This window comes from Equus przewalskii, chromosome 7, assembly GCF_037783145.1.
Source record: "Equus przewalskii isolate Varuska chromosome 7, EquPr2, whole genome shotgun sequence".
NCBI classification, from domain to species: domain Eukaryota; kingdom Metazoa; phylum Chordata; class Mammalia; order Perissodactyla; family Equidae; genus Equus; species Equus przewalskii.
Genome location: NC_091837.1, coordinates 84,119,934 through 84,264,112, shown reverse-complemented (window position 1 = coordinate 84,264,112; position 144,179 = coordinate 84,119,934). Strand labels below are relative to the sequence as shown.

General features: G+C 34.4%; 1 protein-coding gene across 2 annotated transcripts; it reads left to right on the top strand.

Annotated features, from left to right (window-relative positions):
- The first annotated feature begins 39,612 nt into the window (after positions 1-39,612).
- CDH19 (cadherin 19) lies at positions 39,613-142,683 on the top strand. Of its 2 annotated transcripts, none has more exons than XR_011542090.1 (13): positions 39,613-39,881; positions 40,180-40,259; positions 68,082-68,381; positions 71,918-72,212; positions 85,921-86,040; positions 88,786-88,950; positions 94,121-94,305; positions 94,862-95,115; positions 105,816-105,937; positions 113,024-113,145; positions 134,857-134,974; positions 136,974-137,197; positions 139,967-142,683. XR_011542090.1 is itself a non-coding variant. In XM_008527418.2 (13 exons), exons 3-13 carry the CDS (start codon positions 68,163-68,165, stop codon positions 140,455-140,457), a joined length of 2,343 nt encoding a protein of 780 aa, XP_008525640.2. In that variant the 5' UTR covers positions 39,613-39,881; positions 40,180-40,259; positions 68,082-68,162; the 3' UTR covers positions 140,458-142,683. The 2 variants fall into 2 exon arrangements, 1 of the variants encoding a protein (XP_008525640.2); XM_008527418.2 differs by having other exon boundaries at positions 136,946-137,197.
- Positions 142,684-144,179: the final 1,496 nt, after the last annotated feature.

Here is a 144,179-nt window from a genome sequence, read left to right as displayed (position 1 = left end):
CTTAGTATGCCTGTGTCCTGGCACATATGTATAAGAGTTTTCTGTATTGTATACATTGGCTAATAGCATAAATCAAAATAGTCAGGTTTTAGATATATACTGGAAGTTATGGAAACTGTTTCACTGACATAATGAGTTAACTATTTAAAAAACTGAGAGGAAACATGAATGACTTGACCTTTTGGCCTAACCAACTGAAATAAAGGAGTTGTCATTAATCAAGATGGGGAAGACAATGGGAAGAATGGTTTGGGTGGTGTGATCAAGGGCTCAGGTATACAAGTGCTGTATTTGAGATGTCTTTTGGACATCCACTTAGAAAGGTCAACTAGTGGATTGGATATACTGTTTGGATATCAAGGAAAAAGTTCAGTGTAGAGTTATAAATGCTAGAGTCATCAGCATATATGGTACCAAGAGCAGTGAAACTAATGAGATCACAAGCAAGTATATAGAAGAAGTGGTAATATATTAATGATTGATACCTGAGGCTCCTTAGGATGATAATAATAACTTATAAATTAGAGTGAACAGGAGAAAATTAGAGTGTCCAGAGAGGTCAGAGGAAAGCAGGAAAGGGTGATATCCTGGATACTCAATAAATAGGAATAGAAAACAATGTCCTCAGCTATAAGTGCAGATGGGAAAAGAGATGTTTGAATATTTGAGGATAAAGGAAAGTGAAGGAGTGGATACACCTGGAAATAAGGTATGTTTAGTGGATATCAAGAATGGTCTCCATGGGATTACAATTGTGAGTTTAATATAAGATCAGTCAGTGTGGTTGAAGATGTTGCCACCAAATTTATGTGGACATTTATCAAGACTTGGCATAGAGCTGGAACTTAAACCAATTGGAAATTTGGCAGATGAAGATGAATAGAAGACACTTCGCTGATGCTGAACAGCTTGATTCATAGTTGGTAGAAGGGATGGACGAAATAGGGATTGACAAGCACAGGGGTAAAGAGAGGGATGTACAGAGACATAGTGGGAGTGAGAATACAGGAGAAGAAATATAAAATCCAAGTATTCTTATGTTTACACAGGTGGGGATTAAAGAGCAAGGTACAGTAATTGTCTCAAAGCGAAAAGTGGTGTCCAAGGCTCTGAGTAAAGAATCAGGGAGTGGAGACAAGGTTCTTATGGTCTGTCTCTGGTTCTAATGTTAAATTTGGTCATTGCCATTGCAAACTCTTCTGTATGATCAGACTTAACTTCTCTTACACAGAAGACAATTCTCCTTTAAGGAGGAAATACAAGAATTCTAGAGTGTGCTGGGCAGAAGGCCAACCAGAAATAGGGTTTGTAAAAACTAATTTTCTTGTAAGCTATTCACCAATGGTTTCTTTATAATGTGAATTTGATTGTGGATAGTATATCTTTAGGTTTGGAAAATTGTAATTAAAAGAAACAACAATAATTCACAGACATACTCAATATTGAGAGATGGAAACCTCAGGAATAAGTAGAAAGATTGGGCATTTCAAATCCTTTCTGTTAAAGCATTTAGTATTTATTAATTTTTGCCTTTGAAATACATTTTAAAGATCTGATGTAGTCTGCATTTAAACGATTCCTTGACAAATTGAGTGTTTGGTCCATTGAAGACCCAGGTGTAATGATGGCTTCTGAATTTCAATATGCTTGTTGACCTATGGGTAACCTGACCTTTTCTAAATCTTAGTTTATGAATTTCTCTTTATGAACAAGTAAATTTACTTTAGCACTCTGTGGAGTGCTAAATAACAACCAAATAGAGTTCAGTATTTCATAATATGTAAAAACGTTATCACTGCCAAAAAACGGAGAAATAAAAATTATAGATGTTTCACAGAGGATGTCTCCCTTTAATGCTTTTAGGTCTTTTGCAAAGTGAAACCAATTTCTTTTGTTAGTGAAAAGAATGACAATACCAGAAAGAGAAAAATCCCACATTTTTCTGATTTTTTAAAGATTTAGTTCAAATCTCGACCCGATGTATAATTTTATGTTGTACGCACTGGTGATTCTGAATAGTTTTGTAGAAAACCAACCAAAAGATACAATTTTACTTGATGGTCTCCTTTTGTTTGATCATCATTTTATAAAAGTAGTTTTCTCCCTTTAATGTTGAACATTAGAAATATCAATTAAATTAAAAGATGAATATTTTCTCTTCAGTGTGAGAAAATGTTCACATGATTTTGCCTTGGATAGAGTAATAAAATTATTTTCTTAAAATCAGAAATTTTAAGTTAGTCATTATGCTCTTTGGGGACTGGATTCATGGCTTTTTCATCTTTATCCTACTTCCGTCACATCATAAAACAGAATATTTACTTATAGTTGTTGTACAATACATGTTGATGTAAGAGATCAATGAGCAAATTAATGGTTACTAAAAAGAGTTTATTTAGGGGCTGGCCCCGTGGCTGAGTGGTTAAGTTTGCAAGCTCCACTGCAGGCGGCCCAGTGTTTCAACGGTTCGAATCCTGGGTGTGGACATGGCACTACTCATCAAGCCACACTGAGGCAGCGTCCCAGGTGCCATAACTAGAAGGACCCACAATGAAGAGTATACAACTATGTACCTGGGGGCTTTGGGGAGAAAAAGGAAAAAAAATAGTAAAATCTTTAAAAAAAAAAGGCATTATATTAAAAAAAAGAGTTTATTTAGAAGAAATATAAATAGTTATAAAGAATCAACTTTTAATGATTCACAAAGGGTGTTCTAGAAACTCATGTTCTACCCTCAAACAAAATATAAATACATCCACCTAGAAACATAGACATGACTTTTATAGTTCACGTGCATGATTTTAAAGGAAAAATAAGACTTTGCAACTTCATAGGAATTTAGATTTTAGCTGGTTTACTAGATTTATTTTTCAAAAGATAAAGTTGAGGCTTATGGAAAGAAGCTTTAATTCTTAGTCTTGGTGTTTGCCAGAACTCAGTATTATTCAGTATCATCTCGTGTTCCCCATGCTCTCCTTCTTCCTCATGCATGATAAACAAGGAGCAGTTGCCATAAAAGAAATTGGGGCAATAAAGTAGAAAGAAGAAAGGCAAAATTTGTGAAAAAGTTATTTCAATTTGAAGTTATAACACTTACCTCTCTGTCCTAATCAGTAACAGATCAAAGCTACCGCCTACTAAAATTTTTACATTGTCAGAATCAAAATGCAACTTTCATAGAAAACGGTTTACTTAAAGTGACTTTCAAGTACTCTACATGTTTTCGGGGTCCCAAACTCTATGGTAGGCACTTTAATTTATAGTGGTGAAAATAAGGGACATTATTTCTAACGCTAAGTCCATTCACAGTCCAATGGGAAAAAGAAAAATTTTCACAAACATATGTCTATTTAACATTATCTCAAGAGCAATTAAGGAATTGAAAATGGCTCTGTAAATCAGAGCAAGAGAAAAGTATCTATCTTTATATGGAGAGGTCAACAGAGGCTTCTATATGACAGTAACATTTTAGCTGAATCTCAGGGCTTATAAGAATTAGCCTTAAGAATGTGTGTGTTTGAAGGCTGGTAAAAGGTAAGAAAGGTGCAGGTCTGAGAAACAAAGATTCTAGGTTAATGTAATTGAACATAGAATGACTCTGAAGTGGAAAGGATCAATTTATTAGAGAAATTCATGAAGGGCAGGATGAGAACATGACGGATACCCTGGAGAGTGGCCTCCCACGAAATGGATGTGGTCAGAAAAGGTAGGACTGTGGAGGGGATGCTAGTTTTGCTACTGGTCCTTCGTAAAATAGGATGATGTTAAATCTTGTAAGGCAGATCATGGCCTTTTGGGAAAGAAACAAAGGAGGAATCAGGGTGTTAAGTTTGGAGGCTATTAATAGTTCACATATGAAGTGAGAGTGGATCGGATAAGACTAGCAGCAGAGTTATGGAGGTATGGTGGACAAACTAATAAATCCATGCCTTTCAAAAATGATACCATGAAATGTTCGTTCAACATTAATTATTGTGAATTAAAAAGAAACAACAGGGGCTGGCCAGGTGGTGTGGTGGTTAAGTTTGCGTACTCTGCTTTGGTGCCCTGGGGTTCACTGGTTCAGATCCTGGGTGCAGACCTATGTGTCGCTTGTCAAACCATGCTGTGGCAGGCATCCCACATATAAAGTAGAGGAAGTTGGGCACAGATGTTAGGTAGAGCCAATCTTCTTCAGCAAAAAGAGGAGGATTAGCAGCAGATGTTAGCTCAGGGCTAATCTTCCTTAAAAAAAAAAAAAGAAACAATTTCTGTTAATCAAATTATGTTATTCTTTACATTCAAAAGAAGATACTCTTTCCATGTACTGATTCTTACAATATATTTTCACATACTTGGAACTGGTCTTTTATTTTACAGTTTCCTGTCACTCATAAATAATGTCATGCTACCCACCAAAACCACACTGACTTAGATGAATATGAATATAAACCTTGCTTAAATATATTTAAAATTCTTCTATCTTGCCATCAGGTCCACAAAATTGGTCCTGCAATTTGTATGCTCTTTTCACTTCAGTTTTATTTGGAATGTTCTAAACCAGACAAACTCTTGAGAAACTTAAAGTATTTAAAATTTAGATAATAAAATAAATTACCACTGAATTGTTATATGTCACTTCACACAGCATTATTCTATTTTGGAATTGCAAATAATTTTACTTACATGAGCGTAAGTAATCCTTCTATAGGGCATATTAAAAACAAAAGTAAAACACTACAACAAACAGCGATGAGCGTCAGTCACTGTTACGTAACTGGTGTCAGAGTTTGCGTCATATTATGTGGTTGTACTTTAAGCTAGAACTTCAAAAAAATACTATGGAGAACTAGGTGCATTTTGATGATAAATCTGTCTTTAGTTTTCCTTGATATTGCTGTTAACTTTTCAGAATTGAAATCAATTACTCTTTTGTCAGTTAAGAACTATTTGTCCATAGAAATCTGAGGGGACTGCAATACTACATTTTTATCTGTTATGGCTAAGTTTTAACAGGCCTTGAAGAATGAATCTTCATGTTTTTCCATGTCTCCTTCTCATATTAATTTGTCTCTGAGTAGAGATGCTAGTGCTGGAGAGAAGTTGAAGGATACGAGCTATGTCTTGAAGAAAATGTTACCTGGAGTTTTCAAATTTATCTCTGTGAGTGTGGATAAACTCCCCAGAGAGCATATTTTTAATTTAGCTATGAGCCTGATGATTTGGATAAAAAGAATAAAGTTTTGGAAAACTACATGCAAATTTCAATTTCCATATATTTACCATTTCTTATGCAGTTGCTTAAGTTTGACCAGTTAACATTTTCAAGCAGGCAACAGCAATAATTTTACTGAAATTGCAGTAAGAAACAATCCATTGGACATATTAAAAACGAAAACAGAGCAATTAAAAATTGCAAACTTATGAAAACATTTTGAAAATCATACAGTCATGTCAAAATTATTAATATACCACAGTAACTTGCTTAGTCTTAAAGTGTTATTTTTCTAAAATTTTTGTCATAAAAATTTTTAAAATAAATTAGTAAGAATATAAATCTCATGTAGGATATTTAATATTTAATTAATTTATTTAAATAAACAGGCTTATGTGTTGGGAAACTTTTATTATTTTTAATTTATGAGAATTGGAAATATAATTTCCTTAAGGTAAATGTTTCTTGCTAAATTTAGATATAGGAAAGTGTTACTGAAAAAAAGAAGAGATCAGATACAGAGAACATCTTTCTCCCTCCTTTGAGAAAATGTACACCATGTTGTCATAGTTACTGAAGCCTAACAATTGTTTTCTTTAGATATATGCAATTAGTGTTTGCTACACATTCTCCCGTAATGAATTTCTGGTACAAACGGAATTTAAATGCATCTCACACCAAACATGTAAATTTATGATTTAATACCACACAAAGATTTGTTTTTCTTTTCTTAAGTCATAGAATAATTGAATATCCTACTTAAAAAAAATCAATAATATTAAAAAGTTTGGGTTGAAACGAGGAAGTTAAGTGAGCCCGCAATTAAGAAATCAAGAGATTGTCTTTAAATTCAAACAAAAGAGCAAAAGCTTGTGATGGTTAACTTTGTGTCAATTTGACTGTGCCATGGGGTGCCCAGATTAAATGTTATTTCTAAGTGTGTCTATGGTGTATTTGTGTTGTGATTAGCATTTGAATCTGTGGACTCAGTAGACTGCCCTTCCCAATGTGGGTGCGCATCATTCAATTCACCAAAGGCCTGAATAGAACAAAAGGCAGAGGAAGGAGGAGTTCACCCCTTTTTCTTTCTACCTGCCTGTTGAGCTGGGACATTGGTTTTCTCCTCCTCTTGGATTGGGATTTATACCATTGGCTCCCCTGGTTCCCAGGCCTTTGGACCCAGACTGGAATTATACCACTCACTTTAGACTTAAAGACTGGGTCTTTAGCTTGCAGATGGCAGACTGTGGAACTTTTCAGGTCCCATAATCATGACAGCCAGTTTCTTACAATACAGTCATGCATTATTTAATCATGGGGATACATTCTGAGAAATGCGTTGTTAAGCAATTTCATCATTGTGTGAATATCATAGAGTGTACTTATGCAAACCTAGAGAGTGTAGCCTACTGCACACCTAAACTATATAGTATTAATCTTATGGGACCACCGTTATATATGTGATCCATCATTGACCAAAACATCATTATGTGGCACAACTATAAATCATTATGTAGATAGATAGATAGATAGATGGTAAATAGATGGGTATCAATACAGATATAGATATATAGATTCTATTTCTTTGGAGAATGCTGACTACTGCAGCTTGTTTTTTTAAAAAACAAAAACGTGGGAGGAAGACACTTACTTAATGAAAAGAACACTCAGAAAAAAGGGACTTCACAGAATTGAGGAGGTGTAAACCAAAATGCAAAGGCACAGCAAGAAGAGTACTTGAAGCCAATGAAGGAGACAAGAAAAAAACATATCAGTGTGAGCAAGACAGCTAGAGGAGCAATGAGCCTCCTTATGACACACAGGCATCCTTGCCAAAGGATGATGATAGGATGCCAAAGGATGATGATAGATTACCTATTCTTCTCTCCTCCCTTGCTAGGAATCCATTTAAATTCCTATCAAACTTTTTCATCCTTACCTACATATTCCACACTTGCTTTTCTGTGTTTCCAATCTTGTTTGCTGTCTGTGCTTAAAATTCTGTATTTTCTTCTGGCTTATTTTCTCACTCATTGATCATTTTCTTCATCTGTGACCAATCCGTTATTGTCCATTCTTAATTTCAATTATTATATTTTTCATTATATAGTTTCTAACTGATTCTTTTTTATATATGTATTCCACTTGTTTGGTGACATTCTCCGTCTTGTCATATATTTTATTCAATTTATTAATACAAATTTTTAAAGTGTTATTTCTGACAAATGCAGAAGATAGTTCAGGGTTTGTTTCTATTGTCTTTTTTAAAAAATCTTGATTATGTTTTTCTTGCATATTCTATTAAATCCTAGATTTCTTACATGAAAAATTTGTAAAGACTCTGGATGTAGTTGTGATGGCACAAAATTGGGGTTCTTTTGCCCCAGGTGCATAAAAAAATACCAATTATTATGGCATTAGCTTTTGGGAAAAGAAATCAGCTTTACTGCTAGATTGATCTGCGAGGAGACCAGGGATTACACTCTCAGCTCTGTCTCCCTGATCCAGGGCTTGGAGCACAATTCATGGGATGAAGGGCGGGATGGTCTGAAGTGTGGAGATGGATGATGGGTGGTAAGGAGAAGTGAGGTAATTGATGATCTGTGCAAGCGTAGTCAAACTTTATGCCTCTCCATAGGATGCATGTTCACAAAATGGTGGCATTACCATAATCTGAGGGTGGAGGTTTTAGCTCCCTGACCCCAAACACATCACTTATCAAGCATTCACATAGGCCCAGTTGATGGGTCGGTGGTCTCAAGGGGCCTGAACTGCACAAGGCTTCTCAGTTCCTGAAAAAACATTCTTAATTACTCTGTTGATAAGATGGGGTCAGTTGACCTGGTCCTGGAGGGCCCATGGTTACATAGTTACCTTCCTTCAGGATAGATTTGACTAACAGGGAGCTAGAGTGGGGGTATGATATCATGATTTATAATAAAAAACATATTTGGTCTTCATCCAGTTTCTGGCACAGAGCTCCTAAATCCCTTGGAATTTCCTAAATGAAGAGAGCTATCAAACTCTCCTTTGTTATGTTAATGAAGTAATTTCCTAGCCACACCCAAGGATGGGGCTTGGTTGCCAGTGAAGCCAACTATGTGATTAGAGGGTTGGAGCATTCAGTCCTCCCCTTGCCCCAACCTTGAGGGAGGGAGAGGACCTTGAGATTGAGTTCAATCACCAGTGCCCAATGAGGTAATCCATCATGCCTATGTGATGAAGCGTCCACAAAGCCCCAGAATGACTGGATTAGAGAGCTCTGGGTTGGTGAATATATGGAGACCTGGGAGAGTAGTGCTGTCAGAGAGGGTGTGGAAGCTCCACCTCTTTTCCCCATACCTTGTCCAATGCATCTTCTCCATCTGGCTGTTCCTGAATTATATCCTCTTATAATAAACTAGTAAATGTAAGTAAACTGTTTTTCTGCGTTCTGTGAGCTGCTCTAGCAAATTAATTGAACCCGAGGAGGAGATCTTGGGAACCTCTCATTTATGGCTAGTAGGCTAGAAGTACTTGTAATAACCTGGACTTGTGATTGCTTTCTTGAGTTGGAGGGGTCATTGGAACCTCCAATCTGTAGCCAGCGGGTCAGAACCTGGGCTTGCAACTGGTGTCTGAAGTGGAGGGCAGTCTTGTGTGACTGAGCCCTTAAATAGTGGAATCTGATGCCATCTCTGAGTGAATAGTGTTAGAATTGAGTTGAATTGTAAATGCCCAGCTGGTGTCTGGAAAATTGCTTGGGTGGTGTGGGGATCCCCCCCTCCCCCCACACACACATACACATGTTAGAATTGGGTCCAGAACCCAAATAGAGGACTAACCTTCTCAATTTACTTGGGGATTGAATTGTTACCAGGCTAATATGCAGTCTTTGTATATTTAAATATCCCTCTGATTCACATTCACACCAAAGAGCCCTTTCAGAATATCAACTGAGAATCTGGCACAATTATCAGTGTCCATCTTTCCTAGAAGGTTCTGGATTCATACTTTGCTTTTTAGCACTATGAAATAATACCAATTCTCTGTTAATTCTCAGTTCCTTTTCTGCTTGGCTTCTTAGCCCCTCTCCCCACACAACTTAGGAATCCCAAATGCCTCCAGGATGTCAAAGGTCAAGATCAATTTTCTGAACCTCTCTCCCCTCTACATTCTTGTCCTTTCAAGCCCTGCCTGTCTTGCAATCTGTGAACTCCAGCATTGCTCACTACAGTTTAAGAGATTGCTGAGAGCTCTGCTACTTTCTCTGTCCCTTGGAAATCACCATCTGACTGACTTTTCAGACTCTATCCCTTTACACCAAGTATGAGAAAATACTTTTAGGCGAAAGAGATGTACAGAGTGCTGGGCTCGCCTCAGTGAGCTTACCTTCTCCCCAGAATCCTGATTCAAGCCCTAGATGCCTTCCATCATGTTTATTTTTATTTAATGTGATTATCTAGTTTCCGGAGTGGCTATCAGAGGAGCGTGAGTGTGCTACAGGCTACTCTGTCATAGCCAGTGTTACATTAGACTAAAGAAATTTTGCCACTGTTTTTACTAAGGAAGGTATTAGCAAAATTCCTATCCTTCACTTGCATTTTGAAGCAAATTTAAGGAGAAATACATAATCAAATAATAATAGCTGAATATAATCTTTCAACATAACTAACATCTATGTGTGAATAGACCATCAATATCCGATGTCACCAAACTTCTAGGGTTAATGCAATTAAAGAACAAACATGCAGCCTGTTTATGTCATTCCCAGCAAAGTTGACAAACAACTGATGTGCAGTAAATTGACATGCTGTCAGTTTAGTTTCCACCAACATGAAGAGTTCTACATGTGCATCAGCGAATATACGTTATAAAAAGTTAGCAAGACCATTTTCAGTAAGTGTTCTGCAACTTTTGTCAATTTGAGATAGTCCATAAATACCAAACAACTATCAATCAGAAAGCTCCTTTGTGATGCCTTGTTAAAATGAAGAAGCCACATCTGCACATGTGCAGGGGGCTGCAATTTTAACTTTCCTTCAATGTCAATTCAATTTCAGTATCCTTCCCACACCCAGTTTATGGTTTGTACAAATTACCGCATTGATGTGTTTGCTAGGGTAATGGTGATGATATGTCATTAATTCCCCAGAGCGTATCATATTTTCTGAACACATGGTGTAGGGAAGGTCACATTGAATTCATCCATTTTACACTACTTAAAATAAGCCATCACCACTAAGCTGCTATAATAGAGGAAGGGTACAGAGCAAAACTGTGAGCGTGCTGTCATAATGAATATATTTATGTCTTCTATAACTTATCACAATTAGTTTGCACTTAGATGATAACTTCATAAAATGTGGTTCTATTAAATTCTGATAATTAAAAAAAGTAGGAGAAAGAGCAAAGAACTTTGGCTAATAAAATTTTCTTGGTGTATTAGGATATCTCTATACTTTGGTAAGAAAAAGACAAAGTGACCACTTGTGACGGGCTTTAAATCTCAACAATAACAGGTTTCTTGCTATTTCCATAGGACTGCTAAGATTCTCTCTTGGTCGGAGTCTAAATAGCTTATGCACCAGAAATCTCTAACATATTGTAACTCAGGCATTTAGGAGTTCTTCATTAGCTCAAACATAGGTCCAGTGTAAGCTCAATAAAGGGAGGCTGTAATGGAGTACTCACATTAAGATGTCCTAAGGACGTAAGTCAATGTAGTTCTTGCTAGGGGTCCTAAATGTGCCCCTGCTTCCTCTGGTGATTAAGTAGTAAACTTCTTGCTCAGATTTCCTGCTCAGAATTCAAGTGTGCAAACATGGGATTACACTGTTTCTCACATCAGAAATTTCAGTCTCGGCCTCCAAGTTACTCCTTCCTCACTCAACTTCAGACTTCAAGGGATTTCCAAAAGTGGCAATGAATTCCAACCCAACTTCTGTGAAATTGGAGTTTATTAGATGCACATGAGCGAAGATACAACAGGAGGCCTATTTTAGGTGTGTGTGATGTTGGTTAAAGCTGTCCTCTGTGACTCTGCTGCGATGAAGTTGATGTCAGCATGGTGATAGTGGCCACTAATATTACTTTTGCTCTTGTAGGTTTTCACTTGGTATTGTTTTTCCTGAGTCTTCCTTAATAAGAGAAAGCAGATGGCTAAATCAATTCAGCATTATTCTGCTGTTAGCCGTGCAGTGTCACCATGCATAACTGTTTTCGAGCATGTTAAGGCTTTTGCTGGGTCATTGGTGCTGTGGACATGAACACTCCTTGGGCTCCTGTTCTGTGATGGGCAAGTTTTAGTTCTGTACTCCGAGTTGCCCTGTCTCAGCTTCAGCATTTCTTCTGATGTTCAACCAAGGAAAGCCTGCCGCTTACAGATACAGACACTTGTGCTGATGTCTCTGAGCACCAAGGAGAGCTCAAAGATGATGCAGAGGCAAAAGAAAGTGTTAGTCGAAGCACTTATGCCAACAAGAGCCAGGCGGAGAAAAAGAAATGATTGAAATGATGCCTGATGTTTGGGAGAAAATAGAGTGACATGGGTGGGAAGACGGTTCATCTCAGAAGACCCCAGGTGGTAAGGTTATTTATCCCCTAGGTCCAAGTTTTGAGGCTGTGGCCAGGTATGGAGGACCAGGCTCTGGAGGGCTTGGTTAGAGCAAATCAGTGCTGGCTTTTAGGTTTTTTAGATGAGCCCAAAACAGTTTTTAGTAAAGGGCTAAATGCAACCAATGAGGCAATGCCCTTCTGAGTGCTCTACCCATGTCCCATACATTACAAGTTTCCCACTCTGACTCCTGGGGACACAAGATGTTCCTGGCCCTGTATGGGCCTGTGCTCCTTGTGGGTGACTGTTTCTCTGGCATTAGAAAGTTTCCACTCACATACACACTTATCAGTCCTCAGCTAAAGATGTATGAAACCCTCCAGGTGTAAAATTGGGCCAATCATAGAGCTCACCTCAGGTTTTCCTCTCTCAGGAATCAGTGTCTTGTATTGCCTGATGTTTGATATCTGAAAACTTCTGTTTCACAGTTTTACAGTTGTTCCAGATGTTACAATAAACCCAGCAGCTGTTACTTTATCTTGGAAATTGACCCACAACACAGTTTAACATATTACTATTTTTGCTCTAAAGCATTCAAACTTTGCATTTTTTCAGATTTTAATAATCTGAATTATAAATATATCCAAGAACAAGACATCTAAGAATAAGAAAGATGTTATCCAAAAAATGATTTATCTCTAAAAGCTACTTTTAAACATTTATTTATTTCCAATTCCTTCATGTTCATTTTCGGTTAATTCATTCTCATTTGCTTTCTGAAATATATGAATACATACATTTAATTTTTGACTAATGTTATTTCCTTCTTTGTATTGCATACAACATATACATTTACATTTCAATAAACATAATTCATGCATCTTAATTAAATTGGTACATAAAGTAATGAGTCCAGAACTATACATTTCTAAATCTCTCAGGTGTATATAACATGGAATATCAGTAAATGGTGTCTAATATTTTATATTGTGTGTTGTTTATATGAGTCTGAATTCCAGATTCATCACTCTAATACCTCTGTATCAGATTGTATATGAATAAAACACACATGAGAAAACTAGGTCTTCATTTTAGTTGCATAAATTTGAAGGTTATTTTTCTGTATTATTTTTATTATCCTGTGTTTTCTTTCTTGATTATACTCCTCAATAATATTATGTCTTCCATTAACCATTTTGTCTTATTCTTGAAAGCAGTCTAGTAAAATATTATACATGTGTGTACTTTCAAAGTTCAACCTCAGGGCAAAGAGAATAATGCTAATTGTTCAAATATTTAACTCCTAGTCTTTCTAAAAAAAAAAATTATAGGGCCTGCCTGCTGGCACAGAGGTTAAGTTCTCATATTCTGCTTCGGCGGTCCAGGGTTCGCCAGTTCGGATCCTTGGTGTGGACATGGCACCACTCAACAAGCCATGCTGTGGCAGGCTTCCCACATATAAAATAGAGGAAGATGGGCATGGATGTTGGCTCAGGGCCAGTCTTCCTCAAAAAAAAAAATTCTAACCGTCTTATCCTTAGCATGATATATAAATGTAACTCCTGTTATAAAGTCTTCATGTTCAAAGCCTCTTACATTTAGAATTTAAATCTCTTTGTAAACAAGGTATTTGAATGATCAATTTGCCTTTATGTTGAACTTTTTTCTTTATTTAAGAAGTTGGATTAAATGAATAGCATATTGCTTATCTAGTTAAGAAGAACTGGATACACTACATCATGAGGGAGATGTTACATCTCATCCTTCAGCCTGGAGCAGTGGCTCTTAACCAGGAGTGATTTTGCCCCGCAGAGGACATTTGCAATGTTTGGAGGCAGAGTTGGGTTTTCAAAACCAGAGAAGAGAGGATGCTACTGGCATCTGAATTAGTGACTAGAGGTGCTGTTCAGCATTTGACAACATCCAGGACAACCCCACAATAGAGAATTATTCAACCCAAATGTCAGTAGTGCAGTGGCTGAGAACCCTGGCTTAGAATAATTTTTAGTTTCCAATCAGTTAGATATATGATACCAAGTGACTAAGACCAAGTAACTACTGTTGGCATGAAATTTACAGTTAAATAAGTGCATGTAATATCCATTAATTTATGAATTTATCTTAGCCTTCTGAGGTAAATATTATCTTGGTCTTTTTACACTGAAGAAATATTACAGGAGACTGTCTGCCAGTAAATTAAGCACTTGGTTGAAAAGGAAAAAATCCTCGAAGAACACAAACTACAATGATCAATTGAAGAAAAAGATAAATAACTGGAATAGTCCTATATCTATAAGAGAAATTTAATTCTTAGTCTAACTACTTCCAAGAATGAAAATTCTAGTACCATATAATTTCACAGGCAAATTCTGATAATCAATTAATACAGAAAAAAACTAATTCTACACAATCTTTTGCTGAATTTTGAAGAGGAAAGAACACTTCTCTACTTCTCTACTCATTTTATCTGATCATTATACTATTACCATAATTCAGTGTAGTTTTTGGATTTTTTCAGTGTTTTAAAAAATTTCTCTTTGAATCCTTTTTTAAATAGAGGGCAGCATTTTTTTTTTCTTTTTTTTTTGGTGAGGAATATTTGCCCTGAGCTCACATCCATTTCCAATCTTCCTCTTTTTTCACTTGAGGAAGACTAGCCCTGAGCTAACATCTGTGCCAATCTTCCTTTACTTTGTATGTGGGATGCTCCACAGGGTGGCTGACGAGTGCGGTAGGTCCACGTCCAGGATCCAGGTCTGTGAACCCGGGCCACCAAAGTGGAGCGTGCGGAACTTTAACCACTCAGCCACGGGGCTGGGCCCTATAGAGAGCAGTCTTAAGCTTTTTAATACATTTGTGGTCCCTATTTAATCTTTGGAAAGCATCTAGATACAAGGTTTTGGTGAATCAAATATTAACTGCCAACCTTAAACTCACAACTTGATCAAACCTCCAACAACATAATGAAAGTAAACAAGTGATGAAAACATATTTGAATAAAAATGTTTTGTATGATCAATGTTCTCACTAAGTTTATTTTCATGCGTTTACGTATTTAATATTATAGCTCTTCAGCATCTCAGTTAATTTACAATTATACTAGGGTTCTTGTGTGAAAAACATAGTTCTCTACATTTCCAATTTTTATTATAATTGGCACCAACGATGTTAAAAATTAAATACTGAAATCCAAAACTGTAAATCTCTGGTTTATGATGAAATAGCTAACTGAAGAAAATCCTGTGCTAGAAATTTATTTCCTTAGATTACCTGAAACAAGAGTGATGAAACAAGAATGATAACAATATTAATACAAACACAAACAGGATCAGAAGTCAGCATTTTGGGTTTGTGAAAATTTACATCTTCTCAGCTACATTTGGAAAAATCTAAGTAATCTTCAGACTGTTGTATTGGTTTCTGGTAATAGGCAAAGATGACTATGTTCCTACTTATAGAAAGTGATTTGATGTCACCCAATGCTACTATTTTAATATGCATTCAATTTTAATAATTGTCTGAAAAAAAATCTTTTTAGAATTCCGCCTACTGTATGCATCCACCATGGTTGGGGTGGAAATGAGAAAATACAGTTGCACAGCAAATTCAGGAAGTAGATTTAAGAAAGAACTGTGAATATTGGCACATGGATCTGACTAGAATCAAAGAGAACAGAGGCCAATTGGTTTTTGAAAGAGTTGAAATGCCACAATATCCATCACCGCCACTCCCAAACCAACATAAACTGTGCCTATTTAAGACTTAATGTGTTCCTTTGCTCTTCAGGTGACTCAAGGCAGGAAATGGCCTGAGAAAGCTGCTTAGTCCCCATGAGAGCTATTCTCCAATCCAATTTAGACACAGTCAGGGAGAATAATGGAGAAAAAGAAACTGCTAGAATGTGATGCTAACATGACACGGGGAAAAATTAATTGGTGTTCACCTCCTAGGGAGAAGAATTAAGACCTAACCTTGGGGCATTTGCCACCTCCAGGGTAAGGACCCTTGCCATGGGTGCATGGGAGAGTACAGAATTGCTACATATCAGTGACATCTGTGTACCTGGTATTCTTTCCAAATTCAAGAGTCTATTGTGGGCTCTATACCTATTCTTCCATTGCATATTGTTTACTTGAGTTCTGAGAAAATTTGTCTTTCTAATATGTAGGTCTCTAGACCAAAGGAGCCACATCTGGGCATGATTAAAAAAAAAAAAAAAAATTGGATATCACTCAAAGTTCCTGGAATTTGGTCTGGAACATAGTAACTAGATAGGAATTTTCCATTGTTCCCTAGAGGAATGAGTGAGTGTGTCTGCATATAGTAAGGAGGCGAGCCCAGTATTTGGTGTACGAGTAGACAGCCTGTGGTAGTCATTAGGGCTGCGACTCTAATATTACAGATCCCCTTCTAGGAATCAGATATGATTTCACTGCCCTGCTCCATTGAAGGCCCATAAAAGGTGAGCAGAAGTGACATTTGTCCGGTCCGGGTGGAAATGTAAAGAACCAGTGGACAATGCATCAGTCTTCCTTTACCTGGTCCCGACCACAGGCATCAATTCAGAGTAGAATCTGCCCTGATAACTTGAGTTCTGGAGCGAATACGCACAAAGAAGAATCCCAGCTAGAAAGAAACAATCATTTATTTTAAGGCACGAAGCTTGTACAGTTTTTTAAACCCCAGCCTGATTTAGTCTATCCCGACAGATGCAACCATTTACTGAAAATTACTCACTTAACGCAGGAAAACAAAGTGCATATTTTTATCCAACACTATTTTCCATGTTAATTAATTTAGGCATTAGTCATAGCCTATCCATAGCTCTTTAATTATCATTACATATAGAAGAAATTGCTAATGTAGGACCCCGTTTTTTGTTTTTCGTGGGGTTTTTTTGTAGTCTACATTAGGGAAAATATAGTCATAGTGAAGAAATTTTGTTAAAAAAAAGAGGCATAGCGCTGTGCACTCGGGCACAAAGAAGCCTGCCTGGTCGTATGTATGTCGGTAGAACTTTGCAAAAATGTTGAAACGATACATTTTGCATACTTTTTCCCCCCAGTGACAATCTTGTTTTTAGACACAGAAACTACCCAAATGGTACATTTCCCATTTAAAGCGTCTATCCCAGTGAGAAGCAATCAGTGAAGCAATTGTTATCTTGTTGCAAAATACCTACCACCAGAGTACAGAACAAAAAATATAGCTTGCATCGTTGCTATCAATTTTATTGGTGAAGAAAGCAACTGCTATTCATCAGTTTAGCTTAGAAATACTTTTGCTACAGAATTTCTTAACGTGAAAATGTTCTTCTGGGGATTTTCTAGAGGATGTGTTGAAATGGAAAAAAGTCAGTGCTCAGACATAAATCAGTCTCTACAAGGAAGTTGCTTCCTAGGAACTGAATTTATTATTTATAATCTATAGTGAAAGTAAAAATTTAGTAAGATAGATGAAAAGAGTTTTGATGAGAGAGGTTAAATTTAGTTTATCAAAAGACTATCAGCTTTTTCATTAAAATGATTTTATATGTTTCTCCAATAAAATCACATGCCAAATAATATTTGAATTGACCAAATATTTAATATGAAAAGCTCTTCAGGGGCTGGCCCCGTGGCCGAGTGGTTAAGTTCGCGCGCTCCGCTGCAGGCGGCCCAGTGTTTCGTCGGTTCGAATCCTGGGCGCGGACATGGCACTGCTCGTCAGACCATGCTGAGGCAGCGTCCCACATGCCACAACTAGAGGAACCCACAACGAAGAATACACAACTATGTACCGGGGGGCTTTGGGGAGAAAAAGGAAAAAATAAAAAAAAAAATCTTTAAAAAAAAAAAAAAAAGCTCTTCAAATGCCCTTTGACTTAGTATGTATTTATAGCGGTTACATGTGCATGAGGTTGAGGTTTGGTAACATTACATAAATTCATTCACGTGAATGTAATTATGTCTCAAATTTTAGTGTTTGCATAAACTGAACATCAGTTTTACTTGAACATGAGTGAAAAATGTGCGTCAGTATTCTTTTCTCTAGACCTTTGAAACAACTTTCTGGAGAATTATTTTATTTTTGATCTTGAATATTCACATTAGACGTAATGTTAATTTTGAAATATTTCATAGGTCTAGAATGTTAGAAAGCTCAGAGCACATTCTGCTGTGTTGTCCTGTGCTGTTTCCTGGTGGGAATGCTCCCAGGGTCCACAGCCAACCTTAGAAAGAGTAGGCTCACAGCTTGTTTTGCAGAACTGCCTTCATCATCTCTTATAAGCTTTATATTTTGATAGTTTATTGAATATGCTGGATGCCATGAGAGCAATTTAATTTTTTATGCCATCCAGCAAAATCAAGTGCCTCTTATTTAGTTGTAGAGTTCAAGCACAAATATTCAAACTAATGAATTAAGACATTCATTCTCTTATGCAGAAACTTTGGTTTGCAACCTTCGTGAAGTGCACTCTAATTACTTTAATGCGGAGTGCAAGCTAAGTTGATAAAAGTACCATTGACTGGAGAAAGAGTGCTTTTGACAATACTTGCTATCAAACAAAATTACAGTAAATATACTTTTGTAGCATAGACAAAAACTTGAAAATTATCAGCTGGATCAGAAGTAGAAGAGGCATAGGGTGGCCTACTGAGGAAACCCTGAGTGCTCGTCTTCTTAAGATTCAAGGAAAATTCCAAGTTTCTCAGATTCTTTATCATTTCTAAATTTTAGTTCCATGATAAAATATTCCTTTAAGTAAAGACATATTTATAGCTTATGCATCTTTTATTTTAGTCTTAAAGCAGGCTTAAGGGGAAAGAGACTTTACTGCCCATTCCACTTACGCTTCAGCAGAAAAAGAATGTCAACCCCATTTATACATGAGAGTTGCGGATGGAAAGTGATGCTTAGCAGGAGCAGAGAGCAAAGATAATAATGGTGGGAGTTCCACTCTTTTGGAGGAGCTTTCTGGTGAAGATATATGTAAGATAGAAAACGAAGAGAATACATTCTGATTACCCTTTTTTATTCCATGCTGCTTTTATAATAAGTCAAATGACAATCAGGTAAATTAATGATATTACAGATATCTACCGAAAGCAGTACTTGATATTTGATATTTATGAATCTCTATACATTTTGATAAGGCAAAAAAAAGAAGCGGAAAACAAAGGTCTTCCTGCAAACTGTTTCAGCCTGATTGTGATGGCCATGAGAATACTCCATATAATCTCCTCGTATGGTGAATACAGGTGACTGACAGCTCCCCCTAATACCCTCTGCAGTCTGGACCCACCACCATATTGGTGCCAAGCTCATGATGCCCTGAGGCTGCTCCCAGCCAGTGATTGATCATGACAGAGCCACTTGTGCAGGCTTATTTTATGAGACTCCCTTTACAGGCTGTCTTGAATCAAAGAACCACCATGAGATCAACCAAAACTTTACCAGAATGGCGCTGCAGTCTTGAACTTTTCTTATCCAGTCCTCCTTCCTCTCCTCTTTCCTTTGCAGGCGTCGGGCTGGCGTTGTGGCCTGACAGTTCTCCGTGGCTACTTCTCGTTCCTCGCGTTCATCATTCCTAGGCACTTCCCCCAATGAACTATTGCGCATCTAGTCCCATCTTGTCATCTGCCTCTTGGAAGATGCAAACCAACACAGTTATATGCGTATATCCTCAGCAAACATCTGAAAGCTAACACTTTTCTTGACGTTTTGTTGGCGGTTATTGATTCCAAATAATGCTAGCATAGTCCAAAGCAAACAGTCTGGTAGATGATTGGTTTATTCACCATAAAATACTTCAGGATGCACGGTGTGATCTATGTATGTTAGTTTTTTTAATCAATACTTCAGTGATGTTTAGTTAAATTTTGAAATACCTCTTTAGAAATCTATGCTTCAGACACACTTAGTATCTAAAACATCCTAAAAAGCAGCCCACACTCCAGAGATGACCACAAACTGTGCTTTAAATATTACTGTCAAAACCCACATGGGAAGATTCCTTCATTAACATGGCAAAATTAAAGTACTATTTCAATGGTTAAATAAATTGGAAATGAACATCATTCAAGACATGTGGTTTGCTGGGAATATAGAGGTACATTGACCCTTGCATGGGCCAGATGTAATATTGTTGTTAGCCCAGAAACACAATGCCTTCTGAGAACTCCTCCATGTTTATAAGACTGTTCAGTCTCGTGTACCACAACCCGAACAATGTAATGGAGGGATCTCTTCTTATTCTGCTAGAGTATTTCCTGGTTTTGCTTTACAACATAATTCAGCTTTGCTTGAGTGTGAACATTTTTTTCAGGTTGCTATGTGGCTTTTAAAGGGGAAAAGCACTCTATGCAGATGGAACAGCAAATTCAAATGCTCTAAGGCAGCAAAATGTCTGCAGTTGGTATGAACAGCAAGAGGGCAGTGGGATTGGAGTGGAGGGAACAAACAGGAGTATAGTAGATGAGGAGAAATTCTGTGTTTAAATGAGTCATAAGTCCTTGTTTGGTCAAAGATTGTTGGAATTAGGTAATGGAGCTTTGTGAGATGGAAAGATAAAATGTGAGGTTTGGATAATGTAGTGTTTGAAGATGAGATCCTAAATAGATAACAGTTATTGGTAATGGCAAATGCTAAGGTATGGTAAAATGACATACAGCGGAGAAAACTATTGGAGGAGAGAATTTCAAAGTACTAAGATATCTATGTAGAAACTCTTAAGAATTATGGCAAGAGTGTTCTCGAAGAGACCTGGGAAGTGTTGGAGAGAGTAAGAATATAAGAAGTTAAAACCTTCGAAATATGAGAAAAAGTGGCCCAGTTTCTGTAGATGTATTAAGAAGGGCTTGTGCACAGTAGAGCTGAGGTGATAGGGTTAGAGGAGCAAGGAAGTGCCCTTCCCTACTTGAGTTTCTCATTTCTAGATGGGTGAGAAGCAAAAAGACATGTCAAAGGCTGCTTTGAAAGCAGTACATTCACGGAGTGCTAAATTTGAGTAGAGCAGGAAATTGAATAAAGTGCTTATCAAGTTTGGGGGAATTTTGCTGAGGATTGACTATTCCAGGAAGGACAACAGGAGGCTAGAGCTCTGCAGCGATGACAGTCAGGGAATAGGATCATCTGGGAGTCTTATGGTTCTTATACTGTAAACAGAGTTAAATAGCATTTGGGATTAAACCTGATGATCCCAGGCAGAGAGGGTGCTGAGGCTGTCAGCGTGGAGGCAAAAGAAGGGGGTGAGGTCTTTCCAAGCCATAGAGACATCTGGGATACCCTCTTCTCTGCCATCAGTGGTCTTGCGGAGGCTGAAGGGAGGAGTCTTCATGCAGAACACGAGGCATTCCAGGCTGTCTCTTCAGTCCTGTTACTGGAGGCAGAGAGTCTAGGGTAGCCGTGGTATTATCCATGTGTCCCAACCCTCCTCCTCTCCCTGAAGGACATTTATAAAGTATAACCCCACAAAGTTTTAAAGCTAATTGATTTAAATCAATTTGTAGCACTATTTAATCTGTCACAGCGTTGGAAAGCAAAATATGTGCTTTTAGCAGAGAAAAAAGAGACAATTCATAAGAATGAGCAAGGTGCCTATAACAGTGTTATTTGTTTTATATATTACAAATATATAATTCATATTTATATTATATATTTGAATATTTGTGACAATTCTATTCATTTTACAGATGACAAAAACAATGAGTTGCCCTCAAATACATATTTTAGATGTGGGAAACCACAATTGAAATCTAATCATAACTTTATATCCCAATGCTTTTCCACTCCTACGTTTCAGAGATTGGTTAACCTACCTTCAGTCAATTCTTCAACTGTAGCTCTACATACTGACTTAGTCTATAAGTAGATAAAAAGGTGATTTCAAGATCTCAGTCATCACAAAGGGCTGAAAACATTCTGGAGGTTCTTTAGCGTCTTGATGGACAGTGGGCTATATGTGAAACCTGTTACTGACCCTCTTCCGTCACAAACACGGCAACTATAAAATGGCTTGCTTTTTCTCTTTGTGTGTTTTGGCAGGGAAGATTGTCCATGAGCTAACATCTGTTGCCAATCTTCCTCTTTTTGTTTAAGGAAGAGTGTTGCTGAGCTAACATCTGTGCCAATCTCCCTCTATTTTGTATGTGGGATGCCTCCACAGCATGGCTTGATGAGCAGCATGTAGGCCAAGCCCAGGATCTGAACCCACCAACTCTGGGCCTCCAAAGCAGAGCTCTTGAACTTAACCACTACACCGCCGAGCCACCCCCAGGCTTGCTTTGTTTTTAAAGAAGAAAATATCCTAAAAAGAACTATTAAAAGGGGAAAATGAAAGGAGGTCTTAATGAGGTTCCTTGAAACTCTTTAATATGTTACAAACTCTCGCAGAATTACCAAAATGATTTCCGTGAAATACTTGTTGCAGGAGGCACTGATTTGTCAACTATTAACCAGTGTCCTTACGACAGAAAGTTCCTTTGGTAAGTTATCTTGGCTAGTCACCTTTGAAAGTTTACGCTACACATTATCATGTGAAAGTTCTGAATTTTAACTTTTAGAACTAAATTTAAATATTTAAACTAAAATAGCCTTTTTTGCACTTAGCAGCATTTTCCTCTAGATCCTAAACCCCAATCCACACTGTATATTTTATTTTCTTAATATTAATTTGAGAAGCACTAGGAAAATCTCAAGTTAAGAACTACTTTGAAAGCACATCTTGCTTCAAAAACACCCTCAGCTGCTTTTCATGGCTGGCCTTTCACATTGACTCCTTCAAGTCTGACTGCTGACTTTGACTACCGTGCTACTATAGCTTGGTCATATGATAAGAACCCAAGACAAAGTACCTTCTAGAAGAGAAATAATTTACATTAAAAATATAGTCAATAAATATTTAAAACAGAAATAATATATAGACTCACTGACATTTATAAGGTTAACTAAAGGTCTGAATAAGCAATAGCATAGGGATTCATTTGAAATGAATTAGAAATGCATTTTTTCACAGGTTTATCTTATATACTTTAGTGGCAGTGTGACCATAATACATCTGTAAGTGGCATAAGTGCAGCTGACTCCCTGCACTAAACTTAATGTTTCATGTCATCAGTTAGTAAAGCAGGAGACAGAGGGTTCCTAGGTTATTTTCTTAGTTATCTTTACTGCACAATGCATTACCCTCAAAATTTGTGGCTTAAAACAACCCACATCTACTATCTTACATTTCTGTGGGTCAGGAATCCAGACATGCTTTAGCTGGATGCTCTGCTTTATGATCTCTTGCGAGGCTGCCTTTGAGGTGTTAACTGGAGCTGTGGCCTCATCTGAAGGCTTGATTAGGGAAGAGGCCCTTTTCAAGATGACCCATATGGTTTTGGGGAGGATTCAAGTCCTTAAGGACTATTGGACTGAGACCTTCAGTTTTTCATTGGCAGTTGGCCAGACGTTTCTCTCAAATCTGGCCGCATGAACCCCTCCAGTGTGTTTCATCAGAGCATGCATGCAAGGAGAGCCAGACAGCGAGTGCAGGCAAAAGAATGAGTGCTAGCAAGAAGGAAATCGCAGTCTTTTGAAACCTAATAATGAAAGTAATGTTCCATTGCTTTTATCCTATTTTATTTATTAGCACTAGGTCACTGGGTCCAGTCCATGCTCAACAGGAAGAGATTACATAAAAGTGTGAATATCAAAATATGCGGCTTATTTGAAACCTGCTTACTCCTGTTCTCATGAAGGCACAAATATTTACTGAGCATTTCCTATACATACTTCACTGTGTTAGCTAATATATTGGTTTCCTGACCCTTCAAAATGTAAGATCTAGCGAGATACGTATTAAAAGATATATTACAATAAAATGTAGCAAGTGATAATGCTATAGGAGTGATACAAATAATTCCCTCACTTCTAAAACCCCTCTTCTCTTGGAAAGCTACTAAGGAGAACTAATTGCAACAATTGTGATGAAAATATCATAATGTTTCTTCTCAGCTGCAGAGTAGAAGAATAATTTGCCAAGTAAGGTACGATCACACAAGAGGCCAACGTTCTAAATTTTATACCATATTTGATGGCAGTACCAAGGAACTGAGAATGGAGGATCTCCAATGTTACTCCAAGCTATCCCAAATGTACATATCTATCTAAGTAAAAGAGAATGCTTGCTAGTCCAATGTCGTTTTATGACACGTTCTCCAACACCACCCTGTGCTACTCCAAAACAGACTGCCATATCTAAACCCTTTTATATAAGAGTTCTAGAGTCTCCAAAAACTCTGCAACTGAAACCAATGTGCAGTTTGGTTTGATAGAATTCTAGAATATTCCAGTTAATGAAGGAAATATTAGTAGGCTCCAATTTTCTTACCTACATGCATTCTCAATTTAGAAGTGTGCATGTATGTATGTGCAATTTTTGCTTCTATATTGCTTCTATATTAAAATATATTCAATAGCTAAACTCTCATACATAAAAATGGATTTATTAAGAAAGTAAATGATCACCTTTAATACAATCAGAAAAAACAAAAATATTACTTTAACCAACTCATGTAACAATATAGAATGAATAGATTCTTGCAAAGTGTATAAGCTGTAGGTTATGTTTATTGGTTGTATCCAATAGTTCTTTTGAGATCTGAAGTCAATTTTCAGTTGAAGCTGTCACAATACTGAAATTAGAGGATTTGGCAAGGTCAAATCTTTCACAGTAGAGGATATCATAGAAGCATGATTTATTATAAAAATTCTCCAGGTTTCATTAGGAGCATTTTTTGGCTGTATGTTCTAAGTAGATCCCATTGCCGTCTCCTACAGCGTGGCTTATTCTAGCGCTTGGTGCAGCTGTACATGGAACCCGTGTAGAATTTTGTGATTAAAGGCAAATTAATTACCATGGGCAGTTGTATCTCCTGGTCCAGGGTTTATTCATTACAGCTTTCCACTTTTCTTAAAATTTTTGTGACTGACTTTAAGTTTCTTGGGCCTTCAAAACACCCCCCAAATGATCTTACTCTTGGCCTCAGTGGTTGAGGCTGTGTTCAGTAGTTACAGAGCCAGAAATAGTCTCTCACGATAGGCAGGCCAGTGAGGATTTTAGAAGAGAATATGAGTCCTAGCAACCATAGGACAATTATAAATCTTTAGAGTCAGGTGAGGTTCGAAATCTGTTGATGCAATATACCAATTGTGCTATCTTGGTCCATTTATTAACCTTTCAGTTTCTAAGTTCACATATGAAAAATAGGGGAAAACATCTGTGACACAAGAGGGTGTGAATATGTAATGAAACAATTTGTTGATTGTAAAGACCTTAGTGTGGAACCAGGCACATAGTACATATTCGATAGAAAGATGATTTAAATTAGCATTGTTTTTGTCATTTCGTTGTTGTTAAATCCTCCAAATATACACATGGCAGCAATAATTTCTCCCATTTTACATGCTTTTCTTACATTGTGATGTTGTGTGACTTTGCCTCTTCTCCCATCAAGATTTGAGGGCCTAAAATATTCAACGTCTTTGAAACTGAGCAAGTGTTTGACTTGGCAGAAAGGGTACTGTGTGACCACTGACACTAGTTTGTAAAAAGTGGTAGGCTTCTGCCTTGGTCGTTGTGGATGTTTGTTCTTGGATCCCACTTGTCACGCTGTGAGTGAGCCTAATCTAGAGCATGCAGAGAAACCACATGGAGCGGCCATGTGTAAATGTTACAGCAGACAGTCCAGATGTGTTTTGAGCTGAGAGCCAGCATCAGCCATCAGATATGTAAGTCAATGAGGACTGGAATAATTCCAACCCCCAGCCACCCAGTCACCCTCTGCCTTTCTCACTGTGACCAGTCTGAATTCCTGACCCACATTATCCACATTATTATTGGCCCCCTGGCCAAGTGGTTAAGTTCACACACTCTGCTTTTACTACCCAGGGTTTTGCTGGTTCAGATCCTGGGAGCGGACCTGGCACTGCTCATCAGGCCATGCCACATAGCACAACTAGAAGGACCTACAACTAGAATATACAACTATGTACTGGGGGGCTTTGGGGAGAAGAAAAAAAGAAGAAAAAAAGACAAGAGATAGTAACTATTGGCAAAGATGTAGAGGAAAAGGAACCCTTGTGCACAGTTGATGGGAATATAAATTAGAGCATCAACTATGGAAAAACAGTATGGAGGTTCCTCAAAAATTAAAAATAGGGGGCCAACCCAGTGGCGCAGTGGTTACGTTCACACGTTCGCTGGTTCAGATCCCAGGTGCGGACCTACGCACTGCTTGTCAAGCCATGCTGTGGCAGGCATCCCACATATAAAGTAGAGGAAGATGGGCACAGATGTTAGCTCAGGGCCAGTCTTCCTTAGCAACAAGAGGAGGATTGGTGGCAGATGTTAGCTCAGGGCTAATCTTCCTCAAAAAAAAGAGAAAATTGAAAATAGAACTACTATATGATCCAGCAATCCTACTTCTGGGTATTTTTCCAAAGGATATCAAAAAGATATTTGGACCCCCATGTCCACTGCATCATTATTTACAATAGGCAAGACATGGAAACAACCTAAATGTCCATTGACGGATGAATGGATTAAAAAAAAATGTGGCATAAATGTATATACAATGGAATATTATTCAGCCATAAAAAGAAAGAAGTCCTGCAATTTGTGACATTAGGATGGACCTTGAGGGCATTATGCTAAGTGAAATAAGTCAGACAGAGAAAGAAAATACTATAGGATCTCACTTATATGAAGAATCTAAAAAACACCAAACTCATAAAAATTAAGAATAGATTGGTGGTTGTTTAGAAGCAAGGGTTGAAGGGTGGAGGAAATGGGTGAAAATATTCAAAAGATACAAACTTATTTACAAGCTAAATCAGTACTGGGGCTGTAAAGTACAGCTTGGTGACTATCATAAACAACACTGGATTGTGTACTTGAAAGGCGCTAAATGAGTAGATCTTAAAAGTCCTCATCACAAGAAAAATGTCCTTGAATAAAAACTGCTCTTCCTTATGGTTGCCTCTGAGTTATGACCGCCTTCTCTAGGTCAGTTTGTGTGCCATGCTTCAAATTTCCAACTTCATATGAGATCCTTCAGGATATGTGGCCTGATATTAACACCAATATATCTTGTGCCTTGTCATTTCCTGCCTGATATAGTGTCCAAATTAATTCAATAATGAGAATAACATGCCTTGGCCAGACTGAGGCCTTCCTCTTTTCAAATTGTGTCTTACAGCCTTTTGTGAATTCCTCAAAGTACAAAAATGTCTTTGTTTCTCCATTTCTATTTACCACTGCAACCAACACCCACAGGGATAGTAGGAGGAAACAGTTCTTTTAACTACTGGCCTCTATTCGTTCTCTCCTGGTATACTCAACACAAGCAGGGAGATAAATGAAATATTACCCTAGTGTTCCAGTTACTTTTGCTGCATTAAAAAAGCCACTCCAAAAATGAATGGCAGAAAACCATTTTTTTCTTTTCTTTAAGAGAAAAAAAAAAAAAAAAGACCCACAGTCCCCACCACCCTAGCAAGTTTGCAAATTTCTTTGTTTACTTTTAGTTTCTGATCATATGGGATTGTATTTTTACATAGTTTCAATCCAAGTGTAAAAAGCATTTTCTCACCTAATAATATATCCTAAACATTTCCATATGCTACTACACAGGCTTCTCAGTGACAATTGTGAATGGCTTTAGAGTACTTTATTAAAAAATTCTCACATAGTACAGTAATCATATATTAAATCCAGATTACATAATTTCTCAGATATAATTCTAATATGCCGTTTTCTCTTTCTTTCAACCCATTTTCTGTTTCTTTTATGAAACTTTCTAAGTTAGGAGCCACACAAATGATTGTTTGGAAGTCCCGTTGCTATATTTCAGGCTATGAGTTTGGCTGAGTAAACAGAAATGCTAAAATTTTCAGGACCCTTCAGGGAAATTAGCCCTCTAGATACATTGAATCATCCACTCAACAAATAGTGGTGTAAATCCTATAATCCAAAGATTTGGCTGACATGTTATCGAAGAATAGAAATTAGACATAGTCTCTCTCTTCAGGTTTGGCAGAGGTTAGTGTGGATGCGTTAACCACGTCATTTCCTCTTCCCAGGAAGAAAGAGAAGGTACATATCCCAGCCTCTCCTGCAACTTTGTTGGCGCCGAGTAACCGACTACTGACCAATGAATTGTGAGGGAAAGCGCTATGAGCCACTTCCAGGCCTTGACCTTAAAAAAACATTCAGCAAAACCATCCATTTTCTCTTTATCTTCTGCTACAAACTTAAGTCATTGAAATTTTCCAAAAAGCAGAGATGCAAGATGGAATCAGCCTGGATTCTTGACTCAATGCTTGGAGGAGAGCTGCTTAAGAGAGCTGTGTGAGATCAAAAATTAAAACCTCCTATATTTAACAGAGTCTAATGTTAAATACAGTTACTAATAGATATTTTAATGCAATGCAGAGCTCGACATGCAACAGTTCCTGTGCAGAAACAGTGTTGGAGAATTAGGAACAGGGAGATTGCCCTTCAGCGTGGGGATAAGGTGAGGGTACCACAAGGAGGTGTCATTTAGGAGTGTATTTGGCAGATTTGGACGCATAGAAATGGGATAAAAAGCATTGCAGACAGGTAACAGTATGAATAAAAACAGAATGTTGGAAAATGCGAGGCTTTTATTGCCACTTCCAGGAGCCCATTGGGCAATTGCAATGTGGTATGTATAGAAGTTGCAAAGGTAGCATTGAATTTCAGAGTATATTTTTGTTTAGGATTTTCTAAACATGAATGGAATGCAATGAAAATTTTTGAGCAAGAGAGTGAATATATCAGAATTATCATTAGTAAAAATAATCTAATACCTTCAGGAGGAGTTACATAATTTGTGGGACCCAGTGAAAAATGAAAATATTGGACCTTTTGTTCAAAGATTATTAAGAATTTAAAGATGGCTACAGCAGAGCGTCACACCAAATGTGGCGTCCTTCTGTTACTGAACCAAAGTGGATTTGCCGCCGGGAGAGTTAAATCAGACTCTCCATCAGAAGTAGTTGTCTTGCAAAGTAAAGTATATTTGTGGCAAATAGGAGACCATGCGGAATCATTTCTAAAGTCATGGTGTCCCTGAACAAAGGGAAACAAGGACATTTTATTTCAGAAGGGGAGTGAATATTCCAAAAGGAGAGGTGGGTATTTGCTTGTGCAGGCCCAGTTTGAAAACATGCTTCCACGTATACTGCAGCTTATGGTGATAAGGCCTGAGCTCCTCCTGGAAAGATCTTAGTGTTAAAAATAAGACAAAGGTCATAGGCTTAGCTCTTGTGATGAGGCTTGGTCTGGTTCAAGGTGGTTGATTGCGTCTCCTTAACATAACGAAAGGAAAAAAAAACTATTAAATGCTACCATACCCACCCTTGAGTTCCTCAGGGCAACTGGTTGGTGAGCCTTCTAAGAAAAGGCCCCATATGGGACTGCACAGGTCACATGCTCATGAAACTATGTCTGTACACCTTAGTTCCTAGCTTTGGTGGGAAGGAGACCATGATGGTTTAGGTGGAGGTGCAACTGGATAGAAGCTGCTCACAATTCTCAGAGAAAGAACAGTATTTGTTAGTACGAAATTCTTTAGTCTGACACTAGGCGTGGGAGATGTGGCCATCAACATGAAAGCCAATGTCCAAACATGAATGTTTACTACTGGCGCAAAAAAATATTTCTGATCCATACATGTATGTTCTCCCTGTAGTTAGTTATAGACTAAAATCCACAGCTTTAATATAAGGAAAAAAAGAAGAACCATATGCTTCAGGTATAAAATAGAACCTATAATTTCAATATATTTGGATTTTACATTGAATTACTTAGTTGATTGACAACTGAAATCCATTTCATTACTGTTTCCCGTGAGTTTCTCAGCCGTGTCCTAGTAAATTGGAAATGCTGTAACGTTTATAAGTAGGACAGAATTTGTGTGAGTTAGCATATTCTATGGGATGTCCTAAAGATAACCCTCTGGTGCCTTGGTTAAAAGCTTCCATTATTTTCCCAACGGAGCTGAATCTGTGAGGCCAGTCATCACAACATCAAAACTTACCTCCACTAAGAAAACAAAGTATTGAGAGGTTAACATACCTATCTATAAGAGTGTCTTTTGTGCTTTATAAGAGAATATTTCATTCATTTTTATGTTTCTTTCTATATTTGCCTCGCCAAATTGTATTGTGTGAATAATGCAAGAACTTAAAAAATAACTTGAGGTATAAGTTCGCCCATTCCGCTCCAGCAGCCCAGGGTTCGGATCCTGGGCACGGACATGGCACTGCTCGTCAGGCCATGTTGAGGTGGCGTCCCACATCCCACAACTAGAAGGACCTGCAACTAAGATATACAACTATGTATGGGGGGGAGGGGGGTTGGGGAGATAAAGCAGAATAAAAGAAAAGAAGATTGGCAACAGTTGTTAGCTCAGGTGCCAATCTTTAAAAAAAAGAAGAAAAATAACTTGAGGTAAAATAACCATAGAGTTCCTCCATATGTCCTCAATCAACCCAAAAATCAAATATGAAGTTGAGTATATAAATTGTTAAACGAACAGATCAGTTCAGAGGAAGCAAGCTTTGTGCAGAGAAAAACATTATAAATAGTAATATTTAGTATCACCATATTGAAAAGTCTTTTGTTAGCATATGGTCCTTCTTTTAACGTTTTTTTTTTTTCTAAAGATTGGCACCTGAGCTAACAACTGTTGCCAATCTTCTTTTGTTTTTTTCTACTTTTTCTCCCCAAATACCCCCAGTACATAGTTGTATATTTTAGTTGTGGGTTCTTCTAGTTGTGGCATGTGGGATGCCACCTCAGTGTGGCCTGACGAGCAGTGCTGTGTCCACGCCCAGGATCTGAACCAGCGAAACCCTGGGCTGCCGAAGCGGAGCATGGGAACTCAACCACTCAGCCACAGATGGGGCTGGCCTCCCTTCTTTTAACTTTTTAATTCAAAATAGAATAGTTGTTTTTGGTTGTCATAATAAGCAAATTGGTGGCCTTCTTGTCTTTTTATTCTCAGGTGTGACAGTTCGACTTACACATAAAAGCACTTCTAACGATCCAGGTATGTGTACTCTCCATCAGTCAGTGACACTGAATGCTTATCTCATCAAGATTAGTGACATAGTGCTATGTTTTGATCAGTGACATTGAGACTTTTTGTTTGCTTTCTTTTTTTTCAAGACTATTTTATTATAGCAGTTTTAGGTTCACAGCAAAATTGAGAGGAAGGTAGACGTATATACCTCTTGCCCCCACACATACACAGCCTCTCCTGTTAGCAACATCCCCCAGCAGAGTGGTGCATTTGTTAAAATCGATAAACCTACATGGACACATCATAATTGCCCAAAGCCATCGTTCACCTTAGGGTTCACTCTTGGTGATGTGCATTCGATGGGTGTGGACAAAGGTATAACGACATATATCTATCATCATAGCATCATAGAGTATTTTCATGTCTTAAAATTTTGTTTGCTTTCTTAATGTGAATTAGAAGAAATTCTGAAACTAAGGGCTATTGCTGCCATATTTAGGGTTCTCACTCCTTTTGTATTTACAAGAATATTGAGAATTTTCCTTTCAGAATTAATTAGGAAAAATATTGCTTTCTGTTCCTCCTCCACTCAATTTTTTTTTTTTTTACTTTTAGGACATTATTTTTTCACTGTTTTTACCAATATTTGCAATTAATTACAGCAGTTTGTTATCCTTTGCTATATTTGGAAGAGCTGAGGATGCTTTCCTATCTCAGCGTATCCTCTCCACTTCTAGCGTTCTGTTTTTGTAGTCCACTGTAAAAATACAAATGCTCCGGGGAGGAGTAATGCAAAAGTGAATGAGTTTATTTATCTTTAGGAAAAGAAGTTTTTGTTCTGTTTGAAAGCTGAGAATATACAACGCAGTGATGAGCTTGATGAGATTATTTTAAAATCTAGGGAAATGCTCAAAAAAGAGAAAGAAAACCAATGGCATCTGCTAATGGACGAGACTTGGGCCAGATGGTATGCTCATATTCTTATGCCAGAAAGGCTAGAACTAGGATTTATATTGTCAAGTTAAAAACAATCCCACACTTACGTTAGAAGAGACATTATTCAGAAGTAAGACTATTGTAGTAGGAAGCGTGCTCTAATTTCAGAATATGCCACTGTCTCAAAATCAAGTAGAAAAAGCCCTTTAAAAGAAACAATTGAGTAAGAAGGGATAAGTAAAGATTAGGAGATACTTTTCAGGGGAAGCTAGCCAGCCAAGGGGTAACAACCAGAGAGGTCTGACGGCAAAAGCACCCTGCTGCGCTCAGCCAGCTTTCAGGAGAAGCTGAGGAGAGGGTATGCTCCGCTTTCTAGCTTTAGGGGCAAGCAGAGTCAGGGCCTCGTAGGTAGGAGAGAAGTCCGACTGAAGTTTGGTCAAGACAAAATAGAGGGCAAATGAGCCATTGTGAACACTTGGTCAATGCTTTTCATTATTCTAACAAAATCATTGTTTTTGAGGAAGGAAAATGAAAATTTTATGAGTTGAAGAGCTGTCACTGCTTTGATACTGTCATACAATACCTACGCTTAGCCACCTGTCCACGCCTTTTAATCTCTAGGCCTGACAAAAGGGACTGTGGTTTTGAGTCTCTTTGGAAATATTTTACATACTGTAATTGCAGTGTCTTTATCTATTCTTTTTTGTTTTCTGATTTTGTTTTAGCAAATAAACTAATCTTTCAAAATAACCACATATGATGTGTTTTTTTAGAGGAAAATGTTACAAAATAATTAGAATCACCTTTGGGTGTTTATGTTAAAGGCTGGAGTTGGAATTTGACAGCATAGCGCTATACAGATCTTTCACGATACACGCCCCAGAGGGCTCTATTCAAAGAATGTTAATGTGAAAGCGCTCAATGTGTTCAGTACACAAGCTGACACACTATACGCCATAGTAGTTTAGCTCTAACGGTCCCTAGATTAGTGGGAGACTGTGTCTAAAGCAACAAAACTAGTTGCAAATCTATGTAAATGGTACTTATTATCATTATTGATATTAGTATTCCAAAATTTACTTATGTTATTAATATCCGTATCCAGATTTATCTTCCGTCTGATAATTTAGTAAAGAGAATCATTTGCAAGCAAACCACCTGTGTCTGTTGCATTCACTCTTGCCTACTTATGCACATTTCTAACTCCTCAATCCACCAGCCCCCACAAAATCTCCAAAGGTAGTACATCAAGATTAAGGCACCTATCTCATACTCCCTGAGGCTGGATTCTGATCTCTCATCTACTCTCTGTGCAGCTTCGATGGAGTTGCTTAGTCTCTCCAACATGCAGTCTATCCACAACCCTCAGACGGGAAAAATATCTACCTAATGGGGGTGTTATGAGGGTTAGTTAAGAAAATTATATGGAAGGAACATGTAAGAGCAGTTGAGGTAAAATGAATATGAGTTTATATTTTCCCCATCTGTAGTCTTGTATCATTTACTATATAAATATAGGCAAGTTTCAAGTGCCAGGCTTCCAATAATTTAATCCAAGATTAAATGGTTTGGCAAAATTTCCTGCAGATACCAATGATAAATTCTAAAATTAGGATATATGCATAGAGTAGAAAACTATATGTGTGTGTTCAGTTTTGTTATTGTTTATACATAAGTTATTTAAACCTGTGTGTGCATGCGTGTGTGTGTGTGTGTGTGTGTGTGTGAGTGTAGTGATGTAAACGTTTAAAATTCATTTGGTACAACGCATTGGAAAATATTTTGAAATGAATGATGATGAAAATCATGTCCAAATGTGTGGGAAACTGCCACAGCAGAGCTTACAGGAAAATTTATTTTGCTTTGAATATTCATATTGAAAAAGAATGAAGGTCTAAAATTAATGATGTAAATGGCCCTTTTAAGAAGCTCCCCTCCAAAAAAACGGCAAACCAAACCCAAAGTAAGTAGAGAACAGTAAATAGTAAGGATCAGAATGAAAATCAATGGAATGGAAACAGGGAAAATCAATGAAAACAAAAGCTGTTTTTTTATTAAGATTGGTAAAACTGATAAATTTATATCTATGATGAAAGAGAGAGAGAGAGAAAATATAATTAATATTAGGAAGGAAAAAGAGATATTCTATAGTCCTTTCTTTCCCTGTCTGTTTTGTTTTATTTTCTTCTCTTTCCATATCCAAAATTTATTGTCCTCTACTGTCCTACTTCATTCCATTTCCTTTTGAATTATGTTACTCTTTTCACAATTGGCCAATCCAGAAACTAGTGGAAAAACATTCTACTTCTCCCTCTCATTTACCTACAATTAGTCAGCAAATCTTGAAAGGCCTAAATAATAAGTATCTTAGCAAGTCATTATCATCTTCCTTAACCACTGTCTTAACCCATACCTTTTTGTTTTACCCATTTTGTGTGATAATTACTACAACAGACTCATAATGGGCTATCCTGCCTTCGCTCTTGAACATCACTCCTTTGCCAAAATCCCTTTCTTAAAATTCAGATGTAGGCAAATTATCCTTTCTCAAAGACTTTAATGGATTCAGAACTAAATCAAACACCTCCATGAAATGTGAAAGAGGGCAATCTGAAAAGGCTACATACTGAGTGATTAGAAGGATACGACATTATGGAAAAGATAAAACTGTAGAGACAGTAAAAAGATCAGTGGCTGTCAGGGGTTGAGGGGGAGAAAGGGGTGAAAAGGCAGAGCACTGAGAATTTTTAGGGCAGGCGAACCACTTTGTATGATACTATAATGGTGGATACATGTCATTATACATTTGCTGAAATTCATAGACTGTGCAACACCAAGAGTCAGCTTCAACAAACTGTGGACTCTAGGTGATAATGATGTGTAAATGTAGGTTCATGGATTATAACAAACGTCCACTCTTGTGGGGGATGTTGATAGTGGGAGAGGCCATGCATGCAGCAGGAATATGGGAACTATCTGGACTTTCTGCTGAATTTTTCTATGAATCAAAAACATCTCTAAAAATTAGTCTATTAAAAAAGGATTTTGCACCTATATCTTCACGTTTTTTAAATTCTTTCTTCATTCTTAAGATGAAAACTGGAAAACACAGACACGCAATGAATGTGTTTTATGGAAAAATATGCAGAGATACTTTGAGGATAATATCTCAAAGAAAATGCCTTGACATCCTACACCAATATATATATACATTAAATTAACCTTCAGGTATATGTTTAAGTAAATATAAAATATTTAAGCTATCTTTTAAAAAAACTAATATTTTATTCAACCATATTAAGTGATTGACCCACTGACTGACGAGATAACGTAGAATAAGCTGATTTCTGCTGTGTAGATTTTTGTGTATTTATGTGTGTGTTTATACATGTGTTTTTCTATTGATAATATATAAGTAATTTAATTTTCAAGTAATCTATGCTATAAGTATTAATTAAAAGTCATTATATCACATGAATATAAAGTAAGAGTTGGTAAACTTTTCCTGTAAATGTCTAGGTAATAAATATTTCAGTTTTGTAGGTCAAGAGTCTTTGCTGGAACTAGTCAACTCTGCCCTTGTAACACAAAAGCAGCCACAGGTTATTTGGACAAGATATAAACAAAGAAGGACCAAGTTCTGATAAAGCTGTTTTTATAAACCAGAAGGTGGGGTGGATTTGGCACATGCTTCTCTAGTTTGAAGATCCTGATGTTGAGAAGGATTGTTGTTTACTGCTAAAATATTACTAATTTTCAATTAGTTTTCATTAATTAAAATATATACCATTGAAGCAGGATTTTTCTTTTTTATAGATACATGAAAAATCTTTCATAAAATGCAGAAATGTCTTAGAGATACCACTATTTTTCAGGGAACTTAAGCAATATACAGGAAATCTAATTTTAGCACACAGCTCAGTCTGCACAAAAGGTGTTATGTTCTCAGATTCTCCCATGATCAGCTCTTGATTAATAACACATATTTCACATTTCATCATATATTCAGTGGAGGTTGACCTTCCTCCTTTCCCAACTGATTCCATTGGACTTTTATTTTTATTTTACCCTGTTTGATGCTTAAAAATCATTTGTGCTTTTCATTTTCAAGAAATGGTTGGTCACAGTCTTATATGTCTCTGTATAACGATAACCTCTAACACAATGTTTTGCAAAGGTAAAAATGATAGATGGTTGACTGATAGATTGAGAAGTAGGGCTGAAGGGTGAAAATCCTACATTTCTGGGGTTTTATTTCTGAATTCCAATATTTTAAATAATTTGCTTATGTATCACCAATTACTAATATACTTATGTTTTTTAGAACAAGGACTTCTGTTATTTATGCATTTATTAACTGCCAATTTCCTCTGTCGTGGAGTTTATATTGTAGTTTAATCAAACAGGATTATTGCTTGGATGCAGAGAGCTAGAGCAAGGGCTACTCACAGAAGAAAATAGTAACAAAACAAAACGTAAAAAAAAGAAAAGAAAATATGGATATATATGAAAAGGTAAATTTTAATTATATCAAACCAATGGCTGCTGCAACTAGAATTTAAAAGGTATATCTTCTAAGACCATACAGAATGTGGCCATATTCAATAGAATGTCTCTTTACCAGGAGCCAAGTTTTACTAAATTTGACAAAAAACAATTTGCTGTTGCTTGAAGTATATGGATTAACTAGAGTTTTGTTTATTGTTGATTTTATCACTGTGCATTTGATTTTCTCCTACTTATCATTGGGATATATGTTCAGTCTTAAAAAAAGAAAATACAGCAAATTGGACTATTAGAAAAGAATAACAACTAGGGATCATCCATAGAGAAAACTATTATTTTTATTTTCCTCTTTTTAAAGAGGTATTTTACACACATGTCTATAATGAATACTGCTAGTTGCCAACGAGTTTCAACTACCCCACCCAGATTTGGTGAAATTAATCTATTTCTCCACCAAGTACTTTTTACTCCCAGGTGTAGGAATGGCTTAATGTGTCTAAGCTTTCCTCTTTGGTATAATTTGTTCAGATACAGACAAATAATTATTTTAGTCAATAAGACAAAAATGGAGTGCTTTAGGAACTCCTAGGAAAAAATTACTTTAAGCACAAGAAGAAAACAAATGAACTTGGACAACTGCAATGTGAAGGATTGGATCAAGTACTTTGTCTCTCTATGTATGGGTCACATTTCTTCATCGTTTAAGCTGTTTTTTTAGTTTCGTTTTGTTTTGTCTATGGCAGCCAAAAGGATCCTAATTGATACAATGTTATGATGCAGTTAATACATCTTCAAATTTTTCTATCTTAATATATCATGAGTTTTTTTCAAAACCATTCATGGATATAATTTTCATTTGAGAACTAGTGTGCTCCAAGGCCATGGGGCTGAGGACGTAGACTGTAAATTCTACCATCCTGACCACAACTGGTCGGCTTCAGCCTAACCGCCAAATTGAAAGCAGTCAGGTAGCCTATGCTGTGAACCAGATGGGCCTTAACTTTCTGATTAAAGATTGATCTTCAAGATGTGGGTCAGAACCTGAATAAAATTTGGCTTTCCTCTTCTGTCTGCTGTCAGATCTGAGCTTCATTAGCTGGTCCAGTCTTCAGCTAGTCAGTAGATTTACATTCCTTAATTATCTGGTTTAAACAAAGAAATCGGTGGCTCTTCAGAGCGTTGATGAATTATAATATTTTAATTCAAATCTCTATTTAGATTAACTTAATATAATCCTTGTTTGAATGATTCTGAAACTTCAAGTGCTGTTCCTCTGCCTGCTGGCAGATGACATTTGTAGAATTCCCCGAGATTGCATGTGAAAGCTGACGATTGTTTACCAGAATGTTTCTGTGTAGTTATGAAACAGCATCTGTGTCTCAGGAATTGTCCACTTTCCCCTACTTTTATTCTATGATGTGAAGATTCCCAATAAGTCTTATTGTAATGGCTTTGACTCTCCAGTGGATAGTGGTGTACTTAATTCTGAGATCTTCCATTCTTATGCAGTCATGTTCCATTCACTATTCAAAATTTCTTTTGCTTCCCATACCTGGAAAAGACTTCATGTGCTTTTCTCCTGATATGAGAAAAATGCAGTGGAAGCAATCTCTAAGCTTGTTTGGTGACTAGTCTCATCAGTCCAGCCAAGCCTACCCTCTGGATTGTGGCACAGACAGAAAGGTTTGCTGGGTTCCAGCCTATCTTCTGTTATCACCTCTCCTCCTCTAGGAAGGACAAACATTTCTTAAGTAACTTAAGGTACTTTGTGCCTACATCAAAATCAAATCTAGCTGAACACTGTCCATAGGTGTTTTATAACAGATCTTCCATTTAATGAAATCACAGTTGCTGTTAATGGTATTCTATGTACAATATATAGTTCCAAACTGTATATTCTTGAGAAAATCTCATCCTGTCTCAGTGTAGTTTCTACCATCCTGACTGTCCTGTTAGTGGTACTATATCAACTAATCAGTACAGCAAATGCTGACCCATGCTTGCTCCCTTATGGCATAAAATAAGCCCTTGGGACATTATGTTGAACAAGCACTCTCAGGTTGAAAAAGTGTAATTGAAATCCAAAGTGGAGCTGGATATTGTATCAAGGCAGGAAACAATATCCCATAAAATGTTAGATTCCTACATAAACACTAGAACATGGATGAATCTAGAGAACATTGTGTAAGAGAAGTCAGTCATTCACAGAAGGATAAAATCTACATGATGCCATTTAGATGAGGTATGTAAATTAGTCAAACTCATAGAAGCAAAGAGTAGAATGGTGGTTGACAGAGCCTGGGGGGTTGGAGAAATGGGAGTTGTTGAAAAATAGGTATAAAGTTTTTATTACGCAAGATTAATAAATTCTAGAGATCGGCTGCACGATGTAGTGCCTATAGTTGACAATATGGTATGTGCACTTCAAAATTTGTTGAGGGTAGATCTCATGTCAAGTGTTCTTACTGTGATTTAAAAAAAGCTTACGGGACAAAGCTTATTTTTGTTGATTTTGTTGCATGGTACAGAGGCATCTAACATTTATTTAGCCAATGGTAACTAATAAAATTTGGTTTTATGAATTCAAAAATGAAGTAAGCATGATTCAGACATCACATAATCTACTTGGTTCTCACCAGCATTAGTTATAATCCCTCTCCTACCATCCTTCCCTTGTTATGATAAAAAAGCAATGAACATGCATATAGTCCCAATGTTGTGGAACTCAGGTATATTTCTGAAAGTTGAGGCTGTCTCCTCACAATAATTGCATGTGTAAACCTTAAAAATATTAAGTTTTATAGACATCAATCATAGTTTTCAACACCCTTGACATTATTTTAACCTCTCTCTGATTTGGTTCAAAAATGATTTTTAACTAAAAACAGGTTGAGTAAACAGCATAGAGCTTGATATAGTTCATATTAAACAACAACTATTTATAACAAAACCTAATTATTAATTTAATAAAATAAGCATATTTAGGTAATAAATCAAAGAAAAGGAATATAATTTAGACATTACCCTTTCTTTCATTATTTTACTTGATTCCTAAGGAGAAAGACTGAATTAAGAAGCAGCCAGAAGGCATAGACACATGGCAGAAAGTGCTGCTCTTTTTAGTAGCTTTTGTGCCTGCTTTAAACTGATTATTTGTTTCATCAGCTAATCTCCAAGCAGAGGGCATGTCCTTTCCACTTGCAGAATTCTCTTACATAAGTTGAATTCCCTTCTTATCACCCCAAAGCCAAAAGTACTTTATTTTCTTTTTGTTCGTTGTTAGGAAAAAGAAAAAGAAAAGATAATCAGCTCCTACTACTTGCTGGAGCTGTCTGCATTTTAATCCCAGACTGTGAATGAACCTCAGAGTGCCCTTATGATATTTTGCACAAAAGGCTCAGTGTTCGGGGCTCTACTCAGAGAACCCAAAATAGCATCCAGCAAGCAGTGACATACTGAGTGTCGTGGTACTAAGAGCGCAAGCTTCTGTAACTCAGAGCAGTGTGGCCCCTGTGAGCTTTCACGAGAAGACTGTGAAGGAAATAAGAACAATCTCTCCTCCTGTTCCTCATGTGTTTAACATGAATTTTGAATTTCAGTTTCTGCAGAACTCCTAAAATTTGAAGATACACAGGTAAGAATGTGATAATCAGGCATATATCGAATTATATATAAATTATCTCAATGAATGTAAGGTCAAAAAGTTCTTGAACAGCTCTTTTCTAGTTCGCACTTCATAAGGAAGACATTCCCCAAATTTTTAAACTATGGCATGTATATTGAACTTTCTCTAAAACAGATATTTGTGAGAACAATTCACCATCTGTACAATTCAGATTGAGGAAAAGAAAAGTTGCCGATATCTAGGACATTTAAAACGTTCAGTTTTAACGGCAGGAATGTATCACTACTGCGTCTTTTTCTTTCCCCAGGATTTTGTTTTTCGATTCATCACGTGTTTAGCTCTGTACTATCAGATGCTCTGAACAATAAAGGTGTCAATCTTAAAGAGGTGAGAAAAATATTTATTTTTAATATAATAAGTTATTTGTTTCTTAGTAAATATATTCAGTATGGAGCTTTCTGCATAGCTGAATAAAACTAAATGTTTCTCTGAAGGACAAATCTATTATCAAAGTTGGCATATGATTATTACATTTGCTTCCTCTTTGTCAAGTTTTTCTGGCTATCAAAGTTTCCATTGAGATTTGAAAATTGTTAAAGTGAAAAAGCTTAATTAAGAATAAGGATGTTATAATAATAACACTAATTGAGCTAGTAAACTATTGAGCATATTATGAACACATATGCATTCAAACGTGCACATATTAATTTGCAATATATTATATCTATTACATATAATAAAAAGGCTAATTTGGCAAATATGCAAGACACAAAAGTGTCAATTAAGAAAATGCAAAATGTGAAAGATACTTAATTTTGTTTCAATTCTGAAATGTTACATATAATTTTAATTGGGTTACTAATTTTAACAAAATTTTTCAATGTATGTTTGTCAAAGGGATTCAGTAAATCTGTAACTAACATTAAAAAATATGTAAAGAGATTAGCAACAAAAATATCTAAATAGAATGGCATATGCTTTCTTTAGATTATATAAATTTATACTTTAACTTTATGAATTCATTTTTTGAATTATATCTATAGAGAAGATATTTTGTGAAATATTTGCAAATTTAGTAATATATATATTTTGGATGTATTTGCAATAAAAAGTAATGTAATAAAGTAATATACATTTCTATAATATTCTTTATTCCAAATTCTAAATACTTTAGGTGTCTAAGTATCACAAGTATGCAATTATACATACTTATAATTTTTAATTTGAAAATATTTAAATTGCAATAGAACGTGAATATTTCTGTTTACCAAATTTTGAAACCAATAAAAGTGCTTCAAAAAAGGACTAAACATTACAATATTAAAAGACTAGAATTATTCAATTTTTTTAAATAACCAGTTTATGAAATGTAGAAGTCATCTGCTCTCTTATCCTTTTTATGTGTTTTCTGCTTTACCACGGCTTTTTAACAATGACTGAAATCTATCAGATCGTTATGTAAATTATACTTGAATTTTACAGTCTCAATTTAGTAGTTCTTTACTTGTGCACTTATACTTTTTGGCTAAACACACACACACAATTTGTAGAAGTCTTAAGACGTATATTATCCTCTTGTATTTTTGTTTTGTTTTCCCCTTTGGAATCTTTCCAAGTTACTTATCCCCAGGAAATGTGCCTTTTTTTAAATTAAATCAATTCAGTCATCATAAGTTGAGGATGCTGTGATGTGATGGGCACAAATGCCTCCCATGCATTCGTAAGAAACCTGACCCCTAGTTCAGGAATTCACCATAATATACATAAAATTTGATAAATGATAATTTATAACTAGATATAAATTTATACTGAATTTTTTGCAACTTACACTCTTAACATGTACCTTTTAAATATTATGTCATATTTAAAGTGTTACAGAGTGGTATTTAACATGTTATTGAGTAGTAATGCAATAGGAACAAATGTGTTACATGGTCTAAAAGACATATTGATCTTTTCATCTATCTTTCTTTAGAGGGATATATTGCCACTGACCTAATGTTTGAGAACCATGCTGATGAATCTGAAAAAATGGGACTTTTGTATTTTGTTGTCATGACAATTTCCTTTTATATCCAGGATTTTCCCGTGCCCGTATCTTTGCTTTGGCATAACAGATTGAGGGTGAAACAAACAAATATGGAACTTAGTAGCCTCATATGAATTGTTTCTTACTAGCAATGCTACTGGCAGCTCACAGATTTGAGAAATGAGTTACTTCTGCCAAAGTGACCAGAAAGATGTTTGACACTTTTTTAAAAAAAAAAAAAATACGATTAGAGAGTTTGTTACCAACTCTCATCGCCGCCACCCAATCGAGAGAATCCAGCTAAAATGCTCTAAAACCTGCCTTTTCACAACTCACAACAGATCGATTTCTTTTTGAAATGATGCATGCCCTCTTGAAGATCCTGATATGACCCAGTAATAGAATTCTTGTCTCACTTTAAAAACCAAAAACTGCTCTAGAATTAGTAAAGCAGAAATATTTTTGACAGAAATTTGTCACATTAATTACTCAATGAAAGATATTCAAAATCATCAAAGAATGTCTTAAAATTAAAGCAAAGTATATAATTTTCAGAGACTCTGCTTTGGCATGTGAAGTCAAATTTGAAATGTTATTATAGGACAGTTATCAACATAAGGGATCAGTACATCCACATTTGATCTGTTCCTTCATTCTTAGAACTTACATGATAAATGAACTTGATAAATTTGCAGGATAGTATATTAAAGTAGGAATAATTTTGGCCCATCAATTATGGCTTAAAATAACCTAGGTAATTTTCTCTAAGCGCAAAATTTAGAAATGTCATTCCTGTGGAAATGAACAAATTACACATAAATGATAGGAAAGGAAACTGTCACCGTTTTTCTGCCTTTAAGTTGGATTATAGCTAAATTATTCCTGAGAGTTTGTGGTCTATTTTATCCTTAAAAGTCTCTAGTCAAGAATCTATGACTTCCTTTGATAAAGAGATGAGACCACCAAATTCAGAGACAAATATAAAGTAGAACTAAAACACTGAAAAAGATAAAGAGAGAAGGATATAGATGCATTTTTTGTTTGAGTTTTTAACGGTATTGTTCTTTGCCATTAAGCAAATACTTCTTGAAATTGCTCTTGAATTCATGAAAGTAAAATATAACCCTTTCGTAAAGTGTTACATGAAACAAATAAGGGACCATAACATCAAATTTCAGTTGGATATAAATCCTCTCCTTCTAAATAATACTTTTGTCTTTGGGGCCATGTAAGTCATTGTTTTCTTTTTGGTTATTTATTTTTTGTCTTTTATTCAATGTCTATAGAATACACCAATTCTATAGGCATATCAAGATTTGACTCCAAATTTATTGGTTAATAACAAATAAGCATATACGTTTGCATACACACATACATATATATGTGTCTATATATTTGTCTTTGGACATTATTTCAAATTTATATATATATATATATATGTACTCATTTGATAATTTTAAGACTACAGAAATTATTTGTTAAAATCTTATGCCCTTTTATTTTATAGACTGTGGATTTAATAAAGTTACTTTTATGAAATTTGAACTATTTTAAAGATATGAAGCAATGTTGCCATTTTGTGTGTATGTATGTGTGTGTGCATATATATATATACACATATGAATTTTTAAACCAATGTTTAAAACACACAACTCTTAACTCACAAATACAATTTTGATGGGATGTTGTGATGCTGTCTTATAATGATATCACTGAGCTTTTGTTTTGTAGGGAGAAAAGGAACAAGCAATACATGTTTAAGGCTGTATGTATGTAAGTTAAATATTATACCTCTTAGCAAGATATCAATTAACTTCTTTCTACATATTATGAAACGAAGTAATTCTAAGGTTGCACTTTTAGAAAAAAATAAGGTGAGGAGTTATTTCATATAAGAACGTCATCCTTTTCCATAGAATATATCAGCTCTCCCCACCCACTGACAAATTGCAGTGGCTCATAGTCCACATAACTCAAAGTTTTAGGAGAAAAGAGACATTCATTCACTCAATAGCTCATTCAGTCATTCATCTAGATTATAACAAATGCTTCTACATTTAAGCACTAAAAGAAAGCATGCTTATCCTCTGGCATCAATTACAAGGGGATCAAAAACTTAAAGAAGACATCCTATCTTACTTTTTTAATCCATTTAGTATCTCAAACTAACTATATTCATAATGGTTTTCCTTCCTTAAATTTCTACATGTTTTTAACCCATCCCATCTCTTTGAGGTATACTTTTACTGTTTTCTGGATTTTAAAAACATGTCTGTTTTAATTTTTCCTATACACATTTTACTTGGAATTAAAGTGATGTACGCAAATTTTGTTATTTTGGAAATTATAGAGTAGGGATGTATTTACTCTATAACCATGCCATTCATGTTAAAGGGATTTAAAAAATCTCCTGTATGAGATGTTTACAATGTTACATTTACTAAGGTAGGTTATTACTTGGTCATTCTTTATTCATAAATAATAGCAAAGTCACAAAATAGTATCCCCAAAATGTAAAATAATTGCATTAAACACTCTGCTAAACTAGTCCAACTGATTTCAAATTTTATCTTCAGAATGTTTTCTCATGTCTACATACTCTGCATAAACTCAACAAAATAAACTTTAAAAATCTGAGCATAGTCATTTAGTTGTTTTAACTTAGTATTCTGAAAAAGCATAAAATGAGTGATCTAGATTTTTTTGCTGTGTGTTTTGTGTGAGAGAAACTAAAGAAACATTGAGTTTTATATTAGACAATTTGAAACTAAAATAATACATATTTCAAAGGAGTGTTTCTTCAAAAATATTTTGTCACAAAATAGTAACATATTCTCATTTACTTTTTAAAATATGCCCTTTGAAATGTCCATTCCATATTAGGACCCAAAATTTATAATAATTTTACTCCAAAATTTTTGTGAGTAAATATTGTAATAGTAAACTCTTTATGAATTCACTTTTTTTCAGTTTTGAAATTGATTTGAGTAAGTATCATTTTAACACATGGAATACTCTGACAGATTATAAATTTGAATTTCCTCAGGTTATTTTTAACTTTCAAGTCATAGGGAAGCCTGAGGAAATAATGATAATTATATTATTATTATTTACTTATATATTATTTTTTTCATAATAATAAACAGAATTTATTGAGTAGTTACATTGGTGCTTTGCTTTTTTCTTTGCAATAACATCTCTGCTTATTATTGCTCATTTAATTGTCCTACAGATGGGCTCAAACTGTATTTCGTATTTTCAAAAATCCTTCATTTACTCTAAACCCCAAGTCCGGAGATCTCACGCCTCTGCTTTCCCTCTGTTAGCAACTACTTTGAATGACTCATCTACTCTTGGAACTCAATTCTCAACTTCTAGTCGGTCTTCAATCTACTCTTTTCCAATTCCTGAGAATCACTCCTAAACCTTCTTTTCAGCAATTCACCAAGATGTACCAGTTTTTTGGTATTTTTTAATTGACAAATGGTATAGGAAACTAAATCTGGGCACTTAAGGAACACATTAGTGCTGGTCATAGGTAAATGACTGCTGAGATTGTTGTGGTCTGTTTTAGTGACAAGTGAGGAAAAATATCTATTTTTATGGTCGTTTGTTAACACTGATTTTTCTAACTAAACACAGCTCACTGTGGAACTCTACTTTCCTGATTGCATGAGACTTGTCAACTACTCAGAGTTGCAATTTTCTGCTTCTGTCTGTCTGTTTATCATCTTGCTCAAAGCTTTGTAAATCTTTGCCTTGTTTTTGCAGGTGGGAGGGCTTCTGTCAACGTTTCTTATGACATAAGTCTAGTGGTGATGAATTACCTCAGCTTCTGTTTGTCTGGGGACAAACATTATTGCTTATTTATATCTGAAGGATAACTTTGCTGGGTAGAGTATTCTTGGCTGATAGTTTGTGTCTTTCAATATTTTGAATCATTCCACTATTTTGAATCATTCCACTATCTCCCAGACTATAGAGTTTCTGCCAAGAAATCCAGTGATAGCCTGTTGGGGGTTCCTTTGTAGGTTATTTTCTTCTCTCTGGCTGACCCCAGTGTTCTTTCTTTGCCATTGACTTTTGACAGTCTTAGTAAAATGTACCTTGGAGAAGGTCTTTTTGCATTGTGATAATTAGGAGTTCTATTGGCTTCAGGTACTTGTATATTCGGTTTCTTCCTCAGGTTTAGGAATTTCTCATCTGCACCTTTCTCTCTCCCTTTTTCTGGGATACTCATTATCCGTATGTTGCTTTTCCTAATTGAGTTGGATATTTCCTATAGAATTTCTTCATTTTTTAAAAATCTTAGTTCTCTCTCCTTTTCCACCTGAATTGTTTCTAGATTTCTATCTTTGAGCTCCCTAATTCTCTCTTCCACATGGTCTGCTCTGTTAACAATGCTTTCTGCTTTATTTTTCATCACATTAATTGTGTTCTTCATCTCCAGAATTTCTGTTTGGTTTTTTTCTAGAGTTTCAATCTCTTTGGTGAGGTATTCCTTCTTCATTAATTTTATTCTTGAGATCATTGAACTGTCTTTCTGAGTTTTCTTGTAACTCATTGAGTTTCTTCATGACAGCTATTTGAATTCTCTGTCAGATTGTAATCTTCTGTGACTTCAAGTTTGGTTTCTGCAGACTTGTCGTTTTCTTCCTGTTCTGCCGTGTTACTGTAGTTCTTCATGGTATCTGATGAGTTGATCCTCTGCCAGTGCATTTGTGGTTGTAAACACCTTTGTTCTTTTAGTAAGGGTTTCGTTACTTTGGTTCTGAGCTGCTTCTGGTTTTATTTGAGAGCCTGCGCTTTCTAACCTCCACTACGTATGCTAGAGGCCTTGACAGTGCCCTCCTTGTGCTTCTGTGCCTCTGACATGGCTAGTGCCTTGCTCTTTATGATGTCACTTCACTCTCAGGTTTGACTATGAGGGTCACCAGGCTGCCAGCACTTCTGCTTCTTCTGAGGTCACCTGGGTCTTGTTCCCCAACTGGCTCTCCATGGGTTTTCCACAGGCTTGCATGCTGCTGCCCCCATGCAACACCTGTGCTGCTGCTCCTAGGTTATCTGTGCATGCTGGCAGCACTGATGCCAGGTGTGCTGCTTTGGTGGGTGTCATTGTTGCTGCTGGGGTCCTGGCATCTTGTATGCAGCCTCCGCTGCTGGTAGAGCTGGTGTCAAGGGTGCTGCCACTGGGGGCTGGGTCACAGATTCTGCTGTTGTTCCTGAAACCTCAGGTCATAGGTTCTACCTGCCACTGCTAAGGGTAGGGCAGGTGTTATGCCAGAAATTTTGTTGCTGCTCATGCAGCCTCTGGTCACTGGCATGTACTGGTGTGATTTCAAACCTCAAGTTAAAGTGCCCCACTCCAGCTGGGAAAATCCATATTTCAGATGCTGTTCTCCTTGCTGGAAAGAGCAGTGCCACTCCCAGGGTAAGGGAGGAGGCTGGGTCATTGGCTCTGCTCTGTGTCTTGAATCCTCAGGACATTTGTACCACTTGCCACTGCTGACGGGAGTGGCTGGGGCTAAGCTGCAAGTGCCATGTCTGCCCTTGCAGCCTCTGTTCTCAGGTGTGAATGCCAGTGTGAAGATCTGTGTTTTGGATCACCACCAGTGGAGGAGGGGAGGGGGCTGTTTGTCTAGTTCCACTGCTTTCCGGACGTCCAGTCCACCCACCCTCAGATGTATAGATACAGGAGCTTTCAGATATTGCGGTGAGCTGTGCAGGGAGTACTTCTTGGTCAATGGATGTCCAACTGGTTCTAACTTAGAGGGGAGAGACAAAAAGAACAACTCACTTTGCCATGATGCTGACCAGGTCTTATAAGTATTTGTGGCACATTTCTACTGCTGTCTTCTATCAAATCCTGATATTTCACATAATAGAAACTGTACCCATTAGCCTTGAGTGTGTAAACCTGAAATCATTTGTAGACAGTCTGTTGGAGGTATTTCCAATTTTCAGTTTCCCTGACTTGGAAGAAGCTCCTGCATGATTTAACAGCATTCATGTTAACACTTACTCCTTTGATTTTTGATTTTTGTAGCAATGAGGACTTACTTGTGATTCTGTTACGCACTCTAGGAACAGCTTAATTAGAATTTTCCAAAGAAATCTGGGATTATAAATATTTAAATAGATGGCATGTTTTTATGGCATTATAATAACTACCTTTATTGAACATTTGATATGTTCCAGGTAAAGTTCCAGTTATTTTTATGTGACCTATCACCACACACCTGGAATTTAGACATGTTATCTCATTTTGCAGTTGGAGAAATCAATCTGAGAGCGTTGATGTACTTTGACTAGTGTCATACAGCATATTATAGTGGTAAAAATCTTTAAATTTTATACAGATTCTCTTTATGTTCAGCATTAATTTAATATTATCAAATGAGGATTTAAATAAGTAATATAATTAAGAAAAAGAATCAGATGGAAATTATATAGTTCACTTGATACAATTCTTTACTTCATGACATACCTTTGTCCACTATTATATATTATCAGTTTGTATTATTTATAATAGCCATCTATTCTAGGTATAGTTTGGCAGCCAGGAAGTTACTATTGCATGATCAGGGTTCTAAAGTAAAAGTCAATCTGAGAACCAGTACAAGTTGTTCTCTTGAAGAGAGAGAAAACAGATAAGGCAGGAGACTTGGAATATCCGCAATGGCCATGCCATGCTCTTTCACACTACAGAGTCTCCAAATAGGTGTTTATGTGATACAGGGCATGCACAAGAGCAATGTAACTGTGGGAAAATATGAGAAATTCTATTTATATTTATGTTTTAACTCATTCTTTTGCATTTCAATTTGGAGTATGTTTTATGAAATATCTATATGGTGGTAAAAGTTGCAGAAGTAAATGATTAATGTATAAATACACACACAAATATTAGTGTTCACTCTAAGTTTTTTTTCTAATAGGAGTGTAAAATATGAAAATTTAGAAAACACTGCGTTAGAAATACACCCCAACCAATATCTACACATATATTTTTTTTCCGAAATAGTATCCGTATTCCAGTAAATGATTCTTGCAAAGACATTGGTTAAGGGGGACCAGCTTTGGAGAGAGCAAACTTCTTGGATTTAGCTCCAATCTTCCTAATTATTACATGGCTGAGGAAAGCTAGTTAACTTCTATGTGCTCATTGTCTGCAGTAATAATAGAGCATGTACCATAGAATTGTTGTAAGGCAAATCAATTGAAGAATGGCATACTCTTTGTATAGTCACAATCATGAAGGAAGCATTCGATATATGTTAGACAAGATGATAAAGACGATGATGATGATGATAGTGTCCTTCAACTGTTTGCCTTAGAATCACCTTTAAAGTTTGTTAAAAATACCTAACTGGTGAATCAGAAGCTGTGGAGTGGGGAACGTACATTTTATCTAGCTTTTCAGTTGATTCTAACGTAGAATAAGGCGTGTAGATTATTTCTCAGAAATTGAGGGATTGAACTATCTAATTATTGTTTACTTTATATTTTTTAAAGATCAAGGGATTCTCCACATGCATGGGAAAAATTTTAAGTAGAGAAAATGCAGTCAGCTCCAGCATAAAATAATAATAGTTTTGTCGTGTTTGCTCATATTTTAAAATAATTATTATTACTATTATTATCAAATAAAGTTCTTTTTCATGATGGCTGGAATGCTTTTACTATTTCACCCAGTTCATCTGAATCAGATACTGTGTAGTTCTGTGACACTGTTTTATGAGATTTTAAGTTTTCAATTGATTCTACACATATGTGAACATACATTTGAAGAAAAATAAATTATAGTTGTAGGATTAGAATTGGAAAGAATGTTTTGGGCCAGTGTTTGTTTATATCTAGGACACTTATTGTCTTGTGAAATAGAATGCATTTATCTGCATTTGGTTTGTTAATACCCGAAGTGAGTAAAAAGGAGAAATTGTGATTAAAAACACACACAAACACACAAGCAAACCAGTAAGTGTATCACTTTAAAAATGTTTCCATTCATCAAGATTTGGGTCTTTAAAAAATAATGTTTATATTGTGCCTTTTTCAATAATAAAATTATATTTTCCACACCATTTGGCGGTGGTGCTTACTAAGTATTGCTTTTGATGGTAGAATAAATTTATAGATATTATGGCTATAAAAGAGATGTACTGAAGACAATTGATAATTGAAAAAAGGAACATTTGGATGATATATTTGACTAGGTACTATGTAGCTACTAATACTACATCAGCAAAAATCATCAAATAAAATACAACTGTGCCTTTATTCAAATAAAATACAACTGTGCCTTTATTTACTATAGTAAGCAGAGGCTGAAAAAGATTTTTAACAAGTAAAATAAAAAGTAATATCTTCATAATGGAAATTGAAGACAAATAAATATTGTAATAAATTCTTGAGACAGTGGAATATATTGTTGGTAATAAGAAAAACATTTTTTTCCTTTGTCTTGGTCTCTATGGTGATATGTAAGTTCAATTAGCCAAATTTATTTATGCGATAAAAATAACTAACTAATAATGTTTTAGAATAAAAAATGCCTCACTTTGTATAATTCTATGATAGTGGAATTTCCCACTCTTTCCGCATATGATAACTGATGGTTTTGTCAAACTGCCATGATTTATTTTGTGGTTCATGAAATCTTCAAAAGTGTACCTTATTTATCAATCTTTATTTAAAGTGTTTACTTTTCTAAATTGTTTTTAGTTATTGTTAGCACTGAAAATGATTATTCGTTGGCTGTATACTATCTGAAAGCTGAGAATTCATTAGGATCAGACTGATAATAAAGGAAACCTCAGATATATATTATAGTTTCTAATCAGTGGTTCAGTGGTATATCCGCATGAATTACACTTTAGTCTTCAACCTGTATGAATTTCATACACACACAAACACACACATGCACACACACACAACACAAGCCTGGAAATAAATACAGTGTTTTATTTGTTTAGACACAATCTTTGTCTGTATTATAATGCCACTTTAATTACTTCTATTCATAAAAAATGAATCGGTTCCAACTAATCATAAGATAAAATCTACTTGGAACCAATTAACAAATAAGTCCTCTCTCATTTAGCTTAATACAATACAACATAATGTCATGATCCAAATTGTAACAGTTCCTCAATTCAATTCATATAGATATGCTATCCCAATGCCAAACAAGAACAGCGTAGGGGAGAATTAGTAGAATAACTTCGCATCGGATATTAGCTGGAAATCATCATATGCTATATATTATATATTTTATACTGTGTATTCTATATAGCATGTTTATTCTATCTACAATATATCATAAAATATGTTATATACATAGATTATACTTTACATATTGTTTTCATTATGTATTGTATATACAAAGTTGTGTGTATATATTAGGAATTCAAGAATGCCTCCATATTATTGGATCTATTCACTCTATTCTGCATGTTATCAGATCAAATAAAAGAAAAAAACCACATGGTAACATCAATTCGTAATCTCAATTAAAAAGAGATGCATAATCATAACAAGAGTTCTTTGAAAACTATGAACGGAAAGTAACTTACTTAGCCTAATAAAATATATATGACAAAACCCGCAATATATATCTTCCTTAATGTTTAAGCACTGAAACCCTTCCCATGTGACTACAAGGAGAAAAGTGAGAATTTTGGAATTTTGTGTGTGTATGTATGCATAAATTAATATACTTAAAAAATTTTATTTATTTATTTATTTAATTTTTTTGTGTGTGTGTGTGAGGAATATTGGCCCTGAGCTAACATCTGTTGCCAATCTCCCTCTATTTTATGTGGGATACTGCCACAGTGTGGCTTGACAAGCAGTGCTAGCTCTGTGCCCAGAATCTGGACCTGCAAACCCTGGGCTGCTGAAGCAGAGTGCGCAAACTGAACCACTAGGCCATTGGGCCAGCTCTTACATGTAATGTACTTTTAAATTATTTGTTATTTGGCATCGTTGAAATAGGCCAACCCTTAGCTGCTTCTTACCCATAATAATTCTACTTTGTTCCTAAACCAAATAGGTTGAATTGAGTCTATCAGTTAGGTAATTATTAGGAGGTTAGAATTTAGGGGCTGGGTTAGTGGGCAGGGGACATGTGGTTAGAAAGGAAGAAATTGAGGTACTGTTACTCGTACAGAATTAAGCAACAATTAAAACTAATGGTAGAGTAGTATATTAGCTGCAAAAAAATACACTAGATACAAGAAAAATGAAACAATATATCTTCAATCTTAAAAGTGTAATTGTTAAAAAAAATGTAATCTAATAAAGCAAAAGAAACTCTAAAGTATCAAGGAATGATTATCACATAAATGATCAAAACCTTAATAAAATATATTAAAGGAAAATCACATGGAAAGATGCTTTTTAAAAACCTGTTGAATAAATGGAGAGATGCTCAAAAATCAAGAAAACATTCAACATGATAAAAATTGACAAACTTCCCCTTAATGTCCATAATATCAAGAAAATTCCAACCAAATATTCAGATTTTTTCATACGATCTTAGAAGCTGAAGTTAAAATGTATACAAAATATTAAAGAACCATAATAGCCAAAGAATTTTGGAGAAAAAAGTTGGTAGATCTAGATAAATATAATAGTAGTAATACATATAAATGTGTAAATATGGTAATTAAAACAGTGTGTCTATATACACAGAAAAAAGAGCCCTTGATTTATTGTATAACAAATGTCGCATTACAAATTTATTATGAAACTATGGATTATCCAAAATAATGTTCTGAGAATTGCTATTCATATGGTCGAATGTAAAATTGATTCCTTAAATCAAACAAAAATAAAATTTTTCATGTGAATTGATAGAGAAAGCACTAAGTTTGAGACACAAAACTAGAAATTTTTTCAGAAAAAGAGAGTAGAATATGTATATGATACTTGATTAGGAAAGGATTCCTTTAAAAAGGCACACACATGAGGACTGATAAAGAAAATACTTGATAATTTAGACTTCTTAAAATTTTAAATTTTCTGCATGAGAAAAGGCATCATAAAGAAGTGAAAAAGCAATCCCTAGACTAGAAGAAATTTTCAATGTATGTGCCTAACTAGTAACTTTTTTCAGCATCTATAGATAATGCCTAAAAATCATCAGTAAGAATCAGTAAGAAAAAGACAAACAATTAAAAATTGGAAAAATAAATGAGGTTAATCACAGATGAAATAAAGAACTTAATGGTAATTATTATTAAAAGATGTTTAGTCTCACTATTTAGGAGGGCTGGCCCAATGACGTAGTGGTTAAGTTCATGTGCTCCGCTTTGGTGGCCAGGGGTTTGCGGGTTCTGATTTCAGGCATGGATCTACACACTGCTCATCAAGCCATGCTATGACAGCATCCCACATACAAAATGGATGAAGATTGGCACAGATGTTAGCTCAGCAACAATCTTCCTCAAGCAAAAAGTGGAAGATTGGCAATGGGTGTTAGCTCAGGGCCAATCTTCCTCTCACACACACACACAAAGATGTTTAGTCTCACTAATTAAGGATATAGAAACTAAATTTTAAATGATAATAAACTACCTAATTCTCACATTGACATAATTGCATGATATTTATAATAGTATATTGATAATGATATTGGCAAATTAAAACTCTTAGACATTGCTGGAAGCAATGAAAAGAGTTACGTATAATTTGGAAATCCATTTGAAAATACCTGGTAAATATGAGTCAAAAATTACCTATAATTCTTAAGTTTAACTTCCTTATGTCTTTGCTAGAGAAAAATCACAAACACAGATGCAAGGAAACAGGTGTGAAGTTGTTTATTAAACACTGATGATAAATGAATAAAGAGAAAACACTGCACAGGTCCCTCAGTAATTAATGGATATATAATTGAGATTTCTTCATATATCAGTATAATCCATATCAGTTGAACTGAATGGACTATGTCTACATAATATCAATATAGATAAGTCTAAATCGCTGATTAATCATTCAAGTTGAGCTAGGCTCTCCGTAACATACCACTTGCGCAGATTTTTAAATGCTGAATATAGTTTATATATAAACATCTGTAGAGTAAATATTTTAAAAAACAATCTATGGAAATGCATCTCTTCATAAACCAAGATAATAGTTCTTTTTGGAGGAAAGGGAGGAGGATACGTGTGGTTTGGAGATTTAGGTATATCTATAATATTTTACTATTTAAAATATCAACAGTGAAATACAATAATAAAAGGTTAATATTTGAAAAGCTTTATAATACTCATTGTGCTAACTTTAAAATACTCATCAAAGTAGAATAATAAGTAATCACTGAATTTTGGATTGAATTCCAATTGTTTTCAATATGTTTGTATGTGTATATATAAATTGCTTGTATATGAGTAATTTTTATATATAATATAAAAATATATTATAATATATATGTTTCAATAATAAGCAATATATACATTGTTTTCAACAATAAAACATTATAGATATTGTTTTCAATGTGTATATGTTTGTGTGTGTGTATATATAATTTCTGTTGACTCCAAATTGTTCATATTGATTGTTTGACTTGGGACTTGTTATACAATATACAATTGAGAATAGTTCTTCATATATTTGTGCACTTAAAATTCTTTTTGAGAGTATTAGACCTGCCGCTGCCGCTTTATGAAAGCATGAGTGTAGACTCATCTTTAATTGTATATCTTTTTTTGTATCTACTACTCTTAACTACCTTTCATCTTTATCATACATAAAATAAAACATTTCTTTATCTACAGTAGAAATTTCACATCTACGTTTCTCATTTCAAACTATTAAGTGCTATTATTAATTAACATCACAAACTAAAAACAGCTAACAAAAATTTATTTTCTATTTGCCACCTCATGGGAATACTACCAGGACTAATGTGTATTTGTCTGTCTGTCTGTCTCTCTCTCTCTTCAAGTACAATTCCAAAATGAAAAAAAAAAATAATAATACCTCGATTAATTACCTGAAGAAGAAAATAAATATGCTCTGTGGTTCGGGGTGGGGGGGGAGTCTAAAATCAATTATTTTCCAGGAAATTTATCATCTTTATAACTAGCTAATGTTAATTTTAAAAGTTGTTCATTATAACTCTGAAGATATGAAGATTTCTTTCAAAGTTTTATTTTTGTGTGTGTGAGGAAGGTTGGCCCTGAGCTAACATCTATGCCAATCTTCCTCTATTTTATGTGAGATGACGTCACAGCAGGGCATGACAAGTTGTGCCAGGTCTGCACCCAAGATCGGACCCTGCGAACCCTGGGCTGCCCAAGCAGAGCATGCAAACTTAAACACTACACCACCACTGGGCTCTCAAATTTTTATTTTTTAATGGAATACCCGAAACTGATTTTAATATTTCACGTATTGTGGGCATGTATGTAAAATATCCTGGTACTAAATGCTCAAGGAATGCACCCAAATCTGAATGAACTAGACAAATGGCTGAATAGCAGGGAAAAATAAAACTCAGGATGAAATATTTTAAGCATTTCCTTTACAAATAGTGGAGAAATGACAGGAGAATTAATTCAGTACCTTATATTTTGGAGAAAATATCCTAGAAAATCAAAACTGGGTTGAACTAGAGAAACAGAGGCTTGACATATAAACAAGAAAGAATCAGCTGAATTATTTAGGCTATGGAGATTTGTAGACTATTTAACTACCCTTAATATCTTAACTTAGAAATGGCTTAACTTAGGCTGCTGTCTGAAATAATGTTTTTGAAATTAATATGCAAATGTACTTGTCCCTAGGCACATCATATTTCTCCCCACTTCTGACCCTATTCAACTTCTTGTATCCATTCAGATTAGCCATTTTTATCTCTTCCATTACTTAGACAAGTCTTTATTCCAGCTATCACCTCTAGTTGGCCTTTGTGACTCTCTTTCTCTCATTAGTTTATGTAAGATCACTTTGATCTTCTTTCTTCTCTTTTTAAGTGGAGGTTATTAAGTAGTATTTCATTGAAGTACAAGGAAGATTAAAATAGAATGCACAGAGTTTCTGTTATGGTGCCAGAAATATAGTTGGTGATTTTATTAGGGAGCTAGGCTATGTAACCCAGTAACTCCCCAATTCGCAGTAATCTCATACTGGAAACATTTAATGGGAGTCAGTTGGAATGTAGTATTCAGTTGCACAGTCACTCAGGGACCTGAGCTCAACTGAGCCTCTACCATCTCATAAATATAGCATCTAGATGCCAAAGAAGGGAGAGATAAAGACAAAAGCATTATTCATAGGTCTTTCATGCTTAGGTTTGGAAGTGATTGACATCACTTTTACTACTTATGTTTCATTAGCAAAACTAGTCACATGACCCTGCCTACTTGTAAGAGGGATATTGGTAAACAATAGTATGTCTAAAACAGTGACGAAAAGGTTTTAGTGGCTTTTTTACTCTCTTATTTCGTATTTCGGTCACAGTTACTTCAGCTGACTAATTATCCAGAGGTTAGGGATAGTTTATGAAATCCTATGGAATTAAAGCTACACTTTTTTAGAGCAAAGGGTAGAAGGGAGGATATCACGGTGGCAGTTACAGTTCCCTCTGAATCTAGAATCACCAAGTACCAACTTACAATCTTCACCTGTAATTGTTTCACATGTCTTAACCTCAGTATTTCCAAACCTACCTTTGACACTCCCTACACAGGCAATCTCTCTTGAAATCCAGTTGACCATCAAGTTTTGTCAATTCTGTTTCCATATTATCCATTGATTCTCTTAGTCATAGTATCCCTTTCTGGGGACTATGATTAGTCTGAGTGCCAGGATGAATGAGCACTTTCAATTGGGCAATAAATAGTCGTGGATCCAGGGTGTTAAATGGGAGAAACAGAACAACCATTTCAATATCTTAGAATTGAAAATGCTTTTAACTACTGACTAGAAGATTCAAATTATTTAGTTAAAAATTAACATCATATTGCAACTAATGATTGAAATGAAAATAAATATGAATTAAATGGAAAGGTAGACATTGAGATGGGGAAAAAGACAATAAGTAATACAGATTCGCTAAGATATTTCAGCTGAAACAGTCAACAGCCTAATATTTTTCCGTTAGTAATATCTTGGCTTCTGTGTTCAAGTAAGAGACAAAGCTTTAAGTAGATTCAGACAAATATAGAGTTCCTTTTTTGAAATGAGTATTGAGGTAATGTCTATAAAACATTAAAAAAATTAAACTTCAAGGTATAGTCTATCACCCACCACCAACCATCCATGCTACTGCTCTATAAGGAATTATAAAAGTGTTTTATGGACTAAAGGAAGATTCTTAATAGATATTTCAAGGCCTTCGTTTTTTTCCTTTTATGAATAATCCCTCATATTAAAAGAGAGAAAGGAAAAGAATCTTGAACTGCTTCCCTGTAATAACTCACAGCCCTAAGAGCTACAGTTCACTATTCGTTTCACACTGAAGTTTTATAGAATTTTCTTGCTTTGCAGATTTAGATCACAATGTAAGTTAGACATGCTTCTTTAATTGATGAAGAGAAATATTTTATTTTATTTTTTAAGTAGCATTTAGAATTAATTTTAAAGAAAATTTTATGAAATTTTTTTTTTTTTAATGTTTTGGAACTTCCTGACCAGCACAAAGCATGTCTTTTGATATATTATTTTGGCCAAGCCTGCTCAATGGTTTTCTAAAGATGGAGACATTATATTAACTGCCATCTGCTTTTCTCTGTGAGAAGCTGGCTTAGTTGAGCTTAGTTTTGGCTTTCACAAGCTTTCGAGAATACGTTATATTTTTAGAAGTTTTCACTGAGGGAATAATTATCTTTACGTAACAAAGAAGTCATAGAAAAGACAATTTCTAATTCAATTCAGTTACAAACTGTAGAAGTGCATAGATTACAATATTTTTCATCCCTTAAGTCATGATTAGTCTTCTTTGAAAATGTAATTGTTCTGAGTCACACTGGGATCATTTTCAGCCTATATATGTCCATGCAATATCACATATTACTTCAAGCATGACAAGGTTTATTTGTCATAGTCACCTAGCCATGCTTGAAAAAAAATAATGACATTCAAATCATTTGCAAATACATGTAGAACACATACATTAGGGACAATGTAGCCTACACCACTTCTCCAGCAGTCTTTTATAAAGTTTTTTTATAAGTATGTGTATTCTTGGCAAAAATAACAATAGCCAAATATTTCAAAGCTTAGAAATAAATAAATCATTAGATTTTACCACTCAATTATAGATAGCTATTTTTATATAATTAGTTTAAAAACACAAAGCACTTAGTACGTGTCAGACAATATTCTGGATGCATCAACTCATTTGATCAAGATAGCAACTCTATGAGCTAGCAACTATCATTATCCTCATTTTTTACGTGAGACAACTAGGGCATCCGGAGGTTAAGCCATTTGTCCAAAGTCATACAGCTAGTGGGTGGCAGCGCCCTTGTAGTCATTCGGTCACCTTGTTCCACGGGTGGTACTCTTCACTCCAAGCTGCCTTTAGAACATTTCGTCTCAACGTATTTGGAAGAATAGCATCAGGGTCAGTAAGCACTGGTTTCTTGATCTTCACTATGGTGCTAAATAACCTTTATGTATGTGAAATAGTTTTATAATTTATTATAAAATTATAGATATTAACTAAATAAATATTGAAATAGAAATACATATGAGGGAAATTTTAATCCATTTATAATTCCTCAATTCAGAGATGATTTCTCTCCGCATTTGAGGGCATAGTCTTTCAGACCTTCTTCTCCACTTTTGTCTACATTTTTTTGTCTTGAATTAATGGGACCATTTTCTATGTATTTAATTTCTTTCTTTCTTTCTTTCACCTAGCGAAGTCTTACAGCCATATTTCCATGTCATTAAGTGACTTTACAGCACCACATTTAATAGCCAAATAACATTATGTTAATATGAATTTTGAATTTTGTTTTTATTTGTTTCTTTGTTACTGTGAGGTTAATTTTACATATCTTCTCCAAATGAATAGATTTAGGGTATACAGGGAATTTCCAGTGCGTTTAAATTATACAATGAAAATAAAATGTAGGCAAATATATGTGGATTTCCTCTCAAAATAATGTAAGTGATATTAGAATACTTTTTTTAGATATTATAAATAAAGCCTTGCTTTATTTGTCCGTTACATATTTTCACAAGAACATTAAGAGAAAAAGATTTCCAAAAGGAAAATATTTTATAGGTTTGACTGTAGTCACCCAGGAAAATAAGTGTAAGAAACAGCCTATGGATATGCAACGGCTAAATTAAAATCAGATTACAAAAATGTTAAAGACATAATCAAGTGTTATACAGATTCATTGCATTAGAAACATAAACTGAGCAATATGGTCCAAAAGCAGTTTTAGGAAAATCTTTAGTACAGAGGCATACAAAGATTTAGTCCTGAAATAATCAGGAGAAATTGTGTTTTGGTGGCTTGTGGCGGGGGAAAAAAAGTGGGATACTGGATTTTAAAAAATAAGATTTTGCCAGTGTGTATTTCATCAACTGGATTCTGTCTCTTATCATTCTAAAATATTTTGCAAAAAGCTCAGTGCTCCAAATATGGTGCTCATTAATGCCCAGCCCTCCTCATTGCTCGGGAACAGAGTTCACAGTGGGAGCCCAGGAATGGAGTGGCGCTTGTAGCTCTGTATCTCGGGACATGACACAGACTGTGGATGAGGACGCTGTGACGTCAAAGAGGGCTCAAGGGGCGTTCTTATACAGGCAGTCTGACTCTCTGCTGCTTTATCTGTAGCACACGGCTTTTCTTTGTGACAGTAAATATGTTTAATGAGAGTTCATAAATGAGATAAAGAAAGATCTTTTACATTCTAGGTCTACGGAGAAAGAGTTGGCACATGGTTTATTACCATTTTTGATCCAGAAATATCGCTTTCTTCTCACTTAATGTATGCAAGCTACATCCACTCACGTTTCTTTCTCCATTTCTTATTAGTGGTTCTGAGAAAACCATTTAAAAGCCTTTATGTAAGTGTCATCCTGTGAGGCTGCCAAGTTTCCCTTGATTTTAAAAAGATCACAAATAGGATTATTTCTATATTTATCCCATCCACATTTCCCCAGCTTCAACTTTTATCTTCCCACACACAGACACCAAATCCATCATTCTGACTTATTCTTCCCTTTCTTTTTTGACCTCAAGAATCTTTAGAACAAGGGAGAAAAAAAGGTGTTGTAAAAGGAGATAATAGAAAACATTTTATTATGTCTAGTTTAAAGACTAGTCCAAACATTAAAATGCAATTTATATATCTTTGTTCAATTTAAATAAGGTGAACTCAGTGACAGATGCCATGCTTGATGTTGGATATCTATGCGTTTTCTTCCTTCCATTCAGTAAAGCACGGTGTATATTGTACACTCTATGCCCTTAGGATGATGTGTCCAGTCCTACCTCCACTGGTAAATAACTATTTGGTACTGAGCAGGTCATTCATCGTTTCCTAATATAAATTTCTTCATTTGTTAATGTAATACATTCTATAAAATACACTTTTCAATACCAAAATCTTATGATTCTACGTGGACATAATATATTGATGCTTATTATAATAGTGTTATTCAAATATTAATAAAACTATTTTATTTAATATTGCATTAATATTAGTCATTTTATGTTTGTGCATTATGTATCTTGAAGTGTACTTCACTCTATGTTATTTAATAAATATTTATAAATATACCTTGCTACTATCAATGAAATTAAATCTAAACACACTAACATGAGACACGTATTAGCATGTTTTCTTTTCCAAATTGAAATATTATGCAGATTTTTCTCCATGTATTCACCTGATTGGAAATATAACCGGGATGGCTGATGTAGGGTTGAAATGCCACTGCTTGCTTCTCTAGGGCCCTTTCAGACACACTAATTGGTAGCATTTTTCCTTATTAGCCTGGACTCAGCCCGGACTACTTCTCAGTCTGACATTGCTGACAGCTGCCAACACTCTTCGGTCAGAAGTAGGCCATTATTTGAAACGTTTTTCCCTTCCTCTGAAATGTATGACCATTATAGAAATTTTGGAATATAGAAGAATATAAACAAAGCCACAATATTTCATCATTCAGACATACCTACTGCTGCCATTTCATTCTTGCATTTTTATATTAAGAGGTTCAAATGAAAGGGTATTCGTATCTGTTTTATTATAATTTAGAATTATAAAATGATTATATTTTAATTTTTAATTTTAGATTTAATCGTGAGTTATTTCAATCATACACTTAACAGGAAAATAGTATCACATGTGGTAGAAAAATCATCCAGATTTAATGAGTATTATTATTTGACATATTTACTTTAGATTGTTTTAGAAGGAGGAAAATGTGGCAGATATTTCTAAACTTCAACCTTTAAACCAATTACTTTTCCTACTGTCATGGCAATTACCATAAGAAATTTTCTCTGTCATTTTTCAGTTCCCAGGCTTCTTGCTTTACAAAATCTATTTATGACAATAGTCTCATAGAGCATCGTCTTGTAATTTTGAAACACTTATATAATTGGTCATATAGTACCCTAATTTGAACTTTTTTCATATATTTTTTCCAATCAATCCAATTTACATTTGCCTTCCAGGGAGCAAATTAGAAAGTTTCTCTAGACATAAAGGAATAAAAAAGTAACTGGTAGTTTATAGATTAAACTAACTTTTAAATATACTAAATTTGGCCGAGTTGTTCTCCAAAATGGTTGTCCAAATTTTCAATTTCATCAGCATTGTATAGGAGTTCTGTTTTCTCTACATTCTTATCAATAGCTGATCTTAAAATATGTAATGATTTTTGTCTGTCGTATTGATTTTAAAAATACAAAATAAATTGTTATTTTTGTTGTTATTGTTATAATATGTACATTTTAAAAACAAGTGACGAATAAAATAATAAATATGGAAATACTCATGACCAAATTTCAAGAATTATTAATTATCAAACTTTTGCACCAATGGTTTTACCTGTGCTTCTATTGTTTCTGAAATGTTTTAAAGAAAATTCTAAACATATCGTTATTTTCAACAACAAAATCCTTCAATATTCATGACCAAAAATAGGTTATATAACCAGAAAGAAAATTCCATAACTAACAAAATTAACAATATTTCCTCTTTATCGTCTAATACCCAATCCATATTAAATTTTCACAGATCTATAAAAATGTAAATATAAAAATACATTTGTACAAATCAGGATCCAGACAATGTTCTCATTTTACACTTGTTCTTCTATTTCTTAAATATCTTTTAATCTAAAACAGTATCTCCCCTAACATCCCTCACTTTGTTTTTCAAACCAGTGACATGTTGAAGAAACTAGATCCGTTTTCTGATAGACGAGTGCTATTTAAAATTCAGTGTGTATACAGATCTCATGCATAGTGTGGTAAAATGCACACTCAGTGTCAGTGTTTCTGGAGCAGCTCAAGATTTAACATTTTTAACAAGATGCGGCTATTCTACAGATCACAGTGTATGTAGAAAATCTGTAGAAAGACTGACAATTTGGATTTGTTTGCTTATTTCGGTTTCATTTACTTTGTGGTTATATCACAGGTTAATTTCCTATAACCTGGAAATTAGCTTTCAACTCTTTTGACAGAAATACTTCATAGATTGTGTTCTTTACGTCATATTGTAACGCATCAGAAGGAATCTCTTATCTGTTGTGCCACAAATAGTTCTTTAATTTGTTCTTCTGAGTTTTGACAAATCAAGTTTTTTAGCAGCATTAATGAGGTATAATTGACAGAATAAACTGCATATATTCAAACTGGATTTTTGGACATATTTTTACTTCAGGGAGACCATCATAACAATCAAAATAATGAACATAGCCCTCACCTCCAAAGTTCCCTTGTGTCCCTTGGTAATCTTTCCTTCCTGTTCCCCTCCATTTCCATTCTCTCTCAAGTACTAATCTGCTTTCTGTCACTGTGATAGATTTTAATTTTCTGGAATTATATATCAATGGAAACGTACACTCTGAATTCTTTTTCGTCAAGCTTCTTTTTAATTATGTCAGCATAATTATTTTGAGATGTTATTTTGTGCATCGATAGTTCGTTTCTTTTTACTGTTGAGTAACATTACATTGTATGGACATGTCACATTTTGTCAACACATTAACTTATTGATGAGCATTTGGATTGTATCCGGTTTTGGCTTTTACAAATGAAGCTGCTGTAAATATTCATGTAAATGTCTTTGTATGGACACATGATTTTGTTTCTCTGGGGTAAATATCTAGGAATGGAATGGCTGGATCATATGGTAGGTATATGTTTACATTTTTAGATCTGTCTTCTACAATGATTGTGTCATGTTACATTTCCGTTATCAGTGCATGAAAAGAAACTATATTCCTTTTGGTGCAGCAATCTACAAGTCTTAGTTATTTTAAGTTGGCTGATTGTATTTTTAAAATTTTTTATATACTCAGTGAGTTTTTTTGTCCTATTGGTATTTCAGTATAGGAGAACAGTGTTAACCATTCCACAATTGTGACTTTGTCTACCTCTCCTTAGCTCTGTTGATTTTTGCTTCATGTATTTTAAAGCTCTGAGATTAAGTTCACTCACATTTAAGACTGTTAGGCCTTTTTGATGAATTTAGTTTTTATCCTTATAAAATGCTCTTCTTATTTCAGGTAATACTTGACATCTTGTTTCTGAGATAGTAATACAGCCATTTCAGGGAACTTATAATTATTATTTTTATGGCATATCTTTTCCCATCCTTTTCCTTACAAGCTATCTGTGTATTTGTAAATAAAGTGTTTTTTTATAGAGAGTACATAGTTGGGTTAAGTTTTTAAATAAACTCTGCCTATTATTTGTAGTGTCTCATTAATGTCATTTTAATGCAATGATTCATCTGGTTGAATTTACTTTGGTATCTTGAGTCTACTTCTTTCCCCATACTCTCCTGTTTATCATTGTACTAATAAAAATAGAATTTTTTTAGAGTCACATTTTCCCTTTTAGTCACTCAATATGGCACTTTGTTTGTTTTTAGTGATTGCTCTAGTGATTTTGAGGTGCATCCGTCACTTGTCACAGCAGTCTACTTGAATTACCGTTATATCACTTTATCCGTATTGTAAGAAGTTGACTACCAGATACTTCCATTTCCCACATCCCGTTATTTCTGCCATTATCATCATGAATTTTACTTCTACATATGTTATATATCCCATAACACGTTGTTATTAAAGCGTAAACAGTAGATTGTTTTACAATATTAATAAAAACACAAAAATAGCTTTTTATATTTACCTATAAATTTAATATTTCCATCTCATTTCATTATGTTAGGAAGATTCACACGTCCTTCATTCTGAAGATTTCCTCCTTAGTATTTTTGTAGTGCAGTTATGCTGTTGATTAATTCTCCTACTTTGGTTTATATTACCCTTTTTTTTTTTTTTTTGAGGAAGATTAGCTCTGAGCTAACTGCGGCCAGTCCTCCTCTTTTCACTAAAGGAAGACTGACCCTGAGCTAACATCCATGCCCGTCTTCCTCTACTTTGTATGTGGGACGCCTACCACAGCATGGCGCGCCAAGCGGTGCCATGTCCCCACCCGGGATCCGAACCGCTGAACCCTGGGCTGCCGAAGCGGACTGTGCATACTTAACCACTGCACCACCAGGCCGGCCCCCTGTATTACCCTTGGTTTGAAGGCTATGCAATTATAAATTGAAAGTTTTCCTCTCAGAATTTTAAGTATGTCGTTCTATTGCCATCAGTCTTACATTATTTCTGATGAACATTTAATGGATATTCTTATTGTTTTCCTTTTCCTCTGGTGAGTTTTAACATTTTCTCTTTATATTTTATGTTTAATAATTTTACAGTAACATGCATAGATTTTGTTTGTTTGTTTTTGTCTTGATTAGTGTTTGTTTAGAGTCTTTTTGGGTGTGATATTTTTGGGAAAATTTGAAAAACCATTGGCTATTATTATTATTATTATTTTGCTGAGGAAGATTTGCCCTGAGCTAACATCTGTGGCAGTCTTCCTCTATTTTGTATGTTGGTCGTCTCCACAGCATGGCCGCCGGGAGTGGTGTAGGTCCACTCCTGCAAACCAAACCCAGGCTGCCTAAATGGGGCATGCTCAACTTAACTACTAGGCCACAGGGCCAGCCTTGCCCATTATTTTTTAACCCAATCTTTCTCTTCTTTCTTTCTGGGACTCCAGTTATACATATGTCATACTACTTGAGATAATCCCACAGTTATTGAAATTCTCTTCATTTTTAAAATTGTTTTTGCTACTGTTGCTGTTATCTGTGCTTTAATTTGGATAATTTCTATTAAACAATCTTCAAAGCAAATGATATTTTTTCTGTAATGTTCAATCTTTTGATAAAACCATTCTGTGATTTTGTTTTGTATTTCAGTAATTATACCTATTCAATTCTAAGAGTTTCATTTGGTTCTTTTTAAATTTCTATTTCTTTGTTGCATTTTACCATGTGGTCATTGAAATATTTGATTTAGGGGGCCGGCCTGGTGGTGTAGCTGTTAAGTTTGCTCGCTCTGCTTCAGTGGCCCAGGGTTCTCCAGTTCGGATCCCAGGCATGGACCTATGCACTGCTTATGAAGCCTTGCTGTGGCAAGTGTCCCACATATAAAACAGAGGAAGATGGGCACAGATGTTAGCTCAGGACCAATCTTCCTCAGCAAGAAGAGGAGGATTGGTGGCAGATGTCAACTCAGGGTTAGTCTTCCTAAAAAAAAAAAAGAAAAGAAATATTCAATTTAGGCAATGATCATCAATAAGTGGTAAAACTTTCAAAGAAAAGGTGACTAGAAAATTCATAATAAATAATCCAACTGACACTACATGAATCTACTAATGCATCTAATAAACAAAAACAACTTCAATATTAGAAACAAAATGTAAAAAAAACTAGGTATTTTATGCCTCTGAATATCATGCAATAGGAAATGTACAGCACCAGCTATGAGCTTTTTGATAAATATTTAAAATTGCATCTAATCAAGTCTTGACCAGTTTATAGGAAATAAAGAAACACGTTAAAGCACACTATGGGGATGCATGTACAAATTCCATAATGTAGGAAACTCTACAGGATAAATGACCTTGTTTGTTCAATATATAAATGGAAAGGAAAATTAAATTTAGAGTGATGACACCTATGCACTAAATGAGACTTAAAGAATGTAGCAACAAATTGGATTGTGTGGACATAGTTGAATCTTGATTCAAAGATGTTTAAAGATTTTTATTTTGAACACATTGAATATTTGATTAAAGACATTCTTAGGGGTCGGTCCTGTGGCTGAGTGGTTAAGCTCTTGCGCTATGTACCGGGGGGATTTGGAGAGATAAAGCAGAAAAAAAAAAGACATTCTTAATTTTTAATATTCAATTTTGATTCTTAAAAGGGTACACACACACACATATGTATTTGTGCTTGAGTGTGTGTGAGTGGAATGAATGGTTAAAATGATGATATTTGAAATTTGCTTAAATATCAGGTAGTGGGTATGTATACAGATGAAATTATATTGGCCTTGTCTTGATAATTTTGAAGTTGAGTAATGATGCATAGGTTTTCATTATACTGTTTTCTCTATTTTTAAATGTATGAAAAGATCATAATATAAAGTTAACATAAATGTTATTTACCCAATGTTATAAGTGTAAGTTATAAGTATAACTTTTTATCACTCTTACTGATAGTTTTCCAAATTTATACAAAATATCTTTCTCATAAAGAAAATTATACTCATTCCAAATGTCTTCATTATTCACTGGCTACTAAAAATACAAATTTCAGCAATTTCTAAACAAAGACATTATTTGAATTTCAAATATTCAACATAAGGATGAAATTCATCTTTAATTTTCACTGCAGCTAATTTTCTTCATGACCTTCATTAGGTAAACTTATAACAAAAAATACATCTGCTTAAAGAAACTACAGAGGGACCACAGAATTCCCATTTATGACAATGTGTTCTTTCTTAATTAGGTGTTTTTTTAACAACTCTTCCTAACAAGAGCCAAAGACCTAAAAAAATCTCTCAGGGGACATTAATAAATACGTGGAGAAAATTCAAACAAGATCATATAGAAAATTTCTAACCACAATAGGGACTCTGGTTTTTCTGTTGATTATGACAATAAACTCCATTGTAAATCTGACAAAATTATTTTTCTTCATGAGTCCCAAAGAAATGCATCCAGTTTGGTTATACGGAGGTGCTAGGTAGACGTGGGTAATGCAAAGGTATTCAATTTCATATAAGGGTTAGAATTACTAATCATTTCAAAGAGAGTCGGTTTGATCAATATCAGACACATAGAAAGTTTTAAATGGAAAAAGTAGTTTGGGTTTTTTTGTTTTAATATCTAAATACTAGAAGATAACTTTCATCTCCATCTTCTGTCTTATAAACATTTGGCCATTTTTACCCAGGGACTATAATTTTTTATTTAGTTTCTAAAAATGGCATTATTTCTTTGTTAAGATGAAAAACGCTTCATATTTTTTGTTATGTAAAATGGTAAATATCTTGCACAGGCTTTCTATTCACAGCGTGTTTTATAACATCGGTATAACTAATTATTAAATCTTCCAGATTTAAACTGAATTGTCATTTTGTCTATTTAATTAACCATGCAAAGTACCATAATTTGGAAAATTAGATCAAAAAAATTATTTCTATTGAAAAAGAGGAGAAATATTGCATTTTCCCCCTGGTAGCTTTAATGGGATACTTTGAGTTTTACTGAGGTAGAAAGGAAGAAGTATGCAGGTTAAATTAAAAAAAAAAAAAAAAACTATCTTAATGTCAGCTATCAGTCAACAAGATTGCCAGAGCAACGTGTCAGCCTTCAGGGAGATTTGTGACTACAGCTTAAAATGGACAGTGCTTGAGCAGAAATTTATAATTATTCCATCCAAATTATTGCTGAACTATCAAATAGAATTAAGTAGCATAATTGGAAGATAAATTAAATATATATTTTTTCTTCTATTTTTCAGTTGCAAAAGTTGTATCCTTTAGCAATTATGTGAGAAAATGCTATTTTTAAAATGTCAAGTTTTGTTTTGTTTTCTGTTCTTTAGGAATATGAAAGATACTTGAGTTAAAAGGATCATAAAGGAACATAAGATTTCGTTTGCAACACGCTGTTTCCTCTGAAGAGTATGGGTTGGAATCAGAAGAGCAGAATGAATTTTTCCTTATTGCTACCTTCTTTGTTGGGAATTTCTCTCCTATGGCCTTGTCTTCCAGCAACAGAAAACTCGAAAACAGAGAAAGTTAAGCACTCAGCAGGACCTCATTTGAGAGTGAAGCGTGGCTGGATGTGGAACCAGTTTTTTGTACCAGAGGAAATGAATAGGACTAGTTATCGCATTGGCCAGGTACTGATTTTCTGAAAGTGTCATAGGAAAGAACATTGCATAAATCTAAATGAATGAGTTGAGGAAGTTTTGGTATTTGATACTTTCTACATTTTCTCGGTGGAACCTTTCGAAACTTCAAACACCAGCATAATTAATTGTTTCAGATGTGCCAACACCTAAAATATCCACAAAAATTTGAGGTAGAGGGAAAGCTCCGATTTTCAAATTTCACTTTAGTCTTCCATACCTATGAAAGCACAGCCCTCATTTATCACCATCTGGAAGTTTGATGGCGCTATATATTTGGTAATGGATCACAGCTACCATACTGAGAACAAAAATGTTTACCAAGAGTGTTTAGTCTGATTTTCTATTATACTAAGTAGGTGTTGATTTACCCCTCATTAATTTTTAATGAAGCATATTAATACCAAATCCTTTTACAGTTAAGTCACTTCAAGAACCTACACAGTTCATTTCATTAGTGAAGTTGAAGTGCAAAGAATAATTATTTTCACTTTCTTATAAAAAATATATTTAAAAAAAGTTTTCTTAATGAGACAGAACATTTCCTATTTATATTTTTCGTTTTTATTATTATTTGATTTTCTTTAAACAGAGGTAATTACAATATGTCCTTTTCTGTAAGGCTCCTTTTCTAGATGAATGAACTGAAATAAGTTTAACCGCTAATTAACTGACACTAAAATTTAATTGGGCCCAAAGGGTGAAGCACTCAAAATTCATTAACTCTCCTGCTCTAGCCTTTTCAGGAGAGCTGCACTGTTACTGTGAAGTCTGGCTTCCATGGCAGTTCATTTATCCCACCAGTATAAGAGTACATTCAACTGAAGGCTTAGATTAAGATCTTAAGCAAACAGATTTCTAACATTGTGTGTGTAAGTGAGTATGTGTGCCTGCCACAAGTAATATTTCTCATCCCTTTCTATTTTCTAACATGACTACAGGTAAACCACAGGCAGGATGCCATACAGGAGGTCCATAGTTAAGTGTCTGCTAGGTAACCGAGTCTTTCTAGCCACATTTACAACGGACTTCCTGGAGCACCGTATGCTCTCCCATCACCGAACGGGATGACAGGCTAACATTGGCTGGTGGCTTTTAGTGAATAAGGATCTGCAGGGAAGTGCAATCAGAACAGAGACTACCTCCCTGGCTAACTATCACATCTTCTAGTTTTCATTTTTCTGCTCGCTAAACAAATCTCCCTTTTCCTCCTTTCACATGGTGATTGATTTCATCTATTATTTTCAATTTTGTAAAAATATCTAAGAAAATATTCTAACATATGTCTTCCCTCCAAATAACCTCATTAGGCTTAAATAACACATAGATAACTGGTTTAGAAGAAAGCAATACTGAATGTTTAGGTGCTTATGTAAAAAGCTGATAAAATACTAAGTATAGCTGATATGTCCAATATTACTTTCTTTTTGATCCTTTTGTTAAAAGGGATTAAGTTCAGAAAGCACAATTAAGTAAAAATTTAAAGTTATACTGATTTTCTAAGTTGATAGTAACTACCTAATTGAAAAAATATTTTTTGAATAGAAGTATAGAAAATTTCATAATGTTAGAATCCATGAAAATGAAATGTGTTTAACTAATGCATTTTGTGACATTAAGAGGCAAATGTTCAAATAAGTTTTTTGTTTGTCTAATTTAAATCTGAGTCCTTAAAAATATCAAGCTTGGGGCTGGCCCAGTGGCATAGCGGTTAAGTTTGTATGCTCTGCTTCAGCAGCCTGGGTGGGGTTCATCAGTTTGGATCCTGGGTGTGGACCTAGCAGGGCTTATCAAGCTATGCTGTGGTAGCATCCCACATAAAAAAAGAGGAAGATTGGCACAGATGTTAGCTCAGGGCCAATCTTCCAAAAAAAGAAAAACAAAAAAATGTAAAAAAACCCCAAAAAACCCCCAAAATATCAAGCTCACTTACCTATGAAAATTGCATTGTGAATATACTTGAAATAATTTATTCACTACTAAATTTGACTTATGTTCATTCTAATATTGAATCAAAATTTTGAGCTACATCAAAAAGATATTTGAAAAACATGAAGAATGCATTACTTTCATTTGATATATTTATCAGAAAATACATTTGTTACCCTTAATTTCTGACTATAGGGGATAGAGACTTCCTTTTTATCTTGAGGGTAATGAAGGATGATCAAATTTAAAAAAGCTGCGACAAGAAAGTCAATCTAGATGTTATTATTCCAAATTTGTTTCTTTCATTACATAGCAGTGATATTCAACACATTATCAAATTATTAATATGTGTTTTAGATATCTTCAGTTATTCTCCTCAATCACATAGAAAATTTATTAATTAGTTCAGAATAAGGTATTGTAACGAGTTATTGGAAAAGTTATGAATTTGTTTAAGGTTGTATTTCTTGGTTAACTTTGTAAATTTCAGAGAAGCTCTTACTTTGGAGAAGGGCATATTCATAAATGGTAAATCAAGAAAACCATGGATTTACAATAATTAAGGGATTATGGCATGTTTCCTCCCTTTATACAAAAATAATTTACATATAGAAGACCATACAACCAATGTTACCTGCATCATAATAACCCTTGTTTTTATATACAAATTAAAAATTCCAAATAATTCATTAACACCATGAATGATAAAGAAATTTACTTTATTTTTTAAAAATAAAAGTAATGAGGTCACAAAATGAAAAGTATATCTGAGAATTGAGTAGAATATGTTGGAAAGAAATAACTTAGATCTAATCTGGCTGAAACTCAAGGGCTAAAATGCCGTGTTACATTGTGGTTTGCAGGAGAGGATCTGGCATGAGACAAACCTGTGGATTAAGGCATAAATCTACACAAAACCCCTGTAACTCTGCACAAGTTCTTAAAATTTTTAGTCTAATTTTCCTTCTCTATAGAAAAGATTGATTATATCAATAATTTGTATCTCATAATTTTGTTATGAGGATTAATTGAGAATAATATAAAGCAATTCTGTAGATTTCATGATATATAATAAATATCCAATGGATGGTTATGATGATTATCATCTTCTCAACATGCTCCCTAATTTTCTAATATTTCCATGTTTTCTCTAGATTTTTAGCCTAGAGAGAGAATATCACTGCTTAAATTTATCTCGATTAATATCTTCCTATCTGTCTCTGGGTCCCAACCTAATTTAAATATTTGAGAAGAGATTTTAGTGACTAAGAATGTAATCATAGAGCAAACTTGAACTAACTTTCTTGTGCATAATTTATGAAATTTGTTTGCAGTTATTATACTTTCTAATTAGAATCATAAATTTAGAGTAATGAAATTTGTATAATTCTTTACATTGAAAATTCACAGACACTTTTCTCTGCTGGTGATAGATTTTAATCTTAAAATTGATATTTCACCTTATATTTTGTAATGTGGGAATTACGTGGAATTATGAACTTGGGGAATAATTAGTAGACATGAACACAAAATCATTAAAATTTATTTGTCCATTTTAGCATGTCTGGAAACTAAATTATCCTTCTTTGCACTTGCAGCTAAGATCCGATTTAGACAATGGAAACAATTCTTTCCAGTACAAGCTTTTGGGAGCTGAGGCTGGAAGTATTTTTGTCATTGATGAAAGAACAGGTGACATATATGCCAGACAGAAGCTTGATAGAGAGGAACGATCCCTCTACACTCTAAGAGCCCAGGTAATAGACACCACCACTGGAAGGGCTGTGGAGCCTGAGTCTGAGTTTGTCATCAGAGTTTCGGATATCAATGACAATGAACCAAAATTCCTAGATGAACCTTATGAGGCCATTGTACCAGAGATGTCTCCAGAAGGTATTGCATATTAATTTACATCAAAGATATATTAACAATGAAAACATATTTAAAATTTCAAACATATGTTTTGGAAGTGAATTATTTAAAGTTCTATACTTGTACTTCCTTCTACAAATACATTAGGTAAACTATTTGAAAAATTACACTATTCATTAAAATTTTGTAAATAATGGTACTATATATTAAATTATTTGTCGTGTTAATATATAATCTCAGTCTTCAAAGCAATAGAAAAAAGGTTAAAAAAAGTTTTACTTGAATGATTTATAAAGTTCTTTAGCATGTTCCCTTACTAGTTTCTTCAATATAAGAATTTATTTTCCAAAAAAATATCTACTTTTGTATCTTAAAATAGCACATAAAGTTATCCTGAAAGAAATGCATGTAAAAATAGGAAAAGCCAATTTATAAGACAAAAAAAGTACTATATACATCAAGACCATGGAATATGAAGACTAAAAACAAAGAGTGGTTGAACACCTCTGTATTCATTTTCAAGTTCCTTTTCAAACCCAATGTTATTTTTATAAATGTTTTAAATATAATACATGTAGAAGAGAGAGCTTTCCATAAGATATAAGAATTAACCTTGGAAATCAGAAATTTGTGTCCAATAGGGGTAAAATTATGGCGTGGCTATGAAAAATTTGCCCACTTATTCTTTCAGTCAGAAAATTTGATAATACAATCTACAGTAACATTTAATTAATAAAATTTACTTGTGATAAACTTAAATTCAACTCAGTAATGGTCATTTTAAATTATGCTATTGTGCTTTAAAACTGCTTTATTTAAATATCTGATTCATTAGCCAGCTAGTCTAAAAATGTATATTCCATTGTATATTTTCCTGATTCTTTATTTTTAACATTTCTGGTATCAATTTAAAGATGTCTTTCTACATGTGTTCAGAATATATGTCTTTAACTACAGCGTAAACAAATTTAGCTGTGTATTATCTGTCAAGACCAATTCTCATTAGATGTAAATGACACGTTAATATTGTTCTATTTCTATTTGGTAACTAGGCAATGAAACAGCTCTTCTTGCCCTCCATCCTCCTCCTCTGCACCCTCCTCCTCCTCTTTCTGCTCCTCCTCCTTCCCTTTTTTCTTCTTCTCCTTCTCTTTCTCCTTCTCGTTCTTCAACAAGCTTATATTGTGGACCTAACATGTTCTAGGAACTTTTCTTTGAAACTGGGGACTCAGTTATAAAGGAGGTATGTGACGTAATTGCTGGTATAAAACATGTTTTAGTTATAACACACAAACAGTAAATAACTATTTTAAATAAGCAAGGTAATAATATTTGATACTGTATGTTACGACAGTGTTTAGTATGGGTGAAGTATGATGATTAATTGATTGGAGGAAGTGGGGATATTTTGGGAGGTGTTATTTGAAGGGAATGGTACAAAGAGGCCAGTCATGTCACTTTCTAAATAAGATTCCCATGGTAGGGTGATGAGGACTGCATATGTCATTATGGGAGTTATTGGCATGTAGCAAACATGTGGAGCATGACAATGGATGAGATCCCCTTGGAAGAGAATGCAGGTTGATTAGACTGTTAAGCAAAAGGGGTTGGCTGGTAAATTACAATGAATGGAATTGGCCAGGGATATAGGAAGACATGAGAAGAGATGTTGCAAAAGAAGAGATTCTCCAACTGTGTAGGAAACTGCTAGGAGGTTGAGTAAAATCAAGAAAAGATACTTGATTTAGCAAGTTGAAGACCCCTAGTGATTTTGGCAAAAGGAATTTGGTTGAATTTGTGCAACTGCAGTATGTTAGAGATTATTCTGTTGCATGAATGGAAGGAGAAGAGGAGGTGGCAGTGAATTTAGCCAACTTTAAAAGATGTTTTGCTACAGGGAGAAAAATAGAGATGTGAGGCACTGAGTAGATGGAGATGAAGATAAAGGGGATTTTTTTAATCATTATTTAATCATTTATTAAGATGGGAAGTTTAATAATACACTTAATACAATAAGCGCTAATACAAGAGAAGAGCATTTTTAAAAGAAACAAACAGGATATAACTACTGGAAAACTATTCCTGAAAGGGAGAGAGCCATTGAATCTAGGGCACTAGTAGAAGGGATAGATTCAGGTAGGTCAACACCTCGGTTGGTAATAAATCAGTTAATGAGTGATTGTTTCTATTTTATCAGTGAAGTCTGAGAGAAAGGCAGGAATTGAGAGTAAAGGGGTGGAATTCTAGATAGAAAAGCCAAGGAACAAAATAGCCATTTTGCATAGTTGGAGAGTAAGCTCATAAGAGGATTACAGTGTGTACGACACAGTATTTGTATCATAGCATCAAGTGTAGCCTCACTGTGGTTGATCGAATAGAGATCACAAAACATCGGTTTCGTCTATACAATATTTGGCTACCACAGATCTCTTTGTACTTTGAATTTCATTACATATTAACCTAGTCAATCTGTGTAACTCAATACACTCTTGTGGGAGTGCCAGTCAGAGTTCAGGCTTTGTATGGAATCATACTACAGTCAATGAGCTCTTTTTATACTTTTCCATGGCATTAAGGGGCCAAAAGAATGGTGGTCAGCTGCTATGAGAAATGTTATCTAATATGGAAATAGGGGAATATTCCTATTGCTCTGTCAAACATTTTCTGTGGTTTCCCTTTGAAGCATTCCTATAATTATTGATTTTCCTTTGAAGAAACCAATTAATAATATTGTATGTGATTTCTGTTTCCCTCAATCTCAGTATTTAATTAATAAATAATGTGGATTCTTTTACTTGAATATAGCCTTACTTCTTCACTTCTTTCCTTATCCATTACCATTTAATAGGTTCTTGAGAGTTGATCTTGCTTCCAAATTCCCTATCCGTGTTTTATCCTTTACAAAGCAACCAGTGCAAACATTTCGTTCTCTGTTGTCTGTCTTAGGTATATTTGTGTTGTATAGGAGTCAACTTCCAATTGTTATATTTGAATCTGTACTTTGAACTTAGAATTTGGTGAATTTCTGAAAGGAATCTACATGAGAATGCCATCAGAAGAGAAAACTAAACTGCCATTGTTTATTAAACATATATTTATTTACAAATAATGATGGGCTTTTACTGATTACACTTATATTTGAAAGGCACTTACTTTCAAAGTAGAACTATCAGTGAAATTGAGATAAAATATTATGTTTTCTCACTTCTCAGTATGGATTTGTAAAGTTATTATCTATCTTTCACACAAAAACATAAGATCTAATAGACCAGGAGCCACATGGCACGTAAAGTTTGGGATGATTGAGTAAAAGAATGAGTGCACAGATGAATGAAAATGCTACATACGTGAACGTACATGATTAGGCTGGTTTGGGAGATGAGTAGAGGATATTAGTGGATGTAAAATCCAGGGAGACTCCAAGGATGTGGGCCAAAGACACATAGTGGTCCAAAGTGCTGCAGGTGGGCTCTAAATAATGATTCCTTAATTCTGAAAATTTCCAGTGCAGAATTACTAGAACTATAGCTAAATTCTTAGAAATCTAGAACCTACCAAGACTGAATCATGAAGAAATAGAAAATCTGAACAAATTAATTACTAGTAAGATTAAATCAGTAATAAAAAACCTCCCTCCTGGGGCTGACCCCGTGGCCGAGTGGTTAAGATCGTGCGCTCTGCTGCTGGCGGCCCAGTGTTTCGTTGGTTCGAATCCTGGGCGCAGACATGGCACTGCTCATCAAACCACGCTGAGGCAGCATCCCACATACCACAACTAGAAAGACCCACAACGAAGAATATACAGCTATGTACCGGGGGGCTTTGGGGAGAAAAAGGAAAAAAATAAAATCTTAAAAAGAAAAAAACCTCCCCCAAAACAAAAGTCATGGACCAGATAGACTTCACTGGTGAATTCTACCAAACATTTAAAGAAGAATTAGCATCAATCTTTCTCAAACTTTTCCAAAAATTTGAAGAGGCTGGAACATTCTCAAACTCGTTTTATGAGGCCAGCGTCACCCTGATACCAAAAGTAGATAAGAACACTACAAGAAAACTACTGGCCAATATCCTTGATTAATAATGATGTAAAATTTCTCCAAAAGGTACTTGAAAACCTAATTCAGCAGCATATTAAAAGGATCATACACTGTTATCAAGTGGGGATTATCTCTGGGATGCAAGGATGGTTCAACATAAGCAAATCAAACATGATACACTACTTTAGTAGGATAAAGGATAAAGATCATGTGATCCTCTCAATAGAGGCAGAAAAAGCATTTGACAAAACTCAGCATTCTTTCACAACGAAAGTTCTCAACAAATGAAGTAAAGAAATAATATACCTGAACATAATAGAGGCTGTATATGACAAGCCCACAGCTGCATGATACTCACTGGTTAAATGCTGAAAGTTTCTCCTCTAAGACCAGAAAAAAAACAAGGATGCCTGCTCTCACTACTTGTGTTCAACATAGTACGGAAGTTCTAGCCAGAGCAATACTCTGGAGCCAAGAATACTTAATGTGGAAAAGATGTCTTTTCAGAAAACGGTGCTGGGAAAACTGAATATTTACATGCAAAAGAATGAAACTGGATCCCTGTCTTACACTACTCATAAAATGAACTTGAAATTAATTAAAGACTAAACATAGACCTGAAATCATAAAACTCCTCAAAGAAAAATCTCATTGAAATTGGTCTTGGCAATAATTTTGGGGGGATGACACCAAAAACAGAAGCAAAAAAAGAAAAAACAAACAAGTTGGACTACACCAAACTAAAAAGCTTCTGTAAAGCAAAGAAACAATCAACAAATTGAAGAGGCAACTTATGGAATGGGAGAAAATATTTCCAAACCATCTATCAGATAAGAGGTTAATATCCAAAATATAGAAGGATCTCATACAACTCAATACAAAAAACAAACAAACCCATAAAAAAATAATCTGATTAAAAAATGGGCAGAAGACCTGAATAGGAATTTTTCCAAAGAAGACATTCACAGCTGACCAACAGGTAAGTGAGAAGATGCTCAGTAGCACTAATAACCAGGGAAATGAAAATCAAAATCACAATGAGATATCATGTTATACTTGTTAGTATGACTGTTATTAAAAAGACAAGAATTAAGAAGTATTGGCAAGGATGTGGAGAAAATGGCCCTTGTGCACTGTTGATGGGAGTAAAATGGGGTGGCCACCATGGAAAGCAATATGAGGTTCCTAAAAAAATTAGAAATAGAACTACCAGCAATCTCACTTCTGGATATATATCAAAGGACGTGAAATCACTGTCTCCGAGAGACATCTGCACTCCCATGTGCAGTGCAGAGTTATTTACAATAGCCGAGATTTGGAAACAACCTAAGTGTCCATCAACAGATGAACGGATAAAGAAATTGAGTTATATATATGCAATGGAATGTTATTCAGCCATGAAAAGCATGAAATCCTGCCATTGGTACATGCATGGACCTTGAGGACATTATGCTACGTGAAATAAGTAAGTCAGAAAAAGAGAAATACTGAATGATTTCCCTTGTATGTGGAATCTTAAAAAAGTCAACCTCATAGAAACAGAGAGTAGAATGCTAATTTCCTGGGGCTGGGGGGTGGGAAATTGGGAGATGTTGGTCAAAGGATACAAACTTCCAGTTGTAAGATGATTGAGTTCTGGGGATCTAATACATGGTATGGTATTCTTAACAGTACTATATTATATACTTAAAGGTTTCTAAGAGAGTAGATCTTAACTGTTCTCACCACAAAAAAATAAATTTATAATTATGTGAGGTGATGGAGGTGTTAATTAACCTTACTGTGAGGATAATTTCCCAACATACACAGGTATCAATCATCACATTGTACACCTTTAATTTATATGATGTTATATTTCAATTATATCTCGTTAAACCTAGAAAAAAATGAAAATTCATTCTAATAGTATTTATCATCAATATGGCACACATATGTCACAATGGAGAGCCAACATAAAAAAGATTAAATTCAATTTATGTAAAATACATACAGATTTAGATACTTTGTTTTTTATTTCATGTATTGTAATGAGCATCAACATGTAGCAGAGATTTCTCAGAAAAATAAATGTCCTTATCTTATAAATACATCAAATTTGAAAATTAGCTTCTATGAAACTTCTGCCTTTGGACACGCGAGTTGACAGTGAGTGAGACGGAGATGGCTGCTCTTTCTATTCTCTCTGAACACATTCTTGTTTGCATTCTTAAACACAGTGGCTTAGGTTCTCTCTCTCAAATTATGAAAAGTAGAAATGTTAAAAAATACAACACAAGAATAAGAAGAAAGACCTAATTTTCAGGTGACTGGGGAGAGAAAAACAAAAATATTTGAAGAATACTTTGCACTTTTAAGGTAACAAGTGGGAAAATATTATGTTTCTTGAGTTTCACTGGGTGTTTCTAGCTTGCAAAGTAATTGCATCTCAAATATAAACACAGTAAAGATGGGCTAATCAGAACTTGTAAATAAATAGTAATCCTCCTCCTAATAACATAAGTTCTCAGTGTAAAGGAGTGAGCAGATGCACTGATTAAACCCTTGTGTCCGTCATGAGCTTGATTTCTGAAAATTATAATTTTACTTGATCATCTAATATGTTATGTCGTTTTTGTTATAAAAATCACAGATTCAGAGTGTAAGTCAAAATAATATTATTAATTTGTGCTGCTTTAAATCTCACCATTAAACAACTCAACATCCTCTCAATAAATTTGTCACAGATTGCAGACTTTCTCTATGGCTTACATGATTTCTAAATTAGTCTGAGTATCAAAATTTATCATTCTTGTATGTTTGGATTCCTCTCATAATCACCAGAAGAGAACACATTCTGTGTGAAATATGAGATAACATCTAATACAGTTTTATTACTAATATTAAAGAACATTTGGGTGAGAATCGTTCAGTCCTCTGTAATACTTCTGGTTAATACTAAAATCCCTACAAATCAACATTGACAGAGTTACACTATTCTTACGTTAAGTTTTACTTTTGGTGCGAGAATAAATCTGATGTTTTGGGAAATCATATTATTGATGCCGCCAATAATGCTTTCAATCTTCAAAAACTTTATGTAGTTTTACCAGTGTTAGCACTTACTAAAATTGTCCCAAAAAGTGTAACTTATATGTAATTTCTCATACACAATAAATATTTTAGCTTATATTAATGCACCATTATCTTCTTATAATTTTCTGTCATAAGTGAAAAAGTCTATCAGCAAATGCAGATTCTAGAGACTACTAAACTATGATTTTTCTCTCAAGCACTTTATTTAAGTTTTTCTCCTGCGTCGCCTATGTTGACAATAAGTTTTTGCAATACAGTGTCTAGTAAAATGGGCAAAGTCAAATATCATCTTAAATTTATTTTCATAAAAAATCCTTTCATTGGGGCCAGCCCCGAGGCCCAGCGGTTAAGTTCGTGCGCTCTGCTGCAGGCCGCCCAGTGTTTCCTCAGTTCGAATCCTGGGCGCCAACATGGCACCCCTCATCTAGCCACGCTGAGGCGGTCTCCCATGTGCCACAACTAGAAGGACCCACAACTAAGAATATACAACTATGTACCAGGGGCCTTTGGGGAGAAAAAGGAAAAAAATAAAATCTTTTAAAAAAAAATCCTTTTGCAAAAGACAGCTTTAAAGATTCAGAAGCTAGCTAGAAAGCAAAGCTAATTTTCAATGTGCATTTATGAAAAATTCTCTCAAGGGTATTATAGGCAAATAATATTACCTATCAATGCAATAATAGAAGCCAGAATTATTATATTAAATATTATATTTGTGTTTTTATTATTGGAGAAAGCAAACTGAGAATTTACTGATTAAAATACGATTCTAGGAGAATAATTTTTTGTAGTTAAACTTTTGTTCACTTAACAGGATAGATACAAGTTGATTTCAGATCTTTTGACTATAAGGATCTTTTGACTGTAAGTGCCCAATCATACTGGCTCTTTGCATCTCCAAACAACATGGCCATCTCTGGTCAAGCTGTGGTGTCTCAGAGACACTCGCTGGCCTTTGGATCCCTCAGCAAGCCAGAGAAGGCTTTTCCCACTCTCTGGTTTACATTCCCTGCTAATTCACTTTCAAGGATCTAATCAATTTAAAATTTTAAGAATTGCCATCAGCTGAGCAATTCTAATTACAGGAACTTGGCTTAAAGTGGAATAATAGAAGTTAAGGGTAAGACAATTCAAGCTACACTTACCTGTTCTGGGTTATTTTTACTTCCTTTTGTATAATCCTCAGGGTCGTGTTGCGTTGTCATAGGTGTTCTAAAGTAGGGCTATCAGATCTCCAGCTTACTCAGGACAGTCCTGCTTCAGCCCGATTTTTTTCCGGCATCTTGTTCTGGAAGCATTAGTCCCTGATTTTCTATATTTTAGAGTATTATTAGTAGGCTCATTACAATAAGCCAGAGTGAATTTGGTAGAGATCTACATTGTCCTTGCAGCTTCTTCCAGGGAGTGTGAGAAACTGTGTGAGACTTATGGGCAGTACAGAAAGTTCTCCTTTAAGACATAGTGAAATCTGAACGAGGGTAGTGATAAACCTGGGCACCGTATGATACAACAAAGTTAAGATAAGAAACGGATTCAGTGATTCTCCAACTCTCAGCTGCACCATCATTGTATGAATGAGCTCTCCATGGATGTATGATTTTGTTTCTGAAGCTCTAATTGGTTTTATCAGCTCCATTTTTTTTTCTTTCTTTGCTCCGGGAACCAACATTATATTCTCTCAGTTGTATCGTTGTATCGCTGTCGTTGTATCATCAGCCTTGCCCTCTATTAGTGCAAGTCCCCCAGATGCTCTTCTTCACCAAAATTGTCTTGACCGTTCTTGGTCCTTTGCATTTCCATACATATTTTATAATGATCTTTTCAACTTACTCATTAATACAATTTTCTAGGATTTTGATTTGGATAGCATTTACACTGTGAACCTGTTTGTTGATGTTTCTAAGTACATAGTCATCTAATTCATAAACCCAGTATTTTCGTCCACATTTTTCTGTCATTCATTTCTCTTTAGTTTCTTTGGAGAGGTCTTCAATAATTTTTGTTTATATACTCTTGGATATTTTATTTCTTATCATATATATTACATTTAATTAAAATATTTTATAAATATGTATTCCTGGTATAAAAAGGATTTTTGTACATTTTTTGTGTTCCCGTGACCTTACTAATTTAATATTTGATATTTTTCTGTATACTATTTTATGTGTATAGTGTTTGATTTCCTAACAAAAATGTTCTTACCTATGAATAGTTATTACAGTTTTATTTTTTATTCTCCAATGTCTATCTCCTATCTATCATCATCATCTATTTATCATTTAATTACATATACATGATATTGTCTCATTGCATTGTCTAGAAGGTTCAGTACAATGTTGAAAAAACAGCAGTGAAAGTAAAAGTTTTTGCTTTTTAACTATTTCAGATGGAAAAATTTTAACTTTTCACAATTAAATATGATTGCTTTCAATAAAAATGCCCTTTATCAGATTTAGAAAGTTGCCTTATAGTCCTAATTTTCTGAGTTAAGTTGAATATTTTCAGATGTATTTTATATATCTAATGAAAATTTCTTTTTTCCATTTTTCTCCTTTATTCTATTAATGCCACAAATTATATTGGTTCATTTTCTAATGTTTAGACAACCTTGAACTTTTGTGATGAACCCAACTGGTGACATTCTATTATAACTTTATATTGATCAATTGAATTGTCAGTTTATTTGTGTGGAATAATGCTTGAACATTTTTTAGAATCCTAGCTAGGTTCCCTTTCAATGGCTATCTAGATTATTTCTCTTAGGAATTTATATAGAATTCATTAGATATATATATTGAATCACATATAATATACATTTTATATATATATATATATATATATATATATATATATATCCCAGTCTTGTAAATATTATATATCCCAAATCTTTACTTGTGATTTAGGTTTAAACATTCAAAATGCATTTTTCTAGAGACATACAAATTTAAAAATAGGTCCATAAGTATGCTAACATGGACCTGTATAAACTGTGTTGTTATGTGGAATAGTGCCCATAATATTTTACAATGCAACCTCAATTCATAGCGATGCCTGGGATGTTGTTAGGAAATGGGATGGCCAGGAGACTGGAGCCACATTGCTCATAAACCTGTTCAGAGTGATTCTAACAATAAATAATGATCGTGACATAATAAAGAGTACTTACGTAAGCCTCAAAAGCCTGCTGTACTTGAAAAGAGCATTGCTGTGGTATTCATTTTGCTTCAAACACGAGTAATTCATTTCTGATATTACTGACATATAAAGGAAGGATTACATATGTTTGTATAAGAATGAGTGTAGAAATTAAGCATTTATTTTCTCAAACACCAAATATCTGTTTACCTATATTTAACCAGTAATATAAGGAAGGGGGAACTGTGAAACAATTATTAATTATCTGCATTGAAAGACACATTATTGGCCTCATAGTAATTTTCTCAATTTTGTGTGTATTCTGTAACTAATTCCTAACTACATGTGAATATATAGATTGATTCCCTTACAAATGACAAATCCTCATGGAAAACATAATCATATAAAATATTATCAAATGTTTTTATATTTCTTGACTGCTTTCATTATTTATTTTTATTATTTGTTTATGTTACTTGACTATTTCTTGAAGATTTCTACAATATTTGAGTTGCTGACTAGGAAAATATATAGACTTACTTCTCTCTGTTGACTTTTTTAGAAACATCTTTTAGAAAATACCTACGATGTTTTAAAGTTACTTCTGTACTTAATGAATTCTGATGTCAAAACTAAAACAGTGAAAAAGAAAGCCAGAAACAACTAAAGAAAATAAAACAAAATCAGATCATTAGAGTGATATAAGAATTGAAACTTGCTGAGGTCCTTCTAAATTTTATAGGCAATATTTACGAATCATGAGTAAGAATCGAAAGCAAACACATGCAATGAATTTTTAGAAATTCAGTTGCATTTTTTTTCATCTTAATTGTTTTAAATTTCTTTCTTCCATGGTAACTTATAGTAGGATACATCCATGCACGTGTACACACATGCACACACATACACAAATATCAAGTGAATCCCTGAGTAGTCACTGATGGTTCGTTATCAAGCGCTGGGTGCCACTGAAGTGTCATAGAATTATCCCAATTCTATAGGTTTTCTACTTTCAGTTTAAAAAGTGCCATGAGTTTTACCACAGAGAATAATAAATATTTCTCCAGAAAGTAAACTCTGTAACAAATTCAAGAGAAAGTTATACAGAATATTTATAATATGTTGTTTTTTATCCACTAAGTTTCCTAAGAGTTTGACTTTTTGGATTTTCCACACATTCTGAGAAATTATTTTATATGACTCATTAATATATTACACTAAGTTTTCCGTTTAGTGGAGAGCAAGGGACTGAGATATTAGGACATTGAAGAGGTAGGTTTGGTTAGAAGTTAAAATGTGCTTTAGAAAAACTGAACTGGGAGAAACAACCTGACTCCATAACTTGTGTTTGTATAAATGAAGTGCAGGGCGATCTGTGCGTCAGTGCATTGCCTTCATCTTTCTGGTTCTTGTTTGTATAGTACTAGGGGAAGGCTTAAGTCTTAATACTAAGAATTTCTTTTGGTCAACAACTAACCACACCATGATTTTCACTATCATTCCTGAAGCTAAATAGAGGTAGTCTAGTTCTGTAAACCAGGGATGGGAAACCCTTATGGAAAGAAATAAAATGGAAACATACTGAGGAAATTCAGGGGGAGTAAATGGATGTGTACACAGAAGGGTAGTTAAAAGAGTAAGTCTTGTCCAATACAAACTGAATTGCTCATTCCTAAGAAGACTTTTGTTGAAATAACTCCTCATAATTACTACAGGAATGTATTCATTATTCACTTATTTATTATTTTACTGAGAGATAGTTGACACATAACACTGTAAGTTTAAGGTATACAATATGTTTATTTGATACTCTGATATATTGCAATATGATTACCACTGTAGCATTAGCAAGCATCTTCCATCACGTCATATAATTATCAATTCTTTTTTTTGGTGAGAACCTTTAAGATTTAGTCTCAGCAACTTTGAAGTATATGATGAAGTGTTGCTTTACTCTAATCACTATATTGTGCATTAGGCTCCAGAACTTATTCGTCCTCTAACTACAAGTCTGGGCCCAATTCCCCACTCCCAACCCCTAGTACCCAGCCATCTACTGTGTTTCTGGGAGTTCAGTGTTTTTAGATTCCACACGTAAAGTGGTATCATACAGTATTTGTCTTTCTCTCTCTGACCTAATCTTACTTAGCATAATGCCCTTAAGGTCCACCTATATTGTCACAAATGGCAGGAATGTATTTTAAAACACCTGAAATTAAGGTGTCTACTTCTTGAATGGTTGTACAGTATAAAACAAGTGTTAAATAACTAACAAAATACTAAAACAAAACAGCAAATATTACGTACGATTGAGGGCCATGGTAAAAGTTTCAACAATTTTGTTACTGAAGAATAGAAGGGTTTCCTATCAGAGTGTCTCAGTTTATAAAATTAGATTGTAATGAAAAATTTCATGATGCTAGTTGTAAAGAAAATCACATAGACTATTTGATTTTGTGCATTCATTTTGCCATCTTATTGACACAGAAAATAGTGTTTTAATAAATGTGGATTAATAATGAGACCCATAATGCTAGATTCTATAAAGATAATTAAAAAGCTTATTACTTTTAAAGAAAACATATATATTTTTTTGGAGGGGGGAGGAAGAATGGACCTGAGCTAACACATATTGCCAATCTTCCTCTTTTTGCTTGAGGAAGAGTGGCCCTGATCTAACATCTGTGCCAATCTTCCTCTATTTTGTATATGGGATGCTACCACAGCATGGCTAGATGAGCGATGTATAGGTCTGCACCTGGGATCTGAACCTGCGAACCCAGGCCACCGAAGTGGAACGCATGAACTTAACCACTACACCACTGGGATGGCCCCGAGAAATATTTTTAAGTTGAGCATTAATTTTAAATGTACAAATACTTATTTTCCATGATTTATATTGTTACTGAATTGTAATGAAACTGTTTACCTTATAAATCTCTGGTAGATTTTGCTTCGCACTCTTTTGTAAAAAAATTCTTCAAACCAGTAGGTATTTTATAGGAGGGACTTAAATGGGCAAAATAATTATGCCTATTCTAAACTTCATACTATTTTAAGCTCATTTAAATAATATTTATTTATATTTTATCAAGATTTTACTATTTTTGGAAGTATGGATAACAATATGATTCTTGAAGAAAAGTGGTTTCAATTAACGTTTGATTCCTCTGCTAGTAAATACACCTTTTTCAAATCCTGAATTACACATTGTAATGGATTGTTTAATAGTTGCATTTAATTATGTCATAGATCTACATGTTTAAAATTCTACATTGTATATGGTAATTAAGAGCTATTTTGCATGAGGTTACGTTCTCTGGTCTATACAGAGAGATGTCAGTTTTATAATTCAGAACAAGGAGGCAGTCTTTCACTGCATGTTATCATCTTGCTTGCTAAAGAAACAGTGCTTTATAAAACTGAACTCATTGTACACTTAGACCACTGTCTTCATTTGCTATAAATATTTCTTTTCCTTTCAGGAACGTTAGTCATCCAGGTAACAGCAAGTGATGCTGATGATCCTTCGAGTGGCAATAATGCTCGTCTCCTGTATAGTTTACTACGAGGCCAACCCTATTTCTCCATTGAACCAACAACAGGTATTTTTTGAATGAAACATAGTGAAATTCAGCATGATTCTAAGTAAGCAAATGTCAGAGCAAAAGTTCTCAGCTTACAAACATGTTGTATAGTAGACCTGATGCTATATAAATAAATAAATGGGCTGTAATTTTAAACATTTAATTGTTTTTCATCTCGTAGCTGATTTTTCTAAGGTTGAAAGACTGGATTTTCCATATTCATACTACAAATGATTCGTGTAAGGAGTAGAAAACATATGTAAGGATTCGTACAAATCAATTAGAAAGACAGGCAATCCAATTTAAAAATACGAGGAAAAGACATTTATAAGCAATTGAAAAAAATTGATATGCAAAAAGCCTGCAAGAATATAAAATGCTCAACCTCATTAGTCATCATGGAAATGCAAACTAAAACCACCATGAGATCCACCTGCATACGCAACCAGAATGACTGAGATTAAGCATGAATTTATGTCTAGGTGTAAAAACTTGTATGAGGCATTCACTTTCAAAAAATGTAGTTCTGTATTTTATATATTTTTTAGTTAGATGAAAATAATATTTGAATTTTCTAAGCTTGCTTCACCAATTTCCATTAAGCAATTGAATACTTTATAAAGTAAATAGGACAGGAAAATTTCTCCCTTCTTTTAAATATGTCTATTGAATCCATGAGAATTATAGGAAACTAACTCATTTAAGAAATATTGATTGCCACATTCCAAACAAAGATTAAGACCATATGAGTCCTGCCTTTAAGAGCCTATAGTCTCTAAAGATGGGAAAAAAACCCACATAAGTTCATAACTAAAACAACTGAGAATGTGGCAAGTGTCAAAAGAAGTAAAATTCTATGGTTATTAGTAAGAGGTAAATTCTTATTTCCAATGTGGTGACATGAAAATCTTAAATGAAATAAAGCATTGTTGGACATTTAAACATTTCTTATTGATTTATTCATTTAGCAAATATTAAATACCTCAGCCTTTCTCAATCAGGTTTTATTGAAATCCTGATTGAAATCATATGAAAAATATGACTTAAGTGACTGTATTCTTAATTCTCCCAAGGATTGTACTTAGCTTCTATTATTCTGGATGCACAGGACAAAAGTTATTTTAACATATGCAGTGGATGCCTTAAGACATTAAGTTTTAATTCCCTCATGCAGTCTTGGTTGAGAAGGGTTGAAAATGTAACAGGCATCGTACAACACACTGTGTTTACAGCAGTACCAAATCGCAACATTAAAAAAATAATAACAAAAACAAAAAACCCAGCATGGACTCTTCTTTCTCGTAACTTAAAAGTAGATATTATACATGTGACTATTAATGAACACATCCATTCAGTTTGTGAATATTATGAAGTGAAACAAATAAGGTCCAGTAGGAGAAAGAAAGTGAGACCTACTTTATATTGTGTGGTCAAGGAAGAATATACTGAAACCAGAAGTCAGACCAAGGTGAAGAGAGAGTGAAAGGCATTCCAGGTTATGAGAAGAATGTATGGGAAATTCCTGAGATGGGACAGCGTTGAAGCTCTTACACTAACTAGAGGCCAGTGTGGAAAAGTATCCAGGAGGAGAGTAGAAGTGGGGTATCTGAGGAATAGACATGTGCTGGGTCACACTGGACCTTCTTGACCATTTTAAGCACTGTCTTTTCCCCTAACCCTCACTGACTTTTTAAATATATTGAGCAAGTTAGTGAAAGCCATAAATTGCATTGATGGAGCAGAGGTGGAGTGGGCAGCAAGACAAACGAGAGCCAGAACATTGAAGTGCTAAGTTTTCTGGTGTGTAAGAGGATCTAGGAATATATATCCTTTCTTCAGTCGGAAGGTGAGAAGAAAGGTTGAAAATAGAGCAAAGTAAATTGAAGCCCCCATATATGGGGAGCGCAGGTCTCTATGCTCCAGTCGCTCACTGTTTGAGTAATCTCTACACCTTTGATATATCATTCCGAAAGCCCTATGAGTATTCTCCTTTATTAATATGAAACACAATTCCCTCTAGAGGCACACGTGGGGAGATACCAGCAGCATCTGTTTAATATATTCAATGATTTCCATACTGATTCATATAACAAATTATACTTGTGAAACACTCTAGTCCACAATTAAAATCCCGTCACAATGTGGTCCAATTTTTTTTTCAATGATAATTAATTTTTTACTAAATAATTTTATAAAAAGTGCACATTACAATAATTATCATGGTCTACCTTGAGTTTGAATATCTGTGTATGTATTTATCTCTTTTGGTAGATTATGAATAACTGCATCAGAAACCAATCCTTCTTCACCTATCATGACTTAAAATAGACTAACATTACAGGACACAGTATTTTTTTGCATAAATTTGGCATTATAATTTACACATTTACCTATAATAAACGAACTTCTTCAAAGTTTATGGGAAAAGTCAATTTTAGCACACTTATGTTAGAGAAGATAGCAGAAAACTGGTTGAGGTAAAAATAAGACACTGCTCTTCTCAACCTCTCAATTATCTTAACACAGTATTGTATTCAAGGTCTACCAGCATGCTTAGTATGGTGGTGACCACACTAAACTCTAGGCAGAGCTGGTGTTTAATTTATTATTGGTATATTTTTTCTCCAGAGCCATGTCTTGCACATTGTAGTGGTTCCAAATGTGTTAAAAGAATGATTATATGGTTGTATTCTTAAAAATTAACTAGGAAGATGTCATGGTTAATAATGAAATAATAATTGGAGTTTTATTACATTTTTAAAGGAGTCATAAGAATATCTTCTAAAATGGATAGAGAACTGCAGGATGAGTACTGGGTAATTATTCAAGCCAAAGACATGCTTGGTCTGCCTGGAGCACTGTCTGGAACGACGAGTGTATTAATTAAACTTTCTGATGTTAATGACAATAAACCCATATTTAAAGAAAGTAAGTAGAAAGCATCTTGAATGTTTATTATAATGTAACTATAAGTATGTTGAATAGATGCAGATGATAGAGTTCACATTCTAAAAGCACTGCAACAGCACTAAGATTATGTAAAATAAATTTGTTAATTATTCTAAGGTGTGATTAGTTCCATTACTGTGGAAAGTCAAATATAAGGGAAAGAGTAATGTGTTATTTTTCAATTGTTTTTATAACAAACTACCACAAACTTATATCTTAAAACAAATGTATTATCTTGAAGTCTGGTACGACGCCCGCAGGCTGAGGTCAAGCAGGGTGTCTGCAGGCCTGCCTCCCTCTCTGTGGGCTCCAGGGCAGAATCCAGTTCCTGGGATTTGGGTGCTGGCAGAATTCAGTTCTTCGTGTTTGTAGGATTAGGTCTCTGTTTCCTTGATGGCTGTCAATTGGGGGACACGGTTAGCTCCTGCAAGCCTCTTTCTGCTTCCTGTAGACAGCCTGCACATCTCAGAAGCAGCCAAGGGGGTCAAATGCTTCTCTTACTGCCATCTCTCTGGCCCACACTTTTGCCTCTTCTCCCACTTTTAAGGACAAATGTGATTAGATTGGGCCCACTTGGAGAAACGGAAACAATCTCCACATCTCAAGGTCGGCTGATTAGCAATCTTAATTCCCTCTGCAACCTTCATTCCCTTTTGCCATTTTAGGTAACCTATTCATGAGTTCTGGAGTATTGGGACATAATTATCTTTGGGAATTTGTTCTTTTACCTACTATAAGTACCAATTTAAAATGACTACTTTATTTTTTATTTTTGTAGCAAGAATAGGCCACACCTTCTGTGACAATTTAAGTAATAAATACAGGTTAATCACATAGTGTACTTCAGGAGGAATTTCTTAGGAAATTCCTAGGAAGAATTTCTTTTCTAAGGAGTTTCTTTTTCAGGGGATTCTGTCTTAGCTACAGAAATACATTTATAAGCATTCCCAGAAATCAGGAGGAATTATGATGATAGGAGGAAAATTTGATAAGCGTGGAGCAAAGAAAGAAGTAGATCAAACACACGCGTGTGCATGTGCACACACACGCACATACACATGCACACTCCTAAATGATGCAGACACTATTCAATTCAGCCAATTTGTGCCATGCCCAGGGTTATCAGATCTTCTGATTTTTCAAGAAATATTAAAATCTGGATTTTTATTTCTGTGCTATCATCCAATTTAAATTATGTTAATTTAAAAATGTGGTCACTGTTTTTTTAAATAAAAATTGTATGTATTTAGGGTATACAGCATGGTGCTTTGATATACATATACATAGTGAAATTATTACTGTAGTCAAACTAGTTAGCATATCCATCTCCTCACATAGTCGCATTGTGCGTGTGTGTGGGTGATGAGAGCACCTGAGATCTACTCTCTTAGCAAATTTCCATTATATTATTCAGTATTATTAACTTTAGTCATCATGCTGTACATTAGATTTCTAAAACTTATACATTCTACATAATTGCAGCTTTGTACCCTTTGAACAACATCTCATTTCTTTGTGTGTCAATAAAACAGCTCCTCTTTGGATGGAATTTAGGCTATGAGGAAATGGTGTGTGATCTTCATCTCCATGTTATGAAATATACTGTGTATATGACTATCTCTACAACATAAATATGTCCTAAATGCAGAAGATAGTGTAATTAAATCTGATATACCCAGAACTTTATAAAATGATTTACATATAATATAGAGAGAAAAATGGTGGCTGAATTCATTGAATAAATCTAGTCTATGTTTTATTTAGATGAAAGTGAAATAGCAAGTTGAAGGTTCTAGAAGGCAGGAGAACTCTCAAGGAAGCTCGTTGAGACAAAATGTCCTCAAAACTCCTGCTGCCTTTTGTAGTTTCTTTTGACTTTTCTCAACTTTATATATAAACTAGAACATTTAAAGTAGTTTTTAAAAATTCTTTCAGAATCCTCATGAAAGATGATACTATTAATAACTTCAGTCAAATCTCAGTGTGGGTGAACATGATTCTAGACCATAAAGTTACCTCAAAATGTTTTCTCTATTCCCTTCTCACACCATAATCATGTGAAAATGTGTGTATTGACCATTCTTCCCAAACAGAAATATGCTGGCTCCTTACTTTTGTTCAACCTGCTTTCCCTTATTGAAAGGTCCTTGCCCTCCTCTCAATCTGAATACTCAATACATATGTCCTCTGTTGTGAACATTCCCTGACCTCTCAGTCAGGGCATCGCTCAAACAACCCCTCCCTCTCCCTTGTGTCACGAATTTTCCTCTCTGCTGGTTCACTACTATTAGCATTCAAACATGTTGTTGGTGTTTTTCATCTTAAAAACAAAAAAAAATAAACACATTTCTTAACTTCACTTCCACATCCAGCTAATCATACTTCATTTTCTTTTCTTTCCTGTTAGAGAAAAAATTCTGAAAACTGTTATCAATACTCGATGTCCTCGGTTACTGTCCTTATACTCTGGAACCCACTCCAATCAGGATTCATCCATACTACTTGACGAGACTGATCCAGTCTATTTTATGCAATTTAGTCCACTCAGTTCTCAATCCTAATATAGTTTGATTTCTCAGCAGGATTTGACAGTGATCACTCCCTCTTTGAAACTCTCAATGGGCCACTTTCATCTGCTTTTTCTTATGTCTCACTGGTCACTTATTTCAGTCTCCTTCGCTTCTCATTGGAGTATTTCTGGTATCAAATCTTGGGTCTTGTCTTTCTTCCTTCTACACTAACTCAATAGTCTCGTTTAGCCACGTGACTTTAAATACCCACTCTGTACTGACAACTTCCAAATACATATCTCCTGTCTGAATCTCTCCCATGACCTCCACACATGCATATTCAACTCTCTTCTCAATATCTTCATTTGTATTCTCACATACATTTAAAACTTAAAATGCACTGAGTTCCTAATCTCACCTGCCCCTCAGAACCTCCTCTTCCTACAGACTTTCCCATCTCAGGCATTAACAAATCCAGGCTTCATATTGTTCAGGGCAAAATCTCACCCATTCAGTTCAAATTCAATTCAGTTTAAATGATACAACTCAGCCTACACTGGGACAAATCCAGGTCAATTCTAATTTTTAATTTTTAATTCTAATGTATACATAATTGACAGTCAATTCTGCACAATTCCTGCTAGTTCCTGATTTTTGATATTCTGTGAGCAAACACACATACCCTTCCTGATAATAGAAAATCATTTTGTTTGAAGATTTTGAAGTCACCTTTCCCTCTGATCTTTCTCTTGTATCCAAAAGTCAACCCTCTGCAGATCCTGTTGGCTCTGCCTTTAAAAATATCCATAATCTGAACATTTCTCACCAACTCCATTCTGCCACCTTGGATCATGCCACCCTCTTCACGTGCCTCGATTGTTGCACTAGGCTCTTGTCTGGTCTATCAGCTTCCACCATTATTTTCCTTTAGTCTATTTCCAACACAGTTTTAGTGATCTTTTTAAAATACAGGTCAGATCATATCACTTAAATGTCTTACTATCTCACTAAGATAAAAAGTCAAAGGCCTTAGCATAACACACATGGTCCTAAATGTTTTGCCATCACCAGTCCTATCCCATTACCTCTCGGCCCCCATGTTCTAGCGTTCCCACCTTTGCTCATTGACAAGCCAACACCGGCAATTGACCTACTCTGTTTCAGAACACTCCTGACACTCTGGCATTGTGCATTTTTTGCCTGCTCTTTCTTCTTCCTGAAATTCTATTTCCTTAGATATGCATTCCGTTAGTTCATTTCTTATACAAAAGTCACATCCGCGAGAAAGACTTTTTTGATCACCTTATTGAAAATTTTACCACCACCACACTGTCTGAGTACTCATCAGTGTCGTATTAATTGTTTGCCTCATCCTCAAGAACATAAGCTAGCCCAGGCAGCAGTTTTCTGCCTACTGTTTCTTGTGATGCCACAGCCCCTAGACAGGACCTTGTAAAGCACTGGTATTCAAAAAACAATCTTTGAAAGTATGGAAAATAGCACAAACGAAGTGCTGATTTAGCGAAGTGTGTACACAGCATCTGCTTTCAGGTTTAGGGTAGTGACATTGTTTTTTCCAGATTAATTTGTTGACAATTTTTAATTTTGGCAATCAAATAAAGAATTCTTTTAATTTTGCCACAATGAAAGAAACACTGCAGCACAGTTATACTGTTACTTCCTGAAAACCGTAAAATATTGGCAACTTTTAAGTAGTATTTCTCCACTTAAAAAAAAAAAAGCAAAATCTCACAAGGCAATCTGTGAAGTGACTTGCTATATGCTTCTAAGGAAATTAAGAATCCTTTTAAAGAGAAATTATGTTATATGTGCTCTTTTTTTAATTCTAAGAAGTTTCATTCTTTAAAATATTAACATATATGGTTATTTCCTACATTTTAGCATAAATTACAAGTAATATCATATGAATGGCTAGTTCTGTATCAGTTTTATGCATATTACTTCTGAAAAATAAGGAAAAAAAGCCCACTTTGTATTTCTATCTGGGTATTTCAATTTGCAAATGACCAAAACAATGGGGTCATCTAACTTCCACATAGTTCTTTCACCAACTATTGTGGATCCAGCTTTCTTTTCCATTTCCATTACGGCTAATGCAATCCAGGCTCAGAATTTCAAAGTCAAACTATTATTCTTAGAGCTCAACTATATGCTTTCAGTGTCTCTCATCTTTAATTCAAACTTACTTTTATTGGTAACTTTAGATAGAGAATGCTTGAGTGAAATTGAAAAACTCTTTTCATCAAATTTAATTTGGGATGGTTGAAGGATACAATAAAAAATAAATCCATGAATATTGGGAAGGTATGTACATGAATAGATATTTGAAAATAATATGGACTGGTGATAGGACTCCCTAAGAGATATTTGAGAGACAATGATAGATGTTCAAATAGGATATTAAGGAAATGTTCCGATTGCAAAAGTAGAGGGAGAAAGTACACACACATACTCTCTCTCTCTCTCTCTCAATATACATACATAGAGAGATTTAGAACAAATAATTTGTGTATAGGGTAGGTATGGGTTTTCCTACAGTCCATAAATAAAGGGTTTTATAATTGAGAGTTTCTTGTGTTAATTATTTATGCACAAAATCTTGAATTTTGTTTTTAAAGGTTTGTATCGCTTGACTGTCTCTGAGTCTGCACCCACTGGGACTTCTATAGGGAAAATCATGGCATATGATAATGACATAGGAGAGAATGCAGAAATGGATTACAGCATTGAAGAAGATGATTCTCAAACATTTGACATCATTACTAATAATGAGACCCAAGAAGGAATAGTTATATTAAAAAAGGTAGATGTATTAAAATTATTTGCTTTGGCAGAAAAATGCAAAATCAAATCAGAAATACACACAATTATTTTGTGTAGCCAGTTAGTTTTTGTTTCATTAAGTAATTGAAATAAGAACCTGTGATTTACAGTTTAGGGAGTAAAGGAGTTTAGAAATGACAGTTAGTTATTACAGAGTTTCTTGAATTATATGTAGAATGGTTTTTTTAAAAAAGATTTTCAAATAGAGGACAAACTTTTTGAAAAGATCTTAAGTAATGGATAATTAATTCTCAATTCCGTAAGATATTTATCCTCAGAAAAGTATAATTTTAATCCTAAACAAAAAAATATAGTTATTATCCCCAAACATTTTATAATAGATATAAATAACAAAATACCCATAGGGGTTTACTATGCCACTGCTTAATGATACTATCAAATGGATCCAAGTCCATAAAAAGTCAAACCTCACAGAACAGCACCTGAGATAATTTAACAACTGAGACATTGTTTTTCTAAGTAATTCCTCGGGTTACTGAAGCCATTTCTTCTGTGCACACTGTGTTTCTTTGTAGAAAGTGGATTTTGAGCACCAGAACCACTACGGTATTAGAGCAAAAGTTAAAAACCGCCATGTTGATGAGAAGCTCATGAAATATCACGCTGAAGCCTCCACTACTTTCATTAAGGTTCAGGTAGAAGATGATGACGAACCTCCTGTTTTCCACTTCCCGTATTACATATTTGAGATCTTTGAAGGAAGCCCGCACGGGTCGTTTGTAGGCGTGGTCTCTGCCGCAGATCCAGATCAGAGGAACTCTCCTATTGGGTATGTCTGGGGGCCAGCTTTGCAGTAATAAATAAGTCAACACAGATTAGCTTAAAAATAAAATTTCATACAAATGTAACAAGGATATATCTATATTTCTCTATATGGTACATATCAAATTTGCAACAATTTAAACAGGTCCAAATAGGGGGCCTCACTATTGGTTAAGATGCAGTGAAATAGGCAATTGTAAACGTGCAACAATCACCAACTAAAGTTCGATGCAATCAACTCTCTATCAATTGAGGTAAGGAGGTGAGGGAAAAGAAACCCTTGATTATGCCAAGTCAGAGCAGAAACAAAGCTGAGCAAAGTGTGGTTCACTTAATACTATTTAATTAAAATGATGTCCAAAAATTGAGAAAGCTTTTTACAAGATGCCACTTAAAGGAGTAAAAATGAGATAATTTCAATTGGTTAGAAATAGATTTCTTTGTTACAATTCAGCAATATTTGCCGTCTATTAAACTAGTCTGTTATAGTCAGGTACTGTGTTTTCTTTTTTCCCCCGATATTTGAATTGTAGGTCTGGTTAGACATAAAAACAAAACAGATTTCATGTTTCCTTCCACTACCTTCCTTTGTTGATGTATTTTCCACATTTCACAGTCCAGAGAATTACACAAACTTATATGTATTCATTAAGACGCTGGCTAATGCTTTGCGCTTTGGAGGGACCACTGGTACAAAGAAGGAGCTGCTTTAAATTCACTTTTCCGCTGTAATTCCTAACCAGAAAACGATGCCTTATAATATGCAGATATAGTTCCTGTTTAGTAATAGTAATTTTAGTAATAAATATAAGTATATATATATGTAGCATATACGTATGATTATAACCCAGTAAGTCAATTGTTTAGATTTTTAAAGTGGTATATCTATTAACCTGTTTATTGTTCTTCTGAGAATACTAAAGAATACATAATTTAAAAAAATTATTTAATGATTAAGCTGTTCATTGTATTATCATTTATGATAGTAAAATGTTGGAAACAATTTAAATATCTAATCTTAGTGGTATATATAAGGCAATTAATGATGAATGCTTTACAACAATGCTTAGAAACATAGACAAAAACATGGCATGATTTTAAAAGATAATAGAAAATTATTAGAGTCATATGTTTACAAAGTAAAAATATTACATATATATGAGACAAATAAGTGACCTTCATCCAAATATTAGCAGAGGTTATGTGTTTTATAGTGTCACTATTGGTGGTTGCTTACATTATTTTCTACTAAAAATATTTTAACTTACAATTTTCACCTTTATACTAAAATTACTTTTAAAAGTAGTTTGTGAGTGCCTATCAAAAGAATATCTTTCAATGCCTTTTATGGATATTCTTTAATTTAGAAGTGCCTTTTAAATAAGATTCTGTTTCATAGATTAGGATCACGGATTTTTTTTCTGTGTGGTATAATTTGATTAAGTGTTCAAACTATATGATGAAAACCAAATTAAATGTATATGAAAATAGCCACTTGAACACATTTCAGGTTTCCTTTTTTTTTATTTTGGAAGCAAAAAATATTGGAAAATATTTGAAATCACAATGCTAAATCAGGGAGCCATCTCACGTCCAAGTGGTTAAGTTCGCATGCTCTGCTTCAGCAGGCCAGGGTTTTGCCAGTTTGGATCCTGGGTGCAGACATGGCACTGCTCATAGGCCATGTTGAGGCAGTGTCCCTCAGAGGGACATACAGCTAGAATATACAACTATGTGCTGGGGGGCTTTGGAGAGAAGAAAAAGAAGAAAAAAGGGATGATTGGCAACAGGTGTTAGCTCAGGTGCCAATCTTAAAACCAAAAAAGCTAAATCAAAATGCTCTTCCTTAATACTCACTCCATGATAAGGCATGTGGAAACCAAAGGAAATGATAGGACATTGTATTATGCCCTCTGGGATGTCGCATTATTTCAGAGGAAAGACATTAACACATAGTAAACAAAGTAGGTTATACCTAATTCAATTAACTCATGTTACTTAGCTTTTCCTTCTGAGTAAGAATCACCTGATGTTTCTGTGAAGCCTGGGGCTCTCCAGTAAGTCTTTGGCAAGATAAATAAACTGATTTAACAAAATATTTTTGTCATTGCCAAGGACAGAAAAGCTTAAGAAATAAGATATGCCTTGATATGAATGATAATATAAGCTATATGATAAATGTTTAAGAAAAATCAAGGGGCAAGTGCACAGGAAGAAAGCAATATTTAGACCTGAAAGTGAGATGAGACATCTGTTTTAAGGAGCCTAGTGTGCTAGGAATTAGAGCCCAGAAATTGTCTATAATAAAGATTCCATTATAAAATTATGAGAGACTTCATAAGGAATTTCTCTTAAGATTTTCATTTTATCCCCAACATTATGTATTACTGTATTTTTGAGGTTCTAGATATAGGGAATATATACTTTTACTTCTACTGTGCATGATTCATTCTTTGGACATTATTGAAGCTTCCTTTTGAACTGAGCCTATAGTCAAACTTTGAAATATTTTGTAAATATGAGAAAAATGATGTATTCATTTCTGTTAGAAAAAGCAGAGCAAGTTAAATCAAAAGCAAGTGGAAAAAAAGGAAATAAAAAACTTTAAAGCAGAAGCAGTGAAATTGTAAACAATAGAGACATGCAATGAAACCAAAAGCTGATTCTTTCAAAAGAACAGTAAAATTGATCAATCTCTAATAAGACAACTAAGTGGGGAAAAAAAGAGAGAATAGATAAAAATTACCATTATCAGAAATGAAAGAAGGCTCATAACTTTTGATTCTATAGACATTAAACATTATAGGGAAATGCTATGAACAACTCTATGCCCATGAATTAAGACCGATTCCTTGAAAGAGAGAAACTGTCAACATTCACGTGAAGAGATAAATAGTCTTAGTAATCAGGTACGTGAGAAACAGCCAAGCTTGTGAGCAGGAAATAGCCTTGTGGGAAGTTCAAGAATGACAAGGAGGGAGCCCCAACTGGTGACACCCTCAACACTAGCTCTGCTAGCAGCAAGGGCTGCATACAAGACCAGAGCACCTGGCAGCCACAGTGACACCCGTGAACCCAGTGCCCCTGGCAGCAGTGCTGCCAGGACCCCCAGGTAACCTGGGAGCAGCAGCACAGGTAGCACATGAGACAACGGCACTCAAAAGTCTGTGGAGAGTCCATAGAGAGACAGTGGGGAAACATGAGACTCAGGTGACCCCAGAAGCAGCAGAAGAGCTCGCAGCCTGGTGACCCCAGTGGTGACACGTGTGATTGCAGTGATGTCTTATGCAGCAAGGCTCCAGCAACCTCAGAGGCACAAGCAGCACAAGGAAGGTATTGATGACACCACTGGCAGAGGCAGTGGAGGGTGAAAACTGCAGGCTCTCAAATACAACCAGAAGCAGCTCAGAATCAAAGCAACTGAAGCCTTACTCAAATAAAAAAGGTGTTTACTACTACAAATGTGCTGGCAGAGGATCACCTCACCAAGCACAATGAAGAACTACAGTAACATGGTAGGACAGAAAGAGAATGACAACTCTCCAGCAACCGAACTTGAAGTAACAGAAGACTGAGATCTAACTGACAGAGAATTGAAAATAGCTGTCATAAAGAAACTAAACAAGTTACAAGAAAACTCTGAAAGATAGTTCAATGAACTCAGGAATAAAATTAATTACCAGAAGGAGTACTTCACTAAACAGATTGAAACTATGGGGAGAAACAATAGAAATTCTGGAGATGAAGAATACAATTAATGAGATGAAAACTAAAGTAGAAAACATTGTTAATAGAGCAGACCATGAGGAAGAGAGAATTAGCAAGCTTGAAGACAGATATCTAGAAATGATTCAGGTGGAAGAGAAGAGAGAACTAAAATTTTTTAAAGATGAAGAAATTCTACAAGAAATATCTGACTCAATTAGGAAAACCAACATAAGGATAATTCGTATCCCAGAAGGAGAAAAGAAGGAGAAGGGAGCACAGAGCTGATTCAAAGAAATAATAGCTGAGACTGCCCCAAACCTGGGAAAGGAAGTTGGTATACAAATACATGAAGATAATAGAACTCCTAATTATCTCAATGCCAAAAGGCTTTCTCCAAGGCACACTATATTAAAACTGCCAAAAGTCAATGGCAAATGAAAGATATTAGGGTCAGCAAGAGAGAAGAAAATAACTTACGAAGGAACCTCCCTCAGGGTATCAGCAGATTTCTCAGCAGAAACTCTACAGGCTAGGAGAGAGTGTAATAATATATTCAAAATGTTTAAAGGCAAAAGCTATCCACCAAGAATACTCTACCTTCAGATATGAAGGAGAAATAAAGGCTTTCCATGACAAATAAAAGCTAAAGGAGTTCATCATCACTAGACCTGCCTTCCAAGAAATGTTGAAAGGAGCCCTCATACCTGAAACAAAAAGGCAAAGGTTTACAAAGCTTTGAGCAAGGTGATAAATAGACAGACAGAATTAGAAAATTGCAACTCCATATCAGAATAGGTTAGTAAACACTTAATTATAGCATAAAGGCTAAAGAGAAAGAAAGTATCAAAAATAACTATAAGAACTTCAATTTCGTAACAAACTCACAACACATAAAAGAATAATTTGTGACAACAACAACATAGAAGGAGAAGCAGAAAAAGATGGAACCTACATAGGCTAATGAAGATGAGATATTATCAGCAGAAAAAAATACTATGTCATCTATGAGATCTTTTATATAAACCTCATGGTAACCACAGAACAAAAATCAGAACAGAATCACAAAACATAAATAAAGAGGAAACTGAGAAAAAACATCACAGAAAACCACACAACTGAAATAGCAACGAAAAAGAAAAAATACAAAGAAAAAGAAACAATAGAAACATAGAAAAACCAGAAAACAAAAGATAAAATGGCAACAGTAAGCTTCGCATATCGATAATCACTCTAAATATAAATGGATTGAATTCACCAATAAAAATGCAGAGTGGCTAGATTGATTGAAAAACAAAACTCAACAGTACGCTGCCTTTAGGAGACCTATCTCCACTCTAAAGACAGAATGAAGGGATGGAAGATAATACACCAAGCAAATGGCAACCGAAAGAAAACAAGAATACTCATACTTATATCAGACAAAATAGACTTCAATCCAAAAAGATAACAAGAGACAAAGATGGGCATTCTATAATGACAAAAGGAACATTCTACAAAGGATACATAATGCTTATTAATATATATACACCTAGCATAGGAGCACCAAAGTATATAAAGCCACTATTAACAGACCAAAAGGCAGAAATTGACAGCAACTCAATAATAGTAAGGGACTTTAACAAACCACTTACATCAATGGATAGATCATCCAGACAGAAAGTCTACAAGGAAACATTAGCCTTAAATGAAATGATAGACCAGGTGGAACTGATGGATATATAGAGAACATTTTATCCAAAAGTAGCAGAATATACATTGTTCTAAAGTGCATATTGAACATTCTCAAAGATAGGCCATATGTTGGGAAACAAAATAAGCCTCAATAAATTTAAGAAGATTGAAATCATATCAAGCATCTTTTCCAACTACAATGGTATGACTAGAACTCAATTACAAGAAGAAAACTGGAAAAGTCACAAATATGTGGAGACTAAACAACATACATACTACAGAACACCTATTGGATCAATGAAGAAATCAAAGGAGAAATCAAAAACTACCTGGAGACAAGTGAAAACGAAAACACAAAATGCCAAACATTATGGGATGCAGTAAAAGCAGTACTAAGAGGGAAGTATATAGTAATACAGGCCTACCTCAAGAAACAAGAAAAATCTCAAATAAACAAGCTTACACTACAACTAAAAGAACTAGAAAAAGAAGAACAAATGAAGCCCAAAGTCAGTAGAAGGAAGAAAATGATAAAAATCAGAGTGGAAATAAGTGAAATAAAGACTAAAAAGATAATAGAAAGGATTAACAGAACTAAGAGCTGATTCTTGGAAAAGATAAAATTGACAAACCCTTAGCTAGACTCACTAAGAAAAAGAGTGAGAAGGCTCAAATAAATAAAATTAGAAGTTAAAGAGGAGAAATTACAACAGATACCACAGAAACACAAAGGACTATAAAAGGATTATAAGGGAATACTATGAAAAATTATAGGCAAACAAATTGGATAACATTGAAATGGATAAATTCTTAGAACCATGCAACCTCCCAGATATTCATATAGAGAATCTTAATAAAACACTCAGAACTAGAGATTGAAACAGTAATAAAAACTTCCCATAAAACAAAAGTCCAGGACGAGACAGCTTCTCTGGTGAATTCTGCCAAGCACTCAAAGCAGATTTAATATCTAGCATTCTCAACCTCTTCCAAAGAATTGAAGAGAATGAGATGCTTCCTAACTCATTGTACGAGGCCAATATTACCCTGCTCTCAAACCCAGTCAAGGACAACACAAAATAGGAAAATAACAGGCCAATATCGCTGATGAACATAGATGCAAAAATCCTCATGAAAATATTAGCAAATCACATACAACAATGCATTAAAAGGATCATGCACTATGATCAAGTGAGATTTATTCCGGTGATGCAGGGATGGTTCAACATCTGCAAAGCTATCAATGTGATACTCTACATTAACAAAATGAAGAATAAAAGTCACACGATCATCTCAATAGATGCGGAGAAGGTTTTTAATAAGATTCAACATCCATTTATGAAAAAAACTCTAAATAAAATGGATAGAGAAGGAGAGTACCTCAACATAATAAAGGCTATACATGACAAGCCCACAGCTAACATCATATTCAACAGAAAAACTGAAAGCTATTCCTCAAAGAACAGAAACAAGACAAGGATGCCCACTCTTGCTCCTTTTAATCAAAATAGTATTGGAAGTCCTAGCCAGAGAAATTAGGCAAGAAAAAGAGATAAAAGTCATCCAGATTGGAAAGGAAGAAGTAAAACTGTCACTATTTGTGGATGACATGATTCTATGTATAGAAAACTCTAAAGAACGCACCAAAAAACTATTAGAAATAATTAACAAATACACTAAAGTTGTAGGGTACAAAATGCACACATAAAAATTGGTTAAATTTCTATACACTAATAACAAAGCAGAAAGAGAAATCAAGAATACAATCCCACTTACAATTGCAACAAAAAGAATAAATACCTAGGAATAAATTTAACCAATGAGGTGAAAGGTCTATACACTGAAATCTATAAGAAATTATTAAAAGAAATTGAAGAAGACATTAATAAATTGTAAGTTATTCTGTGCTCATGAATTGGAAGAATAAACATCATTAAAATGTCCGTATTACCTAATTCGATCTACAGATTCAATGCAGCCCAATCAGAATCCCAATGACATTTCTAACAGAAATAGAACAAAGAATCCTAAAACTTATACGGAACAACAAAAGACTTCTAATAGCAAAAGCAATCCTTAGAAAAAAGAACAAAGCTGGAAGTATCACACTCCTTAATTTCAAAATATACTACAAAGCTATGATAATCAAAACAGCATGGTACTGGCAGAAAAACAGACACATACATCAATGGAACAAAATTGAGAGTCCAAAAATAAATCCACACATCTACGGACTCCTAATTTTCAACAAAAGAAACAAGGACATACAATGGAGAAAGGAAATTCTCTAAAATAAATGGTGTTGGGAAAACTGGACAGCCAGATGCAAAAAAGTGAAAGTAGACCATTATCTTATACCATTCACAAAAATTAACTCAAAATGGATTAAATACTTGAATGTAAGACTTGAAACCATAAAACTCACAGAAGAAAACATAGGCAGTTTGCTCTTTGACATCAGTCTTACTAGTACCTTTTCAAATATCATATCTCTTCAGGCAAAGGAAACAAAGGAAAAAACAAACAGGACTAGATCAAACAAAAAGCTTTTGTACGACAAAGGAAACCATCAGCAAAATGAAAAGACAACCCACCAACTGGAAGATATTATTTATAAACCATCTGTCCAATAAGGAGTCAATATCCAAAATATATAAAGAACTCATACAACAAAAAGTGAACAACCTGATCAAGAAATGGGTGGAGAATATGAACATACATTTTTGCAAAGAAGAAATATAGCTGGCTTACAGATGCATGAAAAGACATTCAATGTCACTGATTATTAAGAAAATGCAAATCAAAACTACAATGAGATATCACCTCATACCCATCAGAAAGGCTATTATTAAAAATAAAAGAAATAACATGTGTTGGAGAGGATTTGCAGAAAAGGGAACTCTCATTCACTGCTGGTAGGAATGTAAATTGGTGTAGCCACTATGAAAAGCAGTATGGAAGTTTCTCAAAAGATTAAAAATAGAACTGCCATATGATTCAACTATTCCACTTCTGGGTATTTATCCAAAAAGCATGAAAACAGTAATTCAAAAAGAAAAATGCAGCCCTATGTTTATTGCAGCAATATTCACAATGGCCAAGACTTAGAAACAACCCAAGTGTCCAAGAAACAATGGATGAATGGATAAAGAAGATGTGGTGTATATATAAAAATATATATTATACATTATATATTATGCATGTATATACATATATATATATACAGTATATATGTATAATACATTATGTGTATATATATATAATGGAAAATTACTCAGCCATAAAAAAGACAAAATCATGCCATGTGTAACAACATGGATGGACCTTGTGAGTATTATGCTAAGTGAAATAAGTCAGACGGAGAAAGACAATTACTACATGACTTCATTCATCTGTGGAAGATAAACAAACAAGCACATAGATGTGGAGAACAGATTGGTGGGTACCAGAGGGAAGGGGGTGAGGGGAGGGCGAAACAGGTAAAAGGGCACATATGTATGGCAATGGATGGAAACTAGACTTTTGGTGGTGAACAGGATGCAGCCTTTATAGAAGTCAAAGTATAATAATTTATACCTGAAATTTACATAATGTTATAAAACAATGTGACCTCAATTAAAAAAAAAAAAGAATGACAAGGATGCCTTTCACCTGTGGAAGAGCCTGTCTTTAAACGTCTTTCATGTCCGTAGAAGGGAGCACTTAAAAATCTTTGAAAGACCTGATGGAACAGTACCCTACTTGGAAACATCTAGCTTTTGTATATGAGCTTGGCTTTTCTGTGTCTCAGTTTCTTCTTCTGTGAAGTGGAAATAGACGTTCTGGAGGCAGGAGAGGATTAAGACAAGATGTAGAGGCATCTTGGGGAGGCAAGCACGTAAGCATCATTTGTTTATGTCATTCCGGCAGGAGCGGTCAGCAATGAGAATACATTACACAGTCATATTTTATACATTCAGCATTTTTAGAACCATGAAGAGTTCCAATATAAAGGAATTTTGATATGAACCAAAGATTAATCTTCTAAACATCAAAATTTCACATTTTAAGCTCAAGCTCTTTCTACAATGTATCGCACACATCTTTCCTGTCTTAAATGATGTGTATTGCCTATTATTTAAAATGTTACTGATGATTCAAGGTCATAATTTAAAAAAACACTTTTATTTGGAAATAGTCTCAAGCTTTTGATGGTTTTCTTTGGAATGCTGTATTATAGAAACGGGATAGTATAGATGTTTAATGCAACATATTAACTGTTAAACTACTGTTTCAACAAATCTCTTAAGCAGGAAATGTGACCACTTATGGATATGTAAATAAATTACTAGAAAGGTTTAAAAATGAGTAGAGTAAAAGCTGAATTCCTCTACAGCTTAATTCTCTGTAATTTCTATTTTAAGTCTCCCCTGAACACCAAGCCACAAATTAGTGTGATATTTTTAGAGACCTGTCAATTCAAGATTAAATATTCTCATCTTTCGCTGCATAATTATGGCAAACCTCATTGATGTCTCATCAAAGTCTTCGGGAATTTACATGTAATGAGAAGCCATGACTGCATCCTAGTTATTAGTCTTCTGTAATTTTTATTATGAATCATTTCCAAGCAGATAGGACATGCTGAGTGCTTCAAAGGCTTCTTTCATTGTGGAGTTTAGATCATTTTCTAGGCTTTTGCATGAGGGAATTTTATTATCTGGCTTCTTCCCCTGCATGATCTAACAGCACATTAGGTCTTCCATCCTTACTTCTGAGACAGAGATATATATATACATATGTATATAATGTTTTATTAAATATTATCAAATTATTTCCTTTAAACAACAAAAACATTTTCATATGTCAGCAATCAAGTAATCATAATATGATGCACAGATTTAGCAAGCAGCTATGTATGTGTTGTAGGAAAGAGACCCACAGCAGTTTAGGCTGAAGGTATGGTTTACGTTGCTTCAGTGGATGAAACAAGGGTTCATAAGCACTAATTTTTACCCCTATTTATTTGTACTTCTCTTCACTTTGCAAATGGCATTTTGCCATTTCTTTTAAACCATTTCTTTTTAACTTATTAAAATTCTCTCTTGGGAATGAGAATGAGTGACGTGTTTAGATTTGGCATACATCAATTTAAATCTGAGGTCATTTTTTTTCTATCTCCATTGAGTTGAATCTGAAATATATGAATGCACCTTTTGAAAATTGTTCAGCCTACATTAGTTATGCTGAGCATGTATTTGCTAATTTGTCTTATTACTTTAAAAGAGTGTTATGTATCACTGTTATACAGAGAAAATAATAAAATTAAGGAATTCTTTTTTGGTGCAGGTATTCTGTTACCAGAAGCAAAGTGTTCAGTATTGATGACAATGGCACAATCATCGCAACTAACCCTCTTGATCGAGAGATTAGCGCTTGGTACAACCTCAGCGTTACAGCCACAGAGAAATGTAAGTACTCCTTTGGGAACCACAAGTTGGTTCACCATATTTTTTAAACCACTCAATAATCTCTATGTAGTGACAAAAGCTAGCTTAAAATGTTGTTGGAATGAGAGTTAAATGACATTTTATGTCAATTCATACATGTATTTTATTACTTTAATGTTCGTTCTTATTACAGCTTGTTTATATACTTGCTATTAAATATCTTTTAAAATATTTTTTATTATGACAATAAATAATGTTTCATGCAAGCAACAAGTCATGGAAAATTCAGAAAAACAAAAGAATGAAATGAAAATCACCTGAAATTCCAAAACTTATTTGTTATATAATTGTATGTTCTTAGGACATTTTCATGGATACATTTTCATATCAATATATAAAAATTGAATATAAATTTTTCAATTTTTTTCTTACTGGACTATATTATATATATATATTAAATATATATATATATATATATATATATTTATGTTCTTTAAGGGTTCCTTTTTAAGTTATGATTTTAATGAACAAAGAAAGTCTTTTCTACATTCCAAAGAAAATATCCACTCATAAGAGATAGTTATAGGTGGAAAGAAGTTATAATGATTATTTCATTGGAATCTTTCTATTAGAGCAAAATTTTTAATTTAGAGAGAAGTTTAATGGTGTACATGTTTTACTAACATACAAATGGTAGTAAAACTAATGAGTGGAAATTAAGATTTTAAATTTTAAATAATTTAAAATTAACTAGTAATGTTGTACCATTTAACCATAATCAGGTTAGACTGACTCTGTTAGTCCATAAGGAGACTACTTTAGAAGTCAAGCACTGAATGGCTGTGCCTTGTTCTGTTTCTAGAATAAAATGTTAATAGTCTTGCACATTAGAGACAAGGTGACACTCCAAGGCAGGCTTTTAAAACTTAGGCATTTAAAAATAGTCATATTTCAATGAAATTATGGGAAATAATATGAAGGATTCAAACAAAAAAAAATTTATTGATTGTACATCACAAAAACAGTAACACATTTTCAAATTAAACTCATAGTGTCAGCTGTGCTGATTGTCACATCTTCATTAGGAGTGACCAGGTTTTTTCAGAGATAGGCAAATGATTCCATTTTCAGATTGTAAAAAGTAGATAAAATCATCCTGATTTATCGCTTGGATAGTGTCTTCAAAATTATCAATCAATCATTTATTAAATAATTGTATTAATTCAAACTCAAAGAAATAGATATAACACAATGTAAAAATTATCAAAATCATTCCCATTATTTAGCCCATAAATTTAATATAGTATAGTAAAGGAGTAAATTTGTGAATATGAAATGTTTTAGAATACATCCTTTCATATAACTGATTTTGCATAGAATTCTAATAATCTTGTTTACATTCTTGGCTTGTTTTTTGAAAGCATTAAACATGTATCTCATGCCTCACTTTAGTGAACAGTTTGCTGGTGATACAGCAGTGTGGAAAGCAACTTGTGTATTTTTTGTGGTGCATTGAATAGCTCTATGGAAACACTGCAGGAGGACTGGGTCTGGCTCTTGAGTTTTCCATTTAACTAAACAATAAAGGATGGGGAGCAAATATTACAAGGAAATAAATGTTGGCTGCAACAGAAGAAATGCCAAGGCTTTTGGTGTCAGAAAACACAAAGGTGCTTATTCTAAAAGCAAAAAGCTTTTATTCATTGGGTCTTTCTGAGTGAAGGGGAGTTCACGAGATGATTCCACTTTTGAATAAATTTTAAAGAATATGGTCCTGTTGTGCTGAAGTATGTTAACAGTGTGATTATTTTAAAAAATAAATGTGCTCTTGAAACGGTAAAGCCAGAATATATTTATATTGCAATTATCATTTTATATTTGCAGATAGTAAAACAAAATACATGTAACATTTTAAAAAATTAATTAATGGACTTGAAAACATTTTATATTCTCTTGAGGCAAAACAAGTAAATAAGCCTTCAAAGTGAAAAATTCAAGGGAAAAATAGAATAAAACGTGAGATTTAATAAAAGTAGATATGTAATTTTAGATACAGAATTTCACAAAATGTGATTAGATCAACATTGAAGGTGATCTCTTGAAGCAAAAACTATCAATTTATTTAGTAAATTTTTAAACTTACAATTTGTTTGATTATTGAATATTGTATTAAAAAATAATTTATAAATAAAAAGCTAAAAATACCAAAGAAAAAAATTAAATGCCTGTGAAAGGCAAACTGAATGTTTATTTATTTTACATAGAATTTAGCACGTAGGAGTTTAATCACTGTTTCAGAGAAAAGTGATTTTAGAAATTTTATCAAGTGTGACAATTATACAGTTCATGCAGATCTGCTCCTGGTACTATATAATTCGTTTTCTAAGAGTTAAAAAAAATAGCTAAAGAGATTTGATATTTGATATTCTCATTATTATTTTTATGATAGGGCTGAAAAGTTACAGAATGGGGGATGAAATTTCAAAGTAAAATATAATTAGATAAGTATTTTCAGAAACCCACTAAGTTAATGTTCATTTCACTTATCTTTGAAGATATATTTTTGAAAATTTTTGTTTCATTTTAGGAGAAAAGTGGTTAGAAAGAGCTTTTGCAAGATTGAGTAACCAATTTTCATGTATTTTTTTCTTTTCTCTTTAATTTTTAAATCTACATCATTAAGGTCATTTTAGAACAATTTTGGAGAAAATATTTTTACGTGCAAATTTCTTATCAGTGTGATGTCAGTATCAAAAATAACTGACCATTGAAGTCTGTGTAGTAATATAAACAAACCACTTGAAGAATGGAAAAGAGAGCATCACACCAGGTTGTTATAAGAACATTTGCTGGGGCCGGAGTACTGGTTAAGTTCACATTCTCCACTTTGGCAGCTTGAGCTTCATGGGTTTGGAACCTGGGCACGGACCTGCATGCCACTCATCCAGCCATGATGTGGCAGTGTCCCACATACAAAGTAGATTAAGATTGGCATGGATGTTAGCTCAGGCACAATCTTCCTCAAGCAAAAAGAGGAAGAAAGAAAAGAAAAGAAAAAAAAACCCTGCATGTGATACTACCTTGAAGCTTGCAGCATAAGAGTTTTGCTGATTATAAGAAAGAGATGTTCCGCTTAATGTTTGTTTTCCCAGCAGGTGAAGTTATTTGTGCTAAGTCTTTTTCTCGGAAAGCTTCCCAAATTAAGCACCAGGCTATTTATCAGCATGCCAGCTAAGTGAATAAAATTACTGACTAGTCTAAAACGAAGCTGTGAAGATATATGAATATTTTGTACAGTCATGCCAAAGGTTTAATTTGAACTTAATTTTAAACAAATTTTGCAGGAAAAATATAAAAACTTTAAATGAATTTCTTAGTAATTTTCCCTAAATTTTTTTGGATCTGAAATACTCTTTTGAATTTACTTACTTAAGCAAAAAGTTGTTCTATGGTGATATATTATGTGTTTAAACCATAAAAAATATGAGCCTTAATTTTGAATAATTCCATTTTGAAATCTTTAGAAATACCTTTTCATATTTTAATGTTTTATTTATTTTCATCCTGAATGTAACAAAATACAGGAGAGTTTTGAAAGGATAATTTCTAATGGTTTCAGTATTTACTGAAGGCCATGGACTTTTCTGTTGTGCAATAAACCTTGTGGATTTTAATATTCAATTAATCAGAAATTGCAATTTCTATCATAAGTAAAACTGTTATTTATTGGCCAAAGTAATTATAAACAAAATCTCATCCTAAACCAGAAAACCTTTCCACAAAAGTGGAATAAAGAGAAAACAGTTTTATAATTGAAAAGCATTAAACCAGAATGTGATGTGCATCACAGGAAGTCGCTAAGAGATTGCTAAGACAGAAAGAAAATTCACCTTTGTATACAGCAGCAGACACAGTCCATTCCATGCACCTTCTCAGGATAAACAATTATTAGCTTTCAAGTAGGAGGACTTAACACAATTTGTCAGAGATAGTTCATCCTAAATTCACTAAGTAGTTGGAGGGACCATTTGTATTTGCTGATTGGCCTTATTCAAATGAAAATTAAACTATTCATACCTTTATGACAAGAGGTAGTTTGCAACTTGGGTGAAAGCCTTTGGTGACGTTTAGGCTCCTACACTTGCAGAGAAACTGGGAGGGCAGTGTACCATCTTCCTGGATGATTACATTTCAAAGAGATGGTTCCCAGTACTTGAGAAGACAAGCCTGGGCTTCAAAGCTGGCAAGAGGTTTACTTAGCATTTAAAAGATTTACATACTTTTCATAAGGATAGAGAAAGAAGTTACAAGTTTTCTAATGTAACTGCTCTAAGAAGAGGAAGGAGAGAAAGTTGTTTCCCTTATTTTCAACAGAGAAAACTAAGCCTCTTTTTTTTTTTTAATTTGTATGTGGCCAAACTACAATTGCAAATATAATTTTTCATTAACAAAATGACCTGTGGATTATAAATAAAGGCATTAAGACAAATAAAAGAACGTCCCTCTTCCCGCTCATTAATGTATGCTCCCTTCCATGGCTTTTTTAATTAAAGAAAGAAAGAGGGACCAGCCTGGTGGTGTAGTGGTTAGGTTCACATGCTCTGCTTTGGCAGCCTGGGGTTCACCGGTTCGGATTCTGAGTGTGGACCCACACACTGCTCATCAAGCCATGCTGTGGTGGTGTCCCACACACAAAATAGAGGAATATTGGAACAGATGTTAGCTCAGGGCCAATCTTCCTCAAGCAAAAACAGGAAGATAGGCAACAGATGTTAGCTCAGGGCCAATCTTCCTCAAACAAACAAACAAACAAACAAAAAAAGAGATAGAGAGAGAGAGAAAGATTTGAAATAATAAAATATAATTACACAATATATTATGCTACCACTTGCTTTTTTATCATTTCACAAAAAAATCATATCTATAACTTCTGGTTAGTAGATAAAATAAAGTAACATTTGATATTTATTGCTCCACTTATGTGCTCTGTAATCTGGATGCTTTACGTGTGTTAATTCATTGAATCTCTAGACTAGATCTATAAAGTAGTCACCAGTATCATTTCCATTTACAGAAAACTAACCAAACAAACAGTGGTTAAGCATTTCTCTCAAATTGAGAACCAAGATTAAAATCCAAGTAGTCCAGGGGTTTGCCCAGTGGCATAGCAGTTGGGTTTGTGGGCTCTGCTTGGGCAGCCTGGGGTTCAGTGGTTTGGATCCCAGGTGTGGACCTACACACTGCTTATCAAGCCATGCTGTGGCAGGCATCCCACATGTAAAACAGAGGAAGATGGGTGTGGATGTTAGCTCAGGGCCAATCTTCCTCAGCAAAGGGAGGAGGATTGGTGGTGGATGTTAGCTTGGGGCTAATCTTCCTCCAAAAAAGGAAAGAATCCGAGTAGTCCAATTTTAAAGCTTACAATATTAATAAATGTGTTACAGTGACTCACTTATTTTTAATCAGCACACAGAATTTCATAGTATGGTTGTAACTTATTTTTGTCAGTTCCATTTTGCTATATATTTGGGTTGTATCCAGTCATTTGGGTGTGATGCAAGCAATTCTGGGATAAATAAATTGGATCATGTGCTTTTATACACTGTTGCCTTGAACTGTAGCATAAGTTTTCCAAAACTAATTACTTGGTCAAAGATACGTGTAGTTTAATTTTTGCTATCAATTGCCAAAGTAGGTTTTAGAAAAGTTTTCTCCACCATCACTGGTTGTTTTTCATAATTAACACAAATCACATGGACTAAATCATCAATCTCCCCTCTTCTGGTGAGCAAGAGCCTTTGTGAATATTATGATAGAGGAACATATCTCAGCTGTAGTCAGCTTTGCCCCCAGGGTGTCTTTGACAACATTGGACGACAATTTTGGTCATTACCACTAGGGTGGGGATTCTACTGGCATTAGCTTTTAGAGGCCAGGGATGCTGCTAAGCATCCTACACTGCACAAGACAACCCCCCAAAACAAGAATTATCCAGTCCAAAATACCAATAGTGACAAGGATGAGAAACCCTGTTAGAGATCATTATAATTTTCTCATCTGTGAAGTTCTAGTTTGTGATTTTCTTTCCCTGAATTTTCTTTCTCAAATCAATTGTCAGGATTTGAATATCAGAACTGTGAATATTTCATCTTGTGATGCAAACATTTTTGCAGATCACTGTTGTTTTGTCTTTGCTCTTCTTACATTTGTTTTGCCATTTAAAAAATGTATTTGGGAGCCAGCCCCATAGCGTAGTGGTTAAGTTTGAGTGTACTCCACTTTTGCGGCTCAGGTTCGCAGGTTCAGATCCTGAGTGTGGACCTACACCACTCATCAGCCATGCTGTGGCAGTAAACCACATATAAAGTGGAGGAAGATTGACACGGATATTAGCTCAGGGCTAATCTTCATCAAAAAAAAATTGTGTTTAACTATATCTTCCTATTTCTTCATGATTTCCGTATTTCTTGGCTCACTTAAGAAAAATCTTTCCAACTGAATATATACATAAAATTTTGCCTAGATATTATTATAATTCTTTTATTTTAAAATGTATTGAGATCATTATACCACGTCCAGTCTTGTTTTTAAAAACTACGCTGAACAATGCCATCATCTAAGGGCACTGATTACTGGCTTCTTAACTGCCTTGTCCACTTCAGCTGTGACTTTAGGCAAATCATTTAACTATAATCTGTAAAACTAAATGCTTTCTTGATGTTTTTATCTGTAAAGTTGGTGAGAAAAGTAATACATATATTCATCAGTATTAAATGAGTTAGTACAAACACATTCAATAGTTCCTGGATTCTAGAAAATTGCCCATATACCTGACTTCCTTACTGCTTTTCCTCATCAGCTCCTGCAGTCTATGGCAGGCACAAGGCACTCAATAAATGTTGGTTGAATTGAATGCATTGAGAAGAATGTTTTTTCCCTAGGCTGTATTGTTGATGAATATATTAATTATATGGAGATACTGTCTTCAGATAGCTTTTATTCGCATAAAGTAAAAGTATTCCACACAACCTAAGTGCAGTTTTCATGACCTTTCCCCGAAAAACAGCATTAATCTTCTTTATTTTATTTTGTTTATTCAATTTGCAGACAATGTACAACAGATTTCTGCAGTCCCTGTGTATGTGCAAGTTCTGAATATTAATGATCACCCTCCTGAGTTCTCTGAATACTATGAGACTTTCGTTTGTGAAAATGCAGCCTCTGGGCAGGTAAGAACCCATAATAAATTGCTGACGTCTAAACATTGCCATATATTATGTATAATAACTTTTGCTATGTATTCCATTCTGAAATGACAAAAATAAGCTTTATTTAGCTACATTAATTACACACTTTTATGTTTATGTTGTAAGTTCTGTGTAATTTAAATTTCTTTCTTTTTTAAAAAAATAAATGTAAACGTCAAGTTTTCCACTTCCAAATTCCTTAAGTGTTTGAAAAATCTGCGAACACTAGGGATTCAATGGTAAATTCTTTATACTTGGTCAATACAATAAAGAAGAAAATATTTTGTAATTCTATAGATTAAATAATTGTAATTAACTTTTATTTTTTCATCCATGATGACAATAAAGATAAAATGATATATAAGCATAAGCACATGGAAAGAAAGAGCTGGAATTCTTCTGTGGCTTATAACCGCTGTATCAGACATACTACTACAAATGAAACTCAATTTCAAATAAATTACTAAGTATGTAAACCTTATGAGAGCATACTCATTTTGAAATACATCATCATTACTTCACAATTTATTTCGCACATTTTCTCATGTGAAGCTCACCTTTTTCATTTGTGAAATTTAGAGTTTAAATCAGATTGTTCTTTGAATATTTCTCCGTTCCAGTACACGATAGCCTCACATTTTTCTTAGGTGTCCTTTGAGGATGTAGAAGCCTACCAAATGTCACAGAAAATTTTTCAAAATTTATAAACCAGTTTTTAGAATACTGAATAAATGTATATGTATACTATGAACTTCATTATTCTAACTAGACTTGAATTTATCAACAAAGCTGTCTGGAGACAATTTGAGCTCTACAAAAGTGCAAATTATAATTTTCTACCAATAAATCGTAGTAGCCTACACTATGCTTTATGTTCAATTTCCTAATATGGTAAGAAATAGGCATATCTTAAGAAATAGGTATACCTTAGTTGTTAGGCTTATTCAACCATAACATATTGGAAATCAGCAATGATTCTTAAAATATCTTGTGAAATTTATTTGGCTATGGTTATGTCAGAATACATTTTATTTTGGAAATAACTCAAATCTTCTAAGTATTTCTAAAAGTATTTTTGAAAGTAATAATAAAGTGATTAGAAATACATAAATGAATTTAAACTTAAACTACTTCTTTTGATTGGGTTAGGACCTAGGGTTTTTGATAAACCTAAAGGTGAGTATAAAACTCTCAGAGATTCTCTTCTGCGTGGCACTGCCCCCTCAATCCAAAAGCATACTCCTTTAGAAACCTGTGGACCTGCAGCATAGGGAAGAAGGAATTGCAAAAGCAGAGTGCAGGTGAACCGGGACCTATGGCTCCTCTAGAAACTAGGCCTAGACATTTCTTTGACCTTGGCATTATAAATAGCTTATATATTTAGGAATTTAACGTATCTGATTTTCTGAACATTTCAAACATATCTTGTGACCTCGACATATCAATAAGCAATTTTTTAAAAATCGCCAAAATAATTCTGGTGAATCTAATAAAGGATAGTTTAAATGTAGTAAACTCATTTTCTTAAAATTCAAGTAATTTTGGACGTAATTGATCTTACAATTTTCTAAGCTATACATATTACATTTACATATTTAAGGTAAATTATATATTTCTAATTATTATAAGTACAATTATGTTTTATAGTTATTTAATTATTTATATCAAATTTAAAGTATAGAACTTGTAATGAGTATATTATTTTATATAGTTTACATAAATATGAATGTATTCAGAGTATCCCATTGATTAGATAACCTATTTCCAATCTTAAAAACATAGGCTTAATTTACTTCATCTTCTATAGACTTGTTTCTGTAAACGTCCTGGGTAAATCCACTTACCCAACAAAGGTGAGTGTTCAGTAGTCTCACCTGGACTGAGCTGGCAGAAGATTTGGGAAGGCAACACAATTTATCTGATAAGAGCCTTGAGACCAGAGTTCTCGCCCTGGGTGATAAATACTTCTAGGATGATGCTACTTAATACCAAAGATCACACTGGACCATTTATTCTAAGTCCTCAGCTGTTGATAATAACAATTATAATTAACAGTGTTGGTAATAACCTTTTCAACTTGCATCATGTGAAAAGACGGACATATACATTCCTAGTAATACATTCACTATTGCATTAGAGTTCTTTCATATCTTGACAGACTGAGTGGATCTCTCATTCTTTTCAGGAGATCCTGGCTCCTAAGCAAGAATTCAGCAGGCAGTATGTTTGTAATGTGGTGGAATATTCACCTTTTTTGAGAAACAATATGTATTTTTTCTACTCACTGATTACCAACAGTGACACCACAATCATAGAAAGCTTTGGGAATTAGGCACAGATGAATTGATAGCAGAGGGCAGAGCAGATGAAATTTCCTACAGCACAGTTTTCTGACTTCAATGCTCAAAAACTTCAATAGCTTTCCCAAAACCAGCACATAAAAGTGCAAAACTTGCTGGCCTGGTATTTAGCACTCTCTTTGATTTGGTCACAATTTTATCTATCCTGCTTTAAAAAAAAATCATCTTGTTCACACTCTGAACTGCTTGTTTGTCAAAATGTAGACTACACTTTCCACTTTATAGTTTTTCTCATATGAACCCTTCTTTCTGAAATGCCTCTGTCTATTCCTAGGAAAATTTTAACTAACTCGCAAAACTGAACTTCAATATCACATAAATAATCAAATCATTTTTAAACAAATGTATGTTTACAGTGTTCCAGACATGATTCTAGCAACATTCTGAACATTAACCCATTTAATTCTCAAAAAAGTATGTGAGGAAAATATATTGCATGCCTCACTTTATGAGTGAAGAAATTGAGGCTCAGAGAAGTCCTGAGGAAAGACAGAGAAATGTTTTAACTTAAGTGCTGGCATCAGAATCCATGCATGTAACCACTATATTTTGCAATTGTCTCTGTTCCTAGTTTAAATAGATCTTATACATTTGTCAAATAAGTAATCTCTAGTTGTTCATGTTTTCTAGATTATAAGATACTTGCGAACAATGAGAGAGTTTATTTTGATATCATTGATAACATGCAGTGTGGCTCCCAATAATAACTAATTGAATAAATGAACAGAACATGAAGACACTATTTCTCAAAACAATGGTATTTTTTTCTATAATTCTCTGGAGATATTCATTTGAATTTGTCGGCCTTATACATGCTATTTAAAGCCTTGGTGAGATCCCTTAAGGAGAATATGTGGACAGAGAAAAGAATAAGCCTAAAGACTGAGACGTGGACTACAATATTAAGTGTTTGGGGCTTGAGGAAAAACCAGAAAACAAAATTTGTAAGAAGCAAACCAGGAGAGTGTGGCGACCTAGAAACAAGATAAAGAAAGTGCTCCTGGGAGGATGGAGTTGTTACCTGTTTTGTTTGCTGCTTACAGGTCAGATAAAAGCAGAAAAGAAAAGATTCTGTTAAATTTAACAGTAGAAATTTTGGACTTACTAGAGTATTTGTAGTTAACAAAATATATAGCATCACCCAGGAAGTAAATATAAAGTGAGAATATGAAAAGACATAGGACAGAGCCTTTGGGAACAGTAATATTTAAGGATTTGGTAAAGGAAGGGAAGATTGCAAAGGAGGCCGACTAGGTACGACCAGTGATGTAGGAAGGAACGGGAAGATTTTGGGCATTAACATTCATGGAGTTGATAGTTTTTGAAAGAGGCAGTGTCAATAGCCTTAATTCTTGCTAGTCCAAGAAAAAAAAAATACTTTCGTATTTTACCATATGGGCAACTTTACACTTTAAAAATAAGTAATTTTATAAATAATTCATAGCAATATAAATAGTGACAGTGCAAAACGACTTTATTAAAATGTGGCCAAGAGAAATTGCACCGGACAGTTACTAAGAAGGATAAGGAGGATGTGATTCAAGATTATTGCAATGAGGGTCAAGACTGCTGCAGTAGGTGGGAGGGATGAGCTTAACTCTGCTGAAACAAAAGGCAGGAGGGTTTTCAAGCACTGCGGTGAACTAGTGGAAAAGGACTGGAGGACACATCAGGAGGGAGATTGGTCAATGTAGTTACACCTTCTGTGTCTGCAAATTGGTTCTTACGCAAGTTAGGCTTCTACCCTCCTACAGAGACTGGGAGACAGGGCTCTATCTTTCTTGATGATTACATTTCAACACTTGGTTTCCAGGTTCTAGGGAAAGACCATCCTGCATTATAAAATGGGGAGATTTGGGGAGAAGATTTATCTGCATTACAAAGGGCAGAGAAAGAATTTGCAATTATAAGTTTTCTGGTGTAAATGCTCCAAGAAAATGGAGGTCAGGAACCTCTAGTCAGGAGAAAATCTGTCTAAAATTGAGTCAATCTGAGGGGAATGTTATGGCCTTCTTGGTCAAATGTTAATAAAATATTTGTCAATATATAATGCTTCCAGAAGGTTTAAAACTCTTTTACAACTCATATTTTTGTTGAAGGAAGAATGGCTGTTTTCTTTGCTCTATGATTACAAAGCATTTAATCTTTAGATTTATAAACAGCAAATGGAATAACAAACTTAAAAAGAAATTCTATTGCATCTCTTTCCATCAAGTCACATTTGGATATATTCTGCCTTCAGCACTTTTCCATTTACAAGATAGAGCAAATAGATTTTGGTGCAGAAATTTTATAAAAGGTGAAAAAATACTGACATTTATTTTTCGCAAAACAGAACAGCTCAGATTCTTATGAAAAATTATTTGAAGTCCTTCCTGTTGAATGACTGAACGGATGATTACTGTATTTTCTCTGTATCCTTAGAATCATATTGTTCACTCTCTGATTCTTGATTTTGAGAAAATTCATCTGTTATATCTTCATCTGAAGACAAATAGTCTGAAATTTTGCTTGCATTATCAGTTTCACCATCATCTTGAGTCTATAGTGCTGGTTTCTGCTTTTGGTATTCATCCAATTCATCTAAAAATTATGAAATATCTTCTGCAGTCAATTTTATTTTCTATGTCATTATGGATGTAAAATGAAAAATTCTGAATTTTTAATTGTATTCAATGAAAAATAAAATCAGACAAAAAGAGATAGTGTATCAGTTCTTTTATATCTTTTTGAACATTGATGTAATACTTTGAGGAACATTTTAAAAAAGAAAAGGAAGAAGACTGATGCGGTGGGAAGATTTACCTTATTATTGTATCATCCTTCTTGGACATTCATCGTTGAAGTTTCATATAAATCTTTTAAAAGAACACTGGGAAAAATTCATGAGTAATGATGAAATAATTTGTAGGATGATGAAATAGCACAATATTCAAGGAATAAAAAGAACCATATCACTAAGTTTCCATAATGTATCCTAGATTTATAAAAGTGTCTAATGTGCCCATTCAGTAATTGAAGATAGGATTAATTTCTTTATTTGAAAATATGTAAATATTTCTTTATTATTTGAAACATGTCTAAGACTTTAAAAAAATGAAATACCAATATATAGAGCTGCTCAAAAGGAAACTCAAATACTAATTTTTGGTGCAGTGAGCTATAAAGATATACTGAGAGTTAAACTCTTGCTGAGGAAGAAAAATGTCCAGTGGATATAGTGGATAGAGTTCTCTTGTGAACTGCTGAAATGTTAGATGTAAAGCAATATGGAAAATCTATAGAATAATATACTTTTTATAATTTTACAGATGTGTATATTATGCTTCAAAAAATTTAGGTAAATTTTTCAACATCATGTAACTTATGAGCAATTGAGCCAGGATTATAATTTGTATCTATCTCCAAAAATGATGCTGATTTTAACGATGCCCTTCTAATCTCAAAGACTGGCTATCCAGGGCCAGCCCGGTGGCACAGCGGTTAAGTGCACACATTCTGCTTTGGTGGCCCGGGGTTCGCTGGTTCGGATCCCAGGTGCGGACACGGCATTGCTTGTTGAGCCATGCTGTGGTAGGCATCACACATATACAGTAGAGGAAGATGGGCACGGATGTTAGCTCAGGGCCGGTCTTCCTCAGCAAAAAAAGGAGGATTGGCCATAGTTGGCTCAGGGCTATTCTTCCTCAAAAAAAAGAAAAAGACTGCATAATGCAAAAAAATAGGAATAAACGTTTTTCTCTTTCTGTACTCATAAAGAATTACATTTACAATTTTAAGGGCAGAAATAAAGTAAGGTCAATTTGACTGATCCTTACCTCCTTTCTGGGATATGCATTGCTCGAACTCAGAATCAGTCACATTGGTCAGCCCTATGTCACAGAGGTTTTCTTGAAGGAAAGAAGCCAGAAATTATCAAAATAATTCTCAGGGGACTCATAGGTGTCACTATCAGATCTGGAAGTTAGTCTCAGTTCTATAAGTATCTGAAAGAATGATACATAGCATGCCTACTTGTAATCTTTCTCCATGCAAATCCAAGGAGAACCCAAAAATCGCCCGTCCCTCTGCTGCATACACTTTGATTTAGGAATTGAAATCAATGAACAGATGATTTGACTGCTGCCAATATACCCAGCATTACCATAGATACTTTCTTCCTAACACACAATGCCTTATTTAATAACATGGGTGTTAGGGCTTTCATAGCTCCTGAATTGTTGTTTCCACCATATGCTTCCTCAGATATTATGTGTGGAATTAAGACTGACTAGGCCTCAGATTTCTGGTTTGAAATTTACTGTGTAGGTTTCCTTCAAGTACAACTAAAACTCAGCACCTAATATCAATATGTACCTCCCAAAGTGCCACCAACAACTTTCAAAAGTGCTGTTAATCTCTTACTCATTCCTAAAAGTTAGGTAGTAATGTGTGACCATTAAAACTAATGGAGTAAGGTCTCTAAAAATATTTGCTTTAAAAGATAATAAAGCTTATCTTATGTAACTGAAGTAGTTTAAATACAGAAACCATATCGTTTTTAACACTTATATAAATGTTTTATAAAAATTTATTACAAAGCGTAATAAAAGTAATATGATTGCTTGCCATAACCTTGACAAGAAAACCAAATGGTGCTGATTAGCAAAATATTAAGAGCATTCTGTTTAGAAGCTTTCAGAGGAAATGCATTTTACTCTGTTTAAAAATAGAGAATAGTCAATCAATAAAATAAAGTGATTACATCATCAAAACACAAATTGTGAAATGTATGACACATAGTATAAATTCTTGACTAAACCAAGGGAAGATGCATCCTCAGATCACAAACACACCTCTCAGCCTGAGACCCCTCCAAGAAAATTGCTATTAAGAAGGTGGGGAAGAATAAAAGAGGAGAACATGTAACAGAAAATGTTGGAATTAGAAATACAAAACTTCTTAATAGCAAAATCTGGGGGGAGACTTTGTGTCAAGGAAGCAACTTGGTGTGAATTTGTTTGTATTAAGAATCCCAAAGTGAGTTCACTGTTCTGCCACATGCTCGCATTCTTCACGCTGCTCTTAAAAAGAGCAGGCCTCTGATGCTCAAAAAACCCAGCACCATTATAGTTTAAAGAACACGTACATATGCGCATGCACATGTGCACACACATACACACACAAAGAAAACAAAAGAATGTAAGAAATCTACATCACAAAAAGAGTTACAAATGGTTGAAGAATGTCAAGGAAAATAGACCACATCAGTTTCTGTGTACTTTAAACATGACCTATTAGTCTTTGCTTGCTTTCATTCTTTCTGGTACAACAATACGTTCTAGTCTGTGCCATTTATTAATTTGTTGCTTCCTAGCTGCACATTCATCCTTCAGTACCTGCTTAAAAAGGACCTGCGCTGTGATACTGTACTAATGGATTGACCTCTTTAAAGTATTTCTCTTTTATCGTGAGTGCAAACTTGAGCCTTGTCAATAGAGGACATTGAATGAACATTGCAAGAGGAAAAGGATTACTCTTCCTGGTTCCAGTGTGTGGGGTTTTTGCTTGTCCCTTTCTCACACCACACAGTCGTCCAGCCGACTAGAGATGTGGAGATATTATTGGTGCTTTTCCTAGCCACATGACTAGTCCCAAACTTCCCAAATGTTCAGTCCCTTGGCAGCCATACAACTCAGGCCAGGCCAGATGAGATCTTTCAGCCCTCTCGAAGTGGACGTTGTGTGATCCAGGCCTGCAGTGGCCTTCCAACATCCTCTGCATTTCCATCCACCAACCCTTTTGTACCCTGGAGGATTGTTCATGCTTGCCTGGAGGATGTGGGCTAGCTCTGGCCCAGGCAACCCAGTGAACTTCTTTGCCTTGTACACAGGATGCTGCAGCCACACCTTCTCCAAGGAGATCTGAAGCTCGTCTTGGAGAGAGGGCCTCCCTTGTACGTTTGTCTGTCATTGATAATTTCACTGAGGCCTGGAGTACCCTTTGTGTTCTCATTACATCTTATAGTTTCTCTCCTGTTACAGCTTAGTGATTCTTTATGTTAAAATTCCTCCATTTACATTAGTGTGTGGTTCCTGTCCCTTACTTGGACCAAGACTGATACATAGGCTCATCTTTTATATTTCTTATCCTAAATCTGGAAAGAGTTTTTCCCCAAGATTCCATGATATTTTTAGTGGGGAACTGCAATAAATGTAGCTGGAATGGTCAGTAAATAAAATGAGGATTCCAGTCCAAATAAACCAAAAAAAACTCTGCTCTCCTTCTCTCTTGTTCTATCAAGCTCTCTTTTTCTCATTCTCTTTTATTTTTAATAATGTTAAAGGCCACTTTAAGGAAAACTCAATCTCATTTTGTTATTTCTTTGTGAATTTCTTTGTTTTCCTCAGTTTTTTACAATTAATATATTTTAGAGAAAGATAGATATGATAATTTTTTGAAGGGTTTCCTTTAATTAGAACTATTATAAATATTTAGAGGTAGATATTTTTTTCCTCCAATTACAAAAGACAATCCCACTTATAGTTCTGCTCTAGTCGGGATAGTTCTGCCATATATATGTGTATGTGTACATATCTATACACATATATGTATAAAGCTATAGAAAGTTATGGCAAATAATTTGTTTTAGGTCAAAATACTTTATCTAAATGTCTCATAGACATGAATCCTAGAAGTAGTCCAGGACTCTCTAACTTTGAATGTGATAGAATTAATATGGAAAATATAGAAAGGTGACAATACCAGGGGCTGGACCCACGACGTAGTGGTTAAGTTTGGCATGCTGTGCTTCGGTGGCCTGCGTTTGCAGATTTGGATCCCAGGTATGGACCTACGTCACTCATCAGCCATGCTCTGGAGCCAACCCACACACAAAATAAAAGAAGATTGGCACAGATGTTAGCTCAGGGCAAATCTTCCTCAACAACAACCAAAAAGGTGACAATACCAAAAAAAGGAAAAGCTATTTTATACATTAGATACTATCATACAGTTAAAAGACGGTGGATGAAGAAGTAAATCCTACAAAAAAGTAAATATTTGAAAGCAGTGTCAAATTTAGTAAATTTTTTCAATTACATTAACTGTATTAACAAACCTTATACCTTATTAGTAGATTGATAAATTGTAAGTAAAAATAAAGACAAAGGTAGATGGGGAAATAATTATTTGCAAATTGGAAAAGTCATTTGGTCATTGATATACAAAAGGACTTGCTGGTTGATAAGAAGTCATCTTGTTTAAAAGCTGGTTCCTTGGTACCAATGAAGTAGGTGATCTTTCAGAAATACCATGAATGACTTTGTCAATGAAGTAATATCCAGGTGCTTTGTATGCAGTACAGATGACACATTCATTATTTGTCATGTGAATGTTTTTCCCAGGTTATCTTGGTCTCATTGAGGTTTATCCAAATAATTTTCTGTAATACACGTTCCTAGAAATTAATATATTTTTTATTTTCTATCAGTTCAGAAACCACATTCTACTATATAGTCTTTTAAAATAGAATATCTACTATTACTATTCACAGAGAGTGAGAATTTTTCATAAATTGATTTATAGAAAACGTTTGATAAATTACTTATGTGTATAAAAATACCAACACAGTATGTAAAAATGAGTAAAAATATAATTTAAGCATATAGATAATTTTACTTAATTTAGGAATAACAACCAAAGTCCAGGGTGTTTTGGAATGCCAATTACCTAATAAAGAACCTTAAACCCAATAAAAAGAAAAGCAGTCTTTCAAATTCGCTCCTAGTTTATTAGCACAACCAGATTAATGAGTTTTGAAGTAACACAATTTTAGGCAATTAGATTCCAGAACAATCAATAAATCATCCTTTGGGAGCAACATTTTCCCTTGTTACTTTTATTTTGACATCAAGACTATCAAATTTTTAAAACTTGCATTCACAAATAATTTGGCCAAATGCTTTGAATTGTGAAACTTGTATCTTAAAAGCTTATGATGTGACTATGAGTGTGAGACTTGATAAGACTGTCCGTGAGCTTTGCTTGTTCATTTTTTATAACGTAAATCTATGAGTAAGTGTGAGGGCAAAAGCATAGCATTTTAAAACAATTAAAAATTTTCCAAATGCATTTCAGTGACGATATACATGTCTTAAAAGCATGTTTTATTATATACAATAGTTTCTTGATTATTTTACATAGGATTTTGTTTTTTTCCAAAAGAATGGTAATTTTTTAATGGTGAACTTATTTTGGGCTATTAGAGATTGCTTAACTGTGGTAGAATATCGGAAAACCAAACAATAAGCCATTTTTCTTCCAACTAATTATCATTCTTGGACCCAAAGTGACCAAAGAGTCAAAAAAAAAGATGCATATTTATTACCCCAGGCTTCTCTATTTTTTGTTTTTTTGAGTGGCATTATCTACTACACTTCTAACTTAGTCTGAAGCAATACATAGCCACAGCTCTCCAATGATAACTGAGTGTGTCTGGGTAAATTTGATGGATTTGCCTCTTTCACCAGTTGGGAAAAAGGAACAGGGTAGCAAAATAATTTTTCTTCCTTTTATTTATTCTCTAAACGTTGTCCTTTGTTTTTGTTTGTTTTATTTTGTTTTGTTCTGTGTTTTTGAGAGAAAGAGTGTCCTTTGCAGAGGATTTCAATGAACATTTGTTTTCTATGGTTAATTTGGGGGCATTGTACAGGCTGATTGGTATTCTTCATTATTGTTTAAAAATCACGTATGTAGGAAATCATGGGTTTAATCCAAATGTTCGCCCTCATGTTAGAACGAAACATCAAAAACAACAGTAAGTAACAATAACAGAAAGATTGCCTGGTGCAGTGGCAAGAGGACTTTACTATCTCTCACATAAGCTTCCTGAATTAAATGCTAATCTAACCAAGCTGAATGCCAATTTCTCATTTGGGAAGAAGGATACAACTTTCGTTGTACAATGCTTATCTTACAAAGATTTAGTAAAGATTAAATACTATTAAATGAGAAAATGGGTAAACGTGGTCTTTGTTAAATTTCAAGTAATTTTGTTAATGTCGACAATAACAGCTAAGAATAGTGTCACGCATTACAAGTTCTGAACATGGGCCCATTCCCTTCTAGAGAGATCAGAATGAGCTCTAAGGTGTCTGTGTCCACCTGACATTGCACAGAAACAGCACTGTCAATATATATTGTGGATGAGGGTGGGAGCAGGTTAAAATCTTTCATCAATGCTTAAAGGAATTCATTACTTATAAGGTAAAAACGAAAAGTTACAAACTCCAATATAAACATATTATTGAGGTTGGTTTTGTTATTTTATTGGAGTTTTGATTTTGTCAGATTCTTGATTTACTTTGATTGGTTTGAAACAGATTAAGTTGTTTTTTTACATCTCTGGAGCAATAATTCAATAAATTACACTTGTTTTTCTCTCTGAAGTAATTTAATACTTGTTTATTTGTTGATCAGATTATTTTATTTCAAAACTATTATTTGCAAGACAAGAAAAATGATAACGTTGAGTATGCAAATCACAAAAAAAGAGTAATTAGATAAATGGGGGTAAAAATTTAAATCCATATTCTATAATACAATATTTGCGTTTTCTAATGCATTTGAAAATATGCATGATATGAGCATTAATGAGGAACAGCTGTATAATTACATTTAAATTCTTAAGTCTTTCAACAAATTTTGCTGGAGCAATTGAATATTCCTAGGCAGGAAATAGGAAACTCCACCTAAATCTCATACCATATACGAAAATTATTTCCTCCTGTCATAGATTTAAACGTAAACCTAAAACTACACAACTTTGAGAAGTAAACACAGGAGGAAAATTTCCCCGCTGTGGCTGGGCAAGAGTTTATATTTATATATCCCCAAAAATCCAATCCATAAGTGAAAAATGTATTAATTTAACTTCATCAAAGTTAAAAACTATGAAAAACTATGAAAAATAATTAAAAGACAATCTACAGCCTAGAAGAAAATATTTGAAAGCCAAAGATTACTCAAAGGACTTGTATCCAGGATATACTAATAGCTCTTAAAACTCAACATTTATATAAAAAGCAACAGTCCAAATATAAATGGGCAAAAGGCCTGACCAGACATTTCACTGAGAGGTTCTACAGAAAACAAATCAGCACATGAAAGGATGGTGAACTTCATTAGCTATTTGGGAAAGCAAATTAAAACCGCAATGGGATATCATTACACACCTCCTAGAATGGCCAGAGTAATAAAAACCAGTGACAACATCGAATGATGGAGAGGATGCAAAAAGAATAATCTTTCCTACATTGCTGGTGGAAATAAAAACTGAAAAAGAATTTGGCAGTTTATTGTAAAACTAAGCACAGGCTTACTGTGTAACGTAATAATCACACTTTGGGTCAGAGTGTGACAAATGTTTACATCAGAAAAATAAATACTTATGTTCATACGAAAACATTTACACAAATGTTCGTAGCAACTTTATTTGTAATAGCCAAAACCTGCAAATAATCCAAACGTCAGTCAACATATGAATGACTAAACTGATTATGATGCATTCATAAAATAGAATACTACCCAGTAATAAAAAGGAACAAACTATTGATACATGCACAGCATGATGGATCCTAAAGGCAGCATACTTACTGAAGAAAGCAAATCTCAAAACCTCACCTGCTCTGTGACTCCGTTTATGATACATCCTCCAATGACAAAACAGTACAGATGGAGAACAGATCAGTGGTGACCAGGAGACAAGGGAAGGAGTGGGGATGTGGGTGTGACTGTAGAGGGGTGGAGCGAAGGAGTTCATGTATGGTTACGGAACTCTTCTGTATCCTGATCCTGGTGTGGTGACATCAGTCTTCACAGGGGATCAAATTGCACGGAACTACACACACACATGTAAACCCTCATACACACACACGCACACGGATGTAAAAACCGATGATAACTGAATAAATTCTGTAATCCATTTAACAGTATTGGACCCACGTCAATTTCCTGGTATTGATATTGTACTACAGTTATGTAAGCTGTAACCCTTGGATTAGTGAATGAAGTATTCAAGACTGTGCTCTGTTCTCACAATTTCCTGAGCATCTACAGTTATTTCAAAACATGAAGTTAAAAAAAGATCAGGATTAAAGAATAAAAGAAAACAAAATACAAAAGAAATAATGTAGGAAAAATTTTAAAAATGGGATTAAAAGAGTAGTCATTAATATTATTGAGAATATTTTAGTGCAAGAGATCTGTAAAGTTGGGCGATTTCAAAATTATGTTACAGCTATTCCCAATGCTATATAAACTTTCCCAAAGCATTCAAAATTAGGAAGGGTTCCCAAAGTTACTTTAAGTAGCTTTACTCATAGCAAAAAATGATGAAATTAAACACCTACACACAAACTCAAACATAAAAAACTTATTAAGAGTATGGCTGTCAACATCATCTGTAAATTACAATTAAAAACAATTTCTGAAAGTATTAAGAGGTGATGTCCAGAAAAAAAAGTTGTTTTTAGGAGGATAACAAAATATTTTAAAATTTATTATTATTTTCCATTATATCAATGTGTCAAAGTAATAAATAGATATGCATAAACTGTCCATTTGATTCTAAGAAGCCCTTTGGCAAAATTAAAGATAAATTCTGAACTAGAAATAAAGCAAGTCAAAATGCACACATAATGAATATAGTAATAATAAAATGATAAACCTAGTACTCAAATCAATAGTCAAAATCTCATTTAATACTGAAACACATGTAGTAGCATACTTTGAAACAGTAATGAGAAAGAAATTCCTACTTTCACACTATCATTTCACAGTGTTCGGAAGCTCAGGTCCACACAACAATATACAAAATACATATGAAATAGAGTTACTGAAAAGAAGGAAATTTAGTTGAGATGAAAAGATTATCTGGTGCAGTGTTGCCAAATACATATGATAGAATTTCAAATTTTCTTCAAGTCACATTTAAAAAGGTAAAAAAAAAAAATGGGAAGCTGCTATTCAACAGGGAAAAGGTTTGCGTTAAGCTAAATGAATATGTTCTAGAGATCTGAAGTACATCATGCGTATGGTTAACAATACTGTGTTGTACACTTAATTTGTTAAGAGGATAGATCTCATGTTAAGTGTCCTTCCACAGTTAAGTTTTTAAAAATGTAAAAAAGAAACAGATGAAATTAATTTTACTGTATGCTTACACAATATATACAAAATCTTATTTTCACATGTAATAAATTAAAAATCGTTAAGGAACTGTTTTTTTATTTTCTCATACTGTCAAGATCATTCTTGATCTCATTTCTCACAGGCTTAAACAGTTGGGCAAAATGACAAGTTAAAAGGTGTCCTATATCTCTCCCTTTGGATAGATAATGCATTCATTACAGAAAATCAGAATTCCAGAATAGTGACACTCTATGACCTACGTGGGTAAACAGAATTTTTGTATTTGTTCTTAATGTGTAAATGGCCAGGGTGGGGAGGAGAGACGGGAGAGAACGTTCAGTGGTTTGCAAAACATGGATATAATAAATGAGCTGACATTGGGGCAATTTGCCTCTCCTGTTTGGTGGAAATAGTCATCATTTTTCAAATTAATGATTCTCATTATCTTGACTGATACCAAATTCTTTTCCAGAAGTAAAGTAAAATATCAATGATTTTTTAGATTCTCTCATCTCAATATTGTGTCTAATGTAAAGACATTTACATTGTCTCCATGTAAAAATTTTCTGTTGCCTAAATTTCTAAGATCCCACATTGTAATCCCTGATTTTCTTTTCACCTTCCATTCTCTCTTGTGCCCTATCCTTTAATTTTTTTCCTACTCACTCTTTTTGCTTTCAACCACCTCTATGTTCAATTAAAGTTCATATTCAAATGATTTCTAGATCTTTATGCCAGTTCTTTCTTCTATATTTCAAACTGTATGTCCAACTACCTAGAGAAAATTTCCACTCACATCTCCTAAATTTACACCAAATTTGCTCCCAAGCCTACCCTGTTTTTTCAATATCGCTTGCAAAATTACTATAGCTCACCAAGTTGTGCAAGAAAGATATGTGGACATCATCTTTAATTCATTCTAGTCTTTTATTCTCCGCATCCATTCAATGGTTAAGTTCCGTTCATTCCAGCCCCCAAATCCCTCCGTAACCTGTCAATCTTGCTGTGTCCTTTCTCCCCTAGCAGGGACCTAACATCTCTTCTGGAGTGAACCTTAGACAGTTCTTCCAGGGGATGTTCCTTTAATCAAACTTTGCATTAGCCAATCTCAGAGCCCATATGCAGGGACATACCACAGTTGTTCATCGATTACCTTTATTAGGCAAGGCTGTAAGCATGTAGACAGTGTCTATGACAGTCAGTTTTAGTGGCAGGGCAATGGTCAGAAGAATACATTGTGTGCCCTCGTGGAAATGGTGAAATGTTACTTTGGTGACATCAGCATACTCATCAGGGAACTATGGGATGAGGAAACTGTATCTTCAACTGAGCATGTTGTATTATCTTCAGTTTATGTAAACGCTTCAGTAATTTCTGTATAATCTCTCATGACAAATAACTTCCACCCTATAACTGTGATTGTTGTTGTCTTTTTGTGTATCATATCAGGAACTTTTGATTACTAACCAGTTGCTCCCTGGATCATGGCAACAATTTGCTGACTAGATTCTTTATTTCCATACCCATGCAAAGAATGTCCTCAGAATGATCATTCTAAAATGTAAATCTTTCCCAATGATTTAGAGTTATGGGATCCTAAATAAAAAATAAAATGATCATGTCTTTCCCAATTTAGAACATGTGAGTGAATCTCAATATAAAGTCCAAACTTTGTAGCATACCTTTCTAGAACATTCATGATGTTGCCACTGCTCACCTCTGCAGTATAATTTTCTAGTTTTAGTGTAGGTGTCAGGTCCTCTGACCCCCAAATGTTTAAGTATTATGTACTTTAGGTGTTTTATTATGTACTTTTATTCTGTACTTTAGGTATTTTCTGCATACTCTTAAAGTTTGCGAATCTCCTTGTCCTTCTACTCCACTAGGATGTAAACAGTGGTGACTGAGACATTGTTGGTCCTAGCCACCATTGTATCCCCAGGGCCTGAGATAGCTGGCATGTTCTAAGTGCCAATGAAATATTTGTTAAATGGACACCTTTGGGATATTAATCAGGTAATTTATAATTTAATCTTTTTTCTTTACATATGATGAATTTTTCTAAAGTATATTTTAAAAATTAATTTTACAAAGGAAAATCAGAAAATATATACTGAGCAAAAAAATCTAAGAATGTGTAATTTTTAACTGAATGCTGGTAGATATCTACAAATTAATGACGAAACATTGCAATATCTATGGCATAAAATACATATAATTTTGTGGAAAGTCCTTTTCTTTTTAGGAAACTTAGAGCATCTCTGCTTCTGTCCAGGACCAAAATGTTAGCGTATCATGAGTTTCCTCAACATTTTTCTCCTAACAAGGTGCAAACAAAGAGACGACCATTTAGATGTTCTTGTTGGTTCTAACTCTATTATTTTATTAGTTAGCACTTTGACTTTTTGAAGAGATATTCAACAACTTTTCTCAATCCTATAGATTTATTTTGTCAGAACAAGTCTAATGTGGAATCATTTTCTCAGTGGTCTGGTATAAAAAGTGACAGTCGTTCATATTTGTTGATGATAATTTCTTGACAATGGGAGAAAGAATTTGCATCTATAGCTTGATGTAGGTTACAGATATCTAGAATAACTAGATAAGCAAGCAATTTAGATGAGATTTTTAAAAAGTCCTTCCATGTATTCACTTGTTGCAGCTCCTACTTTTTCTTTAGCATTTTTGTATTGAGGAAAATTATTTATTAAGCACATTTAAAAGAATTAATAACTTAGTTAATCCTCAATGCCTGTATATTGGTTTATAGTTGATAATTTAATTTATAGTATATAATCTTATTCAAAAATGTATGCCTCAACTCATCCTGGAATTAGGTTTCATTGATATTTTCTGTTCAGGTAAGGAAACAGACTAAAACGTGTTAAGTGTCTGCTCCAAATCATAGTGTATAACACTTGTTTCTTTGACTAGTCATCAAGAAATTGAACGTTTCATAAAGCCCATACCCATAGTTCGTGGAGAAATGAGTATTGGACTGATTATTATTATTATTATTTTGTGTTGTTGTTAGGAAGATTGGCCCTGAGCTAACATCTGTTGCCAATCTTCCTCTTTCTTTGCTTGAGGAAGATTATCACTGAGCTAACATCTATGGCAATCTTCCTTTGTTTTATGTGGGATATTACCACAGCATGGCTTGATGAGTGGTGCTAGGTCCACGCCTGGGATGCGAACCCACAAACCCCAGGCCGTCAAAGCGGAGTGAAGGAACTTAACTACTACTACTCCACTGGGCTGGCCTCTGGACTGATTTTTTTTTAAATCAGGATAGTTAATCTGGGAATGACATTTTAATAAACTTGCCCTCTTTTTTAGAAAAATGCTGTAATGTGAAAGAATTGATAGAGGGAAAAGGATTATATTTCTTTCCTTGATATCTTTAAGGTCAAATATATATTTGTAGTTCCATAAAATGATTAAGTTGAAATTTACAAAACTGCCAATATTTGACCTACAAAATATTAATTTCATTTATTTCTACCTAATATATGATCTCTCTGTATTCATGGTTTTCACATGCTCTTCTTTTGTCTGGATCATGCTTTCTCCATTAATTCATGTTTTTTACTCAAGTATTAGCTCATTTACTTACTCTCACTTTAAAGAATCATTCCTTTCTCCCATATCAAAACTCAGATCATGTTCTTCTTTTTTTTAATTGATATTTTTGGTCTATAACTATTCTACAGCAATTGTATTACTTATCTTTTTGTATGTCTCTGTCTTTTATGAGACTGGGTTTTGTTTGCTTCCTCTATGCCACATCTTTTACCGTAGCTTTCTGTATGCACATCTGCATGGACAAGAACAGGTCTAGGGCTTGAACGCTATGCTCTAGGGGAGTAGAAAAGTGGTTCCAGGGGCTGAGGGTGGGGGCAACAGGGAGAGGTTGGTAAAAAGGTACAAACTTTCAGTTTTAAGATGAACAAGGTCTGAGGATCTAATGTATAACATGGTGACTATAGTTGATAACACTCTTTGTATAAATGAAATTTGCTGAGAGAGTAAAACTAAAATATTCTCACTCACTAAAAAAAAAGAAGATAAATATTTGAGTTAATGGATGTGATAATTAACTAGATGGGGAAATCCTTTCACAAGATACAGGTATATGAAATCATCACAATGTACACTTTAAATTTCATATAATTTTATTTGTTTCAATAAAGTTGAAAATGATGTGTTCTTGGGGCCACATTCCACACCAGCTGTAGCAGGAGCTTGCATTCAAATTCTGACCTGGTCATTTTACCTACCTAAGATACTAAGATATCTTAAGTGTGAGAAAATGTCATGAGAGTCTAAGACCAAGAATATCCACCCTTTCATATCCCCAGTTACTATGTATAGGAGCAAGAGCTGGACAGTGAAGAAGGCTAACAGGGATTGAAATATGGTGTTTGAGCAGATCTTTAAGGATACCCTGGATACCAGAAAGACCAATAAGTGGGTCCTAGAGCAAAGTAAGCCTGAACTACCACTGAAGGAAAAATGATAAAACTGAGGCTGTCCTGCTTGGGGTCCATCATGAGAAGGCAGGATTCTGCTGGGAAAAGCAGAAGGCAGCAGGAAAAAGGGAGGCCCAAATATGGGATGGATTGACTCCATAAAGGAGGAGGTAGGCATGAGTCTACCAAAGCTGAATAGGGCTGTTGAGCACAGGATATTGTGGACAGCACTCATTCACTCAGAAGTCAGAGCTGACTTGACGGCACATAACAACAACAAAAATACTTAGCTGACTTGAAGCTTAATATAAGTAAATATAAATAATAACAGGATTTATTTCATAGGATCATTGTGAGAATTAGCCGTGGAAATGTATAGAACAATCCCTGGTCCATAGGTAAGTTCCCATTGAAAGGTTGTTATTTTTAGGTTCTCTAGGCAGGCACAATATATTTCCATTATAGATTTCAAAGTACGATAAATAAGAAATCACATGTATTGGGTCAGAAAGAAATTGAACAAAATTCAACCCAGAGAACAAAGAGAAATTGAAAAGCTGCACTCAGAACTTGTCATAACATGGCCGTTCTTGTACGCAGTTTGCTGTTGGATTTGTCTTTGCTCCTCTCATAGATGTACACAAGGCCAGCGACAGGCCCCAGGTAAGTAGATAGAAGTAACCAGGTTAGAAATCTGACTGATGCAACAAATAAGGATTTTTCTTAGAATTTTATTTGAAAATTAAAACAAAAACCTTTCCATTGTTGAATTAAAAGGAAAAATGAACATCTCCACTGAAGACTTGTGGAGTTCATTAATGTTGGCCGTGTTTTAGAGATTTGTGACTTCAAGAAAAGTGTGTATGTTTAAGGTTAGTTCGGTAGAATTAATGAGACCTGCTATGTGACTCATTCTGTTATATCAGTGGCTTCCTATTTTTGTAAAGTGGTGGAACTCAGGAAAACATACAGAAGTCCAATTTACAAGACAAATATAAGTGGAGGTAGGTTCATTGAAAAGAAGGCAGTGTTGAAGCTTATACATATTCAGTATACCTATACATATGTAGAGAGTAGTTTGATTAATTAAAAGTATTTTAAAATATATACAGAGTCAGAGTCTCTCCAGTGTTCTTACGCCTTCACACACAAAAGAGAGACATGTGGTTTAAAATAGAAAGTCAGATAGTAAGACAAATTATTCCATTTCTGAAAATCAAGACTGCATATGCCAATAAGATAAACATGAATTTTTACAATTTTCTGTCAATCCTAATTGAGCAAATATACATATAACGAGATTGCTCACACTATTCAGGACACTGTGCTATGCAAATCCCAGCAAGACAATGTTTTCATGAAGAAAGCATCTCATAGACATGTACTGGTTGTGCAACAAACATGTTGACAAGCAGAGATATATAACCCTAAAAATGAATGCTAAAAGTTAACTATTAGTATCTCCATTTTTCGAGCTTAGAAAACAGTAAGTGGCAAAGCCAGGATTCATACCATCAGACTTCCAGTTCCCTGCCTTGCACCCTGGCTATACGTAATCTATGAGAATCCAAAATAAAAGCACTACCCTCATATGACGCACATTTATAACTGTAGGCATAGATTGAATAAAAATGTTTTCTTTCATTAGCTTATTTAATTAACACTATATAGTTATGATTTAATTAGGCATGTGTTATGAAGATGATAAATCAATGTAGAGAAATAATATACAATTTGCATTAGTTTTACAAGGCTCTTTATGCGTGTGGAGAGAGATCTATTCTTTGAAGTATAACATTATAAATTTTGGGTCTGTCATCTTGCAACTAAAGATATTTTTGTTTGACACATTATTAAAAGCACTTTAATTCTAGAGAATTCAAAACAATAACTTCTATAATCAATTTACTTTAATTTCCAGAATTAATCACAATCTCACTATGTGATCTTGACAGCCTCTCTCTTTTTTGACAATAATGAACTACTTGACTGACACATTCATGTCTTGAAAGAAAGAAAATTGAGAACTGATTTGTTCATAACTGCATTACTTCACTTTTTTTATGATCTGAGATAGAGAGAGGAACTTACTTGATGTGGAACACTTTTCCTATAATCTTTATGGGTCAAAGGAAATCTTATTCATTACCCCTAAGCTTTAATTGCATTATTTCCTGAAATCAATTAAAAAACTCATTACTTTAGCAAATACTTTACTGAGACAATAAGTTTACTACAATTGTGCTCTCAATATAAGCAGGAAATATATAACTTGAGCAATTCATAATGGCTGGTTTTCAGATGAGAAAGGGAGAAGGGAAGAAGGAAGAAAGGGAGAAATCTAGACAGGAAGAATGGGAAGAAATCTTGATTCGTGGGAGCAGTGCTTTGAGAACGTCTAACAAGCATAGCTTATAGAAATCATCTGATCCATCAAGGATGTATTTATTGTATAATATCAAAACCTTCTATTAAAAGGGACAAGTAAACACATTTTTAACCTGAGAAAATATTTTAATGTTCTCTACCAATTTGGCAGTTATTTCTGCAATGTTCATAAAGGTTTTGGTAAAGCAATTTTAATAAAAGCTAATGATAATAATAATAATGATTAGCAGCAGTGATCTTTCTCCTGAATGCAAACAAAACCCCACAAAAGACAAAAAAAATCTGCCCTTAATGTTTTCTAGGTAATTCAGACCATCAGTGCTGTGGATAGAGATGAATCCGTAGAAGATCACCATTTTTACTTTAATCTGTCTGTAGACGATGCAAAGAACTCAAGTTTTACAATCATGGATAATCAAGGTAATGCCATTCACTTGCGATGGCTTTTGATACATTTTTTGAGATTTATTTTTGATTTTAAGGGAATTTATAGCATTGCTTTTTATACTATTCCTGCAACATGATAATGTTGAGAAATAGGATGAGGAGTGGCAATGAAAATGGGAAACAAAACCCAAAGTCAAGTTCTAAATATGCTAGCCCCATTTCTCACTGGACTTCTTCCAATCAGAAACACTTTTTCAGGTCACCAGTGGCTATCAGCCCTTGTAAAGTCTGAATGACCCTGCAAAGATAATTGCGGTTCTGGCACAAGTGTTCCATTCATGTCCTCATATCACTCAAACTTCAGGCTATTCTGGGGAAAGAAAATGATATGTACAACTTGAAGTCATGTTAGTTTGATTGATTTGGAGTCATTAATTAGGAGCCATAAATATATGACTTTGGGTCGAGATTATTCTTTTTCCTTCAAAACAAAGTGATTGAATCAATCTAAAGACAAAATGTTCTAAAAGACTTTGTGTGGAAAGACAGAGTTTCTTTTCCTTCCATATAGAAGTAGATTAACTTTGTAAAAAGCCACTCTGTTCTTTTTTTCTTCACTTCAGTAAAAGGTTTTTTTCCGTCATATGGATTTCTACTTTACTTTTGCTTTATATCTCAAAGATATGAAACACCATAGGATTTATTACTCCAGCATCTTTACCCAAATACCTCCAGCTGTCCTTTACAACTGAGGGTAAGCTTCCATCTAGGAGTCCCTTGTGGGAGAATAGATGCAGACATGTTCTCTCCTTTTGCCCTTGTCAAATTCCCTGGTGAAAACTCAAATAGACTTAGGATGAAAAATGTAAATACCAATATGACAAATAAACTGTAGCTTAGATTTATTTATATTAATGTAAAATAAGTTACTGGGGCAAAATAAATATATTGAGACATAGAGAAAAGAATTGATTTGGTTTAATGATTCTGGTTACAAATAATTTAATAAAATATACACTGAAAAAACTATAAACTCTCTCACCTCTTAAATCTGCCTAGTAACTAAAATCACAAGAGTTTTGTAGACTTCAAGAGCATGATGGAGAATTCATTTAAAAATGATGATTGAGGAAAAGTCATAAATAGACATACATTTCAAAAGACTTCCCTTTATTTGCATTTCGCTGTTCGTGTCTTCTAAAGTTTGTCTGATTGCTACAGAAAATATTTTGGGGGATGGCAATACACACAAAAAAAGGGCAAACATAGTACTGAGCCACAAGAAATTGCACTGAAAGTAGTTATTTAGAATATTTTTCAGGGATTCAGGGAAAAACCATTTCAAATGTGTTCAAGTATGAATATTGTTCATTTTTGTTAATTTTTGAATGTTCTATCTGGATGAATAAATTGATACTACTAAAGTTTACTGATTTTCTGACTTTTAGATAGAAAATGGGTTAATAATGTCAAAGTGAAAAGAAACATCCTAGTAGAATCTTTCCTATCAAGTAAAATTAATCCTTTTTTTCTTATTAGTGTATATTATTTTAGGTCACTTGCTGTATTAGGTATGTGACTCTGACAACCTTATGTATTTACAGTTTTTGTGAAAATAATGAGTCCCTATTAGAAAAAGGACTCTGTCGTGAATAAAGAACCCAATTGAAACTGATACTGTTATCATAAATGTAACGCTAGGAGTCTCTATATAATATTGATATCTGACTACACTGTTGTTTTCTATGTTCCACATATATGTTTCCTATCTTTATCCAAAGACGTTTGGAACTGATCCATCTAATTACATAATAAAGCTTTAGGAAATATCAGAAACAATAATGACTTTTAAGTGGAGTTTTTAATTGTCTTTTTATCAGAAATTTCCTCTTCCTTTTATTTGAACTCATTTTATATCTCTGTACTGTTACCTCTAGTACATATGACTGGTATGGATTTCTTTTGTATTATTGAAAAAATTATGCACATGGATTTTTGTTTTAGATAACACAGCTGTAATTTTGACTAATAGAACTGGTTTTAGCCTTCAAGAAGAGCCTGTCTTCTATATATCAATCTTAATTGCCGACAATGGAATCCCATCACTTACAAGTACAAACACCCTTACCATATACATCTGTGACTGTGATGACAATGGCAGTACACAGACCTGCAGTAATAAGGATCTTATGCTTTCCCTGGGATTCAGGACAGAAATCATCATTGCTATTCTGATATCCATCATGATAATATTTGGTAAGTAGTGCTGAACTGAACATATCTTCCTTTACTGAAAATAGCATGAAAAATACAGAAAATGGTTAATTACATTATACCAATATAGTGTCAGTTTGTGTGTGTGTGTGTGTGTGCATGTGTTAAACTGCTCTTCTGAATGTATTACAATTGTTAAACCAAGTGGAGTAAATGAAAAATAGAGTGAATATGCATTCCAAACTGAAAATCAATGATCCTTGGATTCTGATGAGTATGTGTTTTTGACACATATGCATTGCAACATATACAGTTATATAAAATTTAGTAATAATAACAGTGAGCTTCTGTTGACTGCTTATCACGCTCTAGGAGACTAACATAAGTGCTCTATGTGCATTATGCAATTTGATCCTCAAAATAACCTCAAGAAGTAGCAACTATTGTCCCCTGTATTGCATAGATGAAGAAAATGAAACTCAAAGACTTAGTGCTTTACAAAGGGTCTTGCAGCTAGTAAATGATGTGCCGCGAGCCCATAACCAAAACATACCTCTATTCAACCCTGTACTGCAACTCACTAGAACCCTGGGAGCACTGCGGGAGAAAGTGAATGTTAGGATGGAGGGATGTAAAAGAGAGAGCCTTATTTAACCAAAGGCTAAACATAAAGGAAATCTCAGTGAAACAACCATCATTTTATTTATTATTATTTTCACATGCAGATAAGTTATATTTATTTTATAGATGAGGCGAATGAACCCAAAATGTTTTAGTCAGGCTTTCAAGACCACAAATGATTCACCTAGCATAATCTTCCCTTTCTTTACCACACCAGGACATATAATCTAAACCCTTCTCTTGCTTCCCTCATAACTTCGTATCGAAAACCAACACACTTGATTGAGTATTGAAAGCAATTATATCAGCCACTGGTTCTGCAATTTCAAACTCACTGCTCAAACTAAATACCATATGTTTCAGGATTTGCTTTGCCTTCGCTCTCCTCATCTTTCTCAAAGCGTCAAAAGCCATGCACTCCATTTTTATCATCCTACTTTACCATTCTTTTCTGCCTAAATTCAGTTTTCCAAATTATTTTTAGAGATTTTTTAATCATACAACTGAATTTAGAACTAATAGCAAGATATCAGAAGCAAGAAGCAAAAAAACCAGTGTAGTGTTTGGGGGATGGCAAGTGCTGAATTACCCATGGGTACAGACAGACATAACCAAGCCCAGAAACCCTACAAGTAAACCAGGGGCAGCCGCACTGTGAAAGGCATGAGTAGCATTTAGAGGGTGGGAAGTATGGGGCAGCCAATAGTCAGCAGTTTCCTTTGAAAGTCTCATGAATATTCTCTCCAATTCATAGAATGAAAAATTACTTGTTAGATACCTTTCAATTCCAACCATTTATCTCAGATGGGTTTTCAGGTGTCATACCCAAGTTCAAACATGATGACCTTATTTAATTCAAGAGCACTATTTGAATATTTTTAAATGTCAGTTTTGTATAAGATATTGTGTAATGTATTTCTCTGTGTGATAATATTAGTAACGTTGCTTCATGTTTGCTTCAAGTCCTGCATATGAAATTCTGAACAGTTATGCACGATCTGTGGTTGAGATGAGTGAGCTATCCTTGATACAGACACTCACGTATAGTTTTCTTTAAAGTGTTCTGAAATTGTTCCATTTCTACATGATGTCAAAATCACCTTATGTAATAAATATTAATTGTGGATGTACCAGTGTTATGACGAAAAAACCTGATAGTTTGGAATTTCCAAAATTACATGGTATCACAGAGCACAGGTTCTGAACCAACTCTCTGGTTTTGAATGCCAGCTTTCTGTTTCCTAGCTGTGTGACACCGGGCATGTGATTTAGCATCTCTGTGCTTTGGTTTTCCCATATTTAATAGGGAATGATAATAATACATGGATATCATAACAATTAAATCAATGAATAAATGTAAAGCTTTTAGAAAAATGCCCAGCACATACTTTGTAGTCAATAAATATTAACTTAGAAAATAATTACGCCACAAATTTGCTTCAATGGGGAATATCAAACTGGTCCATTGTGCTTAACTTCTATTAACATGGATCATTGGATATTAAGATTGACAAGTGCCCATAGATTGGAAAATATTCCCTTATCCTACTTTGGTCTATTTTTTTTTTTTTTAATTTTATTTTTTCCTTTTTCTCCCCAAAGCTCCCCCGGTACATAGTTGTGTATTCTTCGTTGTGAGTTCTTCTAGTTGTGGCATGTGGGACGCTGCCTCAGCGTGGTCTGATGAGCAGTGCCATGTCCGCACCCAGGATTCGAACTAACGAAACACTGGGCCGCCTGCAGCGGAGCGCGCGAACTTAACCACTCGGCCACGGGGCCAGCCCCTACTTTGGTCTATTTTTAATACATAAGAAAAAGTACAATTTTAAAGTGATCATCATCGAAAATAGTACACTATATTTTCATAATGTTTTTCTATTCTAAATTGTCAGTTAGAAAGATGATTATGCTTCCTTATGTCATTTCACAAGTCTCTGTTGTAAATTTTCAACAGCAAATATAGATTTTTGTCTTATAATCATAAAATCTAAGCTTCTGTCTTGAGCTTGTAACAAAAGCAAGGATTATAAAGTCTATTATAAATGATATAATATATAACATTATATTATAAATATATAATACATTATTTACATATAATATATTGTAACATAAATATATAATATATTATTTACGTATAATATAATATTATATTATATGTGTGTTAATATTCTGGTATGCTTTCTTTGTCAGGGTTTATCTTTTTGATCCTAGGTCTGAAACAACAAAGAAAACAGACTCTATTTCCGGAGAAAGGTGAAGATTTCGGGGAGAATATATTCAGATATGACGACGAAGGGGGAGGAGAAGAAGACACAGAAGCCTTTGACATTGCAGAGCTGCGGAGCAGCACCGTCATGAGGGAGCGCAGGACTCGGAAAGCCCCCGCTGCAGAGATCAGGAGCCTGTACAGGCAGTCTTTGCAGGTTGGCCCGGATAGTGCCATATTCAGGAAATTCATTCTAGAAAAGCTCGAAGAAGCTAATACTGATCCTTGTGCCCCTCCTTTTGATTCCCTCCAGACCTATGCTTTTGAGGGAACAGGGTCATTAGCTGGATCCCTGAGCTCCTTAGGATCAGCAGTCTCTGATCAGGATGAAAATTATGATTACCTTAATGAATTGGGACCTCGCTTTAAAAGATTAGCTTGCATGTTTGGTTCTGCTATGCAATCAAATTATTAGGGCTTCTTTATTGTTAAAATTTTAAAAATGCTAATGTTTGTTTGGGAAAACTGGTTGTCTCTTGGTAAAGAGTTGTGTGATCCAGTTCTCTGGGGAACAAAAAAGACCAACTTAGAGTGTTTTCTGATTTCCTTGGTGTAAATACCCCATAGTTATTGCAGGCTACCCACACATTGTCAGTGAATCAGATATGGGAAGAAATGTTAATAATTAGCTCTTGGCTGTCAATGCAAGCCAACTCTAGTGTACCATTGAAATATTCCTCTAGCATTGTTTTCAATACCATCCAATACAAATTCTCAAAAGTTTTGAATGTTTAATGTGAGAAAGACTCTGAACCAGGTCATCTTAATATTATTTCCTTTATTCATTTTTCGAAGCTAAAAAAGTAAGAATAAAGTGTTTGTGTATGTTGTTTCTAATACTGTACAGAGATAAACACCTAGGATAACCTGGGTGATTATATGAAACTTTTAAAAATGATTTCTCTTTTATGAATCAGCAAGTTTCTGAGTGAAATTCTGTGATTCATTCTAGTTTGGTATTTTAAAATCATTCTTAAGACCACACTTTAAAACTGATTTCAAATTTAGACAGAGATTTGGTACACATTAACTAAAGGTATAGTATAAATTTGTATTGTTTTTCATATTGCAGTATGTCACAATACAATGACAAATACATGTCAACGCTTATTCAACATTAAATTTAAACTTTATGAAAATGGTGGAAAGTGTGGAAAAATTTTAATTAAATTTTTATTGCTACTAAAAATGATAAAGATAAATGAAAGGAGTACTGTATTGAAACCTGAATTAATATTCCTCTTAAATATTATGATCAACTGCACCAACTCTTTCCATGTGTAGAATAAAACATGATAAAATTTTCAGCATTTCCTGTTTTATTAAGAGCTTAGAACAGAACTGATTCTTCAGTGTCATTTTTTATTATGGAATATAAAATTAGGTGCAATAGTTACTTTTATTGTAACATTACGAAGGAAATATGCTAAGCTGCTGGATGTAGAACTTTATGATAACATTAGACAACGAGATAATAACATAATTTTAATCATCTTTTTAAGAATGATACTTATTATTCTATCTAAATAAAGGCAGAATTCAAAATTCACAATTTGAAGAGAAAGAAAGTTGTGAATATAATGTTCTCCAAATTCGTTTATATATGTTCATTTTTTATTAGCAGCATGTGAAACTGAGCTGAACATAATTGCTCATATGTGTTTAAATCAAATATTTCAAAAAAATTTAGCTAAAGTTAGAGTAGTTGAATGGCTACAGTATTTTTTCCTCTGTACTTTGAAGCATAAACACCCATACTGTGTAATAGAAGAGTTTTTCATCAATATCAATCAAGTACCATTATGTTGGTGACACAGATATCACTTTACAAAAGGCTGAGAAAATCAGACTTAAAATACAACAATTTAGCAAAATATTAAAAGTAGATAAGAGGACATAAGCTGTATGAAATCCTCGTGCATTCATATAATTATTTACTTAGGGAAGAATAATAAAACTAAACCAAAGAAAATTTTAAAAAGAATTATAATTTGCCAGAAAATAGAAATGTATGACTTGAGAGAACATTTACATTTCTATCATATTGACATAAAAATGGAAATAGTATAGTTAGGAAAATTTTCATGAATTATTCCATGGAGGATATATTGTTCTCTATATTTAAAAAATAATGCTATGTAGTTTTGGTTGAAGAACTGGAAAGTACGATAAACAACAGATCAAGCAATCCATGGAAAATGGATTAGAAAAAAGAAATGGAGTCTTCTGGGGATGGTAGTAGGTGATGTCATCAGTGAAAGCCTTATAAACCACTTATAAACTTGGATGAACAACTCACAAAATGCAATATCTGCATCAGTGAGGTTTAATGTTTGTGTCCGGTGACATAAAGCAGTTGTATTAAAATAAATTCTGCTTTAATTAGTGATAGAATTGTCAATCATAGAGTACGTAGGAAACGAGCATACATGGTTCCATATCTATTTACTAGTCTAAAAAGTGTCCTTTTAATTTATATAAAAAATACTGTCAGATTCTAGCAGAGAAGTTGCAATTTTCTAGAAATTATACTGGGTAATACTTTAATAACTATTTTAATCATATTCTTGTCACATGGGTGTTGCAAGAACATAGCTGTACCCTAGCTAAAGACATGACATTAAGATCTCATTTTCATAAATTTTAATAAAGGCTAAATCAACACAGATATTTATAAAAATAGCACAGCTTCGGAGTAATACCTGCAGTGTTTAAATATCAGCCTCACTTGACTCACAGGTTTACGTGTAGGTCTTAAGTTACTAATGAGCTGGAACAGGAAAATATTTAAAGTTCTCATAGGAATCCAAAAATATTAGCAATAGTAGTAGTTCCCTCAGCACACGGGCTTGAACTTCATGGATCTGAGTGGGAATTAGTTCACTCTCATTTAAATAACTGTGTGAACTTTGTCAAACTGCCTAATCTTTCTGGATCTGAGTTTGTACTTTGTAAAATGAGATCTGAGCTCCCTATTTCACATGATCGTTGTGAAGAATAAGTAGAACAAGCAGCACAAGCAGTATCTAACCAACACAAGGGCTCAGTGAATAACTGTGCGTCATCGTAACGGCTGACGTTATTCTACTGGAACACACAGCCAGGTTTCTTTTCTAGCACTGATTGATCCCGGTGGCTTCACAGCACATTTGGAATATAAATCAGTGTCCTGATCTGACACATAAGGCCGTGGATTATCCTGTCCCTGCTTCTGTCTACAGTCTCTTAGCTCTTCCAATCTCATGTTCTAGGCCTGAAACAATCTTTCTCCAAACACTTCTATTGTTCATTCCCTCCCTTCATTCAGGTCTGTGATCAACTGCAATGTCCTCAGAAAGGCTTACCTGTTCACTGTCCCTTACTGTAGCCCTCGCTCTTCCTTTTCACCAAATCACGTAGCCACCAAGTATTACATTATATATATCTCGCTTCTTATTGTCTTTATTCCTTATTAGAATGTAAGCCCTAAGAGGGCAAGGAATTACCTGTCTTGTTCATTCGTTATTGTCTAAAATTGTTTCTAGTACATAGAAAGCGACCAATAAATATTTCTTAAATGAATATAATAATGATTATCAATCTATTTTGCTTGCTCATATATAGATGCCATATTGACTTTTGTTGACTATTAATATGGAATTAATGTATTTTTCAAAGTGGGGTGGCATTGGGTAGTTCTTGGGTACAGTAAGATTTTTTTGAAATCTTTCTAGAGATTATGACTTTGAGTTTTAACTTGTTTGGACTTATTATTCCCAGGAGGAAAAAAAGGTAATGACATTGTACTGTTCAGTCAAAAGAGGTCCTTTGATGGCTGCTGTAGAAATTCTCATATAAATAAGTTCCCACGAAGAGTGATGAATATGAAAACATGTTCAATGCATGAGAATTCTGCTTCACATCTTAGAATACAACTTGGTAACAAATGCATTGTTAAGCTTACAAGGCTACAAAGCCTACAAGGTAGCTTCATGTTCTTTTATATGATGTAAAACGGCATTAGATATCAAATACATTAAAGGCTGGGAGACAAAATGGAAAGATAAATGGAGGAAAGGAATGTGTGGCTTTTTACATATCCAATTATGTCCATCAATCTATCATCTATCATCATCTATCATCTATCATCTATCTGTC

Coding starts and splice junctions, on each gene's coding strand:
- CDH19 (XM_008527418.2), top strand. CDS start 68,163: ATGGGTTGGAATCAGAAGAGCAGAATGAATTTTTCCTTATTGCTACCT. Junction 94,306..94,861: donor GAATAGTTATATTAAAAAAG/GTAGATGTATTA, acceptor GTTTCTTTGTAG/AAAGTGGATTTTGAGCACCA. Junction 105,938..113,023: donor CGTTACAGCCACAGAGAAAT/GTAAGTACTCCT, acceptor TTCAATTTGCAG/ACAATGTACAACAGATTTCT.